The sequence below is a fragment of the Pelecanus crispus genome, chromosome 3 (assembly GCF_030463565.1).
Source record: "Pelecanus crispus isolate bPelCri1 chromosome 3, bPelCri1.pri, whole genome shotgun sequence".
NCBI lineage: Eukaryota > Metazoa > Chordata > Aves > Pelecaniformes > Pelecanidae > Pelecanus > Pelecanus crispus.
Window position 1 is genome coordinate 79,154,561 of NC_134645.1, and position 144,179 is coordinate 79,298,739.

Genomic DNA, 144,179 nt, shown 5'->3' on the forward strand with positions numbered 1-144,179 from the left:
TTCTGAGTACTGTGAGAGCTGTACAATTACTGTGATTGAATCAAACGGAAACCCATCCAAGAAGCAAGCAGGGTGTTTCCAAAAATTATCCTGGTTGGAGTATAGTAAGTTTTAAATCCATGCTGTTATATATAAAATCTGTGGCCAAAAACTTGGTAAAAACTTCAAAAACCTTGTTTCTGCTTCAAAAAGAAGATTTATTTAGCTTTCAAGTAATCACAAGGCAAACATGGCTGTGGTCTGTAATTTTTATGGATGTAGTTAAAAAGTATTTTTGGAGGTTTGAGAGCTGTTGATAAAATGACAAACTACTTGTGCTTCATGAGCATTTCCCTCACTCTGGAAGCTGTAAATGCTCTAGATGGTAGCCATGATAAGTTATGCATTTCATCTATAAATAATACATGTTTATGTTAATGTATTTAATCATTAGTACGGTATCTGTGCAGGAATTAGTCCATCTCCAGCCTAATGTTACCCTTGTTGCTTTCTGTTTGTGATTACTTAAGTGCTTAAGAAGTAACTTTCTGCTTTGGAGGAGAAGACCGAGCGCGTGATGACTGTCATCCATCGTCCCCCTGTCAGCTCCTTTATGGGACATGCAGGCAGTTCCTGTAAGAAGGGATTTTGTCTTGTAAGCGTGCCATAGGGGGAAGGGGACTGTTTGTGGGTTTCCTTTTCAGTGTTGTGTTGTCTGAAGTGCCATTGCCTGGCTGCAGCTCACTGGGACCCAGGTAGTGAGAGGCGTGCAGAGGTCCTGGAGCTCGCCTCTTTGAGGATCACTACTGTACTGGGGGGAGAAGCAACCTCTGCCTTATTAGGTGCATATGTCATTAATGGAGTTCAGAAAGACACTGCAAGAGTATGATGTGTGATACTTGATTTCCATGCCTAAACGTTCCCATGACTACGTCTCCCCACCCTTCTGGGCGTCTCAGGCTGAGGGCGCTTCCTAACCACCATTTGCGATGGCTGGGTGGGTTAAAGCACCGATGTGAAGGGAGGGTCTCCATCAGAGCCCTCTTTGGCTTCTGCACACAGACTACAGGTGGTTTTAGACTTCCAGGAACTCGGGGCAGCTCCTCCTACAGTGAAGTAACACACCTTCCCTTCCTTTTTTATTTGGTTGCATTTGCTGCTGCTGTTTTTCTGTTTGGTAGCCTTTTCCTTAATATAACTGGGGAAGCTTCTGAACTGCTGCTAATAATGGACAGCTAAAACACTGCTTGTAAACTTAATCCTGTCAAATATAAAACTACTTCCAGCAAAACCACAGTTGTTGTTTTAATTTTAATCAGATGTTATCCCTACCACAATTTTTAAAAAGAATAGGATGACTTTAAATTCTGGGATGGTGTTGAAATGTAGCAAATTTGTAACAAAATGGATAAACTTCCCCGGCCTTGATTTCTTGGAATAGAAGAGCCCCAGGGTTATTCCATCAAATTAGCTTTGTTGCTAAGATAAACATATAACATGGAAAAAGATATACCTTTTAACAGACCTGAATGTGCATGTATTGGTTTGCAACAGACTTATGTTGCTTCTGTCACATTTTTCTTTCCTCCATACTTCCTTTGTTGTATCTTGCCTTTAATTATTTTGGAAATCCCAAGAAGCAGCTCTATCTGTACTGTATCTCACAGGACAGAGACACAGTGATGTCTTGGAAGCCCTCTGAAGTGCTGCAGAATAAGCTCTAAGAAGCAGAATGAGAGAGTATAGGCTTCAACTGAAATTCCTTTCATCAGGATATTCAGTGCTGCAGCTATCATGTAAACGGCAAAATCAGGTCAAAATTGTCAGACTTCTGCTTTCTGAAAGAAAATTTTGTGTAAACCTACCGCTTCAAACTTTTGAAACAGAAGACTTTATAAATAAGTGTCATTACTCTTTATAATACAGAAAACAGTATTACAATAACTATGTTGCCTCAGAGAGCTTATTTCAGAATTTTTCTTCACTCGATTTTGTAGTATTAGTGGTGCCTCAATAAAGTCTGTGTTCTGACACTTCAGCTTCTAATTGTTAGGGAGATCCTAGTGATGCTCTTGCTAATGCACTCCTTGGTGCTGTCGGGCTCTTGCCTTGGGCTAGCTCTTTGATTTTTACCCTGTTAAAATGAGGCAAGTGCTTATGGCTTGGTTCAGCTGGTGCTGAGGCATATGGCCAGCTGCAGAAGAGGCTCCTTCCTCCTCCTCTTCCTCTGCAGAGCGTGTGACGAGCTGGAAGGAGGGGAGAGCATGTGGTCCTCTGACGTGACAGTCCTGGGTAAAGCTGAGGCAGCCACATTAAAACATATGGGTGGATAAGCCCCTGCTGCCTCTCTTCTGTCGGTGGTCTTAAACATCCTAACTCTTGAGAAGCCAGCTGGGCAGAAGAGACAAAATTTGTGCTTAAATAATATAGTGAGCTTGGATTGGTATCTCAGTGTGGAGGAGAAGCTCATCCCCACCCTGCACAAGGCGCAAACTGCTGGTGGAGCTTGCGGCAGCAGCAGGGTGGATTCAGAGTTTAAACTTAGTAGTTGTGAAGGGAAATGCTAGTGCAACGCTGACGACTAGTTTGTAAAATGAGACAAGAGATGTGGCTGTCTAGTGTGGTGCCTGATATTGGAGAAAGTGCTCCCCCTCCCCACCCCCCAATTTTCTTGTAAGGCTTTATTTGTCATCCTGGTCTCATCAGTCTGTATTTTTTTGAGGTTCTTCAGGACTCTCAAGTCCTGGGGAACAAAATGAAAGGCTTAATTCCAGCAAGTGTTTGGCTCTTCGATGAAATTGGCTCCTTTTATCTAGTGGTTCATGTTAGGACATCGGGCAGTGAGATGGGGAGCTCAGCTTCCAGTCTTCCTCCCACTCAGCATCTCTGTGTCAGCACTGGCTTCTTCCTCGTCTCCTCCTGTGAATTTATTCAGACCAAATTTGTGTGGCTTTGATAGAAGGGAAACAGTGTTTTCCATGAAACTCAAGTATTTGCTGAAGGTCTCTGCTTCCACTACATATGTCACTGGCAGCCGTAAGAAAGCTGGAATCTTCTCGGCTACTGAAGCAATTCAGTAATTTATGTGTGTATTGTGTATGTAGCACTAATCAGAGCTAGATTTGGCTAAATTAAATTTAAATTCTCTTCACTTCTTCACCAGTCAATGGAAGCATGGGAATGTCTTTGAGGGCTTGATGAGATTTCATTGCACAAGCCAGGGGGGGTTCTCTTAATTGAATCTGACCTCTAGTAGTTCATTGTTTTGGGTTGCTTTTCTAGTCTTTGCTCTATGCCTGGGAATGTAGTCTTGATCTTCTGCAACCTAAGCTGAGCCTCGCAGGCTGCACGCATGTGAAATGACACAACTTCAGAGGCATTTCCTTTGCCAAAATGACTGCTAGATTGCCCCATTTTTGTGTGACATAAGCATTTGTAAGTCTTTTCAAGTACAAAAACTTGCATATAGCAGTTTCTTAGTGGATAGATTTGATTTGTTTCTTTTTTGGGGGAGAACTGCACTGGGGATTACCTTTATGTTGTTGATGTGTAAGTTTTGATTTAGCAATATGTTTATTATTATCCAGCTGATTTTCTCTTTTATTCTAGAAATTAGCACTCTAGGTGTTTAATTAAAACCTCTGGGATTTTTTCTTTTTTTCATTTTGTTTTCTCTTTTTAGTTTAAAATCTTTTGTATGAGTCCAAAACCTTATTTTTAACCTTTTAAATGGTTGGTTTGTGAATCTGAGTTCTAATGAGTCCATATAATTTTGTTTTTAAATTTGACCAGCGAGATGAAGAGCAATTCAAGATTTTGTTAAGCGTGCATGGAGCTTTTGATTATTGCTTTCTTTTTGTGTATTCTAATGAGTACAGTTTCATCCTTTTGGTTACTTCCAACTGGGAAATTAACTTGTAAGATATTTGCCATCAGTGCATGTGTGCAAGAAAAATATTGCTTGCAGAAGTTTTTTAAAGGTGATTTCAGCACAATCTTTGTTTTGTATTGCCCCCATTAAATGAGTGTTGGGAGCGCTATCCACTTAAGAGAAACAAGGCATTAAGAGGAAACAAGTCAGTATGGAGTAAGTTGGGGTGCATGGTTGCAGCTCTTGGGTTTCTGAGCAGCAACTGCTGTATAAGGCCCATTGCCTTGGGTAACTCTATACTCTCCTGCAACTGTAACACAGGATAAAAGTATGCGTGTGGATAGATAACACACAATATGCACCTTCTAGTAGAAGTTCACAAGCTACCACAAGTTATTACGTAGCATTTTGGACCATAAAGTGGTACTTCTGGCCCCAGGTTCATGAAATTTGGGCTGCATAGATCGTGTTTCCATCTACAAAGAAGTCCATGTTAAACATTTTCCTTGTAGTTGCGTTAGTGCAATCTGCATTTTAGGACAGAGGGTTGGTTTGAAGGAGGCCATATTCTTCCCTCACAGTAAACAATGTTTCCTGATTAATCTGGGTGAGAACTGTAGTTGTATTTGTATGCATGTTCAGTTCAATTCCAAATGGCCATGACATTTGAAAGTCCTAGATAAACTTACGTCTATCGTCATTTACAATATGTGGATTCAGGATCTAATCACTCACTTCTCTTGAGCTGCCACTGTTTGTTGGTCTCTGGCCATGCTGGATGTGTACCTTTAAGACTGAGCCCACTTTAAAATAGCTCCAAAATAACTAGATACTTGGTTTTGTTTAGTTTTCACTGTTTTGCAATGGCAGTAATCTAAAATCAAAACCCAACTTTTTTTTTTTTTTTTTATTGCTTTTCTGAGTATAAATAGATAGTACAAGTTTCATTCCTTGGTAATGTGTCAAGCTGACATTTATCTTGGTGAAAACATAGAAGAGTCTCAGCTTTGTTGTGGTAAGGAAGCCAAAAACTTAACACTACTTAGCTCTGGAGTGACGAGAGGAAGGATGGAAATGAGAATGAGAATTAAACCTTTTCCTTTTTTTCTTTCCTCAGAATACTCAGATGCCCTGCTAAGTGATTGTTAATGAAAAATTATTTTGCTACCATATTTTTTAATTATTTGGCAGTCTAGTAATTTGGCTAAAATACATGCTTATTGGGTAGCAGACATTACATGATGCTTGTACGTATGATGAGCTTGTGCTTGTCTGAACATAACACAGGAGCTGGAAATCAAAGCAGCACCATTAACAACTGCCTGGTATCCAGTTCAGAGCCAGTGATACTCCACTCCCACATAGAGCTTCCTTCACAGCACCAAGGGGGGCTATAAACCTTCCCGTGATGATATAAGATTTGGTGCAGGCGGTTACATGCTGTAGGGTGATAAACTGCCAGCCTCGAGTATAAGCTGAGCCTAGATTATTTGCCATCCTATTTTAAGTCTTTCTAACAACAAAAATGTAGAGGTTGATGAGGAGCTTACTGAAGTTAATGGAAAAGACCTTAATTTGACATCAGTGGGACTTGAACCAGGCATTGACGGTGCAATTTCTTTGGCAAAAAGGCCCTTCTGTTGTATTCTTTCAGGTTACTTCTGTAAAAGCAGTGCACCTACAGCTGCGTGTAGTCATTTTCAGTCCCTTTACATGTGCTTTTTATCATGAATAGTTAACAGCTCTTTTGTGTTTGCTGCGTGCATGGCTACATGTGCAGTGCTATCATTGGCTGCTGAAGAGCAGATTTTGAACGAAGCCTTTGGGTGTGTACCGAGAGCTCGGCTGCAGATGGGAAGTGCCTTTCCTGTGGAATTTAGATTAAAATTCCATATGTAACATATCATTCTGCAGTTCCAAAATCTAGATTAGGATGTAATTGATAAAACTGATATTAAAATTTTAAATATATAACTTTGCTGGATTATATCTATCTTCTCCAAGCTCGGTGTTGTCTGTTTATATTAAAGCAACTTCATGAAATCTTTACAGGAAAAAATTAAGTGATGTTTTAACCATTAGGTGCAAGCCTAGCGTTGAAATATTACTGTGCATTATTTCCTGTAAGTTCTCTGTTCATTATATGGGTGTGTAATGCTTTTTTTTTTTTTTTTTGAAGTGCAGATGTATCTCTGGATATCTCATCAATCATGCTGAAAATGAATAAGTTTTTAAAACATACACATCATATCATGTGTTTTTGTATTTAATTAAACATGTATCTAATCCTACAGTTGTTAATCTGTCAAACTCCATTGGAATTTATAGCCATCTGATCAAGCAAAGGAAGGCTGGATAAAATCTCATGTAAGGTCTTGAGGAAGTGCATGTCTAAGAGAAACCTTTATTCCTAATTTTAAATAGTATTCTAGTACTGTGTAAGCTTTTGGCTATTTAGCAGTTAAAGTGTTTCCTCCCATTTTGATGGTGAATTGCTGTATCTGTTTAATTTTCATTGGATCATTTCCTGTCCACAAAAGACTCTATCTTAATTCTCAGCCTTTCTAGTAAACACTCAATAGATAGGAAGTTATAGCTTCATAATAGGCAACATCCATGTGGAAATGTGTAAACATCCTTTTACATCCCTTATTTTTGAGATTTATTCATTAGTCATTCCTGCTACACTGCTTGCTTTGTGTGACAGCTCAGCTAGGCAGTGCTTATAAGATTGGAACCTTCTGACTCTGTCAATGCACTAAACTAAAGCTATACAGAGAAGGTGTATCAGTTTGCATGTTAAGGCATTGTATGTAACCTAAAAAGTGAACAGAATAACCTGATAGGTGGTTTTTTATGCCCAAAGGAAGAGCTTTGCTCAAACACAAAAACTACCTACTGCCCTGGAAATATTTTATTTTCCTCATTATCACTTTGGAAAAGGTTATTATCAGAAGTGGGATAAGTTGATGACCATAGATCGAATACCCATAGTAGGCAGCCTGAAACACAGTAAATTTTGTGCTCAGCTGGTAGTCCTGTCCATAAGGTGATCAGAATATTTTCCTAGTTTACAGCTTGTTCTTTGCAAATTGAAGAATATTGGTCTTAACTGATTAGGTCTCCGACTCATGAAGTTTCGTGCATGATGTTCTTGCCTCAGTGGGAACGCTGTCCCGCTCCACGTCATGAGCTCCAGGAACCTCAGTACAGCAGTAAGTACCTCTGGGTCTGGGACCCCATGGCTGACCAGCCTGCCTGCCTACTGAACTTGGCATTTCTGGTCCTGGTCCAGAGGGAAAATGCAGCACCATGAAGTAGCTGGAGGGCTTGTGCTTCCCTTCAGCCACAGCTTCTCTTCGGTTTTGCCCCATTTTACATCCCGGTGAGGAATACAGGAAATAAAATTCTGTCAAGGGCATCTGCTCAGTTGAATGTATCTCTTCATTGCTTATGGATCAAGACGAATAGAAATTACCTCAGTCCGGATGAGCTTTTTCTGTACTTTTTAACATAATTTCTCATCCTTATTTGGTTCAAACATTGAGATTTACTTCCAAGGAATTCGTGTGTGTGTATACATAATATATTAATGGTTTCATCATCTGCTTTCTCATAGTCACTGACTTCATTATAATGGCTCCTAGGAGAGATGCACAAAAAATTTTGCCTGAAGTTGTTTGAATTAAGACTTTAAGGCCTGATAACCGAGTGGGTCTTTGTTTCTAATTCCAGATACCTCGCTGTTGACGTTTGTGTTTTTAATTCCTTTTCTAGCTAATTTGGCAAAGTGATGGTGAGGCTATTTTCAATAAGAAACCTCCAAATCCTGTCAGTTGGGGGTGGGGGGTGGTGAAAGGTGTTTATTTCCTTTCCCCCATGACTTCTAATCTCACTTAAGAGCCCATAAATAAGTGGTAGCCTCAGAGGTGGCTGATGTAACTTCTCTGGAGCCCAACAGCATCACTCCTGAGGCAGTCACGTCACCTCATCTCAGCTCAGGGAGTGCAACTGTTGCTTCTGCATCTGTCCTTTCTCATGCTAGCCAAAGAGCGAAGGAGCGTGCTGCCTTCATCCCAACTGAATTGAGACTGTGAATTCAGTGTGTCTGAGGTCTGAGGAAAACTACTTCCCTTCATCTGCTGAATTCACCTGAATATTTTTTTATTATTTTTTTTTTTATTATCTGCATGGTCCCTAGGAAGACTGACAAGGACATCATCTGAGGTCAGGCCTTACTGTGCTGCTGCAGTGCAAACCAAAGGAGATAACTTCTTTGGCCTATATGCCATAAAAACTAGCTTTCTTTGGAGAGCACTCTCAAATCTCAGATCTGTCTGCTTTTCTGTTCTTCCCTTCCTGTTTCATTTTCATGCTTGTATCCTGTACAAAATATCTGTATTTCTGTGTGTCTGCTCTGTATTATTGGATGTTTGGGGAAAAAGCAAGTATCACTTTCCCAAAACCTTTTGGACAGCTGGTATAAGGAAGGAAATGGCCTGATTTGTGTATTTGAATTACTGACACAGTCTCCAAATACCTCAGATTGCCAAGTCAGGAAAGTCTTTGCAATGAAAACTCTTTCAATGAAAGCAATATATCAGAGAGCTAATTCTTTCAGATAGATAAACCGTGCAGAATCACAGCTATATACTCCTTTCTGATGGATCTAATGCTATTGATGAGTTAGGACCTTCGTCTTTTAAAAGTGAATTTTGACTGTCCTTTCCCTAAAGCTCGCTGTAATGCAGAGTGGCATGTTGTTTGTGTTTATCAAGAATTAGCATTTTTCTCATGTTTTGTGCTTTCCACGATCCAAAAGAAGTGCAGCTGGTTGGGGTTTTTTCCCAGATAGTGTTCCATTTTTATTCCTGCATGAATTAGCAGCCAAAGAAGATTCTGCAAGTCTCCCATTTCCTAGCCTCATTTGGAGCTAGGAAAAAGGAACCAAATCTAAAGCTAGCCCAACTTTGCCACCGTTCTTGCACCAAAACCTTTATGAGAAGATGGCTTTTGTAGTTTCCATCTTGAAAATAAATTACTCTGCAGCTTGTATTACATGAGTCTATTAATAATCTAGCTAACTTCTGATGAACATGTAGTGGATTAGTATCCTGTGGTACTTCCTTAGCAAAAGCTGGACACAGAGCTGTTACAGTAACCAAGGTCTTGTCCCTACCTGAAAATAATACTGTGTCATCACATGGTTTAGTAGAAGTGGTAGTGAACATGGTTTTGCATGGGCCTATATTAACTGTTAAGTTGAAGCTGCTATCAGTATGTTCAGTCCTGTGAAGTCCAGCTGATGTGTTGAAATAATAATATTCTGGCTAATACCTACTTATGCTTAAAGGTGCTCCTTCCTGCATGATAGCATTCACTGTAACTCTTCTGTGCTCAAGTGGTAGACTTCGGTCTATGAAGTGTCATCCTGCCAAACACTGAACAGTCTCCTTCCCACGCAGTATCACTTGGGCAGAGTTGCCTCTCGGCTATCCATTGGCATTAACTGTAGCACTATTTCAGATGTAAGCATGTGACTTTCCAGTTGCAGATGACTTATTTCCTGTAGAAAATCCTAAAGCTGACCTGTGTTGCAATGCCCACTGTGCAAACCATGAACTGATGTTCCAAAGAAACCGCTTGTATTCATTTTACTGGAGAAGACGAGAAGCGCATCAGAGATCATTTCTGTAGAGTTGCCATCCTCCGCACAGCTCTACTACTGAATGTTGAGCAAGTCACGGTAGCTACGTGTAATGGTAGCCTTGGAGGGGGTAGAGGTGAAGAGGAAGCACTGGATAAAAGCTCTGATCTCATGGCACACAGTCAGTGTCTGAATTAATCATTTATCTCTATCTTACTTCTTCTGGAGTGACGGCAGAGCAAAAGATGCTGGAGCTGAGAGCAGCAACTCCTAACTAGAAAAAAAATTGATTGCTGAAGAGAATGAGGTGGCTGTTTATAGTCAGAGCTGCATGAAGACAAATCTGCAGATAGGAGTTAATACTGCCTACCAATTTTTAAACTGTAAAAGGAAACTAGTGGATAAATGGTAAAGATTATCTTTCTGTGAAATGGTTCTTGCTGGTAAGTGTGAAGGGAGTTAGCTGCCATTAACCTTCTGCATAGGAGCTTATAACTGATGGTGCAATAACAGTAGCTGTCTTGAGAATCATGTGGCCTTGAGGAAAAAGAGGTAATTGCTTCATGTCTTTGGCTTTCCTTCTGTACAGTGGTGCCTTTTGTGGTGCTGCTCAAGAATCTGCTGCTTGGGTGCAAAGGAAGAGGGCTGTTTGGCATGCAGTGCCTTGGCAGCACAGATCACTGTCCCATACTTAAGATACGCGTTGCAAGGCAAGCCAGCTTGGGCATTGGTAGAGACACATTCAGTGTGTGATTAACCTGAGAGCAAATTAGGTGCTTGCTCTGACAGTACAAATGTGTGTCTTGTGGGACATGCAGATGGGCTTTTAAGATTTTGTTCTTCTCTGACTACTTCTTCCTGTACCAGGCTTCCTAAGAAATAAGGGTGCTTATGATTTTAACCTCTAACTGCTTATGGGGCACCCAAAGGTGATGCTGTCACAAAGTGACCTGTGCATCTTGAGGCTATTTGAGAAAACTGCCTGGAAAAAATCCAGCCTCATCCAAATGCCAAATTGTATGCCTGGGGTAACTAATCACTTTTTTAAAAATGAAAATAATAATTTTCATTTAGAAAGCTACTTCTTTTAGTGTTTTAGAGCTGTTTGGGGTAATGTTCCACTCCTTATTTGCATAGACTTCAAAGTTCTTCATAGACTGGGTATGCTTTGCTAGCATGGAATAGAGTAATTTCATACCAACTTTTTAAATGGGATTTTATTAGGAGTAGGAGATATTAATAACTTTTCCATCTGAGGCTCTGAGGAAGCATTAGACCAGCAATTTTAAATTGTGCAAGTGCTGTTTCCCCAGGATATACACAGTGAATAGTTTTGGGTTTGGGGTTTTTTTGTTGTTGTTTTAATTCTGCCATGTAGCCTTATAGGCAGACTGAAACCTTGAGTTGTTATTATCTCATGTGGCTGAGGAAAAGCACGTGTGTGAAGTCCCAAATTATTTGCCCTTTTCTGATACTGGTCTTGAGAGCTGGGCAAACATGTGGGCTACGAGATTCTTTGGATACTTAATGGAGGATTTTCCTTTTTGGGACACCGTTTTCTATGAGGAACAATGAGAAACTCAGGTGCTTTCAGTGGGATCTTGGTGTCAATAGAAATCTCCTATGAAACAGTACTCCGGTAAAGCTTTTGAAACTAGAAGCTCTTTTCTTTCATGAGATATCTGGCCCAACTTACAAAATTACAGGTAAGAGAGCATTGTGCTGCTAAAGTTAGTGCCCGTGGTGAGCCCTGGGTTATTCTGCCTCTCCCTCTGCTATCCTACAAACATACAGGTGAGGGAATTGGCAGTGGACATCTCAAATACCACATAGCATCTGGGAGGGGAATGTTTGATTAGTTTGTTCCTCTCCTTTCCCTTTTTCTCCTAAAGAAATGTTGGTCCCTAACAGTTTGTCAAGGTATCTACACTTGCAAGGAAGGAAACTGACTGGATTTTTTTTCTTTCTTGGTGAAAGGTAACTGATAACTGCTGTTCCTCTGTCTCCGGCACCATGCTCAGGTAATCATTAGCACCTAAATTCCCCACCTCAAAGCAGGTGGGTTCGTTTAGTGAGTTGCCATCCCCATTGGTTGCAGAAGCCTATTTGAGTATGACCTGTCTTTTTGTATGCTCTGCTGAATATGGTGAGGCCCAGAGGATGTTATTTTTGGATGCATTGAGGAACCTGTAGAGTGACCACAGAAACAAATAGCATATGCACCCACTGACCTTGCTACTACCAAGTGATCTTCCTCTCCCAAGCACACGTGACTGATCACAGCTACCAAGAGCTGCAAGGAGTTAAGCTCAAAGGGAACGAGAAAGTGACCAACACAGATGTTTCAAGAGCTGAGAGTTGCATGGTTACCCATGTCAATCAGGTTACAAATAATGAAAGCTTCTGTGTTTTACATGCATGCATAAATCTAATGGCTGCTTGCAGTTGTGTTTAGCTGTCTGGATGGGTGTTTCTAATGCAGATTACATTCAGAAATACAAATGCCGAATATTTAAAATCCTTCTTTTTCAGTCACTTGTACATAACACGGACTTTCTCATTTTCTATTTAAATAAGAAGCATATTCTAGTTATTTTGCAACATTATCTTTCATGGAAGTAAGAATGCAAAGTTGAAAGAACATGTGATTACTCAAAATGTTGTTGGCTTCCCTGTTGAAGTTGTAGGGCTAAAGCCAAAGAGGTGCTTAAGGATTTAAACTTACATTAAATAGGATTTAAAAGCCAGATTCCTAAATACCTTTTTTGGATTTGTCCCTAAATCTTTTAACAGCAGTGGCCATGTTGATCTTCACAGTTTGTCACAGCTGAGAAAGCTACAAACTATCTTTCTGTGTGAAAGCAGAGAGATGAGAGCAGAAGAGTGCACAGATTAAAGGGAAGCCATGAAATTGTTAAACTGCTTTGTACTACTCCAAGGTGAAGTTCTCCCCATTGGTTGCCCAGAAGCCTGGGGAATAGAAGAGGAGGTGAGGCCAGAGTCTGTGTCCTCAGCAAGACAGGCTTCCTCTCAAAGCCTTGCGCAGTCGCCTTCCTCTGCAAAACAGTAAGGCAAGAGCCATTGCTAGCACGCGTCACTAGTGTTTGCAGAGGGGACTTGCAGCTGACACAGCCTGCATCAGCATTCACCCACCCCTCCAGAGGGATGTAGTCCAGAGGGATGTGCCAGCTCCTCCCTCCTCAGAAACCACTTACTCCTCTGAAGAAGCGAGTTAGTGGTTTCATAGCGGGGAATGAGTACTTACCTGGAAGAAAATGGTGGCATGAAGTAGATGATGCTATAAGTTCATCTTTGACAGTTGCTTGTCAAAGTACTCAAACCAACCTACGGGGGCTCTGCCTTCCCGTATTGCCTGTCCAGAGCCTGGGTATTTCTTGCTGGATGAGGTTCTGCCTTGTGACCATTCAGGGCACGTGCATGTGCACACAGATCTCCTAAGACAGAGCTGCTGGAGTCTTAGTTATGAGGTGTGCAGTACTGGAGGGACTTTCTAAAAAGTCCCACCACATCTCCCAGAGAAGAGACTGGCTTCGGTGTTTCCAGAACCTATGCACATTTTTGACCTGCTGGTTTTCACACCTGCTGCCAGCAGTGCCTCCCTGCCCTGGTCCCCACCAGGGGAGCATTGTGCAGGTCTCTGCTGAACCACTTGTAGAGTGGATACTACCGGTGGTAAGCTGCTTGCGTCACTGTGCGAAGGAGGAGCATTGGTGGGGATTTTTGTCTGGAGATACTTCCCGCCCTGCACCGCCCCCCCCCACCCCCACCTTCTTTACTGTCCTGCAAGTTCCATCCAGTAACTGGGCAGCATCACCTGCCATTGACTTACACTGAAATTGCATCTCCTTCACCTTCTATTAAGGACTTCCTCCTGCCACTAGTAGGTTTTTACCCCATAGTTTAAGATTTCTTCTGAGGTTCCTACACAGGGATGACTGTTTGATCCACTATCAATTTGCTTTCCAGTGTGTGTCCTTTTTAGTTCCTCTCCCACTGCTTGGGTTTTCATAACTAATGTTTCTACTGAAGTGGTGAGAGAGGAAGGAGATGACAAAAAAAATCCTCTTTATTCAATTTTTTTTTTTTTAAATTGCATTCCCTTCAGTATCTACAATGTTCTGACTCACCAGGGGATCATTTAATTTCATAATAATAATATTGGTGTCTGTGAGAAAAATCAATCGATCAATAAAAATCTAGACAAAGATGATGCTTTGCATGCTTTTTCTGAGCACCCTCCAGCAAACTGAGACTCTCCCCTCTGAAAACCACAGGGAGAGCTGTCAGGTGGGCAGAAGAGGCTGAGGCTGGGCTACCTGTCTGCAGTCCTTGCTGAGAGCCCCTGGGCCTGCCCCGGAGGTGTGCGTGGGACCGCAGGTCCTGCTGTCCCCTCGTACATCAGCCATGCTCTCAGCAATGGTGCTAATGGGCGAGGGGTGTTCCCCAGCTGGGCATGGACCTGCTATGGGCACTCTCTGGCTTCAGAGCTGCAGAGCAGCGTCCCTGGCAGAGAGACAATCAAGGGGTCATCTGGAGAAACACCCAGGTTTACTTTTCTAGTATATGCTGGGGTTTGCTTTGGTTCAGTGTTTTGGGCTCATGTTCTTTCTCTTTCAAGAGTTTGCTTTGCCTTGGGATTCAGACAACTATGATAGCATTAAGGTGAAATGAAAGGTTGCAGTTCATGTCTGAGTTTTTCAAACAGAAAGGTTAAATGGTTTATTTGTCCCTTTTACCTTTCCAAAGGTCTGCAATATATTTTCACTAAGGTGTCTTATTTTATGTTAGAAGGGAATACTTGTGATTTTCTGAATGCAGCTTTTGTGGTGGATTCTGCTACCCCCTGAAAAGGAACCTATTCCATTCTACTGACAGTAGGAAGCAGCTGTACATGCTTTGTGTTTTTTTCCCTGTCTGTGGGAGCCTGCTCCTATAGAAATGAGTCAGAATTTTGCCATTGATGTTGGTAGGAAGGATGATCAGACAAATGCAAAGCTTCTATGCTAGGAGTCCTTAGTGGTGTTGGTCCTGTTGATGGAAAGCATCTGGCTTTGCCCCTGTGAAGATCTCACTCCATAAAATCCCTGGCAATGAGAATGGTGAGTCTGGATGCAGAAGGATGACAAAAAGCACATTGCTCCTCTGTGGCAGAAATTTTGACGTTTCTGGCACAGAGAGATTATTGTTAGAAGCTCTAAAAGACAGAGGGTGTAAAAACTTGCAATAGGGGAAAACCACACATAGCTGATGACTATTTGCATCATGTGAACACTTAACGGCATGAAGTGGGCTTAGCAGAAGCAAAAAACATTAGGAGCACTGAAGGTTTGGCTGAAAGTGGGTATACCACTCTGACATTCCAGAGATTTAGTACCTGTGATTTAACTTGCTCAACTCACCCAAGTATAGAGTTACAGCTTTTTAATGCAATGTGGAAGATCAGCTTTCAGGTTTTTTTTAAAAAAAAAAAGTATAAAAGTTGTCTTTTTTTTCTTGCTAGTATTCATTTAATGACAGGTTTTGTGCCTATGGATGTGTTTAATAAAAATTCTGCATCTGCTAGAGGAAAAAAAATAGAACTTGTCAAAGTTCATCTGTGAAAGCACATTATTGTGGCTTACTGAATGTAAAGGGCTAGTAGATAAATTCAGTCTTTCAGACTCTAAAGAGGCTAATATTTCAGTTTGCCCAGAAATCTGGCCCTTTTAAGGCCAAAGCTTCAAGAAAGGTTATTTGCTGTGTTTTGTATATACAAGTAAGTACAGGAGACCTGATAGGACTGTCTGTGCAAGATGTGTCAGCTGGAGCATTGCTGTATTCATCCTCAGTGCCAAGCAACTCCAATTACTCTTTGGTCAAACAAACTTTTTATTCATTGAGGTGCAGTTGTTTGCCAGAGCTATTTGCAGTCATGTGGCAGAGGGGGCACAATTAATACATTGTAAAAATGAATTTTTTTTTTTTTAATGGTGTATGCTGTGGAGATGTAATAGAGCCCTGCTGGCAGTGATCTGAGGAGCAGCACAGGGCCAGGGTGAGGATTTGCCAGATCATAGCAGAACACTCGAAATTCTCCAACCAGCAGGAAGGAAAAAGTGTGCACGAGAGAGGCCGTGGGAACTGTATTTTGGTTCAACAGCGTCTGTTAACATTGTCAAACTGCCTGTCTCAAACTGTTAAGACTGATAAACTGCCAGTAATTATCACTTAGAAAATTAGCAGCTGCCAAGACCTTCATGCACATTACATGTATTGGTTGGACTGGTTTGAAATTACTTTGCTTTAAAAAAAAAAAAAAGAAAAAAATTCCTGAGCCTGCATCTGCTCCAAGAATAGCATTGAGTTTTGACACATGACAGTTGGTGCTGGCAGTAGTTATTTTTGTTGTTGAGAGCAGGCTTGGGGGATGCTTTCTTGGACTGTGTCACTACTGCTATTTACCTTTTGGGTAACAGGGCTACTGAGACCTCTGAATATTTGCAGCAAATCTAAATAAATAACTGAAGCTAGTGGGAGCTCCCTTTCCTTTCCTTCCTTGCCTATGACACTGGACAGAGAGAGAATTAAAAGTACTGGTTGCCAGAAGGAAAACTTTCTTACTTTGCAGTTGATTTCCAGCCACCATGAAGAAACAGATTCAGAGTGGAAGGGCTGAGCAGGGCAGGACAAGAGCTTAGAAGCAGCTTTGGCTGCACACCACCATCGCTTCACCTCCTCCAAATCCTCCCAAACTGCCCGTGTGTAGAAACCATGGCTTGAGGCAGAGCAAATGTCATCCACTTCCTCCTGAAGGAATCTGAATGCAGCCGTGACCAAGAACTAGGGATGACATGGACACAACCATATCGCACGACCATTGCTGGGGAAGGAGATGGGGGTGGTAAAAAGGCCGTGTAGAAGCTTGCATGATGGTTTTCATACAGAGGTTTTTGATTTGGTCAGTCATCAATGACTAAGTTGGTGCAGAGTCTCTGAGTCAATGACCTGTGAGTCTGAAGGACGCCAAGTTTGAGTTGTCAGACAAGAAAATATCACTTGCATTTTAGTTTACATTTTAGTGTGTGTACCTTTCTACTTACATGGAGCACAAGGGTGTAAAAACTTCGGGTGCTCTCTGCTTTTTCATCTGGGCTGTGGTTCAAGACAGGTCTTCTGGGGTGACACAGCCAACCTCTAAAGTTCCTGCTCATGCTCACTCTCCTGCACAGCTCACCCACCGCTGCTTCAGAATTTAAACCAAAACATTTTGGAGTGATTGATTTTAAACCCCAGTCTCTCCAGGACCCAGTGGTCAGTGCAATGTAACCAACAGGCACATCAGGTGAACTGAGGTACTGAAGAATTGCAGCAGAACAGCCTTGAGCTGTTCCTAGGGTTTGTCTTCATCAGCATTCCCAATTTGTACTGGATCTACACCGTTACAGTAAGTGATGTCATATATCAGCTTAATCTAACTCTTTGTGGAATACAGAAGGAGAAATTACTCTTTTTCAAGAACTGTGAAGCAAGATGCTTGTTTATGACTTGGTGAATACCAGGTATGTTATGACAAGAAAAGGAAAACGTATTGCATTTCATTATTTCATCCATGTGAACACTTTACTGTGTCTAATTCTGTTAATCTAAAATTATAAACAAACTTGCCCTGATATAATCTAATTTTCATTATAGACACAAAATGCTATTATGTTGGGCAACAAATTGGCTTAAGATAATTCTGTCTTTAGAAAATAAAGTTGTAATCAACAGATTTATAGTTTAATAAAGTCTCATGATATATGTATATGCTATAGCTTTTAGAGCTTTATTTTTAGTTCAGGGTTCCCATTAGTCTAATTTAGGTTTATTGGTACAATCATTAGACTTAAGATATGCCTTTTTTTAACCAACAAAGAGTGTCAGTGTGAGATACTGAAAAGAAGCAGTATGAGGGAACCAATTATGAGGGATTTTATTGCAAACTGTTGATGGATGAGATTTAGGGGCAAGGGTATGCAACGAGAGCTGTGTTTTGTCTAGAGTTTGGAAGGGGCAGGGGACAGTGAGAATATTTAGGGACCCAGTTGGAATCTCTCTCTCTCTCTCTCCCCCCCCCCCGCCGCCCCCCCCCCCCCCCCCCCCCCGCAGTCAGGTGGAAACTGTAATCTCTGAGCAGTGTGGTACAGGTTTTTTTGCCAAGTAGCTCTGGTCTCGAGATTTAAAAGCCCAGCAGCAGAACTCCCCCAGATCCATATGGGGATGTAGAGAATTAATTGCATCTTATTTGTGGAAATACTTAAGCAAAAGAAAAGAGGGAGAGCTAAGTGGAAATCTTTCTTATGTGGTTTGTCTGTTTGCATGTGCATGTTTTAGTTTCTGATTTATTTGTTTATCTACTTTTTTGTACTTTGAAGCAGCGAATCTGTTCTGTTTTGCTTTTTTTCCAAAACAGCTTTTTGTTTTACTAAGAAAAGTCACCTGCCTGCAGTTTGCTCAGCTTGAGCAAACTTGTAGAAATTATTTATTAAGCTTGGATGGTAGGCAAACTGTAGATCTGAGTCATTTGTAACAACTAGGTGAGATTTTGTGTGACAATTTTGCAGACCACTCAAAACCCTGATGAGGTATATGTACAGGGGTGTGGGTTTGTAGCTGACTGGCTGTGTATGATCAGGATTAATGAACATATAGTTTTATTTCAGAGAGCGTACGAAACATGAGCATATGTGAACATGCTCTGGTTTGGGATCTTCTGAAGGGCTTGCTGGGGAGAGACCAGGATCTCTCCCTCCTGGTTTGTCCCTGTGCTGTTTCAAGGAACTGTAGTCTTCCTTAGGTATACTCAATTTAATGTTGGCTCAAAGCCTGTAATTAATCATGTGTGGCTCGAGGAGCCTGGGAAGAGCAGTCCATCTCGGTGATGTGTGTCCGTCGGCAGGACGGGCACAGCTCGGAGCTGCACGCGGTGGGCTGTGGCACAGGCAGCTCTTTCACCACGGCGGTCCAGCCGAGGGGGCTGGGGAAGAATGGTGTGACTGGGCAGGAGCTCAAACCATGAGTGACTTTTTGTGCTGACAGCACAGGGAGACCTTATCTCCAGTATAACTGGAGGTGGCAGGATGTATGTTGGGGAGCAGCCTCCCTTTCCCCGCACCCCCCTTCGCCCACGCTTTCAGAGTAAAGAGAGGGTTTCTCCACTTAGAAAGCTGCATTTCATGAGGACAGGAACCAAGAGACAGTTCATTTCTATGGAGAGTTGCTATAAATAGCTTGCTCTGTTAACATAAATTCTTTCACTAAGTGAATCCTACAAACAGGGTTTTGTTCCAAGCCTACAAAATGCTTTGTATGCCCTTGTCACTTTGTACGTGCTTGTTCGGATGCCGGCACTACACCCCTGGAAATGAGAGGTAAGCCTGACACCTGCAGGGTGACACTGCTCCACTGATGGAGAGAGGTAGTCAGCCTTCATAAACAACCTGTTACAGCTTTAATTTTTTACATCATTGATAGCAAAAGGACCACTGGGCATTTTCAAGGCAAGTAGGGCAGAACTTGCTGAAGTCCATGCTCATCGGTGTTTAAAATTTCAACTAGGCTGCAATGTTTTCTACCACCCTGCTCTCTACTAATGCTTCCAGTCAGTCTGGGTCAGAAGCTGTAGCTACTGCAAGCCTTGAAAGCTTTGCAGGGCTTTTAGGAAGCGTGTAATGCTCTGCTGTGACTCCTAGAGTGAGAAAGAGTTTGCCCAGGAGGAAAAAGTCTTCTGTTACTGCTAGAGAAGTGGAAGCTCTATGGATATAAATGGACCCAGCTGTATGACATACGTCTGTCGCTCTGCAGAACTCCAGCTTTTTATTTTCTTCCTCTTACATAGTCCTGGTACTGGAAGTCCTCTCCTCGGGAGAAGATTTTCTGCTTCTATTTAAACCTGTTTCTGCACTTGACTATCTGATGCGTAGTCCACATCCATTCTGCCTCTTTGCATGAAATGGCAGCCAGTGAGCTGTTGAAATTTTAAGAGAGCTGAAAAATGTGACCCAGAGGTGTCCGTCTGGAAAAAGGAAGTGATTTGGAGTTCAGACAGTTGATAAAACACATGTGTTTATGAGGAAGCATGCTCTCTCCTACGTTCTGTCCTTTTTTTTAAATGCATCTGTCTGCTCGTGGAGGCTGTTCTGTTTTCACTTCGCACATGCATGTATGACAAGGTCAAATACAATTCCCTTTCTTGATACCCTTTGATGCGTGAGGTGCTTCAAAGTACTTGCTATAGCTATATGTCTCTGCAGGTGGGTTAAAAGTGGAGTGAGCAGTGGATGGGCACGTATGTAACATGGGGAGAGGAAGCCAACCAGATAAACTGGTGGTTGTCCATGGCGAATACTGTGGTGCACAGAGAGATGGGCATGTTGATGTGGTGGGTAGCGTTTCTGCATAGGCTGTCCAGCCCCAGCACCAGTGGTTTTGTAGGACTGTCATAGTCCCGAATTCTGTTGACACTTTGCCATTAGATGTAGGAGTGTATGTGTGACAAATGACCTTGATGTTTTTGGCACGTATTATTTTGGTTTTAAAATGTGACTATTGATTTAATGGTTCCCTTAGCTGTTGCTGATGATGTTTGCTGTCAAAATCTTCACAACTGGCCCTGGCAGCAGCTCCCAGATTGTGTAAATGGTTTTTGGAGGGGAAATTAATTAGCTTGTTTGCATACTCCAAAGCAAAAGAAAAAAAAAAAAGTCTTGCTTCTTTGTGGCTCTCAGGCGCGCATCCCTCTTTTTTTTCCATAGGATTGTTATGGATATGTACTTCCAGGGATTGTACCATCAGCCTGTACCATTCATACATTTTGCAGAGTTCATAATCAAATGCGTTCGCGGCTGCAAGTGGCACACGTGCTGCTCTGAATGCTTCTTCTCAGATGTCTCCTGCTTCTGGTAACCCACATTCTGCAGCTGGAGGCTGCGCTCCGGGCGCCGCATGAATGGTGCGTCTTGTGTTTCAGCGAGGCGGAGTGAACTTGATTCTAGGTCAAAATCAAATGTGACATTTCCTAAATGCATGAGTCCAAACTAGTTACAGCACTAAAAAGCAGAGCCTGTGAGTGCTTTCTGTGTGTTATTTCTCAGCAATTTACGGTCTATTTTACTGGGGGCAAGGGGGGAGGTTGAATGTGCTTTTATAATCCTGATTACACCTGCAAAACCGAGAGTAGGGGGAAAATAAACTAGTGCCACCTCATCACTTAGGGATGCAAAAGACTTACCCTTACCGTACCAAAAATCCACTTTTCTTGTTCCAGGGTGAGGGTATCCATTTTACGGCCAGTGGCCTAGATAAGACCTGCCAGCACAGCTCCTCAAATCCGCAGCCTGCTCCTCCCTGCTCCGCTCTTCTTCCCCAAGGTCCTCGCAGGCACAGCAAGAGCAGGCAGTGACCCAGATGCGCTGCTCTGAAAGTGCCATTTGTTTCCAGCACTCAGCATGCTGGCAGATTTGACACATGGCTACACAGGCATCCACCACTGGACCAAAATACACATGCTCAGTCTTGTAAGGGGTGTTGGATCAGCTAAGCGATTGCGGACAGGGTGAGTAGCTGCTCGCACATCCTGTGAGGTGTGTGGGTGCGTGGGACGCCTGCCCTCCAAACATGGAAGGATTTGTCGAGCTGCACAATGCGGCACTGGCTACAACAATAATTTTTAAAATTTTTTTGACGGCTTAAACTTTCCAAAGGGTTAACAGGCAAGCATTTTGCTACTACATGCTTTGTTACCTGTCACGCTATGAAAAAGAAATAAGGGGAAAGGCCTTTTTCCACTTCTGCTTTTGGGAGGGAGTGCAGGGCTGTGTTCTTTCTCTTCTATTCTTCTGACTACAACTTTACTTCAGATTCCTTTGCCTACAGACAGAACTATTATATGTATATATGTAAATATATGTTTATATACAAATATATATAAAAATCATCATAAAGTCATAGATATACATATATATGATTCTTAGGACTGGAACATAAAACTAGTCCTCTCTCCCCTTGTCCAAGCTATAACCTCAGTTAGTCATTCTTCACTTCTTTGTGGATACCAAGCCATCAAGTCTCATTCAGCCTGGCTAAACAGAGATCCATTGATACATCCCTTCCTCCCTCCACCTGCAGCTCTCTCCATTATCTCCTGCCTCTGTTGCCATGGTCAACACCAGTGTCCCTCAGTCAGGCCAAAATCTGTCCATCTCCCAGTTCCCTCTGTCCTTACTCCAAGATCAGCAGATTCTTCCTGCGTACTGTCTCTTAAGAAATGCCCTGTGCTATCCCGACCACACAGCTGAAATTCTCACCTAAGTGCTCAATTAATGTCTTGAATGAATGCAACATCCCTTTCTCTTGGCCTCTTCAAATTGTAATTCTGTCTATCCAGAATGTCCTTGCAAAAGGAATTTTTTCAGCTTCTTCATTTTTTAACAGTGTAACCTGCCCTATGTATTCCTTTACTGGATCCCTCTTTATTCAGCACAAGGTGTCCATCTTCATCACCAAAGCCTCTCACTCCCTCCCTACTATCTGTCAGCCAGTTCCAAGAGGGCTCCTCCAGCCACCCACGATGCGAGTCTCTCCAGTGCGTATGAGTTGCTTTCTAACAAGCAGTTACGGGTTTTCTGCTGACCTAACCCACCCTGTTAATGTTGGCAGGGGGTTGACTGCTTTCCCCCCCACACACACCTCCCCCCCTCCCCGGGATGCAGGCAACACAGAGTCTCTGCCTCAGGCAGTTCACCACCCATCTTTCGCTTTCAGAGTGCAGCACTTCTCTTGTACAAATAGTAAGCGCTCGTTGGAGGAATTTTAGACCTTATTGAGATTAAGGCCTTAACCAGCATCCCCTGTCATTGCAGGCTTTTAAAAATAGGCTCGACGTGCATGGTAATAGCAGCGTTGTAACCATGGCAATGCAAGGAAGGCAGGGTTTGCAGGCAGGGATCTCTTGGTAGACCAACTGGTGTGGCAGAGGGCTGGACCAGGGCGATGCAGGGGGGAGATTTCAGGCTAAGGAAGGGACTTGGAGCCCCAAAGCATATCTGTTTTCCCCCAGCTGGGTCAGGTGGCCTAATAAAAAGAAGTGCACTTGATCCTGCCTTGAGTGGGGAAGCAGCCTGGATGGTCATGCAAGGTCCCTTTTAATCCTGAGGCTCAGTTTTAATAGGGAGAGCTGACTTCCCTGTGTGCTGTGCACTCAAGCATATGCTGATCTTCCGCTGATACTAACAGAAGGTCTCTGGATATCAAGAAACCAGAATATCCTCATTAAGGATCTGCTAGGAGGATGTGAGAGTAATATATTGCTCTTTGAGCGGAGGCTGACTTTGTGCAGCAATAAAACACGAATATTAAACAGGAAGCCAATGACACTTCTGAAACATGCCCGAGAGAGTAATCCAGATGCTGTTTGGGGATATAGTATAGCCCTTAAGCCTTACATCTATGCTACTTTTTTTTTTTTTTTTATACTGCATCTGCATAGTTGAGGTGGGGGGGGCATAGCAAGAGAAAACCCAGATTTTTTCAGCCTAGTTTCCTGAGGAAGTGGGGGTTAGGCTGTTAACTCAGTGTGTCTGCATGCCAGTCCTCCTCTTTGCAGACTGTCTCCATCCAGGGAGGGGGCTTCTGGGGCAGCATCGGGCTTCCTGGTCCTTTCTCCAATGCATTAGCTGCTGCGAGGAGACAGGCTGGGTGCGGAGGGGCAGGGTGCTGTGGGCATCCCCAGAGCGGCCAGCCAGCATCTGCAGCAAGGCGTGCCCAGCAAATGTGGCCCCGTACCAGGCACCCTGGGGCAGGGGGGGAGCCAGGAGCACTGGGATGCAGCCCGGGAGGGACTCATGTTGTAAATTTAGCATCACAAGCCCAAATGAGCTGGAAATCCAGTTTCGTTAGTTCCACCACTCAGGCATTTGCTTAATCTTGAAAAATGAAAGGCAAAAAAGTGTATGGGGGGGTCCTACTGAATACTAATGATATCTTAATCCGTAGAATATTTCAGCAAAATAAATGGATTTGTGTGGCTTTTGTATTGCAGAGAGGTTCATATTAATGTAGCGCAATCCTGGAATTACATGAACCTGGTGTTTATTCTGGTTCACACTGGGACACTTGCTTTCTAAGGGGAGACCTGATGCATTTAAGGGCAGCATGAAAGAATAAAGACTTGATCCTCCACTCGAGGCCGAAGCATTATGTCACTGTAAAATCTTTTCATTTGTACTTCTAGTGTGTTGTCCTGAGAATTTAATTTCCTGGGTTTTGTTATGGGAGAGTCTTTTTTGGACACCACTAGAGAGGGGGGTGGGGGTGGGGTTGGGGTTGGAAAATAAACTGTCAAAATACAGTGACTTTTTTGGGTGGTTCTTTTTTTTTTCTTTCCTGGATATAGAACTCACCAACATGAAATCTCATCATTAAAGTAAGTAAATAATCAATGAAGTAGCATGAGAGGCAGCCCTCTTTTTTTCACTTTTCCCCACCCTCAGCCCATTGGTGACTTTTCCTATGTTTTGCGATGATGCTTCTCAGATTTAAAGCTCTTGCTCCCTTCTGTTTTGTGTTGTATGACAACCAAGGACCTTATTTATTTGCTTTACTTGTCTCACTATAAAAAAAAAATCCAGAATGTCACGTTTTCTGTTCTTCCATTTCCAGTACTCTTGTTTATTTTGAAACTTCCAGAAAGAGATAAAAAACAGCTTAGGAAAAATGCTCTCCAGAGCAATCCTTTAAAGAGCAACAAACAAACATTGCAGATTGGTCCTAAAGGCTGTGCTTCCTTTCTGGGGAGGGAGGGAGGTGGGGAGAGAGGATGTTTTCTTCTCAGCTTTGCTCTAATCATCCGATCTGGGATTTGATAAGCTCCACAAGTCTGAAACTGCTGCCTCCTCCCGTCTTCCCCCTTCCTGCCTCTCAGAAGATTAAAGTGAACATGGCAAAAAGGAAACAGTTTATTTTGAGCTCGTTGTAGTTAATAATTAGTTTACAGTGCAGCATTTTCATTGTTTGTGTTTTAATCGTGTTGCTATATTCTTTTCTTACACTGTTTACTTCTTGCTTCACGGCCTTTCTTTGATACAGAAATAGATATACAAATAGCTCACTCTTGCAAAATTTCAGCCTCTCTTCAACATTTTTATATTTCACATCAGGAAATGTGACCACGTGTAGGTGACGTAGCTTCTGCAAAGACACACTTTGCGTTCCCTCCCAGCCCCCCCAGCTCATGGGGCGCGATTGCAGACTCTGCCACGCTTTCGTTTCACTCTCCGACAATTTTGGAATTACGGTAGTTAGGAAAACCAAATGTACAAAATAAGGCGTGATTAATCCATTGAAGTATTACATGTACAAGATATAAATATGATTTGACATACTCAAAATTAGGTAAATCTATTAATTGACTTAACTGCAAGAAGTTCTTACTAATACACTGTTTCCTTTTCACCCCCAATTTGTCCTTGAGACCGTTTCTTCCCATGTGTGTATTTTTTATGATTTCTTGCACGATGGAAATGGCTGACATTATGGGTACTACGGTATTGCAACATTAGCTTATGTATTCTATATATACTGTATTTGTATCTGTTCGTTTTCATTGTACATCATGAATGTGACGTCCTTAATTAAAGCCCTGGACACTGATTAAAGTACAAAAATCTTTATTGCATAAGTAAGATTCTCTCTTAAGGGGAGGGGGAATTGTTTATAAAAACAAATTTTTGTATATAAAAACCTATATTTACATTGCAATGTAATTGCAATGTCTAAATGGCCTTTACTGCTTCTGTAGAGGGTTTATAAATATGCTGTTTAGCCAGTTTCTGCTAAAGGTACTTTAGGGTCAATCCTGTATCTTCAGAAGAAAAACATTTTCTTCTTTGAGACAAACTGCAAAATCAATTGCTAAAACAAAAGCTTCTAAAATCTTACATTATGCTTACTTTTTTTTCCTTGCTATCTTTTTTAACTTTCATAATGACATGAGTGCTTATTTCTGGCCGTAGAAGCAGTTCACTGATGCCACTGGGATATTAGGCAGGTAAGGATGTGCAGGCTGAGGGTGCGGGAGAGGGACGCAGCGCTGGCTCCAGCCACCGCATCCCTGCCTCGCTGGCTGCCCGTGCCCTCCCTCAGCTCCAGGGGTGCCCAGCAGCGTTCCTAGGAGCCAGCTCAGAGGGTTGGAGAGTGCGAGCTATTTTTAGGACTATGGGCTCCATTCATTTATTTTTAAAAAAATTGTTTGGTGCATAGTACTTCTCATTTTTCTGCAAAAAGAAATGTGAACGCTCGTTCCCCAATTAATAAAGTCATTTTTCTACTGTTTTGAGAACCAAAGTATGTTGCTGCAATCACATGCTCCTCATATATGAGTAGCATTCTCAGCCTAAGTGCATGCTCAGTATTGAGCTTGCTAATAGCTTCCCCTATTGATTGCTCAGCCCTCGTGATTGCCCACGGCCGCCTGACACAGGGGCAGGCAGTTCCAGCGGGGTGGCCGAGGTATGCAGTGCACATGCTGGCTTTTGGCTCACAAAGGGATACACGCTCGCTTCTCTCCCAGGCGCTGCGGATGGCAAAGGATGCCACAGATTGTAGGATCTTATCAGAGCGGTTTCAAAAGGCAGGATTTAGGAATGAGCCATGAGCGCCATCGCGTTTGCCTTTCTGCCGCTGGTACCCTCCCAGTGTTTTGCTCCACTTGCTCACCATAACTGCTAGCTGTCCCACTGTGTATTTCTTAACGCTTTGACATCTTCTGATTCTTTGCATCCGCCTCTGCTACCTCTCTGTACACGCTCTACCTGTACTGGCATTCTCCATGCTGGAGTGCTTGGTTAGATGGTGCCTTGATGTTTTCAGATCCCAGCTCCATTTATGCTTTCAGCTCTCTGCTGTGTTACAATGCAAGTTGATGCCTGGAAAAGCAGCGGTGAATGTAAGGAAGACTTAGTTTAGTTTATCCTGCTTGAAAGTTGAGAGAGGAAAAAGGTACTAGTATTGCTGTTACTGAGCTGGCAATATCAAGGGGCTTAAACTGCCTGTGGGAGTGAAGCATCCCAGGGAGAAGGGGAGCAAGCGGCGAGCTTCGGCAGGGCTGGAAGCCACAGAACACACAGGACATGGGGACCAGCTGACAGCAGCACGTCTGCTAACGATAAGTCAATAGATCCGATGTGTGAGGAGATTAAAGTGGCACAGAAAAGAAGCAGTTCAGCTTATGATCTTTAACACAGTTTGTGGTTTTTTTCTCTTCATAGCTCCATTTATAGAAGTAGAAAAAGTTCAAGCAAAGCCTCTGTATTTTCCTGATGTTTTTCTCCCGTGTTTCCTGTTTCTCTAGGATTTGTTGCCACTGCAACAGTGACTTTGCATCTGAGTTCCTCCTGCTCCAAACAGAAAGGGCAGCAGTTTGAAAGACGTGTTTTTAGACAGCTGCAGGTTTGATAGTGCAGACAACCATTTTTGTTTTGAAACTACTAATCTCCTTTGAGACTCCTTTAAGAGAGGGACCTAGTTATCCTTTTTAACATCCTGCAACTGTATGAAGCTTTCAGGTAACTGTTTTAGAAATCCAGTGAGTTTCACATGAAAAAATGCAGGGCGCTTGTCCTGTAGCCACTGTCCTCCTTCCAAGTTTTGGCACTGTTGCATGGGAGGAGGAACCACCAGAATGGTAGTGTTTAGTCTTACTAGAGTCTTCTAATGGTGCTGCTGGTTCGGTTTGGGTTTTTTTTCCCCTCTGCTGGTGTGCAGGGTTGCGTCTGTCCGCGTTGCAACAGTTGTTTCCTGTGGGAGCTCCCTCTTTCTGCTGCTCAATTCTCATCCCGCTGTTGATGACCGGGCTTTTTCATATCATGCGCCTGCTATCTGGGACCCTCACTTAGCAAGGGGTAGTTTCAGAATAACAGGGAGGCTTCTGTCTCTGTCTAAGAGCAAGCCTATAAGCTTCCCTTAAACTTTAAATGTTTCATTGTTGGAAAGCTTTCAGATGTTCACAGGATAAGGGGTCTTTATATGTAATCTGGCATTGCACAGTAAAAGATTGCTTTATGTAAGTTAAGATGTGCAGATCCTTTATGAACTGGCCATATGAAATCAGCATGCAGGAGATTGTTTTTCTTCTTGCGTTCAACATTGCTTTTAGAAGGTTGGGGTTTTTTTTGAATGGTTTTTTTTTGGTTTTTAGTAGGATTAGAAATCTTAAGGTGGTGGGAATAGGCAGAAAATGCTGCACCCTAGGCCAAACTGAACATGCACGCCTCTGCACATTTGTTCAAACACCAGTGTCAGCAGCCTCCCAGGTAACAGAGTCCTCAACCTGTCTAAAAAGGGTGACTCAAGACTCTGTTACTGTGGGGCCATAGTAACCTACTACTGAAAAATACTTTCTGGACTAATTCATGGCTCAAAATCTATATAATATCATGTGTTGTAAAATAAGCACAAATGACATTAGAACATATGAAGAAGGAAGGCTGTTGCTCCACAGACCAGCCAACACTTTCTCTAAAAAGTAGATCCAGCTCATTTACAGGTTACACATCCTGACCCAGATATGTTCGTTTGTAAACTGTTTTCCGACCTGAAAACCTTCTTCCCAATTTTTGCCAACTAAAATAGCAGCCCAAGAACCAGGGATGCCTGTTTCTACTTGAGGTTTGAAAAAAGGGCAGCAGAAGCACGTTACTAATAGAAAACTGACAGATGCTTAACATTATGTAGATTTTCTTCTGTGTTTGAGTATCATAAACTGAATTGCATCTACTAGGATTTGAAAAGTATTTAAGACCACTTACAACTTCAGCCAACCACTTCCTCCAGCTGGGTGAAGCTTGCATGAACTGCAACAACTGCAACATGTATCAGACCAGAATGCTCCGTGTAACTGTTTTTATGCCTTAAATCATGGTTTTATCTGTTTCCAGTGGTGGGTAAATTATCACCAAACAATTCTTGCTTTAATGAAAAATAAGGGGGTTTTGTGGGTTCTTGGCTAGGATTGTTCACAGTGGACTTGATCCAAAGATCCTTGAAGTTGGTGGACATGAATGGATTTGGGAGTGGAGACTTGAAAGAAAGAGTAGTCACTATGTCTCCTGACAGTGTTTTCTCTTTTGCTGGTGGTAATAAGCTTAATTCTGATTCCAGTATGAACTGACAAAAACAAATCTGGAAGCTGATGAGAATAAGCAGGGGTTGTCTCATGAAGCAGGCAATGTCATGAAACCAAAGAGGGGAATGATGTGTGGGTTATGCTACTCGCAACATTCTGTTTCACAAAATATTTCTTTCTTTACAAAAAGAAAGTAATTTTTACACAAGGCTACATAAAAACACTGCTGATGTATGTGCAACACTGGGGGGGTATGTTTTTTTGGTAAAAAAATTCCAGTTTGTTGAAGCTGGTGCTGCTTACAGGAAAAGGCTGTTCCTGGCAGATAATAAGCTTGATTATCTCCCAAGAGTGTTTTGTTTTCCTTTAAAGTTTCAAATCAAGTCGTCTTGAGGTTTTGTGCAACTTTTCATGTCTGTTGGTGTGCTAAGTATTTTACTGTGTCTCGCCATTTATGAGGAGATGCTTGGACAGCTTTCATTTGGACACCGCTTCCATATTGGCAGTGATGTGTGTGTCACAGTTTGGGGTGACCCTGTTATAAATGTTTTGGCCTGGGATGGGTAGCAAGTTGCAGTGACTTACGGGAAGCTGATGTTGCTTAAATCTGGTACTATTCAATTGATTGTACTCTAAAACATCCTCATTCTGTATTTGATTTTAGATGGCAAGCAGAAGGGGAGTTCAATGTGAATTTTTTCGGAAAAGCTTTTCATTCTCCACACTTTTCCTTCACCTGCAACTTCTCCTCTGCCTTCCCTGCTCTTCCCCTGGCTGGGGTAACAAATAAACTTAAACTTTTACTATATGCTATTCAGTTGGTGCCAGCAGCCTGTTGGATATTAGGGTATACCTTTGTACACTTATAGCCAACTCCTCATAACAGAAGCCAGTCAAAACCTTATATGATAAATGCCTTCTGTTAAAAGAACTATTTGTGAAAACAGACTTATCCGAAGGAAGTGCACCTTTCACTGAATAGTCAGATGGCTACCTCTAGGTTTTCATTTTTCTCAAGCACAGAAACTTGGGAAGGCAAGCCGTCTTCCATTAGTAATTCTGGTCAAACAAACCTTTTGTCACCTCTTCTATTTATTACAGTAATTGCCAAAGAAGCCAAAATTGGTGTGCCTTGAAGCCTATATTAATTTATTTTGTATTTCCTATGCTGTGTTCTCCAAAGTCAGCAAAGCTTTTCTGAAAAGTGCTGGTCAGAATTTGGAGATAAGTAACATTATCCAAAGCCTTCAAGAAAAAGGAATATTCCTCCTACGTGCTTAGGTAGAATGAAAATCATTAAGGCTAAAACCGAGTTCTGTACAGACCCCAGACTGAATACAAAGAGTGAATAATCTTTGGTTTTCTCTGCAAGCCACATCCAGCCCTCGCCCCCAATTATGCAGCAAACAATGTTCCCTTCCCTTCTCCCTTCCTGCCCTGCTCTACCCCCAGGTACCTCATCTCCTTTGTAGCCAGAGAGACAGGGCACATTCTGCATCATCTTCTAAAATGAAGCAAAAAGCATCCCCTGGAAAAGTTTCAAGCTTTCTACTTGCCACCCCCAAAGTTCAAAAGACCTTGCAAGGCTAGAGACGTGGTAAATTGTGTCTCTGCCTCAGATTTAACTAGACACCCCTTTACCTAGCCCTCTTGCTAGTTTTTGTCATACATGGTCTCAGCAGAGGTCTTGGACTCGACTCCTTTAGCATGTATTAAGGCAGCTGCCTGCAATCCAGTACCGTAACAGTGGAGTTTTACTGTTGGTTGAAACTAGCACTGCAGCCAAATAAATGGACCTGCCAGTCCCCAAATCCTACATCTGCCTGTCCATCCTTTTCCTCCCTTTTCCCTAGTGCGAACACAGGCTTTTTTTCTTTTTTTCTTTTTTTTTTTTGCAGTTACTTCGCGAACTGGGCTAAAGAATTCACCCAGTTCATTTTAATCCCGGTTGCTCCCCCAGCCCCGTTTGCTGCCCAGGCATTTGTGCTGGCGTGCGGGAGGGAGGGTGCGCTGCTGGGGCTGCATCCAGAAGCTCCGCACCAATGCCGGGGCGGAGGGGGCTCAGCCCCTTTTGGCAGCTGTACCAGCCCCTGTCTTTCAAGTATTCATGGGACTGGCAGCATGGAGTACAGAGTGTCCCTTATTTGTCGCTTCTCTGGGGAAATTATTAAATCAGTCTCTTGGTGTAGAAGAAAATAATGAGCTAATCCAGAGTCGAGGTGCTATTGGATTGTTTTGGACCTGGCTCGTCTCTTAAGCTCCTAACTTTTCTGCATGCAGATGTTATCCAATTAGTTCGGAGGCAGAAGTAGAGTTTCTAGACTTGATTTTTTCTTTCCCGGCCAAATGCCTGGAAGCTAGGGAGGGAAATGGATGGCACTGGAATAATAACCACCTTCCCCAAGTTTGAGCAAAGCAGTTAAGACCCATGGTTTTTTCAGTGTTTTTGCAAATTCTGCCAAGCTGTACAAAAGGTGTTGAGGGAGGAGGGAGTGTTGGGGTTTTTTCTTTATTCCTTGATATGCCCAGGTTTTTTCTCAACCACTAAACAAGGCAAGCAGGCAGAGAAAAAGACGCTTTGGTTCATAGTTTTGTGATTAAAAATGTCTGTTCCTAAAATCTTTCACAACAGCCTCTTCTGATTTGTAATGATTCTTTTTTTTTTTTCTTTTTCTGCCCACCCTGAACTCTCCACCCGAAATGAAGTCTCAACCTTATGAGATCAGAGGTCTGCTTGCTAATTGGGATTTAGAGCAGTGTAAGCCAGTTGCCGTGTTTTAAGGAATATTTATTTGGTTATTCCTTAATAGAAATTTTATTTTCTTAGCTACTTTTCATGTAACGATGACCAGTAAAAGTAATTTGACCTAAGAAGTCATTCCCCCTTCCCTTCCCACGGATGCCTACAGCATCCTTTCAGAAGAGGTGCCGGTGCAAAGATCTGCTGCTTCTGCAGCTGAGGCAGGTTTCCACGATCAATAATGCAGGGCTCCAAGTCATCTGCGTATAGCTGTAAAGTTGCTCATCCAGCAGTAATTTCACAGATGCCTCTCTTGTGGAAGATTCAGCCATGTACTTGGCGAGGAATGGGAGTTTAAAGCAGTTCAAATTCAGTCTGGCTTCGCTGGTGTGGACATCTGGGCACTGAAACGTGTGTCCTTCTCCATTTGCTGTGCAGTTACTGCTCCCAAACCTGAACACAAGCAGAATCATAGCTCCTCCATCTTCTAGGAATTTAGAAACTGAATGTTTAAACATCATTGTTAGTCGGTGGTCTGTGAGTTGTCCTTTCAAAGATTTCACCTCAAGGAAAAATAGGGAGTAGCTGTCATTTGAAATTTACTCAGGGTTGGCAAAATGATGGCATTTGTCACTTCTGCTCTCCATCTTCTTCAACCTGGCCCTAGTGTGTATCAAACTGGATATTGTGTTGACTTGCTTCTTCTCCCTCTTTGTTCTTCTAGGGAATGCTGAGTGATTAATATAGTCTAAAAACGTAGTGTGGCACTAACCCTTTTTTTTCTTTGTGTATTTGTCAAACAAGGAGGCTGTCGAGACCCTTACGTGCATCATATTTCAAAAACAGTTTGTTAAAGCAAAATCACTAAAAGATACTGGGTTGACCAATTTTGTTAGGGGTGGATCTAAAATAATTGGCACACTTGCTGTATGCTGCTGCGCGTTTCATGCTGTTGACCTTGTCTCCCTGAAGTCTGAATGGCTGTTGTGTGAGTGACAGAGATGTGTCTGAGCAGTCTGAGGCACTCCTGCAATTATTTTAATATTTTGCATAATACCAGTGGAATTTAATAATTAGTTGTGAAGGTTCAAATCCAATTACCTTCTTCCCTAAAACAGCAAAAATGGTGGAAGTTTGGTGGTAAATGCTAGCAGAGTGAGAAAGAAGTGTAACATAATTTATGGTGTTCCAGTCACTAATTTTTTCTTTCCCTTTCTCTCTTATTTTACAGGGCATGTTTTCAAGCCATTTTTGAGGAAATGTGGTGAATGTAAACTTGCTCTGTTTGGGGGGGAAATTCTGGTAAGTGGTACTGTCTTGATCAATTTTGGTTTTCAATGAGAATTTCAGAAAGGTTGTTTTAGCTTTTTTCAGTTTTAATTTTTTTAGCTGACAGGAAATACAGAGACATAGTTGATTATGTGTTTTTGTTCCTCTGGTATGGAGACTCACAGTATGAGAAGCATTGACAGAAAACAGCATGGTGGGCCTCGAGGCGAGGAATGTAGTTTCATTTGCTCCAGTGGCATCTGCTTATTGTGTTTGTAGCTGTTATATTCTGCTGAAGAGTGGTTGAGCTAAAACCTGGAGTAGAAGAAACACAAAGGCCTAATTTAAAAACAAGGGGAACAAAAAAGCATGCTAGTGGTATAAAAAATCAGGAGCAAAAATAAAGTAGAGGGAGTATATACCTCCCAAAGTGGTGGGGGTCAGTGGTCCAGTCACTCTGAAATCATTCCATACATTCCCAGAACGTCTGAATGGCACACTTGCCACATAGAACTAGGATGATTTGCTTATACCTGAGAGATAAGGAGGTAGTTAATGTTCCTGTGTGCTATACCAGTTTTCCTATGCTTCCTTTCCATCCCATGTGACAAGCTTTGCTGCTTCTCTGGCTGTTCTGTATGCAACACTTCCAGAGGCACCAGCCTTCTACAGACTTCTGGTCCTACAGGCATGTCATGTGTGATGTGTCTGTGCTGCTGAACTGCGCTGCTGTGAGAAGGAGGCAGAGAAGAATGGGAGGTAATTAGTGACATGCCCCAACTGGAGGGAAGTAATCCTGAGAAAACTCTTCCAACCTGCAAAAGAGATCTGGAGCAGTTTGTAGGCTCATCTTGCTTTTCCCTCTAGGAGACTGTCAATATATACAGTTCTGACTGGTGTCAATTGATCACCATCCCCCTGGGGAAAAAAATACTAGCAGAAGATTGTGTCCCTTCTTTCCCTTGGCTGAGCAGGGTATTGGACTGGTATTTTTTCTTCAGCCAGCATGTGCAGATTGCAGATGAAGACTGGCTTATTCCACTGGCAGAAGACTTCAGAGTCGGATAGCCTGCAGGGTAGAAAACTGAAAATCAAAGACTGGCTCTGTGAGAACACTTGTTCTTTTCTGCCATTTAAAAAAAACAGATGTTGTTACATCATACAGAAAGATCTGGATTAGCTAGCAGATGTTTGAATGCAGATTGTTTAGCCTTCTGCAGAATGTAGTCTTAAAGATAAGAAAAGATAAGATAACCGAGATCAGAATTTTACAAAGTTGGCCAAACACACAAAAAGTCCTGTACAGCGGGTACGTGGGTAAACCCTACTGTAGCTCATTCTTTTAAGCAATTTTCTCTCTACAGTTTGGCTTTTCTGACAATTGGGCATGTTGTAAGCTTGCACCTATATCCATATACTGGGAAATACGAACAACAATTATTTAACTAGAATTGAGTTGTAGGGCCAGAGGTGAGCCACAGACCAGCAGCCATGAGCTCATTAGTCCATGAAATTTTGTGCTGCCTTCTGTTACTGCAAAAGAGGGTAGGATCTATATCTAGTTTTCTTTTTGGTGGTAGTAACGATACCTTGATCCTAGAAGTTGTCCGGTGTCCTTACAGATTGGCTGATCTTTGTGTGGGGTGTGACAAAGCTATGGTGCTCACAGGTCAAGGAGTAGAGTCATAATTCAGAAATAGTGATGCTGTGTAACACCAAGGAGAAAAAAAATTATCAGCAGACCTGGTAGTCAGACTCTTGTGTTTTAATTCCCCTCCAAAGATGCGTCAGCTGAGACCAGCCTAGTCTGCGTGGCTGGTCCTAATAAAAGAGCATAGTTCAAGAGCAGCAAGAGGAAAGAGACAGAAGCAGCATGTTTCTTAGAATCATAGAATAATTTTGGTTGGAAGAAACTGCCAGATGTCATCTTGTCCAAACCCCCACTTGAAACAGGTCCTGTTAGGTCAGATTGCTCAGGGCCTTGATTTTCAAAATTCAACTGGATGCCAAGGCTGGAAACTCTGCAGCCTCTCTGGGCACCTGTTCCCATGTCTGACCATCCTCAGAGTGAAAAAGTGTTTCCCTGTTGCTTCTCTGTTCTTGCTCACTGTTGATCAGTGCGGACTTTGCATTTTCTCTGCCTGTGAGAGAGGAACCTTGGAGAAGACCCCAAACTCAGGGAAGCTGCTTCTTGTGGCTCCAAAGAAATGTGGTGTCACACAGATGCAGTAAACTTGTTAGTGGGGGGGGGGAATCCCAATCTGGTTCACAGAGGTTCGACTTGGGCAATGTTTCTCAGCCTAAAGTTCATGTTCAGACTTGGAGAGCATGGCTGCTTGACTTGGTCGAATCCCAAAACTTGGGAGGTAAGCTGACAAACTGATGCTCCTGAAAACTACCTCTTTTCCTAACTTGCTTAGAGATATAAGCCAATGAAAAGAGACACTTGTTACTGCTGGATTGTAAACATCCTGGAATTTCTTCAAGCTAGTCTGGAGCTGGGTTTGTACCACTCCATGCTCCAGGATTTTGCCCTGTTTTCCTGGAGCCATTATAATATGTAAACAGACTCTGCAAATTTTGCTTGTTTTCACAGCTGTTCCTTCCTCTCTTCCCACTTCAAACTGTTTGCAAAATCTTATTGTGAGGTAGAATAATCAGGAACCTTGAGTTTCTCATCTGTAAGGATCTCTAAAATATCTCTGACCCCACTGTAGGTTTGCCTATGGCATACCAAAGTCCCAGAGAGTTTAAAAATAATTACAAAAAAATATAAGACAAGGAAACAGTTTTGCCCAGTGTCTGTCCCTAACCCACTGAATCCAAGAAGGACTGGACATCAAAAGAATGTTCTGAATTTATCTGGACGTAGCAGTTGAGCTCAGAGGCTCAGCAGTTATTTATTCATCTTGTATGTCCCGGTTTCAGCTAGGATAGAGTTAATTTTCTTCCTAGTAGTTGGCATAGTGCTGTGTTTTGGATTTAGTTTGAGAATAACATTGACAACACACTGATGTTTTAGTTGTTGCTAAGTAGTGCTTACACTAGTCAAGGACTTTTTCAGCTTCCCATGCTCTGCCAGGTGCCCAAGAAACTGGGAGGGGGCACAGCCAAGACAGTAGATCCAAACTGACCAAAGGGGTACTCTATATCATATAATATCGTGCTCAGTGTATAAACTGGGGGGAGTTGACCAGAAGGCTGCGATCACTGCTTGGGGACTGGCTGGACATCGGTCAGTGGGTGGTGAGCAATTGCATTGTGCATCACTTATTTTGTATATTTTTTTTTTTCCTCTTTTTTTTCTGTTCTATTAAACTATCTTTATCTCAACCTGTGAATTTTACTTTTTTTTTTTTCCTGTTCTCTCCCCTGTCCGACTGGGGAGGGGGAGAGTGAGCAAACGGCTGTGTGGTGTTTAGCTGCCTGCCGGGTTAAACCACAACAGTCCTTTTTGGTGCCCAGTGTGGGGCACAACGGGTTAGAGATAATGACAGATCTGATCAGAGCGTGTTAAAACAAATTTGTGCTAAGCATTCATTATATTGGTTTAATAGTCACTGGTCACCATGTTGATTCATTTGCTCTCCAAGTTGTTGTGCTTGTTCTCAGAGTTGTGCTGTGTAACACCTTACTTGCCATATGCATTCCCTGTGGTGCTGTTTATCACCTCTGGGAGCTGGCTTAAAGTTATCGCTTTTCTGTACAGTGTAACATTGGTTTATGGTATGATAAAATTATCAGTCATGAGATTGTAGTAAGCACTGCCATCATTCCCGTACTTCGAGAGCTTTGGGAGCCATTTCTCGGAAACTATTAATAATTACACTTTTTACCTCTTCTCCTCGGAGAACCAATCTACTGGGGAGACAGAGGGGGACACTTACCCCCGCTTTCTTACCATCCCTTTCTCCTTCAGGCTGGTCAGAACAGCTCTTGAGAATTTTGAATATCCTTGGGATATTCAAACCAGCATGCTCCTACTGCTATATCTCCTGGTGTTGTTTAGGGTTAAACAACTATTTAGGAATATCATCTAGAGATCAACCCCAGCGACAGGCAACTGCAACTACTCCAACCCCCATGACAGGCACTACAACTACTCCAACCCCTGTGACAGGCACTGCAGCTACTCCAACCCTGGCAAAAGGCACAGCAGCTACTCAAACCACCACAACAGGCAATGCAGTTACTCAAAACCCTGCGATGCACACTGCAGCTACTCAAACCCTAGTGTCAGGTACTGCAGCTACTCCAACCACCACGATAAGCAATGCAGCTGCTCAAACCTCAGTGACAGGCGCTGCAGTGACTCTAACCCTAGTGACAAACACTATAGCTAATCGAACTCCAGCAACAAGCACTGCAGCTGAACTAGAGAACCAACCCATGCCGGTATCAGTTGCCCCTGTACACAATAAGAAATTCACAAGAAGATCAGCTCATTCAGTAAGGGATGAAGATGAACCAGGGCCATCACGAGAAGAGGAGGAAGAGGCAGAACCCATAAATGACATGGTAACCACCCGATCCCTATCCCTGAGTGAACCGTGAGATATGCAAAAAGATTTCAGTTGTCATCTAGGCAAGCACATCATCACCTGGCTGCTCCAATGCTGGGATAACGGGGCCACTATCCTGGAATTACAGGGTAGGGAAGCCAAGCAGCTGGGATCCCTTTCTAGGGAAGAGGGCATTGACAAAGCAGTTGGAAAAGGGGCACAAGCCCTCAGCCTCTGGAGACGACTCCTATCAGGCATGAAGGAAAGGTATCCCTTCAAGGAAGATGTTATATGTCACCCAGGCAGGTGAACCACCATGCAGAGAGGTATCCAGTACCTGAGAGAATTAGCTGTGCTGGAGGTAATTTATAGTGACCTGAACAATGAGCAGTTACCCAAAGATCCAGATGAAGTCAGGTGCACACGACCCATGTGGCGGAAGTTTGTACGGAGCATGCCATCGTTGCATGCAAACTCATTGGCAGGAATGATCTGGAAAGACGAAGAGGAACCAACAGTGAATGAATTGGCTGGCCAGTTCTGGCAATATGAAGAAATACTCTCTTCCTCCCTACGGGCCTGTGTCTCGGCTGTGGAAAGACTGTCCAAAAAACTGTCCCAAGAGTTCCAGCAACTCAAAGAGGGCATGTCCTACTCCCCATCTGTGTGGACCAGTATCTCAGCCATCAGGACTAAGCATCCCTCTACTGAAGAGAAAGGATATAGTGGATACACACCACAGGCCACCCTGTGGTTTTACCTACGTGACCACGGAGAGGACATGAGGAAGTGGGATGGAAAATCTACCTCAACCCTAGAGGCACGGGTACGTGAGTTGCCAGGAAAAACAATCACAAAAGGGGGTTCTTCCAGGAAAATTGCTGCTCCAGTTTCCCGTGGGCAGTTCCCCAGACAGAGTAGAAGGGCTGATCTTACCCCTGATCTCAACAAAGGGATTTCTGATTCATATTTACAAGAAGTGAGTAATGAATACTATGACCAGGACAAGAGGGGCCTTTCCTCCAGCCAGGTGGAGGAAAGGGACAACCAGGTTTACTGGACTGTGTGGATTCAATGGCCTGGCATATCGGACCCACAGGAGTACAAGGCTCTAGTGGACACCGGTGCACAGTGTACCCTAATGCCATCAAGCTATAGAGGGGCAGAACCCATCTGTATTTCTGGAGTGACAGGGGGATCCCAACAACTAACTGTATTGGAGGCTGAAGTGAGCCTACCTGGGAATGAGTGGCAAAAGCACCCCATTGTGACTGGCCCAGAGGCTCCGTGCATCCTTGGCATAGACTACCTCAGGAGAGGGTATTTCAAGGACCCAAAGGGTACCAGTGGGCTTTTGGTATAGCTGCCTTGGAGATGGAGGAAATTAAACAGTTGTCCACTTTGCCCGGTCTCTTGGAGGACCCTTCTGTTTTGTTGAAGGGTCAAAGAACAAGAGGTACCGATCCCTACCATAGCAGTGCACTGGCAGCAATATCGCACCAACCAAGACTCCCTGATTCCCATCCATAAGCTGATTCGTCGACTGGAGAGCCAAGGAGTGATCAGGAAGACTCGCTCACCCTTTAACAGTCCCATATGGCCAGTGCAAAAGTCTAACAGAGAGTGGAGACTAACAGTAGACTATCATGGTCTGAATGAAGTCATGACGTCGTTGAGTGCTGCTGTGCCAGACATGCTAGAATTTCAATACAAACTGGAGTCAAAGGCAACCAAGTGGTATGCCAAAACTGATATCACTAATGCATTTTTCTCAATCCCTTTGGCAGCAGAGCGCAGGCCACAGTTTGCTTTCACTTGGAGGGGCGTCCAGTACACCTGGAATCGACTACCCCAGGGGTGGAAGCACAGCCCCACCATTTGCCACGGACTGATCCAGACTGCACTGGTACAGGGCGAACCTCCAGAACATCTGCAGTACGTTGATGAGATCATTGTATGGGGCAACACAGAAGAAGAGGTTTTTCAGAAAGGGGAGAAAATAGTCCAAATCCTTCTGAAAGCTGGTTTTGCCATAAAACAGAGTAAGGTCAAGGGACCTGCACAGGAGATCCAATTTTTAGGAATAAAATGGCAAGATGGATATCGTCAGATCCCAACAGATGTGATCAACAAAAGAACAGCTATGTCCCCACCAACTAGCAAATGGGAAACACAAGCTTTCTTAGGTGTGGGTTTTTGGAGAATGCATATTCCAAATTACAGTCTGATTGTAAGCCCTCTTTACCAGGTGACCCAGAAGAACAACAATTTCAAATGGGGCCCTGAGCAACAACAAGCCTTTGAACAAATTAAATGGGAGATAGTTCATGCAGTAGCCCTTGGGCCAGTCCAGGCAGGGCAAGATGTAAAAAATGTGCTCTACGCCACAGCCGGGGAGAATGGCCCTACCTGGAGCCTCTGGCAGAAAGCACTGGGGGAGACTCGAGGTTGACCCCTAGGGTTTTGGAGTCGGGAATACAGAGGATCCAAAGCCCACTGTACTCCAACTGAGAAAGAGATATTGGCAGCATATGAAGGGGTTCAAGTGGCTTCGGAAGTGGTCGGTACTGAAGCACAGCTCCTGCTGGCACCCCGACTGCTGGTGCTGGGCTGGATGTTCAAAGGGAGGGTGCCCTCTACACATCATGCAACTGATGCTACGTGGAGTAAGTGGGTTGCACTAATCACACAACGGGCTCGAATAGGAAACCCCAGTCTCCCAGGAATCTTGGAAGTGATCATGGACTGGCCAGAAGGCAAAGATTTTGGAATATCACCAGAGGAGGAGGTGATGTGTGCTGAGGAGGCCCCACTGTATAATAAACTGCCAGAAAATGAGAAGCAACATGCCCTGTTCACTGATCGGTCCTGTCATCTTGTGGGAAAGCATCGGAGGTGGAAGGCTGCTGTATGGAATCCTATATGTCAAGTCACAGGAACTGCTGAAGGAGAAGGGGAGTCAAGTCAGTTTGCAGAGGTGAAAGCCATCCAGCTGGCTTTAGATATTGCTGAATGAGGAAAGTGGCCAGTGCTCTATCTCTGTACTGACTCATGGATGGTGGCAAATGCCCTGTGGGGGTGGTTACAGCAATGGAAGCAGAGCAACTGGCAGTGCAGGGGCAAACCCATCTGGGCTGCTGCACTGTGGCAAGATATTGCTGCCCGGGTAGAGAATCTGGTTGTAAAACTACATCGCGTAGATGCTCACATACCCAAGAGTTGGGCCACTGAAGAACATCAAAACAACCAGCAGGTGGATCAGGCTGCTAAGACTGAAATGGCTCTGGTGGGTCTGGACTGGCAACATAAAGATGAATTATTTATAGCTCAGTGGGCCCATGACACCTCAGGCCATCAAGGAAGAGATGCAACATATAGGTGAGCTTGTGATCAAGGGGTGGACTTAACCATGGACACTATTGCACAGGTTATCCATGAATGTGAAACATGCACTGCAATCAAACAGGCCAAGCGGTTAAAGCCTCTCTGGTATGGAGGACGGTGGCTGATATATAAATATGGAGACACCTGGCAGATTGGTTATATCACACACCCACAAACCCACCAAGGCAAACGCCATGTGCTTACAAGGGTGGAAGCAACCACCGGCTGGCTGGAAACATATCCCGTGCCCCATGCCACCACCTGGAACACCATCCTGGGCCTTGAAAAGCAAGTGCTGTGGTGATATGGTACCCCAGAAAGAATTGAGTCAGACAATGGGACTCATTTCCGAAACAACCTTATAGACACCTGGGCCAAAGAGCACGGCATTGAGTGGGTATATCACATCCCCTATCATGCACCAGCCTCCGGGAAAATTGAATACAATGGACTGTTAGAGACTACCCTGAGAGCAATGGGTGGTGGGACATTCAAACATTGGGATACACATTTAGCAAAAGCCACCTAGTTAGTCAACACTAGGGGATCTGCCAACTGAGCTGGCCCTGCCCAATCAACACTTTTATGTGCCATAGAAGGGGATAAAGTCTCTGTAGTGTGTGTAAGAAATATGCTGGGGAAGACAGTTTGGGTTACTCCTGCCTCAGGCAAAGGCAAACCCATGCATGGGGTTGCTTTTGCTCAAGGCCCTGGGTGTACTTGGTGGCTAATGCAGAAGGATGGGGAAGTCCGATGTGTACCTCAAGGCGATTTGATTTTGGGTGAAAATAGCAAATGAACTGAGTTGTATGATGTTAATTGCTATATAATACTGCATGGCATCACTTTTATGGTTGCTATATGCCCTATCAGCAGTATTACAGTAAGGACCACTCAGATAACGAAGAATGAACATTAATAAAACCAAGCAAAGTGCAGCAGTGATGGAACCAGAACTGGCTTCAACATGGAATAATCCGGTGTCACACACCATTTCTCCTGCCCCAAAAGACTGTTTATGACAGATGGAGCCCAAAGCCATGGACTAAATGAACTCAACAGACGTTTTAGAGGCATGGCCCAGAGACTAAGGGAATGATATCTGTGTGTATATATCAAAAGACAGGGAAAGTGGTTGTAATTAATTGGAATGTATTGGAAAGGGTAGAGACCTGGGCATGATGCAGATGGTATATAATAAGGGGTGGATACTGTCCTGGTTTTGGCTGGGATAGAGTTAATTTTCTTCCTAGTAGTTGGCATAGTGCTGTGTTTTGGATTTAGTTTGAGAATAACATTGACAACACACTGATGTTTTAGTTGTTGCTAAGTAGTGCTTACACTAGTCAAGGACTTTTTCAGCTTCCCATGCTCTGCCAGGTGCCCAAGAAACTGGGAGGGGGCACAGCCAAGACAGTAGATCCAAACTGACCAAAGGGGTACTCTATATCATATAATATCGTGCTCAGTGTATAAACTGGGGGGAGTTGACCAGAAGGCTGCGATCACTGCTTGGGGACTGGCTGGACATCGGTCAGTGGGTGGTGAGCAATTGCATTGTGCATCACTTATTTTGTATATTATTATTTTATTTTCCCTTCCTTTTCTGTTCTATTAAACTGTCTTTATCTCAACCTGTGAATTTAACCTTTTTTTTTCCAATTCTCTCCCTAATCCCACTGGGGAGGGGAAGAGTGAGTAAATGGCTGTGTGGTGTTTAGCTGCCTGCCAGTTTAAACAACAACATCGTATCAGAGTCCTAGAAAAGGTCATGCAGCCTCCAGATCAAAAATTCATAGTGGTTTTAGGAGCTGATCAGAGAAGTATACTTGAGTGCTGGGAGGGAAATCAGCTGATTTTAAAACTCCCTCAGTTAAGCTGATGGTATCTTTCTGAGCAGTGTGAGAAGATACCTCTCTTGATGAGATTTCTCTAAAGCAGCCTTGTGGATGTCAGAGCAGATATTTGCGTGGCACTACAGGTTTGACCTGTCTTGTCTTGAGCACAGCGTTCGGCAGGCAGTTGTGGAACAGCCGGCCTTCCACATCAAATACTTAGGTGACTGCAAGGAGTCCCAAGAAGCATGGCTGATGTAGGACAGAAAACCTTGGAGTGATCCATGTTTTATTTTTCTCCCTAGTCAGACTGCTCTTTGCCAGTCCAGACTCCCCTTGAAACTCTTGCCTTTTGTAAGAGTGTTTGATATTTCTAAGCGTGACTTATGCTGTAGTATGGTGTTCTGTCCCTGTCCATCTAGACCGTGTAGTTGGTTACAGCCATCAACATCAGAGGAGGATCAAGCTGTGAAGTGGATAGAGGAGCTGCAGTATCGTAAACTTGACCTGCATCTTCCTGCACCAGGTGCGCCACTGTGTTCTCGTCCTTTTCCTATAGATTTCCTCTTCCCAGGAAAGCTGTGAATGCTTCAAACACAGGCCTTGAAGCTACCTGTATACCTCAGGGCCTGGAAGTCCACTGCTCTTTTCACTCTGAATTTAGGCAGGTGTACCTCCCCAAGTTCAGGGCTTTTTGTTGTTCAGCTGAAATGTGAGATGCTGTGCTCCTATCCGCACACTTCTCTGTAGATTAGAAGCAACTGCACATCTTAAAAAATGGTTTCAGTTATTCCTAGTTGCTCAGCCATATTGTGGAAAATTTGGATTTCAGCTGCTAAGACACTCATTTGGTGTTTTGTTTTGGGGTTTTTTTGCCCATTAAGGGCAGTCGCATTTTTCTTCTCTATTTTAAATAAATAAAAATATAGCAGGTAGTGCCTGCTTTGATTTTTAGAAAATATATAAAAACAGATTTTTCAGTATCTTTATGCATATTAAATTTGTTTGCCTTTAGAAAGACTGTGATGCCTTGTGCATTCCCAGGTGTCTGATTTGTATGATACAATTATTTACATCCTTGATGTGTACCAAAAATGCTGTTGAATATCTCTTGGTGATTCTTCTGCTCATGTCAGGTTTCTGACATAAAATTTGTAAAGCAACTATGCATTATCTGCAAAGAGCTTGGAATATGCACTCTCACTGCAAAAATAACCCACTGTAACTTTTGCTTTATTACCTGTATTCTGCCATGCCCACAAGAGGCTTTGCCAGAATCATTAGTTGTTCTCTGTAATTACGGCTGACCTGGTGCATTTTGGTCCTATTTCTAGTAGCTTTTCATCTTCCAGAGTCATTAATTTGGGCAGTGATGCGCCTCATAATGTGCTTCTGTTGTGTATCTTCATTTTCTCTTCTTATGGGCTGAAGATTATCATGCATCCTTAGGAAGGAAAGCATGTGGAAATGCTTGAGCATTTTAAAATATCTTGGGGTTTACCAAGATTTCCTATGCTATGCTTGTAATTCCTGCAATTTTAGTCTGTTTCTTTTCTTCCAGTCTGGTCTGTGCAAAAGATGTGCGTGTTGGTGCTACTGGGTGTGATAAATGTTAAATCTGGTCCACAAGATTTCTAAGGCATTGGGCTTGTCTGCTGCCCAGAACTGTATGTCCCCAGTCCTGACCAGGTTGGATTTAGTCTGCTCTCTTAAGAGATGTGAAACATTGTTATATTTGTGTTCAATTTATTAAATCAGATAACCCTACACAGGCAGGTTATGTTCTAGTCTGCTGCAGAAGAGATCTTTGTGTCTCAGTCTCTGTCATTTTCCCAAGTGTTTTCCTACATATCACTAGTAATCCCTTTAGTTCAGCTTTTATTTTTTCTTTGTTTTTTTTTTCTCCCCCTGAAGTTGAGGTGATCCAATTGTTGGAATTGCTCAGCAAAAGAGAGCTGGTCTGTGGGCCATCCATCTGGATGTCCCCCGGAGAAGAAATAGGGAAGGACAGTTAAGACAGCAGATGGAACAGAGCACTACGTGCGGCTGTACCTCCCAGCTTTCTTAGCTGGCTCAATGGCAGAGATGTTTGCAGTGGATCGTGATATCACAGCAGCTTGAAGACACATGATAGGATTGTGCAAGTGTAAATTGGTTGTTTTTTTAAATCTGGGTAACAAGCCCTCAAAGTGCTCTGTTGAAAGAAAAGCATTAAATTTGAAAATTCAAAGGATGCTTTAGGGAGTGTTACATCAACTTTGCTCTTTTCTATATGTGCATCAGGGTACTTTTGGCACTGTGCAGTTGATACAAAAACTCCTGTTCCATCACACTGGCATGTTCTCATACCTTCAGCTCCCCTTTCTCCCCTCTAGAGGACTGAATAAAAACACTGTGGGAGCCACTACCATCCAACCCGCTATGAGTTCAGATTTAGATACAGAGCAGCCTTGCACCTGGTTTCACATCCAGCTCTGATTATTTAATATTAAAGTGTAAGTGCAGCTTGGAGCAGGCAGGTCCCACCCAGCTGGTAGTGGGATCCTGGGGCATGGTAGGTGGGATCTCCAGGGAATTTAGTTGCTAGGAAGCATCACCTCCTTAGTGAGCTCATGCAAATGGAGATTTATTTTTTCAGAGGGTAGTAATTTAGTTGTGTTTGGGAGTTTCCTGCAAAGATCAAAATACAAAGATTTTGCCTTGACACCTTGCAAGTTTATGGTCCAAATCACAAAACCTCTCGAGCTGTTCAAGGGGTGACCAGAAGCTTTTAACGTGAACAAATCACTTGTTTCCCATGCTTTGTTTCAGAATTAGCTTGAAAAATTTTGGCTGAAGTCATGCCAAAAATCCAAAACAGCAATAAAGCAAGGGGGAAAAAAAAAAAAAAATCTCCTAGCGAACATCCAGCATGGAGAATGTTGCCAAACTTGGGACTGTTTGTGCCAAGTTTATAATCAGGCAGCAACAGGGTCTTAGTAGGTAATGCTCTCAACGCGCAGCTAATGAGCCCCGCAGCGCAGGGAGTGAGGAACGCTGCAGAGAGAGGCAGGGCTCTTACCCAGTGCCTGGTTTGCATGATGCGCGGTGTGTAAGACATGGACTGTACCCAGCATTAAAAGGAATAGAGAGCATGATTTCTGGGCATCAGATAAAGCTGCTTCTGTGGATAAGACTCTTACTAAATGAATACGTGTTGTAGTGCTAAATACATCTATAGGTAGAGTTTAAGGTGTGCGGGCAGATGTAGATTTTCCTGACCTGAGCGTGCTGTATTTTGTAGTACAGCCACAGTGCTGCTTTACTTCTAGAGAGTTTCTTGTATGAAATACGGGGGGAGGGGGGCGGTTAATATAATTCTCTTGATATTAATTCTGCCTCATCAATACTTCATGGATTTAATAGATTTTAGAGCTACAATCATTTGGGAGATTATTTTATCAGCCAAGCACAGCGGAGGTTGCTGAAACTAAATGGAGGACAGAATACATGTGTGTGTGTGTGATATAGGATGCCGTGCTGTCAAGAAGATTTAATTATTATGGGGTTTGTTTAGGAGATATCTCTGTGCCTTTTGCGAAACTTTATGTTGGGCACTAAATACTTTGCATATAGACAAGTTATCTCTTCAATAAGTTTGGTATGGACCTCTAGGTGCAAGTGTCTGTTTCCACCTCACAGCATAAGCACACTGCTCTAGTTCTTCATCTCTCATTATGTCTCCCTCTTGCTTAAATGCTCGTCTGGCATGAACGTAATGAAACTGCATATAAAGGAGCATGAAGAAGAGGAGAGATCTCATTGCAGATTACCAAAGCTGAATATTTTTGGACATTGAGTTATTTATATTAATCAGTTTGCTAAACTCAAAGATAAAAGAAAGCCTGGGAAGCAATCCAGAAAAATCAAGAAGAGAAACTAAAGATAGTGTGAAGATCATGCATTAGTGCATGTTTTGAGAATGCCTGCAATGCTGTATCACAATACCTATTTCAAAATAAAAATGAAGATGGGTGGATCTTGAAGGCTCAGTGGTGGGAGAGATTCCTGCTTGACGTGTCACTCTCCGTCAGCTGACGTGGAAAGCTCTGTTGGGGAGCACTCCATATTGTCCTGCAGCAGCCCTGCTAGCAATGGTGAGCAGCATTCGTGGGCTCCTAAGGGGTCCTGCACAGCCTCCACTGGTCTGGGAGAGTCAGCTCTTCCCAAGACACATTATCAGGGAAATCACTGATGGCGATTTTTAGAAAATCCAGTGAGTTTAAATTCATGAGAAGTTTGTGTTCATGCTGTAGGTATCACCCTGAAAACCTCAGAGCTAACAGAGGTTTATACAGCCTTCTAATAAATAGTGTTTTGTCCTTGTGACCTTTTTACCTGTTCTCCACCCACCTATAGGAATATTTCTAATATAGCAAGTCATATTGCTCCTATTGTTTTTAGGGAAGAGAAAAATAATAAAAGATTCAACTGTGTAAATGTCATTCCTGCCCAGCCCATTTTGTATTATGAGACAGGGAGAAGCCTGCTTTGAAATTCTCCCTCTGGCGAAAGGTTTAAAAGCCTTGAAGATTGTGTGCATCCTTGATCATAACATGCAACAGCAGTAGTGAGAAACACAAAATCGACTAGCTCAGTCTACTAGGGTTTTGAATGCTGTGCTGAGTGCTGAGAATCCTGCCTTTCTAGTCTTACAAGGTGGTATCTAATCCTGTAAGAACCTTTCAAACCATATTGATTTACTGACATAAGTTTTGCTTTTTTTTTTTAATCAAACTACATTTCTTACATTTTATTTTGTGCAAAAATCATGATAACTGGAGCAAGTGGCTTTACAGGCAGAAGGATAAAAATAGCATTAGCATGGGACTTCTTAGATTCTTTGTAAAATTATTAGTTAAAAAATATGTGTGGATCTTAGATGTGATCTGAAATGTAACTACTCTGGTCCCCAGTTAACAAGCCTTCCCATGCATGCAGTTAAGATGCTAGTTAGAAGGAAGACTGTGGAAAGAAACTTCCACTGCACACTTTGGAAACGGGAGTTGAGGTAATTTCTTGTACTCTTTTGCTGCTTATTAAAAGTTAAAAGTTTGTCTTTTTTTCAGTGGGAACTTACACCAAATTATAGTACAGTATGCTTAAAGCTAGTGGTTGCACCAGTATACCAGCACCCATTGCTGTGATGGATTCTGGGTCTAGTTAGCTGTAATTGGACTGAATCAGTTTAGGAAAGTCCTCATTTTGCTACAGTATTTATTGGTTGCATATGACACTTAGGAGTTGTCCATTTTTCCCCCCTCTGCTAATTCTGCAATATTAGGTCATTAGTCTCTCTCTGCATGCCGTTTACTATCAAACATAATCCCCTTTTCCCCCCATTTCTTTCCATTTACTTCCTTTGATGTCGTTATTCTTGTAAGACAGAGGCTGATGGAAGATCCAGTACATGAAATTCTGCTCTATCTATAGAGCAGGATATCTCCAAGTACATCTGCAGACATATAGAAAACACAGAGACTGACAGCTGATAGATGCTGTAGACTTCTCATTGTTTTCTACCACAGTGATTATGCCAAATGTGTCAAAACACAGAGAAAAAAATGTGTATATGAGTGAAGTGGCGTAATTTTGGCTGGGAAGACTATGCAACATCTGCAGTCTTATTTTTAAGATATCATCTATGACCATTTTGGTATCTGCTAAATGCCTTTGCAGGACCCTAACATCGTTCCACCTGCTTTTTTAAATATTTTGCTCTTGAGTTTTGCCCTCTGACTGTAATTACACAGGGAGGCTTAGTTTGAGTCTAACCACCAGCTTTCCTGTATGTCATTAGATGTTGTTGGGGGATTAGCATGCGCAGTTGTAAATGTCAGTATGTGTCTCCGTTTTCTTTTTTCGGTTAGGCTGTTTATAAGCCAAGTGTTTCAGGTGAGACAGAGAGCACTATTCAAAGCTGACAAAGCAGAAGAAAAGCTTGTGTTGAATCAAGGAGCTGCTTGCAGCAGCCTTTTGCTCACCCCGGGGAAGTAAGAGCATGCCGAAGACACAAGCTGCGTTACTAGTGTAAAGCAGAATTCTTGCATGTTGATACTGAAGTATTCATCATTTCTGTGTTAGTGTGGCATGTGCCTTCCACGTGTGTGTCATCCTCTGCATGTGGTGTAGATGTTATCCAGAAACAGTTATTTGGAGAAACTTGTCTGGTCATGCGTGTGGAACATGCCATTGACTATTATCAACAATAGCAAATCTTGCACATAACTGTGGCTCCTGTCTTGCTCTGAGCAGTTTCACATGGCTTGTGCTCAGTAAAAGATGTAGCACCCTTCATCTAATATCTCTTGCAGCAGCGTGCAAAAGGGCTATGCATTGTATAGTATGCAGAAAGCAGTCCACCTTGAAGACATTTCAGCAGGTGGATGTTGGGCAGCGCTTTGAGAAAGGAGCTCTGTTTCCAGGCAGAGAGACCAAAGCACTCGAGCTGCTTGCTGTGCACAGCTAGGGGTCTTTGGGAAGAGCTCACACTCAGATTGGTTTTGTTACTTTGCTTTTCCCATCCAGTTTAGGTCCCCAGGCTTGCATCTGCTTTTACCCATGCTTTTATGCACGTGTGACTTGGCTGAATGTATGTGAGACCTGAGTTTTAAATTTTGTGTGAAACAAGACCTGTTACTCCGGTGTTGCAAGATCACTTTTACAGCACCTTTAAGTTTCCAGAAATCAAAAGAACATTATGTTTTTCCTTTAAGGTATATATTTGAGACATCATTGAAAGTCACGTGTGTTGCAGGGGACTTCTAATTGCTGTATTAAATATTTCTGTTGCTTAACATCAAAAGTTTCTATTGCTGTATTAAATATTTCCCTAGTTGTACTTCTGATTAAAGAAAAAAAAAATTCCTAAGCCGTGACTTTTAACCACCTCTTCTTCTCTAAGAAAACTCTTCCTCAGTACTAGGAAAGACCAGTACCACTCCAGGCCACCATCCTGCTTCAGCAGGAGCTGTGAGAGCGCTGCTGTGTAGAGAATTTTTATGGCAAATTATCGCTGCTGCTTCACTTCCATTGTAACCAGCAATTCTCATGGTATTTTTTTCCCAGAATATCACTCTTTTAGAAGCTACCCATGATTATAGTCAATGTCTTACTATCTTATTTTTCTTTTGGATCTGTTGTGTCTGGGATAAATTCCAGGAGCTTTAGGTGTAGGTCTAGGCTTTTCTGGGTTGGAGGTGCTCTACTTGTCACCCAGACAAGAACTTTCCTTACTTAAAACAAGAAGAATGGGGTGGGGTGGGGTGGTGGTGGTGGTGGGGTGGGGTGTTTAAAATATACATATATATATATATATGTATGTATATATACATCTTTTCAGTTCCATGGTGGAGGAGAAAGACAGCCTAGGCACAGCTGGCAATTAGTTGTGTAGTTTCTTCAGGTTGATAACCAGCTCTGGTAGAAATCTGTTCTTTGACAGACAGTTCTCTAATGATATTGGACAGGGAGAGCAGCAAATTTGATATGCTCTGCAAGTCAGGGTTGGTTGAAGCACCAGAAAATGTGTAAGTCTGAGAGAAATCCCCTTGGAGCTTGCTTTGTCTGCTCACAACTTGCCCTTTCTTGTATTTAACCAGTTTAAATCCAGGTCATCTGTCCTAGGCTCATCTATGTCAGTGGAGTGTGACGAGCGCTTTTTTTTTCCCCCCTTTCTTTTTTTTTTTTCCATTTCATTTTTTTTACACCCAGAACACATGAGCGAAATAGCAGGTGGTACACAAGTTGAAATCATGGCAGTCCATGCAACGTGTTGAAGTAGCTGTTGGTAACAGTACCAGCCAAAATCTGTTCTTGGTCAATTTGGCAAGACGTAAACTAGGAATTGACTCACCAAAGGTATTTCTGTGGTTTTTTGGCACGTAATGCTGTACATTCACTGTGTTAACAAGCTTGACTGTAGCTTAACATGTCCAGCAGTCTCAAATTAAACTTTCTGTAATTTGTAGAAGTAATTCCTTCTGATGTGTACTGTTTTCCTGCAAGGGTCTGGAACCATCTAAGCCACCTCAATCCATTTGTTAAATTTTATAGATGTTGCTCATCTTACGTTTAAACAAAAGCTTGAAAAATAGGATTCTTCAATGGAGACCAGTTAAATCTTTTGCAAAAGCTGTTAAAGTGTCAGATACGGCTTGCAAATAGCAGAGACCGATGCTGCAGATTATTTAAATCTGTATGACATCATCAGTGGATAATTTACAAAACCCACTTATTATGTAAATGTATTCAGTAACCAGTAGAAGGCTTATGTATGTGAGAAATTATACTTTTGTGCTCTGTAAGTCATCTCACCTGCATTATGTTTGCTCTGGGTAGAAAACAGCATCTGACTCTGACTTTGGAGCCTCTCCAGGGAGCTCATCCTCAAATCGCCACCACTGTGATTTACAGGAACAGCCTGTGAAGCTTCTTGAACCTTTTGGAGCTTCCTGATTCTTCGCTGGTCTGTCCAGGTCTAACGTAATTTTAGCTACTTCTTAGCAATTAGATTAGGCACAGACAATTTCCTTGTAAAATTGCCTGAGCAGGTCCTTTGGTAAACAGTAATAACCTTGTTGTGGCTCAGTGGGGTTTGGCAGGATAATTAAACTGGACTTCAGTGCCGCAAATAGGTACGTAGTTAAACTCCACAGATCTGCTCAGGTGCTTGGTTAAGATTCTATATACAAAGGCTCTGTCATAGCCGTATGTGTCTTCTTTCTATGGTTTCTGCTGCAGTCTACACATTGTTTGCTCTGGAAAATCATTATTTTAAGTACACTGATTGATAAAGCCCTTGTATCTCTTATCCCACAAATGCGCCAACATTAGATGGATTCACTTGATTTGTGCCATGTCTTTCTTAGGTATTTATTTTAAAAGTATTTTAATCCCTGAACATTCAGAGGTTTTAAGACAGAGGAAAGAGCACAGTTAAAGGTTTCACACAGATCAGGAATCACCTTTGTGAGGATCTTTCTAAATAACCCTAAGAATTGTACAAAACTGACGATTACTTTTTCATGCAGGGTCTGTATTGATTTTGTGCTGCATGACACATCCTGCTAGGTCTTTGTGCAGAACAAACCACACTAACCTCCTGCCCCTTCCCTTGACAACCTCATTGCTTTCCGACCGCCTGTGTCTGGTGCCCCTGCAGCTATCCCCATAAACATAAATGCAACCTTCAACATCATTTCTCTAGCTTTTTCCTCTTCATTTTGGAGAGCACAGAGAAAGCAGAGTGTCCCTGTCCACACACAAACATACCCTTACATTTCTAACCAATAGTCTGATTGCTAAAAAATACCCATGGGTAATTAGTACTGTGTACGTTGTTAATCGATTTAAAATTAAATGCCATTGGTGCTGGCAAAAGGTCATACTAGGTTTTGCTATGGCTTTGAGAATACTCCTGTTTTAGTGAAGGCTGTCTCAGAACGGATGTTGTTTCTTTGTGCACTGCCTGCAAAAAAAGGGGAGCCAGGGTGCAGTTTTCACAAAGGGTGCCGTCAATTTTATTATCATGTTTTCATCTAGATCATGGGGTTTCTGTGTTGATTTTAAGAAAGCAGTCCTTCAATGTAAGGAGGCAGGTGTATCTTCTGAAGCACAGCAAAAGGAGCTGGTGTGCCAGCAGTCTTGTGGGTGAGATAGGAACCTCATCTCCGGCTTCCTAGTCCACCATCCTCATCATTAGACTATTCTGCCTCTTAGGCAGACAGATTACTTCATATTTTCATTCATTAATGATTTATCAGACAGCTCCTCCCCTAAAGGCTCATCTCCTCTGTTATATTCACAGCCCACACGCAACCAGCAGCATGTAGCTGCCAGCTGGCACTGGCATTAAGAATGCAAGCTGCAAGCCCTTTCCGCATCCCCTGCTGCCCCCTCCTCCCTTTCCCTTCCCAGCTGCTCGGCTCACCTGCCCGCTCCTTGGTGTCTTAGATTGCACCAAAGCCATCAAGTCTACATGTGTCCTTTTCCCCTATCCCATCTCTCTAGTATGTTTGCTTAATATGCTTTTACTAACTGTATTTTAAAAAAAAAAAAAAAAGAGAGATGAGGTGACCCCACTTGTAATGCAGCAGCGCTTGTGTTTTTGTTATGGAAATAGTGACCTCTTTAAAAGCATAGCTCATTTTGGTGTGAGGGTATGCTCAGTGGTGACTTACATTTTATTTCCAGATAGAATTAGCAGAGAAGAAGGAGTGCTGGGGAGAAAATGAGCAAGCTTTGTCTATGAACAGGAAGGTGTGGGTTGGCTTCAATTTCAGGTTTTGCTATCAGGTGCTTGGCACAACAGCTCTTTTGAAATACTTCGTTGTCTGTGTGAGAGAGTGATTTTTATCACATTGCTAAAGATTAACTCTATTCTTGTTCTTTGTTCTGCTCCCAGAAATCAGGCATGCTCTGAGGTCTGGGAAAGGGAGTCCAAATGAAATCTCATAATGAAAGGGGAAAAATCCAGAGCCGTTTACCACTCTTCAGCTTGTCCACTGCAGGCGGGTTGTGATCGAGTACAAGGGCTGTGGGACAGGAAGAAAAAAGTGTAAGCTAGGAGAAAAGGAATAAATGAAACTCCATTGAGTCATTTTTACATGAATGTATAACTCGAGTGCTTAATCTACTCTAGGCAAGTGGTGACTGATAACTAATTTTCTCTCTTCCCTCTCCCACACCCTCCCAGTGTCTTCAGAAAAGGCATATGACAGGAGTAACAAATCTCATTATCTTAGCAGGCTACAATGGAAATTATGGATTAAAAGCGCTATGGATGCCTCAGCAGAGAGAAACTGGCTGTTCCTAGGATGCCTAAAATAAATTTTCACTTGCATTGTTTTTGAGAACTTCCTGAATTATTCAGGCCCTCCACGTACCCTTTGGCACAACACTTTTAAGTAAACCAGTGTTTACTTAAACATCACGGCATCAGGCTCCAATCAAGGAGCCTTGTTGCTCCTACCACATGGACAGCCAGAGCCTGACACTGAGCAAGTTCAGGCTTTGGGGGAAGTCTGGATCTAAATCCAGACTGGATTATCTTTACCCTAGGTCTCCGAGCTGGAGCTTTGTGCTGCTGTTTCAAGGAGAGAGATAGAAGGAGAAGGGGAGTTCAGGCCCACACACATAATGGTGTCGCTGTTCTGTTGTATGCTGCAAGACTAATCAATTTGGATGCCTTTGGGCTTGGTGGGGAGCGAGGTGGGTGAGAACAGTAGGTGCTTGTGTGCTGTGGACAGCCAGGTGTCTGGAAAACCAGTGTCAGCTGTGAGGGAGTAGAAGCTCTTGCTGTTCCTCCATGGCCTCCCTGTTGCAGCCAGAGCGGGCTTCAGGGCTCCCACAGGGCTGAGTGCGAGGCCATGGCAGAGCTGTGCTAACGCAGCCCGAGAAAAGAGGTCATTGTATGGTGACTCAGGTCAGAACAGGGGGAAAACCAAGAAGAAACCAGAGGTAACTTATTTCAAGGAGTAGTTTGCAAGCGGAACAGGGACTTGGGTCATGGGTCTTGCAGGTCCCCAGACCAAGGACACAGCCCATCAGTTGCTGCAAGACTGCTGCATCCCAGAACCATGGATGAGGATGGCAGCTGAGCTGGAGGCAGCACTTCCATGCATTAGCAGGTGTGTCAAAACTTCTTCCAGCTCTCAGTAAAACCTGTCAAGCCTGGCACATGACCATTGGCAGAACTAAGGGCTTGTTTGCCCTGGGAGGTTGCCATCAGTAAAGCCAAGTGTAAATTTACAGCACCCGACTACTTCGTAACAGCTCCCCGTATATGGAGTATGTTACCTCACACATAGCATGCATTAAATGTGCAAGAAGTTGCTGTACCATAAAGAGTGTGAACTAGTTTTAACTAGTGCTAACTGCCTGTGGTAAACCACGGTTTACCAAGCAGTTGTTTGTTTTTTCTTGTGTCCCGTCTCTTACCTTTACCACTTGGATTAGAGCACAGTTTCTAAAAAAAGCAGGAATTTGAACCACTCCATTTCCCTAAAAATGTGTACCATGCTTTTGTTACACTACTGAATTGTTGCATTTGTCTCTAGTTTCTAAAAGGAGGGAGGGCAGGACGTTAGTAAGTGCAGCAGGTCTACATGTGACCTGGCAGGATCACAAATCACTGGGGTTAGAAAGGGCCTCCAGAGATCATCTAGTCCAAACCCCTGTTCAAACCAGGGTCAACTTAAAGTTGGTATCTCAGAGCCATGTCCAGCTGGGTTTTGAATATCTCCAGCAATGGAGGCTCCACAGCCTCTCCAGGTAACCGGAGAGGTGCTCCAAACCCTTAACCATATTTGTGGCCCTTTGCTGGACCTACTTGAATAAGTCCATGTCTCTTCTGTACTGGGGAAGCCCCAGATTGAATCCAGAACTCGAGACGTGTCTTACCAGTGCTGAGTAAAGGGGAAGGATCACCTTCTTCAGCCTGCTGGAAGTGCTGTTTCTAATGCAGGCTGGGACGCTGATGGCCTTCTTTGTTGGCTTACATTCAACTTAGTGTTTCTCCTGTAGAGCTGCTTTCTAGCTGGCCAGCCCGCAGCCTGTACCCCGCAGTATGGGGTTATTCCTCCCTGAGCGCAGGACTTTGCATGTCCCTTTGGTGAACTTCATGAGGTTTGTGATGGCTCATTTCTCCAGCCTGTCAAAGTACCTGTGAATGGCAGCAAAACCATCTGGGGTATTAACCGCTCCTCCCAAACCTTCTGAGGATGCACTCTCTGCTATCATGTAGATCATTAATGAAGAGATTAAAAAGTATTGGCCCCAGTATCAACTTCTGGGGTACACCACTAATGCCCCATTCAGCAGTAGGCCCACATTTTCCCTATTCTTCTTTTCACTCCTGATATACCTGTGGAAACCCTTCTTGCTGCTTTTGACAGCCCTCACTGGATTCAACTCCAGGTGGACCGTGGCTTTCCTAACCCTATCTGACCCTGCTTCCATCTCTTGTACACTTCCATTTCATGTTTGAGTTTAGTCAGGAGTTCCTTGTTCATCCATGTGGGCCTCCTGCTGCCTGTGCTTGACTCCCGGCATATTGAGATGGACCGTTCCAGAGCTCGCAGGAGGTGATCCTTGAAAATCAACCAGCTTTCCTGGACCCATTTTTTCTCCACGGCTGTATCCCACAGCATTCTTCTAAGCAGATCCCTGAAGAGGCTGAAGTCTGCTCTTTGTGGGGGTTGTGATCAGGCTTTTTTGAAAAAAGACCATCCACCATTTCATGGTCACTGCAGCCCATGCTGCCCCTGACCTGCACATCTCGTGATCCTTGTCTGTAAGTATAAGGTCCAGCACAGCATCTCCCATTGTCAGGTCAGTCACCTGTGTTAGGAAGTTACCATCAATGAACTTCAGGAACCTCCTGGATTGACTGAGCCCTGCTGATTCAGGTTGGCATTTTCAGCCTTCACGTATCTGTGGCTGCTATTTCTTTGTGCAAACTATTTGGTCATTTTACATGATTAAACTTTTGAATCCCATCCTGAAATTATGTCCTGTGGAAAGCAAAGCAAAGTAAAAGAAGGCTAAGTGAGGCTTGTGCCAAAATGAAACATGTAACCCACCTAACGTGTTGGGTTTTATTTCCTCCCCTTTTCTCACGCTTAAATGTAAAATAAGCATTATACTGTAGGAACCAGGCAAAGGCTAATTTGCCTCATTTGAATGTGAAAAGGAGCCCACATCCTTCCTGTGCCCTGCAAAGAATGCAAAAAGACTTTACAGAGAAAACAGATGTACTAATATGTATCACTTGTTGGGGGCAGGGAGAATCCAGGGTGCTGCCATTAAAGCAATGCTGAACTTGCAAGAAAACAAAAGCACCAGCATACAAAATATAGTGCTGGGAAGCTGACAAAGTTGGGACTGGATTCTTTTGCTCACATTTACGCTCCTGGCACCTGAAAAACTGCTCTGAAAAAAATATATATACAAAAATGTAGCCTCATTTTTCACGCTCAAGAAAATCTTCACTGAAGATGGTTAAGTACCCAAATGCAAACAAAAAGCAGAAGCTCCAGCCCAGCCTTAGGGAAATCTGCATTTCAGAGTCAATAATGCCTTGCCAGAAGAGTACACTACTGACCTCATAAACAAAACAAACATAACTTTTTGAAGTATCCATTGATTTTATTGATATTTTTAACTCCCCTACCTCTCTAAGACATAAATATGAAAGAGTTCATCCTGTCATCTCACCAAAAACGCAGGATATAGTGGGGAGGGGTTTAATGGTTCTTTATGAACAAATGAACCCTGGATGTTATTTCTGCAATGTGGTGGTTTGACCCTGGCTCGATGCCAAGTGCCTACCAAAGCCGCTCTGTCACTCCCCTTCTGAACTGGACAGGGAGGGAAAATATAACGAAACAACTCGTGGGTCAAGATAAGGACAAGGAGATCACTCAGCCATTACCATCATGGGCAAAACAGACTCAACTTGGGGAAAATCAGTTTGATTTATTACAAATCAAAACCGAGTAGGGTGATGAGAAATAAAACCAAATCTTTAAACACCTTCCCCTCATCCCTCCCTTCTCCCGGGCTCAACTTCACTCCCGATTTGCTCTATATCTCCTCCCACTGAGGTGCGCAGGGGGACTGGGAATGGGGGTTGCGGTCAGTTCATCACATGTTGTCTCTGCTGCTCCTTCCTCCTCAGGGGAGGACTCCTCACGCTCTTCCCCTTCTCCACCGTGGGGTCCTTCCCACACGCTACAATTCTTCACGAACTGCTTCAGCGTGGGTCCCTCACGGGGTCACAAGTCCTGCCAGCAAACCTGCTCCAGCGTGGGCTCCTCTCTCTCTATGGGTCCACAGGTCCTGCAAGGAGCCTGCTTCAATATGGGCTTCCCACAGGGTCACAGCCTCCTTCAGGTGCATCCACCTGCTCCGGTGTGGGGTCCTCCCCGGGCTGCAGGTGGATATCTGCTCCACCATGGACCTCCATGGGCTGCAGGGCACAGATGCCTCACCATGGGCTTCACCATGGGCTGCAGGGGAATCTCTGCTCCGGTGCCTGGAGCACCTCCTCCCCCTCCTTCTTCACTGGCCTTGGTGTCTGCAGAGTCATTGCTTTCACATACTCTCACTCCTTGCTGCAGCTGCAGTTTGTGTCCCATTGGTTATTTTTTTCCCCCTTCTTAAATCTGTTATCCCAGAGGCGCTACCACTGTTGCTGATGGGCTCGGCCTTGGCCAGCGGTGGGTCCGTCTTGGAGCCGGCTGGCATTGCCTCTGTTGGACACAGCGAAAGCTTCTAGCAGCTTCTCAGAGAAGCCACTCCTGTAGCCACCCTGCTGCCAAAACCTTGCCACCCAAACCCAATAAATACAGCTATGCAATCCAGTTTAAAGTACTGTCCTTTCCTGACCCACCTGTTTATCCCTTCCCAAGAACTTTGGCAATGAGCGTCAGCACTGACCAATCAGCTTGCAAATCTGCTGGTGCTCAAAACTCCGCAAATTCAGCAACCTGCCTGATGCAGATTTGGCCCTTAGCAGTGTAGGTCTCTTGCCAGCTTTTAGCTTGCAGACAGGAGGCAGTTGTATGTGGTCCTTCACAATTTATTAATTGTAAATAAATAGGATAAGTATAAGAGAATGCTTAAAGGTTTCCTCTTAAAAAGCTACCTCAGACTTCCTAACTTAAAAACTGGTTTTGCAAAAGCAGAGAAGTGAAGTGTAATAGTCAGGTTTCTTTGTTCAGCAGTGGTAGCTGGGTAACATCTGTGGATGGGTGCAGCACTTCGTGAAGGCATTGTGCCGTTTCCCTAAATGCAGCACAATGGCCGTTTTCTTACAGTCTGCAATACTGAGGTTCAAGACCACAACAAAGACCCTTCAAAATTGATGCTTCCTGACTGATATACTGTTTGCATCTTCAGGAAGTGTTCTTAATTCACAGGAGTTTTAAAACTATGACATTGACACAAAAATTACTAGCCATGGATAAGGCAGGCTCAGTAACCATGAAAAGAGAAATTTTAATTCCACTTATCTAAATCGCTTACGTGAATATGAATGCAGTACAACAGCTTGAGGTGTTTGAATTGCAGTTTAGCTGCAGGCTTGTTATGTAGGATCAGGGGAAATAAAATCTTGGCCTTGAACTAATATCTGTGTTTTGGAACAAACATCTCAATGCAGCACGCTGCAGAAGGAAGGAAGCAGAATAGAAATTAGATCACTTTCCTTTCCTGCATTATTTCTTGTAAGTGTAGTCTTCTTACGTATGGAATACACATTTCCTGTTGTAAAAATACTGTAACAGACTGCAGTAGCCAAACAACTGATAACCTACTGTCGCTGAAAACTGGAGTCATATTAGACAAACATGTTTAGAGGGAAGTGTTCAAAGCCTGCAGATGATCAGATCTCTCGTGCTGTGAAAAGATAGTGAGCATGAACTACATAATAACTGCTGTGATTGTCATAACAACTGTAGCTTTGCAGTATGGAAGAAATAATAAACTTTGACTCTTCATACAAATGGCAGTGTAAAGATATGGGTGCATTTGGTTCTTGCTTTTTGTTTTGTATCATCTATGCATTTAGACAAAATCATGTGGGTAACTTATCCTCTCTTTTTCACATGCCTTAATCCTAGACACAGGGGCTTTATTATCTCTGTCTACAGTTATACGGGTATGTAACCCTATTCCACAAGTTGTCTTACAGCACCATTAAGTCCAAGCTGCGCTGACTGCACTGTCCCTCTACTGTGATAGCAGCCACGGAGGTGGGAATGCAATTTAATGACAGAATCATCAATTATAGAATGGTTTGGGTTGGAAGGGACCTTTAAAGATCATCTAGTCCAACACTGCTGCCCTGGAAAGGGACATCTTCCCCGAGACCAGATTACTCAAAGCCCTGTCCAACCCGACATTGAACATTTACAATGATGGGGCATCTGCAGCTTCTCTGGGCAACCTGTTCTCATCATAAAAAAATTCTTCCTATGTCCAATCCAAATCCACTCTCTTTCAGTTTAAAACTGTTGCCCTTTGTCCTATCACTACAGGCCCTGATAAAAAGTCTTTCTCCCATCTTTCCTATAAGCCTCCTTCAAGTATTGAAAGGCCGCAGTAAGGTCTTCCAAGAGCCTTCTTTTCTCCAGGCTGAACAACCCCAACTCTCTCAGCCTGTCCTCATAGGAGAGGTGTTCCAGCCCTCTGATCATTTCATGGCCCTCCTCTGGACCCACTCTAGCAGGTCCAGGATCTTGTACTGGGGACCCCAGAACTGGTTGCTGTACTCCAGATGAGGTCTCACCAGAGCAGAGCAGAGGAGAATCACCTCCCTTGACCTGCTGGCCACGTTTCTTTTGATGCAGCCCAGGATACAGTTGGCTTTCTAGGCTGCAAGCGTACATTGCCAGCTCATGTCCAGTTTTTCATCCACCAGTAGCCCCAAGTCCTTCTCTGCAGGGCTGCTCTCAATCCCTTCATCCCTCAGGTCTGTACAGATACTGGTAATTGTCCTGACCCAAATACAAGGCCTTGCACTTGGCCTTGTAGAACTTCATGAGGTTCATAGAGGCCCACTTCTCAAGCCTGTCAAAGTCCCTATGGATGGCATCCCTTCCCTCAAGTGTATCAGCTGCACCACTCGGTTTGGTGTCATCCGCAAACTCGCTGAGGGTACACTCAATCCCACTGCCTATGCCATTAATAAAGGTATTGAACAGTGCCGATCCCAATACGGACCCCTGAAGGACACCACTTGTCACCAATCTCCATTTGGCTGCAATTCTTCGGATATGACCATCCAGCCAATTCCTTATCCATTGAATAGTCCATCCATCAATTCCATACCTCTCCAATTTAGAGACAAGGATGTTGTATGGGACTGTGTCAAAGACCTTACAGGAGTCAAGGTAGATAGATAGTAAACTTTCATTTTGGTTAAAGCTGCCTTCTCATTCCTAGTATTAGAAAAATGTTTCAACCATACTTTTGCATCTCGACAAATGCTTTAAAAAATAAAACATGACAGCATGAGAAATTCAAGGAATTCCTTAGGTCATTCAGTCACATTTTTGATCAGCCTTTGTCCTCTGGCTCTCTAGAGCAGCAATTCCAAAGTTTTCTTTCTGGATGGTTATGCAAAGAGCAGGACATCACACACTCCAGGGACTAAAGTGTTTGATAATTCCTGATGATTGGTGGTGTTAAAACCCTTATTCCCTGAACATTACAACATTTACGCAGGTCCCAACATAGCCGAAAAAGGTTCTGCAGCCTCTGATGATCAGCCAAACTGTGGACCACACTTTGTGGCCACATTTTGGGAGCAGGTCGCATAAAGGGTAGTAGATGAAGAAGGACAAAAATCTGTTTTTAATTTGTGTAGGGGTGGTTTGATGTTCTAGATCAAGTAGCTTCAGTGGCTGTAACACATGATCACTCTTCTCTCAGAGACCATGCTTCTTACGGACATTCAAGATGGTATTTTTTTATCTGTCTCTCCATCGTGGTCAGATAGAAGATGCTGACTTTTATTGTGGTAGAGTGACCCACACAAGTAGCTGCAGAAAAGAGAAGTAAGAATCCATTTCTTGACAAAACTTTCTCTTCTTGAAAAGAAGAGGCACAAAAAATGGGGAAGCCTTGAGGATCTCATCTGGTTTTTGCATGATATCATTACAGACAATCTGTCTGCATGGACTGATGGGGAGCTGGAGGAATGGGAGAAAAGGTAAATTGTGAATAGCAGAGGTGGAAGCCTTTCTTGGGAGAGGAGGCAAAACAGGGAGTTGGGAATGAGCTTGGGATCTGTTTCTTTGTTCTGTTTTCACTGTATAAAGTTGAGGGACAAGCCACGTTCAACTCTGGTATTTTCCCTTATGAGTTCTGAAAAACTGTGCCATTGATGTGCATTTTTTTTCTCTTTTCCTTTTATACAGAAGTTATTTCAGGAGCAACAGTGACCAGGTAGAGAAGAAGATCTTTAGCTTAATGTTTTATTCTCAAGATAGTCATCTTCTCAAGATAGTCACTGTTGCTTCTTTGATCTGGTTTCCTGCCATAATTCATCTTTCCCATGGAAAGAATATTCCCAGCTTCTATTCTTCCTGTCCCTGTGCAGAAAAATCAGTGTTGCCTCAACGTTCTCTGTCATCAAGCTATGCAGCCTTGAAGTTGCTAGAGCTTGGACATTTAAGTTAGTGGCAAGGCAGGAAGGTTTCATCCTGACAATTGTATTGAAAGCAGGTCCATGCAGTCCCCTAATTTTTAGAGGAATGGGAGAAAGGGAAGAAGAGTAGTTTGCTGTAAGGTGAAGGAACTATGTTAGGAACTCTTTCAAATGTACTATGGCCATAAAAGACTGAATTACACTGTTCCTGGGGTTTTAGATTAATAACCTCTATGGAACAGACGTTTCATGCATGTTATGTGCAAAGAGCCAATTATATATACAAGTCATGTAAATTTAAGCTATAAATGAAATGCTGTGTATACATCCAAATGATACTTTAGAAGCGTTTGTCTTGGTTCTCCCTTTCTTAGACAGCATGTATTAGTTTTGCTCCTGAGAGGTAGGCATGTGTTTGGCTAGGTTTTGGGTTGTGCTTTGTTTTTCTTATTGTTTTCTTCAGTGAGAAAAGGAGACTGGGTAAAACTCTTTTCTGGTCTCTGTTAACATCAGTGCATTCTATCTGCCTGCATTCAAAAGAATTATGTCAAAGCAATTGCCTGCATTTGCTTCTTAGCGTGTTCTCCAGCAGCACTGTCGCTTGAGGGTCAAACTGTAATACATTAAACTGGAATTGGGGCAGAAACTGCAGCCAGCCTCAGGTCAATGATGCCTCTTGAGATTTGCGAAAGTGACACTTCGGGGGTTCATTGCATTAACTTCCATAGCATTTCTGCATCTGGTCTGGGTGACTTGCAAAGGCAGATGGGGTGGTTAGTCTCACATTCTCCCATTTAATTCTTTGTCTGTGTGTCTGGAGTAAAAGGACAAGCCTCACACCTGACTTATTCCTTCATATTTCAAAAAGGTTTTTTAAATCCATGTATGAAAGGTGTTTGCTTCTATGTAGTTTCTGTCATTTATGTTTAGGAAGATTACCACAGTTACTTCATCTGTAAAAGTAAATTTGTGGAGTCTAGCCTATGTGATCCTTGTAATGATACACCTTTTGACATAAGTAAGCCTTTACAAGGCTTAAAAACACAGTTGCACATGTGCTTAACAGAACATCCTCATGCTGTAGGATGTAGCTCGGGTTGTGCCAGAGGAAGAGGGAGAAAAATGCATCCAAGAGGACAGAAAATATTAAGATGCAAAAATGCACAATTCAAACTGTACTTTAGCAGTGATTCATCTTTTATTAGTAGCTCTGAAACCTCGCTCTTGATCAGCTTTCCCAAAACTTTTGCTCTTTTAGTGACTAAAGAGTTGCCAATCACAGTTTTGAGTCTTCAGATCTGTTGATAGGAATAGCGAGTATAGCAGAGACCATGTGGTGGTGTGTGTGTGAATGCATGTGCACAGATATATATATGTATACACACACCACACTTGGACAGGGTTTTTTCCTCCCTAAAATTTTCACAAGCTTTCTTGCTTTAGTTCACTCTGCAGAATTTTTGTACTACAGTAGTTTACTTAAGATGGGATGTTTCTTTTATATTTGTAACATAGCACTGAGATTTTACTATGCTATGTATGCTGTGTTTTAGCGGGCATCACTTACTACAAGTGACTGAAAGTCTGAAAAACACGTTTTTTTCCCACCTGTTGAACAGAAAAGTATCTGTAGAATCATAATTAAACATAATTAAATGTTTGTATGAAATAATGCCTTTTAAATCTCTGGAGTGGCATATGTGAACCAATGCTGAGCTCAAGTAATTGAGATTATTTTATCTGTTTTATTTGTGGAATTCACACTGCAGCATTCAGTCATAAGTGGGTTCATTCCAGAAGCTTAAAATGAGCTGATGCCAGCAACTGGCACAAATGAAACACTCCCCAGCCTTCCCCACTTCTGCACATTGACAGGATTAATACTTTCTGGCCAAAGGCCCAGGTTAAGACAGACAGCACGGACAAAAGCTTGCACTGCATCCTTAAAAACCACCAAACTTAAATATTGGCAGGCTGTGGGATGAAGCAAATTCAGTAGCCAGGGCCCCCCGCTAAGCACGTGGTCCTTAGGAGCCCACCTGCCAGACCCCATCCTTGGGACTCAGAGCCAAAAGCTTTCTTGGCAGCACCCAGTTCCCTGGGCAGGGTGAAGAGGAAAGAGAAGATGTGGATATCCCAAGTGAACTGACTGGGAGGTGCCTGCCGGAGTGGTGCTCACGTCCGCTCACCCTGCTTAAAGGCACTAGCTTGTTTTCCTGAAGAAGGTAGCTTAGTCCATGAGTTCACCCTGAAAGGGTGAAGTTGGGAGAGGAAATATCTGTGAGGTATGGAGGACTCCTTCCCTCAGCCTAATTCTCCGAGGTCACCTTCTGTGGCTGCGGAATCCTGGGATGGGATCCCAGGCAGATCCCTGAGACGAGATCCCAGTAGCAAGCAGCAGATGAAGTGAATTGCTGAAGCAAGGAGTTGCAAGTACTGTCTCAATGGCAGAGCTGTAATAACCCCCAGCAGTCTCCTAAAAGTTGTTTCCTTGGCACCTCAGTGTGAGGAGCTTTGCACAGTGAAGTTTTGTGTGGAGCCAGGTGCTGGGAGTTCAGAGACAGCTGCCTGCAGATCCTGCAGGAGACAGACAGTTGGGTGTCACCTGTACTTAGATGGCACCTCAGCCCCAAAAGGTTGGGGTTTCCCCTGGAGATATTTTGGAGGCCATGAGCAGGAAAGCTGCCAGGTTTACTACCCTGAGAGGGGAGAGAGCGTTTCTTAATGGAAACAGAAAGCACTGTCTGATGAGTGACCACTCACCTGACCTCCAGCTTTATGCAGGCAGTAGATCTCAGCTGCAGGAGCTGCTGCTTCCTGCCTAATAACCCAAGCTGCGTGGGTGTGCATCCTTTTTAAATCAAGCACGGTTATTTTCACAACTTTGCGGAGATGAACAGTACATCACAACCTGTGGTGTAAAGGGTTAATTACTGGTTAATTGCCCATAACAGATCATTGCTGAAAAAGCAAACCAAAATTGCCTGTTCACAGTCTGGATTGGATTAGTTTCCGGTTCCAATGCGTTTTCCACCTTTGCTAGATTAGAGCCTGCTGTATCAAATTTATTCCCCGTATGAATACTCTTATACTGTGAACAAAATAACAAAATTCCCTTTAAGCTTTTTGTTTATAACAAAGCCTTCTGCTACCCAGTGTTTTCAGTTCTTTAATCCCTCTACCCTGAACACTCTCCCAATTTTTCCAACACTTAATTTGAAAACTGGAGCAGCAGAACCTGATCTATTATTCACGGAGCAGAGGAACGAGAGCCAAATGCAGCATCACTGTAACCTCCCTACTCATCTTTTGATTTTCATTTGTTTGTACAGCTGGGGCTCGCATTAGCCCTTTTGGCCACAGCCTTGTGTGGGGAATTCATGTTCAGCTGATTGCCTCCCAGGACCCCCGGTCTCATATTCAGTCTCTGCTTCGGAGGATAGAGTCCTCTCTCTCCCTCTCATCCTGTAAGTATAGCCTGTATTCTTTATTCTAATAAGGTGATTCTGCACTTGGCCATATTAACACCTAAACTGGTTTCTCCCATCTTTCTACAGACCCCAGTTGCTCTGTGTCAGGCTTGTCTTTTTGTTGTTTGGTTTCTGCTGCTCCCAGTCTCGTATCTAACCATAATGATTTAACTTTAATCCAGGTCACTGATAAGGCTATTAAATAGTAAAGGGATGATCACCAATACCTGTGGGAACCCAATAGGAACCCATCTGTTTGCTAATAAATAGTTTCCCATTTACAGTTACACTTTGGCTTCCTTCATTTATCAATTTTTGAATACACTTAATATGATTGTGGACTCAGAAGTGACTTCAGTACAAAATATGTTTGAGATTTTTGCCTGACCTCATACAGTGCTCTACCCCTATGGAGTCCTGCTCTCCATGTACAGATGGAGACACTCCATACAAGCTTCAAAGCATTCAGTTTCTTCATAAAGATGTTCTACAGAACAAGTCAAATGACTTAGACTTGTAATACTGTCAACAACGCTGCCTTCGTCAAGTGAACTTGCAATTTTTGCAAGAAATTACATCAGATTATTTTGACAGGATCTGTTTTCCTTAAAGCCAAGGTGACTGACTTTAATTATAGAGCTTTTTTTTTTTTTTCCCCCCTAAGGTTTTATTAATTGAGTCCTATGTTGGTTGTTCTATCCTGTGCAAAATACTGGAAACTCAGCTGTACTGACCTGTAATTACTTTTTACCCTTCTTAAACAGTGGCCCAACATGAACCTTCCTCCTGCCTCTGGTCCTTCCCCAGGGGCCCAGAACTGCGTTAGATGCAGCAGTAGCAGCTCCAAGGCTAGCTCTCTGAAACCTTCTGAGACAAGTTTTTTTCCAGCAACTAATCTGAAGCACCTAGAATTGTGTATCTGCTGCTTAATGTCCCCTCTCCAGGGGCCGCTGTGGTGGGAAGTTGTTTCATCATCATCATAAACAGATCATCCAGCCTCTTATGTGTGTGCTAATCAGAAATATTTATTGAATAACTTCTGCCGCTGTCATATTGTTATGAATTATTCTACCACTTTTATTGTCCAGGATTTGTCTTTCATGATCTGCTTAGCAAAATTGAAAATTATATATCTGATTCTATCTGCCTTAATTTTTTCTAGTATCTTCTTGCTTCCTCTATATAATCTTTATCTTAGCTTTTTTACTCGTTATTATCTTTCTGCCTTTCCCTCTTCATGTGTCAGTTTTGTATATAACATTTTATATGTTTTTTCACTTCCCTGGCAAACCCAGCTGTTGGGTTTTTTCATTGTGTGTTATTTTTATCTAGCCCAGTCTTCTTTTCAAGGTTTTAACATTGTAGGCATTTAGGAAATGTCTTAAACCATTCGCAGATGTCAGCAACTTTATGTACGTTCTGTCTTCAGCCTGATTTGACTCCCATTTGCTATAGTTTTGTGAAATTGCCTCTCAGAAAGCATGCACTGTGATTTTAGTTTATGTATATTGGAAGAGCGTATGTTCATATATTGCATAAAATTTTACTAGTCTGGATTTGATCGCAGACAACGTTGGTTATTTCCACAGAAAGGGTCGATCCTTTTCAGTCTAAACAACCGGTAACCTTCTGGTTTGTGATCATTTCCTCCCTACTGAGACAAAGTCTAGAGCAGGGATTGTATGGCTTCTCTGCTAAACCAAATACGACTCACGGACAGTTCAGGTGTAGCTACATCATACGACCAGCAGTAAGTTGTGCTTGTGCTGGCACTGCAGCTCCTGCCTGCTGCTGTCCCTGGCTGGGCAGGGAGCAAGTCAACAGGTCCTGCTGCACCTGGCGTGGTAGGGGACCGCTGTGGGGTTTAGCTGTGTGCAGTGGAATTTAGCTTCGTCCCACAAGTTCTTCACGTTGTGGTTGTTGTGCTGTGAACTGCTCCTGAATTCTGCATTCCCTTTGATGCTGCAGGGCCTATAATGTATATGACTCATTTAGCTAATTGGCAGGAGCTTTAGTTCACAGGGTTAAGAAGGCTGATCTTTTCTTTAAATTAAGAGTTAGTAACTTGTCATTCATAGCAGTTTGGAAAGTACAGTCATGTTTTAGTGCTAGTGACATAAGGTATCCGGCATAAATTGTTCGGATTGAATGGCCCTGAGATAACACAAGGGGTTTTTTGTACTTCTTGTATATCGGTGTCATAGAAGCCCATCATCCTGTGCTCTACAGTGATTCCAACAGTCTGTAACAGATACCAACTAATAGCCACCCTTGGATGTATCTTGATTCATAAATATCCAAGATTACTTACTTCCAAGTTGTCAGTCACTTGGACAGCCATCATTTGTGACGTACAGGGCCTGTCAATTTCCCTCTTCCATTTAGATTTCTTAAATTGGTTACAACTGTTTCTTTTAATACTCTAATAATCTAAATCTAGCTGTTGGTTTTCAGTATTATTTTGCATTGCCACTCGGCAGGCAGAAGGTTTATCCAGTTTTGCAGACACTTGTAATTAGCATATAGTCAACTGAAAAAGGTCGTCATAGCCTCTGCTTTGGTTAATACTGTGCTTGATTTCATGTTTTTGTGTTGAATGCGCTTTCGGTTGCTTAGTTAATCAGACTCTCCTAGCTGGCCTGGCTTACAGAGTGTGCATTCATTCCCTATCCAGAGGTGACTTTCTCTTTACAACACGATCCACAAATCTAACGTCTGTCCCCTGTGCTGTTCAGCTAGTTGTTAACTTCGGCAGTCTTCAGTTTTTGTCTTTTAGTGCTAGGAAACGGGGAGGAAGTCCAGACAGGATCTCCAGGTCTCCTGAATTGTCAACAGTTGTGTTGTCCATGAGGTGTATTACAAAACGGTCAGCTCCAGTGAAACCCTGCCTGTCTTCTCCAGATTATCATCTAGTCCTGCGCTCCCCTTTGTGTCTTAAATGCAAAGAAACAGAGAAATTTCTGTTGTCTGCCTCTTTGTTACACACTGCTCTTTTCATCCTGCTGATGAGGATGGTTGGAACCATCCTCAGGAGCACGTTGGGTCAGTGCTTTTCAACTGCGCATGCTCAGAAAACGAGGCAAACCAGGGAGGGCGTGCAGGCAGTGTGAGGGGGAGCTCAAGCACCACCAGCAAAATGCTGGCGCAGTGTCCGGTGCATGTGTGTTTGCTTGGTCATGCGTGTGCTATGAGGTTGTGGACCACCTGATGATTTATGGACCCCAGTGCTCCCTGGATCACAGATCAAGAAACAGCATTGTAGATAATCCTGCATGCTTGGTTGAGCAGATGTCCACTTGGGCAAACATCCACACTCTGTTCTGTGTGACTAACAGGATCTTCAGGTGTGCTTTCAGAGGTCTGCAAATGTACCTTCATTCACAGGCCAGATTTAAAGTACAGTTTCTTCCCCTAATCATATGAACCTTGAGAAAGAATGAAAGAGGGAGTGAAAGAAATAAAGAAATCACACTTCCTCCGGCTGGAGGGGAGGGGCTATGAAACAGTGTTTGCATCTGCTGGTTTTGTCACTCATTCAGTAATAGAAAACTGAACTGAAAAGAGACTCACCCACCTTTCTGACCAGAGGCAGTGCCGTGCCCGGCAGATACTTGTCTAGCCTTCACATCGCCTTAGGCAGTCTGTTCCAGGTTGTTTTGCTGTCCTTGCCAATACAACGGATTTTCTTTGCTGACACCTAACTTATATATCCACAGCTCCCATTTAGTCCATTATTTTAATGTGACTTTCTGCTTAGGCCATGCAGGATTAACGTAGGACCTCCTGTGGCTGCACTGAGGAGATTGCAGTAGCTTTAAGCTAAAGGACCAGGTTCTGGACCGGTAGCTTAGAGTCACCACACATGAACATCCCTTGCAGGTCATTCCCTGAGCAGTATCTGTAATGACCTCAGGTTCATGATGAAATCAAATTCTGTCTTCTACTTGTCCTCAGACGTGGACATAAAGCTTAAAAATAGACCTACCACATGCTTAGTGATACTTAGGTATTTTGGTCAATGTGGAAGGGCCCTCTGACTGTTGCTGGCTTCCCTTGGACAACGCTCACTAACCCAGCAGAATCTATTTTTCATGGCCCTTAGCTGGCATCTGATCCCTTTTTAAGCTCATTATTTTCCCCACCATAGCCCCTTTTTTAAACTCCAACTTCCATCTTTTGAAGCACAGGTCATGTTCTCCCTTATTTCTTGTTGGCTCATTCTCCTCTGGGTTGTGATGTTCTGCTTCAAGCAGTGCAACCACCTAAGAGGCAGGGCAGGCTGTGGGATTAATCACCAAAAATGAAAACTCATCAGTCCTACAACCATATACATGGATGCAAAGACAAGGAGGACAAGACATCAAGGAGAGAAGGCATCTGTCCAGCACTGTTGTTTTGTGTTCCTCTGTTGCTGTTGCTGCTATCTTGAATGCTGGTATCATGCTTTTCAAGAGGCAGAGGGAGAGGGAAACAGAAAGAAAGGGGGAGGCAGAGAGGAGCAGGCCTTTTGGGGTGTAGGTCCATGTGTATCAGTTTCGGTACTACCTCCTAGAGTTCCCTGAGGTAGCAGTGGGATGTAGACAACCTCCTTGGGCTTTGTGATACTGCAGGGTCCACTCTGAGCTGAGCAGTATTGATCCACCACTGGAGGCAGAGGCACTTTGCTGTGGGTCACTGGTCCTCAGCAGAAGCCAGGGAAGGGGACAGTAGCTTCTCTTTTTACTCCCATCCTTGTGGATTCTGCCTTGATTCCCCTCCTGTTACTCATCTCCTGCTCTGCCAATTGCCCCATCCAGGTTTGTGTAGGTTATCTCTGTTTCTAGGGGCATGTCCCAGCTTTTTGGCACCAAGGACTACATGTGGTTAAAAGGAAGGAGAGGTGGACCATAGACTTCCTAGAAGACATCCATGGTGGCACAGATGCAGCCTGCAGTGGCACAGGATTGTAGAACATGGGGAGCTGCAGTTTGTAAGGTACTTGGCAAAACAGAGTTGAGAATCGCTGATCTTAGTGGCCTTGTGGTTGGACAGCAGAGGACTGTATGCGTCAATGCTGCTGCTCTTCTGTAAGAGCGAATGCAAGTTAAGATCTGTCTCCTTCCATGTCCCATTGTCCAAGGTGTTTTTCACTAGCATCTCAGCCTCCCACTCTCTTGTTTTCCAGAATTCAAAATCTCTGCTAAAAATGCACTAGGTGGTAATGTGTCATCTTTGTAATCCTGACAAATTAATCTCCAGGCAGTATCTCAATTCTTGCCTGTCCAGTTAACATGGCTTAACCTGTGTGCCTCTGAAGTTATTTTCCAGGCCAAGAACATCACTTACATATTACTCAGTGTGGTGGGTTGACCCCTGCCAACAGCTAAGCCCCCCAGCCAGTCACTGGCTCACTGCCCCCCAGCAGGATGTGGGAGGGAATTGGAAGGGCAAAAGCAAGGGAACTCGTGGGTGGAGATAAAATCAGTTTAATAAGTGAAGGAAACAAAAAGAAAACAAGTGATGCAAAGGCACTCACTCACCACCTCCCACCAGCAGACCGATGCTCAGCCAGTCTCCAAGCAATGGCTGCTTTCAAAAAACTCAGCTTCTATTGCTGAGCATGACATCATATGGTGTGGAATATCACATTGGTCAGTTGGGGTCAGCTGTTCCAGCTGTGTCCCCTCCCAACCTCTTGCCCACCCCCAGCCTACTCGCTGCAGGGGCAGAGTGAGAAACAAAGAAGGTCTGGACGCTGTGCAAGCACTGCTCAGCAATAGTTAAAACATGGGTGTGTTATCAACACTGCTTTGGTCACAAATCTAAAGCACAGCAGGGTTCGGGCTGTTATGTACTGGGTTAGTTAGCATCAGTAACCATCATACAGCAGTAAACTGTCACACGCTGAAACCACAGGGGCAGCAGCTGGGTTTGAGGAAACAGATCTCACTAGTAGCACTATGTAAGTGCAGGCAGGGTTTTCGTGTCTTCCCGTTACTGATGTAGTCAGGATTTTCAGCACTCTGCTTGTTCACTGGCCTTTGTCACCATGTGGTTGCCACCTTGTCTGGGGTCTCTACCTGTAAGCATCTTTGCTGTTGTAGCTGAAGCCAGCTGCAGTGATGGTGAGAAGACTGGGGATTTCTTTGTGAGCTGGCCACAGGCAAATTTTTGTTCCTGTTTAGGAAGGAGAGTATTTTTTCCCCCAGTGTAACTGGACAAATAAGGAATTTAAATAACACTTCTAAAATATTAGCAGTAGCAACCTAGGTGAAACAAGAGCCTCTTTGGGATGGAACAGCATCTGGAATGGTCTCAAAGTAAATCATCTCCTGATTTGAGACTCAGCTTGCTCCCATTTCCCTGCTGCCATATCCTCCGAGTTCTTCAGTCACAAAACAGAAATCAGACAAGGCGGAGAAGAGTTAGTTTCGTTTGTGCATAGGCAGAGGGGGGTGGGGAGGGAGCAGTGGGGGTTTTTTGAGAGAAAATCTTTCTTTATGTCTCTTATATATTCCAAAGAAGCAAACAGGCAGAACTTCTATACCGCTGCCTTTCCCTTTCCCCCCTTCCTTCCCTGCCCGCCCCAATTCACATTTTGCATTCTGCTCTGTGCCGCTCCCAACTGCGGATCAAATGAACACCCATTAATCCTGGGTTCATTCTAAAAATAAGGATTGCAAAAAAATCAGAACAGTGTGAATCAACCTGCATTCATCTTTCTGTTCTCTTAATGGGGGAAAAGAAAGAGGAAATCAGTGGAGACAGTGTTTCACTTCTTCTCTTTCCAAGATAAAATGATTCTGGCATTTGCAGCAGTTGTTCTCTTGATACAGGTTTTCTCATTTATGTACTTAAAAGACATTTTAAAATTTAGGCGCATTAGCTCAAAATGCTTATGTAGACCATCCACCCACTTCTCTCTGCTGGTGAATAGAACTACCGCAAGCGGCCTGATGAAGGAGGAATGTAGCTTGAAATTGTGCTATTGAATTTACATGGTGTTCTCGCGTGTTACTCAGAACCAAGGATAGACCCATCCTGTGGGGGGTTTAACTGTAGAGTAAGCAGTGTGTTTACTGTGTGTAGCTGCTGCCTTTAGCTGTTAATTTCAAAGCTTCCTTTAATTCATTTTAAGCGGAAAAAAAAAAAAGAAAAATCCTAAGTGCAGTTTTGAGTCTGACTTGCTCTTTGGTTTGTGAACGTAAAACCTGCAGGCCTTCCTTCTCAAGTTAGCTGTACATAAGCTTCTTTCTTTTAGATTACAAGTGAAGTTTGGATGTTGGTGGGAAAAGAAAAAAGAACGTCTCCGCAGACTGATCTTCCTGTGCTGTGGTTTTTTAGGGATTTTTTTTTTAAAGTAATAAAAGCCCTGAGACAGTACAAGGCATAACTCCGTTACTGTTACTTTAGGAGATAGCAGGGTGAGACTCTGCTTTAATCGCTTCTTATGTTTTGTTCAGGTTTAGTTTTGCTGAAAGGGATGTATCACAGAGAGTGGAAAAGGATTAACTGTTTTTTGAAAAAAGATGAGGCTGTGACATTCACAGACTAGGCTGGCAAAGAAGCTGCAGAAAACCAAAAGGGCGGCAACGTGTCCTTTTGTGGGCTGTTTGGAAGGTTTGTCTCCTCTTCTTGCATCAGTTGCATTGGGGAGCTTTTGATTACGGCTGCTTGAGCAGCCATGTTGTGCTAGTGCATCTTCTTGTGGCCTTGCCAGGTGACCTCCCCACCAGCCAGCTACCAGCCAGTCCCACCACAACTGTCCCTCAAACAAGCACCACATGTGGACATGGTTATTGTCCCTCCTGCCCAGCTGGAACGCTGACTTCCTTTTTCCTCTCTAGCTTGTAATAAATAGTTTGTACAGATATATAGATAACAAATAGCTTGTCTAAATTGTAGTAAATCTCTTGTCAGAGGGGGACCATACCCCACCAGCAGGACAATGGATCTGTTTGTCAAGACGTTCATTGCTCTTTCTTCCTGGCATTCAGTGGCCACCCACCCTGCCCCATGGACAGCTGTGCTCACAACCTCTGGCAGAAACTAAGGGTCTGGTTGTAGTTCCGTGAAATCCTTCAACACGCACCTTCCCTTCGCCAGTCCTGGCCTCCAAGGCTGGCTAAAATTAAAGGGGCAAGAAGAAGCCCAAATATTCATTTTTCATAACTGACTCTTAGTTCAGGTCCCAAAAGAGGGAAGGCAAGCACAGTGCTATACTTTGCAGACATGTGTTACGACTTAGACATTGTCTGTAGTGTCAGGAAGCTGTCGTTTCCAGAGCCGCGTCCCCAGTCACTCAGTAAACGGGAAGGACCAGCAGGGCAGAACATGGCAGTTCAAAGCTCCTTGCAGGCTCTGCTCTTCTCATGGCAGCAGGAGCTGCTCATTTTCCTGAATCCCTTCTGACACCATTGTAGAAGACTTCCGAAGCAATTTTATGCCGACAAGAAACAATAGTAAAAGCGCTCCAGCACTGTCAAAGGCATTTGCTTTGAGCCAAAGCAGTGTGGCAGCAGGGGTTCACGTAAGACTGCTCTTCCTACTCCTCCGGCCATGGATGTCCATTGACACTGGGCATTGGCCTGACTTCTGACTGCTGCAGACAAACAAGGAATTCAACTGCTGAGATTTTTCTGCTCAGCCCACTAAAGCAGAGCCCGGGAGTGAAGCGTTAAAGGACTCTCTTCAAAAATCAAATGAATGCAGCCCAGGCATTTTTCTGTGCTGTTTGTCTCATGAAAACACTGTTTCAATGCAGTTGTTGATCCTGATACATCTTGATCCTTAACTTGAAGTTTTGCCCTGGTGTTTCTGGCCTTTTGTTCAGGAATACCACATTGCATATGTGAGATTCTTTGCATATCTTTAATAGTCACAGGACATCCAGCGGTGGTACTGTGTCTTCTCTGATTTACGTTTTCAATACAATACGACAGGTGTGGTGCACATGTAGGTTTGCAGGCATTCTACACAAATCCCTGGTCTCCAGCCTTTTTTAAGCATGAACGAGATCTTTCACATTGCAGTAAAATTCTATTCTTTCTAGACTGGGCCATTAGTATAAAAATTATATGCATATATATAGTAACCCACAAGCCTGAGAAATAATGAATAACACCCAACAGTTCTAACTATTTTAAAGCATTTTTTGTATCTTTCTGACCTGCTTTATGATTCTTAAAAATTGTGGAATCGCTGGTCAAGCTGGAATGAAGGCAGCCCTCTAAAAGGTCCTAGAGTTAATAGGTATAAACAAAAATAATGTAGTACGTGTTGCTATTTTATTCCATCTGTTTAATTTGAGTTGGCTTCACACTGACACAGAATGAATTCTGGAAATCCAAAATGCTCCCATCAGCATAGATGTAAATCAGAGAGAGGTCAACAAGCAGACAGCATGAGAATTACTGACCTACATAAGACTAGTTTTAAGTGCCAATTTGTTGCCCAACTTGGAATGCCTTCCTAATGACTTGTGCTGGTTAAAGCGGGTGAGCAAAACTTTTCTGAAAATTGGTGTTTTTAATGTGTCTCAGGTTTGTGTTTCAAAATATGTACTCCATCAGTTTCCCTCTAGGGAGCTAGTGATGGTGGCATGGAAAGCAAGACGTTTCAAATTCAGGGTAAATTTCTGTGTTGGTTATTCCCCCTATCCAGCCTGCAGGAGACATTCCACAGAAAACTAAAGTCTCTTTTAAAAATTTTTGTAGTTCTTATTCTTGGAAAGCCTTTTCTGTCCTTGCATCTTCACGATAACTCAGAATGTGGCATTTTGAATATTAAATCCTATTGTAGCTCATGAAATTTGGCTTATTTGATGTCACAGACTGATACTTCTGTGGTGCTATTCAGAAAAACATAAAACACAAAAAAGATATCCCTTAGAGAATATATTTTTCACAGCTATGCTGGATGCAGCCATTGGTTTGATTAACAAGCATATTCATCATGGAGGCTGAATAAAAGCCAAGGATTTTGTTCTTCCGATTCCCTTTTAACATAACTGTTTCTTAACTCAGCTTTCCTGCTGGTGCTTTCCAGACAAGATTTGTAGATTTGGTCAGAAAAAGACAGTTGACAGTTACCAGTCGTCCAGCCTTTCCCTTTCATGTCTTTCACTGAAGGAAGTTCTCCTAAAAATATACCGTCAAATTTCATTCCAAAGAAAACCATGGAGAGGAAGGAGAATGCAGCCTGCTGGGTCTGAACCCGCTCCCCGTCTCTTTGGCAGGTTGGTGCCCACTCCCGTGGTTGTCTCCTTTCCCAGGCAAGGGGTTGGAGGACAGAGGCCATGGCATGGATAGGAGGGTGGTGCAGAGTAGATTGGTGTCTCCCTGCATCTCCCTGTACCCCTCCCTCAAACTTCTTAAGGATCCACTTTCTTTTAAAACACTCAAAAAAGCAGGTTCTGAAGAAATACTGTAATTCAGAGTTGCAAAATCTTATGAAAAAGCTTCTGATTCTCTGAAGGAGTGAATTTACACCAGACTTCTTCCCATCCATCTTTTCCTGATGGTTTACAACTGCAGAAGCTAGACTAAGCAAAGACTTGTCAATACTTTTTGTTTTTCAAATATCGTATGTTAGAGCTTTTCCCTTTAAAACAGAAGTATGAAAAACTGACTTTTCCTGGTACTCCTGGACTTTTCCCTAGGTTTTGATTAGCTAACGGAGAACTGCTTTTGTTTCTGTTAATGGAGTGGATGTCTGGCTTTGGTGGGTATTTCAGTCTTGGCTTCCATTTTGTATCGAGAACTAACAACCCGCTAGAAAAACTGAAGGAGAATGATTTACGATAATAATAACAGTGTTAATAACATCTCCTTAGCCTTCATCTGTTTCCTAACTGAAAGTGATTAAGGTGCTATGATTATGTAAATAATTAATAATCATATAATTAATTTTATATCTTTGTTGAATAACGTTTCCACCATGTGGGAGGAAACTACTATTCTGGTTAGGCTGATGTTGGATTGCTTGCAATGTAAATGTTGGTGTCCAAGAAATATAACAGGGACAAAAAAGGAGACAAATAACGTAATGGTTATTTTCATTTGTCTCTGAGGAAGTCTCAAAAACCATGTAAATGTTCTATGTTTTCATGAAAACACATGTTTTCTATTGCCCGTAAAAACACAACTTCAAATTAAACAAATTCAACTTGCTTGCATTAGAAAAGTTCATTTTAATTAGTCTAGTTACATACCTTTTAACAATACCAGTGTCAAATTACGATAATGCTGCATGACCTATAACTCACACATCTAAGAAATGCTGCCTTTCCTAATAGAAATGGAATAAAATCTTGTTCCTTTACCGTAAGTTGCACAGCATGTTGGATGAACAACGTTGTATGCTCGTCCCTAGAGAATTTGGTGTAAAACAGCTCCAAATTTTGTTTGGTGATCTCAGAGCTGGCTGAATAACTCCAGCCTTCCACAGCTCCAAATGTTGACATGCAGGGAGATGAGACTTTCAGATATTAAAAACCTGTTTTGTGATACTGAAGGAGATTAGTTTTTGGAATCCATTCATTGACACAAAGGCCAATGCTGAATGGAGGTTATATTTATTGTCTGTGAAACCCCAGAGTTAGCTGAAATCACTTTAAGCATGTACATGCGTACATGTATTCTCTCACATTTAGCCAACTCCCCGTGATGTTGGTTTCTTTGAGCCAGGAGCAGACAACTTTCAGGGACTTGGCTTGAAAAGATGTGTGCATGTAACACCCTCTGTCACATTTTACAAGAGGCTACAATCAAGCAGTCTTTATACTTGGATTGTCTAGACACTGTGACAAAGTGGGAAAGGGCAAGTGAGAGAAAAAGCCCTTTTTGTCAGTCTTTCACTTTGCATCAAATTCTCCTTCCCTGTGCGCTGCCACTGCCAGCAAAAAGATAAAGGGAGCAAAACCCAAACAAAAATCAAGAAACTGATAATTCACTGGGTTTCTATTCGTATCATTCCTAGTAAAAAGAAAAACCGAAACCATTATTTTTCTGAAACTACCAGGTCATATGTATACCATCTCCTGGTTTGTTCAGTTTTTTTCAGAATTAATATTTTGAACAATTTTATTTTTGCAGCTGATCTGTAGTTTTAACTTCTTCCTCATCAACGCATAAAGGGAGTGTGTAGGGCTGTCTTGTCAGCACTTGTAAATTGGTATGTGAAATCTTCCCAGATTTCAGTGGAGATTTTTTCCCTGCTCAGCTGAACATTTGTGAATGAGCAACAGGAAAATCCCTTTCCCCCCACCGCTCTCCCAGATTTCATGTTTCCTATCTTTTTTTCTTTCATTCTTTCATTTTCTACTTTTTCCCGTGAAAACACTTGGGAAAAAATAAGAGGAGAAACAGAGCTGGGAGGGGAAAAGAAGGAGGCAATGGAGTTTCACAGGAAGGTAAGGTTACAAGCCAACAAAAAGGCTGCTGAGATTCTTCTTTAAACAGTAAAACCTGCATATCACTTCACCTTTTTGAAGTGAATAAGCATATGTTCCAGCACGAGTCCTGGAATCATCCTCCCACCCAAAGCCGCCCTGGGCTCTGCCCATGCTGACAGCAGTGAGATGAGCCATCGCCCCACGGGGCCCTCACCCTCCCTGTGGTCCTGCTTTGCTCCTGCAGTGTTCCCTGGCATTGCTCGTGGGGCTCCTTGGCTCGGAGAGGACCTTGGAAAACCTCACCTCTGAGTGACATCTCCAAACAGAGGGTCTCCAGAGCCAGACCGCCCTGCTGTTGAAATGGGTAAAAGCAGCAGAGATTATCTGCGCAAGCAGTTTTTCACAGCTGACACGAAGCTGGCCGGGGCGCCTCTGCCCCCATGGCGGTCCCTGTGGGCTCACCTGGAGCCACTGCTGGTCCCAGGGATGGACAACCTCAAGCCCCAGCATGGTACCCCACACCTCCAGCACCGACCCAGCTACCAGAGCGAGCAGAGGCTGGAGGCCGGCACAGCTGCCGCAGCAGCAGCAGCACCAGTGTGTTTTGCAGCCTCCGGGCTGCAAACCCCTTGCTCTCGATCTGTTGTCACTTTAGTTTCTTGAGGCATCCCAGCTCATGCCACCTGTTGCAGCAAGTGCAGAGTTGAGAGTCCTTGTTTCTGTTCACATGAAGAGTTAAATGTTTTGGTGAGGGAACTCTGCTGAGTGAATGTGGCATCTTGAAGGAAAAAGAGAAATGCAAAAAGGGCGCCTTTAACTTAAGCTAAGAGCAAGAGACAGTAGACCTGTGCTAACTGCAGGCAATACAGCTCAGAGAAATACATTAAAATGGTGCTTGTTTTTCTGAACAGGGTTTTAGAATAACTGGAAGTATCTTCAAATTGTAGAAAATACCCTTCAACAGAAGGGTTTTTTTAATTAGGTAGGTTACATTTAGGAAGCAGCTATCCAGATTGTGGACTGTCACAGACAAGCAGGGAGCTACTGCATAATTTTTCAAGCATTAGCAGTGGAGGAATACGCTTTTTCTGAATCCCATGAGTTTGTCAAAAACAATTTCTTGTGTTGATGTTGGGGTAAGGCATACAAAATAGCCAGCCTGGCAACTATGGAAAAATGAGGATATTTGGAAAAGGATAGGCTTTATGTTTACCCTATGTGATGGATATTGGCTGAAATGCAAAAAGAAATACAAAAAAAAGTAGTTCTTCGCTATACTTTTTTTTTTTTTATGTTTTATGCATTTTCTCCCTGTCTATTTGTATATTCTGGACAAAGTATTTCCAGTAATTCTAATCTTTTCAAAGATTTTTCTGTTGTCACTGCACTTCTTGCAGCCCCAGTGTTTAGAGTATGTTGTTTGTGTGCCAGATGATGTGTAAGAGTCACCGTACCGTTTCAGATCAAGGGTGCATCTAGACGAGTATCTGATTCCCTAGACTCATCACGCCCAGCTTCAGAAACTCGGGTTTTGTGTCTAGATTCAGCTCAAGTCAATAGGAAAGAGTTTGGTAACACCAGCACATGGATTATGAGATGGTAGTTGACAGATGAAAAACAATACCAGGTAACAGGACTAACCTCGGAGGGCTGCTTCTAAGGTGTGGCCAGTCACCCTCTGTCTCCCTCCATCTAGAGAGAGGTGGGCACCTAAAATTAAGAGAAATTAACCCAGGTCCTGGCAATGCCCCACAAGAGTGCTAAACAAGAGGTTACAAGAATGAAAAAACTTAGCGCAACCTTTTCCAAGCTGTACCCTCTTGGTTTCTTCCTGTCTGGGATCTGGACTCGGAGACGCTCTGCATTTGACGTGCTAATTCCTCCGTTACTTTCTCTAGTTTTTTAACTCATGTATACCTTTGGCTGCCCCACCATCCACTACCAGAAGGTTTACACTTCTGTTCAGTACTGCATAAAAGGGCGCTTCCTTTTGTTTTCGTTGTGCCATCGGATGAGCTCCTTCCTACTTTCCTGTGCTGTGCTATCGGCGCATTGTGTCTGCTTTTCTGCCCATCACGCAGAGCTCCAGCAATGGAAAAAGGTTGTATTGCCTTTAGGTGAAGTCAGCTCTTGTGTAGTTGGCAAGGTCAAACATGAAGCGTTAGCTAAGTACCTCTCTGTGTTTGGGGGGCAGACTTGAACACCTCCAGCTGCACTTTTTGGCCAAGTCCTTTGCCTGCCAGTTGTGCTCTCCTGGCAAAGGGTGCGCGAGAGGGATTTCATCCTCTCGCTACCTCCGTGCAAGCCATTGCCTGGCAGGGCTGGGCAGAGAGCTGTCACTACCCTAAAGAGCAGGCAGGACCTCCTTCCCTTGGTGGGAAACCACTGCAAGGAAGATTTCATGTGAGCTTTTCCCAACATGTTGCTGTTTATATTCAAACCACTGTGGGTTTTTTTCAAAGTACTTAACTTTTGAGCCATGAACTTAATTTGATCCTCATCATATGTGGGTTTGGGGGAGATCTGGTGAGCATCAATATGTGAACACCTGTCCTTTCCTTCCTCTCCTAGGATTTTAGATAATGGGCTGTGTGCAATGTAAGGATAAAGAAGCAACAAAACTGACTGATGAGAGGGATGGCAGTTTAACTCAAAGCTCAGGCTACCGCTATGGGACAGATCCCACTCCGCAGCACTATCCTAGCTTTGGTGTGACTTCAATCCCAAACTACAACAACTTCCATGCCACAGGAGGCCAAGGACTGACTGTGTTTGGTGGAGTCAATTCCTCCTCTCATACAGGGACGCTGCGTACAAGAGGAGGAACAGGTGAGTTTCAAAGTCATCTTTCAGTGCTCTTAGTGAGTATCAATCACATAATTACAGCAGAGGCACGACTGTCTTAGCATGCTGTTTTGGGAAGAATTACTTCATGAAATAGTGCAAAGAATTGAAGTAGGGGTGGAGCTGCATCTTCAGCCCTACCTTTGCTAACTTGCAGGTGCTAGTTCACTTTGAGGGGGTGAGAAATTATGTATACGTGCCCTATTTGGCTGACTGACTGCCTCATCCCTCTACCAGGGAAAGGAAAGTATGGTCCAAGCCACCTCAAGTAGTTAACAGGAAATACTTGACATGGCTATGTCTAAACTCCCTCTTCAAACCCCTTTGCCCGCTTGGGATTCTACACTGTGTGGATACCAAACCAAGAGTATGATGACTGTACAGAGTGAAGGAGGTGGCATGCCTGCTGGCTGTGTAAAAACAGAGGGATTAGAATGGTCCAAAAAGTAAGAGGCTTCAGTTTATCTTGCTCCTCAGCAACCAGAGTAGCTTACCTTTGGCTTAGCCACCTCATCTCTTGAGGCTCCTTACCCTCCTGTTTTTTGTGATGGAGTGTAACTCACCTATCTTCTTCTTTAGGTGTAACTCTTTTTGTGGCGCTTTATGACTATGAAGCAAGAACAGAAGATGACTTGAGTTTTCACAAAGGAGAAAAATTTCAAATACTTAACAGCTCGTAAGTTTTAGGCTGGGGAATATGCTTTTTAATATTTTTAAACTTTTAATGCTGACAATTATATTGGCTTATGTTATTAGTAAAATCTAACGTTGGATATTCAAGATATGTAGGGGTTTACTCTATGCTTACTTACTTGTCTTTGCATTTAGTGCGCGTTTGCAAAGTGCTTTGCTATTGAAAAAAACCCCTTCAACCACATGCAGCTTCACTTCAGAAGTAAGCATTAGCTTGTGTGATTCACTGCTTAGATTGCACAGTAAACTTACATTCAGAACTGAGAGTACCAGCTCTGTTCTTTACCAGTAGTCACAGAAGTTCCTCAAGGCACATACTAACACTTTTTGCAATCTGCTGCAAGTATCTACACAGAAACGAGCTAAAAACTGATTCACAAAAGAGACGTTACACAGACTTGCGTGCCAAGTTTAAAAGCGTTTTTTTTCCCTTTTAAAGGTAGGTGATACAGTCAGAACATGCTAGGAAGTTCTGTTAAGTGAGAATGCACCATTGTACAGTTGCATTTGGCAGGAAAGCCACACTTCCATCCTGAAAATCATCAAATTAAAATTAATTTTATTATTAACTGCCCATAGAAAAAGATCCCTTAGCAATTTAAAAATAACATCTAAAACTTACTGTGCTACTGACCTATATCTGAACATCTTGTAATTCTTGGCTAAGAACATAAAGTTGAAGGCTCTCTGTTATGTTCAGTATTCCTATCATGTAGAGGTAAAAATGGGTTAACAACCAAGTGTGTCACTTTCTAGAGGCTTTGTGATATTACTCTCATCTTTTTTTTTTTTGTTACACTGTGTGGCAGTGAGGCAAATTCATCCCTGGTGCAACTCCTGTTAATTTTAATAGAACAACTCCAGGGTTGGAGTTGGCTCAATGTGCATTAAAGTTAAAAAAAAAAAAAAAGTCAGGTAATTCTGTGGAATATTTCATGAAGCCATGAAGCTGAAGAGCTTTGATGTAGATGAAAGCACAGAAACTTCAGTTACGACTTGTAGAGGGAGCAGCAGTTTAAAAACCTCTCCACTTCTAAATTAGCACTTGGAAAAAAACCCTTTTTTAACCTGTCATCCATTTTTGTTCACATTGCCTGCTGCTTTCCTAACCTTGCACAAACTATTCCATAACTTGAAACAAGAAGAAATTCCACACATTATAAATTCCTTACGCATGCTAGTTGATGAAATCAGGGGGTGCTCACCAGGACTGCGGAGCAGTCATGCTTGGAGTCGGTGGGACAGAGAGATACCCCCACGTGTGGGTTGCTGCAGTACATGCATTTTGATGCAGGTAATTACTGCCTGAAGGAAGGTTTTCTAAGAGAAAAAAACCCCAAGCATCCACTGATTTTCTTGTAGGATTATAGAAGCTCAGTTCCCATCGTAGGCAGCTTTGTCTGCTTATAAACACAGACCTAACCACACTCCTGGATTACTGACAGCCAGTCTGGGAATCTCCAGAAAACAGCTTTTCTGTGAGAATTCTTGCTCTCTTCACTTATATCAGAGATGATATGAAAGGAGCCCATTTTTTTTAGGAGTCTGCCAATGCTGCTTGCAACCAGGAAGCATATATGTGCACAAAACTACTTGTTTGGAATTTTTGGAGGGGTTTGGATTTTTTTTAGCTCTCAACAAATGAAATTTGATTTGTGCTTTGGATTGAAAGTTCAGGACAGCAATACCTGGATTAGCGTACAGAGGGTATCCCTGTGATTTGAAGTCAGAAATGATACCAAGGGCAGTCTGGGGGAAAGAGGTACCTGCAAGGGTGGTTCAGAGCAGAGCCTGACTTCGGGGCTCAGCCATCCCCTGCATCTCCACTGCCGCTCCCGGCACACCCTGGCTAGCCCCATTGACTAGCCTCCTCCTACCTCAGCTGGGTGCCTAAAATTAACAGCTGTGAAAAAAGTCTGCATTCCTCCTCCTTTCTGGCAGCGCTTTCAGAGATTTAAGCTTCTCTGTCAAAGCAGAAGGGGTTGTTCCTGATGTTGTGATCATCTACAGGACTGCTTTTTTCCTCCCTAGATATGATAAAATACCTCCATCTAGTGGACTCTCTGTACAGTTAGGAGAAGAAATGTAATGGTACAATTTATCAACTGCAGTATGGCATAATCTCTCAGAAATATTCTACAGCAACATATGGGGGAAGGATTAGCACTTCAGCTGATAAAATTAGGGACACAAACAGATAGGGCCGTTTGCCCGACATACTAATGCACACAAGGTGTATTAAAATAGTGTCAGCTGCCAGCCTCTAGAAAAGCTTCTTGCTTGTTTGAACTGTAGAATTGGAAACATCTCCTTTTTGACTAATCACAGCTGTTTTCTAGTTGTTTTCCATAGAGTTCATACTCCTTCAAACTGTTAAAGAAAGTGGAGTTGAAAATTTAAAATAAGAGCTCACCTTGACACAACCTTTCCTGCCAGAAATAGCTTAGGCAATATGTTTTCTGTAACTGCTTGCTTACAGAAGAGGCTGAATTCTCTGGCCACGTTTGATAATGGTGTTTTATTTAGTGAACAAATCTCTATTTTACAGAGAGGGGAACTGAGAGTTTCAAGCAGTCCAGAAATAGAAAAGAGAATGCTTATTAGTAGCAGTAGGAGTTAAACGTCAGTGAATCTGGTGCTAAGAGTGAAATACAAATTGCTAAATCCCGAATCGTTGCATCCTGTAAAAAGCTAAGAAATAAAATTCTCTTAAAGCTACACATTCTACAGCAACGTGCATTGTCTGAAGGGCAGTACCATGTACACACGCGTGTATGAAAAAATTGATGCTAAGCCTGTAGAACACTGCCATAAGATGGTCCTGCATGGACCTCTTCATATTTAAATGTTATAGAAGAATGGTTTTTTCATAAGTATTTGAAAATGCAGCTAAGTCCTTTGCTACTTCAGATACCTCCTCTAGGTGACCAAGAGAGGGAATCTAGACAGTGAAGTGAGATCCTTAAGGGCTATCTAAAACACCATGTTGATAGATGGCTTTTTGATGCCTTTGGATTTCAGATTAATTATCCCTATAGAAGTTTAAAATCAGCAGTGGATGTGACAGTGTTCAGTTTGGCAGTGTTTCTAAAAGCCATCTCAAGGGTCTGTATTAGAATAATTGCTATGGAGACAGTTTTCAATATTCTGGTCCAAATCCAGCCCTCAGCAAACCTGATTCCACTGCGTTGTTATGCCTGTTTATGCCATTATTCTACATTTGGAAGGCTACATTGCTAATCAGCACTGAAATAATAATAGGTGTAAAGAAATACATATATTATTTGGGTTTAGATGCAAACAGCTCTCTCAGAAGCACGCCAATGATGAAGAGATGAGTTGTGAATTCTTACGCCACTCAGCTGCGGGTGCTGTTAGCAAAGTCAGATCATTGTCTTTACAGCTGTGTCTCCTTCTCACTTCTCCTCCTTACCTCTGTTTCTGCAGGGAAGGAGACTGGTGGGAGGCCCGGTCCTTGACAACAGGCGAAACTGGTTACATTCCCAGTAATTATGTGGCTCCAGTTGATTCCATCCAAGCAGAGGAGTATGTTTTCTTTTCATTGTAAAGACCCGTTAGTGCTGTATTTGAAGGAGGTTCGAGGAGTTGGTTTTGATTGATTGCAGCGATTTTTCAAATGACTTACATTATTTTTATTTCAGTTCTTAACTGCACTGATAAATAATTAGGTAATTAGGAACAAAAGAAGCACAAGCTCAGTGCTTTTTCAATGTCAAAACAAAGGAAGAAAACCTAAAGGAACAGAGGTCTGCTTCCTTTATTTGAGTGTCAAATAATTTCAAGCTTTATGCAAAAGGTGCCCTTGCTTTTCCTGAACCAACTTGTAAAAATATTTGGAGTCAATTAGTGTGCAAACTGTCTATTAAAGAGGGCACATTCTATCAACAAATACCTACCAGTAGGTAGGATGCTTGCAACACATACAGCAGGCAGCATAATGAGGACATATGTATGCAAAAAATGGAGTGCTGTGTGTATCCATATTATTTCCAGTATAAAAGATACACTGGAGGACCCTATATAGCTGAGCAGGTACTAATGTCATCTGTACTTCAGGTTGTACTTGGTTGATTGTGAAACAAAAAAAAAAAAAATGCTGCAGGAAGGAAAAAGGTACCGAAACTCTGAAAGCCTTATACAACCACAGTAAAATGGTTGCATCTGGTGCTTCTACTGAGGTTTTATAGCTCTGCTGCAACAAAAATATTGAAAACTAATACATCACTATGTAAGCCAAATATGTAGTTTATAGCAACATCTGTAAAAATACTGCTCTTCGGCAGCGACACATTTTTCTGCCCTTTTCCTTATCTGTTCCTTCCTCCCGCCAAGTCTTGCTCTCTGACAAAGTCTGGCCTTTGTCATAAGACACCAAACAAGCATTCTCAGCATCTAGTGATTATGGGCTTAATGCAAAGTGCTACTGCACAACGTATACAACATCTACTACACAGTTTGTCACATTAGCTTCCCACCACAATAAAAGAGACACAGTATGACAAAAATAGTTGAATATACTTGAGTAACCATAGTTTCCGCAAATAATCCTCCCATGTCTGAGCTCCATGACACTAACTAGTAATCCTATGTAGCATCTGTCTTACTATTTCTGATGTTTCCCTAAGGTGGTACTTCGGCAAACTTGGCCGAAAAGATGCTGAGAGGCAGCTGTTGTCATTTGGAAACCCCAGAGGTACCTTCCTGATCCGGGAAAGTGAAACTACCAAAGGTAGGCTGGCCAAAGCTATTCTGACTACAAATGAGAAGACATATGAGAAAAATTGTCCTAAGTTTGTGAAATACTGTTTTCAGTGGTATGAAGGTAGAGATAAGTGTCATCTTGCATATATGTGTGCTAGGGAATTAGATGTCTGGACATCCCAGGTCTTTGAGTGTTCTAAAGCAGAGAACAACCCAAGTGCAACCCATGCCATGCTCAACCCATGGTATCTGCAGTGCAAGTCATGCACAGGCAGGGTGCTCTGCTCTGCTGTCACACTCTGGACATCACACTGTCTCTCAACGCATGTGTTGAAGATACCACTACTGCAATGGATTTGGGTGGAGAGTGACCCCTCAGAACAGCAGCTGTGGAGGCAGACCTCCTGGTGTCCATATTCAAGTCCGGGCACAGCCAGCTAGCTTACTGTGAACAGATGCTGGGAATCTCCAGTCTAGTTTGGTGAAAATTGCTGCTTACTTCTGAACAAGCAGAATATTTGAACCTTCTTGTCTGGAAGATGTAAGATAAGATTTTGGTGGGGAGGGAGGTACCGGTTATTATTTTGGGAAGATTAGGGGGTTTTTTGGCCTTTCCCCTTTGAAATGCTGGATCCTGGGGCAGGGAGGGCGGGGAAGATGTAGCAGTTTTAAATTCATAGATTAACAGTGAAAAGACTTGAAAATATTTCTAATTAATATATGCATAAATCATTCAACTTTATCCATTCTGTTGAAGTCAAGTGGAAGGATGTATTCTCCTCCTTCCCTCTAAAAATATTGGAGGAGTTCCAGTTTTCTTGGTGGGTGCTATCTTTGTTTTTGTTCATGAGGCCTGTCAACATCTTCTTCAAAGCTTCACATGTATGAAAAGATCTCTCTAACTCATACAACTGTTGAGGAGAAAACCTGCAACTAAGTGAAAACAAACCTGGCCATTTCTCAATTAACCAGAAATCCAAACCAATAGCTGTGGGAAGCATAACTCCCTAGAATTAATTCCATGTAAGTTCTGAAGTCTAACGATGGTTCATGTAATTAAAGCACTGACTTGTCAGCGCTTTGATCAGAGCACACTCTGTCAGCTAGAGTTAGCATGCAAAGTGGTTGGAGTCATGGCTGGTAAAGGGGCTTAAAGAAGAGAAGCACTACTTCCCACTCCTCTCTACCTGACCTATCTTCAGGTGCTGCATTCTGTCATCTAAAATTGTAAGTTTTACATTTTTGACTCCTGCAGTCACTGGATTCTTCCTTCACTGCCCATAACTCTGAAGACTGTTTCTGATGCAAAATCCAAATAGACATGCCGTTGTTTCAGACAGCTAATTTCCCATCTTGTCACCCCACAGCTTCACCATACCTTATGTAGCAGTGAGGCATTCTCACCAGGAGCAAGACAGGCTCTAACTTGCTCTTTTTCTGCAAATAGCATCCACCTGTTCATTTTCACCACCAGTTGTTGTGATGTGTACGAGGAGCTGGACTTCATTCCACTCTGTGCTGAGTTTAAAAACTCACTCATATAGACATAGGCATCCATGGACTCTAAAAACAAACACAACACTGTTTCCCCAAACCACATTATCAGTTTAGTCTGATTGGACCATTTTTTGTCCAGTGATAGGGGATATGTTTTGCAGGGCTGTTTACTTAGCTAAGTCAGGGCTTTTTTCTAGAACTTCTTGTGAGACACAAAAGTGTTGGGGAAATGGAGTAATCCATCATGGATGGACTTACAGCAGCAAGCTTAATTTCTCTGCATTTGAACTTAAGGCTTTTACATCTTCAGGCTAAATTTGCATCAAAGCCATTGGAAAAACCAAACACGCATGGGTTTTGTCAAAAACACCTATTGCCCTTCTTATCCTTATGGTATTTCAGTATGTTGTTAGAAGAAAACAGAGGGAGCTTGTTGTTCATGAGTGAGAAAAAAAGTAATCTGGGGGGACTTGAATGGTGCATTCTCCCATAAGTCTTCTCAAAATGCCTTACTCCAGCTAGTCATCTTGGGCTTGAGGCAGGAATTGTTTTGTGACCTAGAATTGTCCCTTCTGCTTTAAATAATAACAATAATAAAATTAGTCAGGATCATGTTAAAATTATCATCATGGATGACTTCAGCATGAATTTAATCTCCCTTGATCATGGTTGCCTTCTCTTTTTACTTCCAAAATAAATCCTATGGAGCTGGCTTTTTCAGTGCCTGACTACCCAGGTACTTCATCAGCTCTTGTCTGTATAATCCTTCACCTGGTTTCAATCTCCACCCTCCAAGGCTGCCTGGTTTTAGGTTTGTTTTTTTAAAAAAGTCATTAGTATGATACATTGTAATGTCGTCTTTCTATCCAAATTTTTGTTATATATATCTCTAACCTTTGGATTTATCATCAGATAATAATGAATAGTATAAATAACCAACAGCCTAAATAAATGAATAATGAAATCTATCTTGGTTCTTGTTTTTGTCCAGATTTGAACTAAAGCTCTAGTCCTGCAACTTGATCTGAGGTCAGTGGCGGTCCACAGAGGGCCACCCACACAGCTCTGATTGCAGACCTGGAGCCACAGATTGTTTACATTTTCCTAAAGAATCTAAAATACTGACCAGATAGGCAGGGAGCGTGACTAAAGAAAATACAGCTGCTGCCAGTGGATCAAAACTCACAAATGCGGAGGTGGAGAACACTGCCTTGAAAAATTTGAAAGTGGGGTGGCAGTGTACAACCCAGAGTGGTGGTACAAAGCATGCACAAGATGTGCTTGCAAATCCCCAAAAAGCTTTGAACTCCTAGCTGACATGTACTTGCTCAGTGGGAGGAGGACCTCCTCAGAAAAATATCCTAAACAAACAGTATTTTTCTACACTTAGAAATAAAAACCCTGTCACTCCTCTCAGAGTGTCTCCCATTCGCATAAACTAGAATCATCTGTGTGAGTGCTGGCTCTTTTCCTCCTATTTAGAGGACAAACAACAGGGGATTTGAGAAGTCCCTGGAGTCGGGGTGGAGACGTTTCATTCACTGCAGCTCCCTTGGCGGTGAGCCACCCACCAGTGCGACCTGTTGCAGGTTAACATGGTCAGGGAAACTTCCTCCTGGGGGGACATCCAGGAAAGACATCTTACACCAGGAATATCAACCACCTAACTGTTCTTTAAACCATTTCACTTAGCTGGAGATGGTTCTGGAGGATGTGAACCTGCCAGGTGTGTTGAAAAGTACCCTGACTTGGGATAAGCAGCAGTCGGTGCTGCTTGCTATCAGACCTGTAGGAAATCACTCCACCTTTCATATTGTCCAAAATTGTCCGCTGGTGGTTTTCCTTTCCTGCCCTTAGCTGACATGGTTACCAGTGAAAGCAGCCCAGGCTCCAGAAGGAGGACCTTCCTGAGATCTCTGCGGCTGCCAGTTACCTCCAGTTTTTTTCCTTTTAGTGTCTGAATTACCTTTGAGTAAACACAATATTCGGCTGAGCCAGGAGTGAAGACTTGTCTTCTCTACTGCCTTTGAAATGGCCATGGTTTTGCTCAGAAACTGCATTATGCTGTAAAATGTGGCTTTGCTTTTGACACTGTAGAGAACCAACACGTGGGTGTCACTGTCACTGTGCTTCAAATTAAGACACCTGAATGCGCAGGTCCCTATGTAGGTGGCCAAGCTCTCTTTACAGCCTGTGGGAAGCTGGGGTTCAGTTCAACTGCCCACGACTGCAGACACCTAGTGCTCAAACCTGCGTTACGCCATCGATATCTACAGTGCCGTAACACTCATGGAAACCAGGCTGGGATTCAGCTGCCCTAATAGCACCAGAAGCTTATGTGTGGGCATCTAAATCAAACCCATAGCACACCTGCAGACAGCCACCACTATATCTAAAACTAAGTCCAGCCCCTCGGCTGAGGTTCCTTTACCTGGCCATGAGCATCCAGAGCCATTTGAAATGCCTGCAGGGCATCCATGTGGATCGGACAAGTGTGACATTCTGTGGGAAAACTGCCAAGCAGGATGTCCTGGGGCATCTCACATGGCACTTAACCCCTGAGTTTGGGCATCTGAATCCCACCAGTTAGCTCTAAAGCCCCAGCATGGATTTGGAAAGCGAAACATGCAGTTCTTGCAGATCTCCTGGTGCAGTCTTGGTGTAGTACGGCCTTCCAAAGACTGTGACGTACGAAGTATGCTGATTTGGTTGTTTAATGTTTATAAAGAAGTTTGGGATCCATCTGGGTAACAACACTACAAATATATAAAGTCATTATCTCCAGTGCTTCCTATGAAAATCTTGATCATTTACCTGAAGTATAGTATTTGCAATGTAACCTAACACTTAGAATAGGAAAAGTCAATTTAGCAACCTGAAGCAGTAAATGTTAAAGTCTGAGTTTTCATTTACACAAAAGTCCTGATTTCTGTCTAGAAAAGTTTGAAAGGGACATGGTGTGAACATCGTAAGATTTCTGTGATACTTACTTCATTGTGTTAGATTCACTTGTTCTTTTTCAAGGTACAGTAAGCATTTTTTGGAAGCAATTTCTCTTTCACTTTCTAACAACTGACCAGCAAAACAAACTCTTTGTGTCTAAAAGCCACTTAAAATTTTTTATTTCTCCTTTGCTTGGAACAGGTGCCTATTCCCTGTCTATTCGAGACTGGGACGATATGAAAGGAGATCACGTCAAACATTATAAGATTCGTAAACTTGACAATGGTGGATATTATATCACAACTCGGGCACAATTTGAAACTCTTCAGCAGCTGGTTCAGCATTATTCAGGTAATTTTTCAGATAATACATGGCACTCTGAAGTATTTTAAAACAAAAGTGTTTGCTGCTGAGCTGATGTATGTGTGAGACGCCCTAAAGAGTCATTTGAGCTATGTCTCTTGCTTGTTGTAATGCATCTTCCATTATCCCTTTCCCATTATGCTTATAAATGGCTTTGAGTGCAGTTCACAGTGTACAGCAGCAGAGCTTTTAAAAGCTAGCACTCTACTGAGGTAAAGGTTTTGCCTGCTCTCCCTCTTCTAAGCAAACAGAATTACTGAATTTAACTTGCGCATCTCAAAGCATGAATTCCCTGTGCATAAGCGAGATCTAATATGTACCGTTTTGCAGCACACTATTGCTAATAAAGCAAATGAGGAATTGCATTGTGGAATTCAGTCACTTAAAGCAATGACCAAAAGGTTTGCATATATTACCTGACTCAATTTCCCACTGGATTTGTGTTCAATGTGCACAGTATTAACATTTAAATTATAATCAGTCTAATTTTAAAAATAAATAGGGCACGGTGGATGTTTCTTTATGCACACTGTTTGTGTCTACCCACCAAGCTCTTTTTTTTTTTTTTAAATTCATGTGATTAAAATGTGGCTTGCACCATTCAACACAAAGGTGCATCCTGCTGTCACTGGCAATTGATGTACAACAGATACAACTTTAAAGCCCCCCAAACCTCTGCATAGGACAAACAGTTCTTATGTAGAAGACTGCCATGCTTCTCAACATGGTCATTTTTTAAGCAGAAATTTGTATGTTGAATTATTTTGCTTTTTTTTTCCCCTTACTTCAGCTTTTCATAATATTAACAGATGACCTCAAATGCTCACCACTCAAAAACTTTTCATAATTTTTACTTGGGAAACCAACTTCTCTGTGGGGTGTTTTTTCTGTATTCTTTGTATTCTGTCTGCTGTATTCTTATGCTATTCATACTAGACATCTGGCTGTCTTCTCTGCCCAATTTCTGATGGGTGTATGCTGCCTGGGGGAATTTCTAGTTGTTTCTGGTGACTCTACATTAAACTAAGCTAAATAATGTATAAAAACTCACATCTAAGGAAGATAATTTTCAACCCCGCTATGCCAGCTGGTATATATAAACTTTTAGTTTTCTGTGGTCAAATTATTTGGGTGGTGCATTTTCCATGCACAGATGCAGAAACAAATAGATCTCGAAACAGCCGTTTCTGTGCAACACGGAGGCCTAATCAGTAGCATCCAGGTAGGGTAGCTCAGGAGGGCATGCCACAGACCCACACTCCAGAGGTTTCACCTGCGGTCTCCCAGACCCAGGTGAACACAGGAGCCCTCACTCCATGTCAGCCCCAGCTGACTCGAAGCATAAAGGCTGCCTCTAACTGCCTGCGCTGCACTCTGCATTGCGGGAGGTAGATTAGCACAACGCCTTGTGAGTTAGCCTAGATTTACTTCTAGGGAGAGCTCAAAGATGCCCAAATGACTCCATAAAGAATAGCATGGTTCCTGAAGAATCGCTGCTGAGACCGTAGGTCAGTGCCTTCACAGCAGGACAGGTATGCTCTGCAGCCCACCCTTCAGCCTTTATCCCATGGCTGTCCAGGCTGGAGGACCCCTCCTGTCCAGGCAGCTGGAAACCCGGCTACCCAGGTCGGCAGCGTGCAGTTTGGTCTCATGTAAGCTGTCCTGTGCCGGGAGTTGGAAGGACAAAATGTACCTTTGTGCAGACACAGCATAGGTATCCCTGTACTGTGCTCCCATTGCACAGTCAAGTATCTTACTACCCAGACTTCGCTCTTATCCCAGCCCCTTCTTACCTGTTAACTGCAGTGTCTGGACTTTCACAGATGAGATTTACAGATGAAAAATATTGAGATCACTAGGGTGTCCTGATGTCAGACTAAAGTCCAGTAACGGTACGTCTGAAGTTGAAGCACCATTCACCCAGTCCCTAACAGACGGGCTGTCAAGCATAAGCTCTTGTGCATGCAGTCTAGGCTTAACTGGAGCACCAGCGTGCCAAGCTTTTTTTTTTCAATTGAAGAAAACAAGGAGGTCTTAAAAACCTCCAGTTTCTTTCTGCAGCTGTCCAGACTCATAAGGAAGCTTTCTAGACACTATCCGCATTTTGAGTAGTCCCTACCCTAATGTTCCCATTGGAATTATCTTGGAATAAGACATGCCAACTGGTCAGCTAATCTTCCCTGTTTTGCGGTCTTTGTTGTCGTGCTACAGGAGACGCAACAAGGTCCATGTCAGGGTGTCTGTAGGGACTTCCCTGCCATGCCACAACATTTGTGCTGAGGAGATAGAGCTTGGCGTTGCAAGGAGCTTCACTGCTTGCCCACCTTGTGATGCTGACGAAAACTGTTCACCTGCCCAGAAAGAAATCTTGCACATGAGATTAAAGATTTTGTTTGAGTCTGAAGTACAATTGCAGTTCCCCACCTTGTTCTCTTGCTCTGCTGCACCTGTTTTAAAATATAAGTCGCTGTGCAAGCTTTATATTGTAGTCTGCTTTGTGCAGCATAGTATACTACACAACAATATGTGTGTGTATATATATTTTATATATATATATCTCATTGTTTTTACTCCTGACTTTTGTCACATTTCAGTCTTCTGTGAAGCTTTGCAAGAGATAAGTATAATGAGTCTGCCTCAAACAATGTAGGACCGGCTGCTTCCACTAATAAAGGTTTGCTCTAGAAAGAATGACAGAAAAAGTCTTTTGCAAGACACCTACAAAAACACCCTTTCACAGAGTAGAATATAGAAAATACCTTTTCCCAGGATACCTAAGAAAAAAGTAGCAAAAAAGTCCACCAAATTTTCACTGCTGTGATTTTCAGAAAAAGTGAATCTTCTCTGTGTTTCTTTTACTCAGTACAGAAACAATCCAGTTTGTGACTTACAGATGATTTTTAAAAAGTTATGCTGTACTATAGTGTACTCATGAAGTTATCTTGATGCAGCATTGTGGGAGAAGGGAAATCGTGAGTCCACAAGATAAACCATTGGCGGTCACCTTCCTTTTCAGGCTGTGGAAGCAGAGACTAAAATATTTCCTGTTCTGTCTCAAATGAATATGTTTCAGTGTTCAATTTCTAATCTTCCAGGATGCTTTGTGGTATGCAACTAACAGCTGTTGTGAGTAGCATTGTTTTTATGCTTACTGTTTTTGTTTCATGTCACACTTTTTTTTCTTTCCTCTCCTTTGCTGTTGGCTTCACTTCTGGCTCCATCAGAGAGAGCTGCAGGTCTTTGCTGCCGCTTAGTAGTCCCCTGTCATAAAGGAATGCCAAGGCTTACTGATCTGTCTGTCAAAACCAAAGATGTCTGGGAAATTCCACGAGAATCCCTACAGTTGATCAAGAGACTGGGAAATGGGCAGTTTGGGGAAGTATGGATGGGTATGGAGCAAAATAATTATTCTAAAATAGCTCTCTGTGTGGGGATTACAAGATGGAAGGTGAAAACGTAGGACACTGTGACCAACAAGAAAAAAAAGAACAAAGCTCAAACTGTTAGGAAAAATGTCTTTGGAATCATGTCTTTGACTTTGAAATTCTTTAATCTTCAACTTCCACTGTAATTGATGGCAAAAGGAAACTGAAATTCCGTGTTTCCTTGGAAGGTTTCGATTTTGACAAATTACCACTGTCTTAATAATAAATCAAGGCTCGCATAGTAATCTATTAATTATACCAAGGAGCCTTTTTCTGCAAGCTAACAAAAAAGTCCTTACCTTCAGTATCCAAAAATCAGTGTTTGCAAGTGAACTTTAATGCAGCACTGAGAGACAAGTCACCTTCCATCTTTCTCAATGCATGCCTAATTTTGGATTATAAGTGTGTTTTTTTTATTAATTTCCTCTCCTATAGAGAAAGCTGATGGTTTGTGTTTTAACTTAACTGTGATTGCTACGAATAATACCCCACAAACTGTTGGATTGGCTAAAGATGCATGGGAAGTTGCACGTGATTCATTATTTCTGGAACAGAAGCTTGGTCAGGGGTGTTTCGCTGAAGTGTGGCGTGGTAAGGCAGAGAATATATTTTGCTTTGGATGGATCTTTTAAGGCCCTCTTGGCAGAAATAAACATTTCAAGTAAAGATCGTAAAGCTAAAAGATCAGAATAGTATGAAATGTCTATATTGCCTAAAACAGTCAGACCTAAATACAGTAATCCACAGGGAAACTTCCTCTCACTTGCACACACTGGTATGAGAGGTTAGGGCATTAAACTTCGTTAATTGCATTGGGTTTATTTGGGTGACTACACAATTGCTAGGCATTAAAAAAGGAATGATGCTAAACTTGTAAGGCAGAATGGCTAACCAGAAATTAATCTGGTAAGTAGACATTTTTCTTTCCTTGTGTGTTTTGGCACTGATGGGGTCAGGCCCTGAAAATGCTTCCATCCACTCTCCCAGTTTAAAAATAATGGCAGGTATCAGCAAGCTAATATTGGCAAGCTAGCTTTCCCATGCACCCACTTCAAGTCTGTTTTGAAATTTGTATCTGCAGCAGAACCCTGTAACTTGATATAGAGACCAGGGACACTAGAGGCAAGACTTGCCCAGCCCAGCTAAACCCCCACTTTGAAGTCCAGAAACATTGGCATTTTCCAAATCCACTGACATTGTTTTCTGCATATTTGCCAGCTTTACTTACTACTCCCCTCTCTATGGGCCTCATTCTTTCAGTGACTATAAAACAATACCAATTTAAAATTACATAAATCTTAGTATAGCCATAGCATTGAAACACAATATAGTGGCTATTTCATGAGAGATGGGCTCAATTTTTGTGCCAAATTGTATTCTGTGTAGCCTCTTTAAAATGACCAATTCAAATAAAGAATCTCTATATATTGTTTCTTAAGAAAAATTTGGCGGAGCAGTTTGGCCGCTCTTTTTGTTGCAGTGACACAAAAGTATGTACAACCAAAATAACCAGTGGGCTCTCCTGGGTTCTTGCAGCTGTTTTCCATTGCAAGACTACAGCAAGGAGCATGGCAGCAAGTCTGTGAAATTTATAAAATTTATAGACTAGAAATATAGAAATTTATAGAATTTTACAGCATTACAGTTGACCTGTTGCAAAGCAAGCTACCTGTGTTTTCTATTAGCATCCCCAGATAACTGCAGTTTTACCTTCTTGTTCTCCATCTTGAATGCATGCAAGAGTTTCAAGTTGACGTTAATATCTGGTGGTCAGCGTTGTGTGCCGTAGGTCTTAAACTGATTACAAGAAGCAAAGGAGGAAATGCAATTAAAAAAAAAAAAAAGACAGCTATGACAAATAAGGTGCCAAGTACCAGTACCAAATATCTGTCAGAAATCCAAAAATTATTATTACAATTATGACATTATGTTTCTTAATGTATAGTAAAAATATGTTAACAGCCCTGAAGCATTACCAGATTGGAATAGATTAACACACTAGAAATTAACAAAAAATGCATTAAGTAGTAACTAACTGCATATGGGAGGAATTCAGAGGGAAGTCTATGCTAATTTTCTATTAGAGAGAAATATACCAAACCACAAGAAGAAAATTTAACAATTTAAACCGAAATCTGGGCTGAGAGAATAAGTTAACCTTTTTGTTTGATTTTTTTCTTTTTTTAACTGGATAAATTCATGAAAGTATTTAAAAATAGAACTGCTGAAAACACTTCATGGTAATAGAATGAGTCCTGGGATTTTTATTAAGGCAATGCAAACAGATAATACACAGTTAATCCTGTTAACACACCAGGTAAAATCCTAGTTTATTCATGGCAGTGACAGAAGCCCTGGTGCCCGTGAAAATAGGGTTTCGGTCCTGGTTCATATAATTTGCAGTACCTCTGCAAAATGGCTGTGACTGATGGCACTCTGCGGTCCGGAGCCTCCGTGGCTCCAGGTAAAACACAGTCCCTTTCACGCATCAGAAAAGATTTTGGCCACCCTGCTTGAAATTAGAAGGCAAAACCACATCCTTCCCAGCTTGCACAGGAGTGCCACTAAAGCAAAGTCCTGCTTCAGCTCTGATTTGAAGGACTGAGTGAAACTAAGACCTCAAGAGTCCCCCTCAAGCGTGCTGGGGTAGCAGTGGTAGTAACTCGAGATATTACTCCACCACCACCACGGGAGAGGTGACAGCACCTGGGACTGAGCTGGCAGAAGAAAATCGAGGCATAGTGAAAACCGAACTTGCACTGCACACTTTTGGCTAATATGTGTCCCAAGCGCCCCTCAGACAGCGCCGTGCGTTGCTGCAGGGATTGCCCGGTAAGTGAGGGATTTCACGGGCAGTGGCTCCCCCGCCACTCCTCCCCTGCCCTCAGCAAGGCGAGGTGGCAGCTGGGACCTGACCACTTGCACAAAAAACAATCCGGCTCATTTTACGCTCTGGCAGGTTGCAAAAGCTCATGCTGAAGTTATTTTGCCTTAACCAGTTCCCATGTAGCAGCTGAGCCCTGGTAACTGTTAATGTGCTTTTAACAAAGACGAACCAGGCTTATTCTACACGTTACCTTTTTGGATGACAATTTCTAGAAACTAGATCTGAGTCTGAGTCTTCATATACTTTGTGGGCCTTCTGCCATCCTCATGCTTAAGTGCAGAGGAGTAATTTTTACCCAATGTGATTAATTCCTGAAGTCATTTAGTATTGTTCTGCCTTATCACACAGCAGCTCCCTATCAACAGATCACAGGTCTCATTCAAAACCACTTCAGCCCTGGCTCTGGAGCAGGGTTCTGGCAAATCTGGGCAAGGGTCAACCAGAAGGCACTAGGAAAGTGATGTTTCTGTTCATTTTCATTTTCCTTCTTTTCCCTTCCCGAGTCCCCCATCTCCAAAAAAACCTGTGAACATAGGTAGGTGTTTTGGGTTTTTTTTTTCTTTCCAGTCCTCCTTCTCCCCCTTGCAAATACCCAAGTGAAGCCCCACCTCTTGTGGGACACCCTGAGTCAGCCTTTCCCAGCTCTGTCCAGGTCCTTGTGCAGGCTTGGTAGGTGATGGCTGAAAAATGATGCAACATGTCCATCTCAGTGCTGACCGCAAGTAAAGAACAAAGTGAACTGGACAGGAACCACCTCGTTTTCAATCAGCAGCTGCTGGGCTTCTGGGGATGAGGAGCGGAACAAAGAAGACACATTTCAGTTTGGAAACACGCCTGTGTTTCCAAAATGAAGTCAATTCAGAATTTGTTCCTTGAGAATTTGTCTTAGAATATGTTTTTTCCTCTGACTCAGAACAAAAACAAGATGTTAAAATGTCTTGCAAATGGAAAGTTCTGGGTTTAACCAGTTTTGTTATCCAAATCTGTGACTGGAGCTGTTTTGTTGTCTGTAGCAATTGTTAGCAAGGCAATACATCAAGATGGGTTTCAGCAGTCCCACGTTTCTTACTCAGAGAAGGTTTCTGTGGACATCAGTGGAAGCATTGTCTGAACAGGACAATGGCGATTGTGCCCCAGTGCCAATGGGAGTATTATTTTTCAGTATAATAGAAAAAGACTAAAATATGAGGGAGGCATGGGAGGAATATAATGATAAGGCAACATGGGAAACCACACTTTAAAAATATAATTATATTAAGTGTCGTTGCTAGTTTATTCCTTGGTTACATTAGGCATCAGGCAGAAGAAGGAGCAGAAGATGGTTAATCTAACTAAGTATCTGTGCTTGTAGGTACATGGAACGGAAATACTAAAGTGGCTATCAAGACCCTGAAGCCTGGCACTATGTCTCCAGAATCCTTCTTAGAGGAAGCCCAAATCATGAAGAAGCTAAAACATGACAAATTGGTTCAGCTTTATGCTGTGGTATCTGAAGAACCTATCTATATTGTCACGGAGTACATGAGCAAAGGTGAAGCCAGAGCTGCTGCCCTTGATAACAATATTTTTATTTTGTTGACGCTCCTTGGGGATACAGAGGGAGGTGCAGCGTGATGCATGAACAGCATGTGAGGAAGGAAAGAGGGAACAGGAAGCTAAATTTGCCTCTGGCTTCAGAAGAATTATGAATTTAACTCTGAACTGGGTCCAAAACCTGAAATCCACCACATGTACAAAGAAAATTTGCACTAGATGGGGGACGGAGAAGTTGGTGCAGCTTAAGTGCTTCCAACTGCATCAGCATCTAAACTTCCCTGACAAGTGGAGATTTGTGTTTTCTAGGTTTGAATGATATTACATGCTGCTTCTCAAAATCCTAGCTTTTCCTGGCACCAGAGTTTATATGGCATCTTCTTTTAGTGTTTACTTGTCAACCCAAGATTTCTATTTCTTCCTTTAGCAATCCTGAGTTCTGTCACATGCACCTCGCTCTCAGATCACAGCTTAATTTTCAGTCCACCCCATTTATCATTTTAATACATGATTTGCACATATGATTCTTCTCCCTTCTCTTTTTCTTTAAACTACTTAACTGGTAACAATGTAGTAAAATGAGAAAAGGAAAACCTTTTGCTCCATCAGATCTCCAGCAGGGGTGCTGAGAGCAGAGCAAAAAATCTGCTTGTTTTGGAAAAGCTAATGAACCAAATAGGAAACGTAAGTTCTCACAGGGAAGTTTCATTGTACATTGGAGGATACACTCTGAAATTTTAAGTGCATTTTTTCAGTCTATTTGGAGTTGATTTTTATTTTCCTGGCAGGTGCCTGCCCACCTCCGTCCTCAGAGGCATCCAAGCCCTGACTAACCCATACTTTAATCATATGTCTCAGTGACAAGCATGTGCTTTTCCCCCTTTAAAAAAAAGACTTCTGAAAATCATTCTGAAGTACGTGGTTTATTTTGGCTTACTTTACTAGTTTTTACTGTAACTTTTTACATCTTTGGATCTGAGCTTGAGGCTGACTATCAAGGGAGAAACGCCTAATCATCTGTCTTTTCCCCTTATTTATTAAACCAATACAGTGACCTTATTTAAAGGAGACTGCCACACTTCTCTGTTTGAATACAAGACTGGGAAGGGAGCTATAGCATCCTAGGCGGTTTTAAAAGCTACAGGGAACCTCCTTGCTTTCCCTTGCACAGGGAAGCTATGTCCTTATTGCTTTTGCTAAAATTGCTTTCATTTGATCTCTGCTTTGTCTTCTCTAGTTTTGCATAGTGGTCTTCTAAGATTAATGGCTCAGGCTACATTTAGTTATGGGTTACCTAGAGAAGGAGCACTACTAATTTTGAAGGAAAATTAGCCTTTGTTAATGTGAGCCCCTTCGGGCTTACCAGGCTGCAGGCTGACCTTTCTTTTGGAGCAGGTTGAGCTGGGATCTGACTTTTTCCATAGCTTGTGTGGCTTGGAACCAAGCTGATGCTTTGCAGCTAGCTGAGGCCTTTAGAGAGCAGCAGGTATGTAGTTTCAGAGAGCACTGGAAAAGTTAAGAAAGATCAGCTTTCTCAGTAATGGTCAGGAAAATGAAAAACAGTGTTGTTTCTTTTCCCTGCAACTCTCCTTGGACTAGTGTCATATTCTTCTGCAAGCCAACCTTAAAGAAGAATGAAACAAGTATAATAGGAGAATTCTAAGATATTGTGGGTTTTTTGGAAACTGTCCACTTGAACTTGAAACATTGCTGTCTAATATTGCACATATTGCTGCACCTCCATCCTGATGAATAGCCATTGTTTCCCTAACATCTCTCTATTGTGTCAACTTTGCATTTGCAGGGAGTTTGCTAGATTTCTTAAAAGATGGAGAAGGAAGAGCTTTGAAGTTACCGAATTTGGTGGACATGGCAGCCCAGGTCTGTCTTCAGAGTATTTAGCATTTAGGTGTATATGTTTCATAGCCCATGTATGAGTTTATTTTAAAATGCGCTGATTGTGTTTCATGCTTCTCGCAGGTGGCCGCAGGAATGGCGTACATCGAGCGAATGAATTACATACACAGAGATCTGCGGTCTGCAAACATTCTGGTGGGGAATGGCCTAATATGCAAGATTGCCGACTTTGGATTGGCAAGACTGATTGAAGACAACGAATATACAGCCAGACAAGGTAGATACAGCGGCAATCACAGCACTGAATATCATTCTTGTGACAAGGGAAGAGTGGAATATGGCTTTAAAAAGCTCACTGTCATATGCTTTGGGGTTGCTTTCAGTAAATCCTGAACTCATATTATCTCCTAGCCCAGAACTTCACTGCTGAATGCATGTCCTAAAGAGAATGTCTTATTTAGTTGTCTTCCCTTTAAAAACTGACCAAAATGAAACAAAGGTGATGAGTGAGAGCACAGCGGGCTGAAGTGACAGTAAAGACAAGACCCTCATGGTGCCATAACAAAGGGGGTACTTTACTTACCAGCATTGAAAACCTGAATGGGGTAATCCAGAAAAGCCTATGTAAACTATTTCTTTTGTAGTGTGCCTTCTAATATTTACTAGCCTCTGTCAACATTGCTGTGCTATTCCTATTTTCTTTGTTTCAAACAGGTCAAAGAATTGTGTCTCTATGCAATGGATGCAATGGAGCTGTCTCTCTGAACACTATGTTTTTTGGGGGAACTTAAAAAGTTACTTTAACAGGAAAGCTGTTTTCCAGTGCCACACAGAGTGCTGGGCACAGCCGACCACTGATACACTATAAAAATGTATCAAAGAGTATTGTAGCTTTTTTTAAAAAGCATGTGTGTGTTCAGACTGAGTCATGACACAGGGCCTTTGTACTTAGTCATTCTTTACAAGTCATGCTTAGTTGTCAGATGTTGGTCCAAGTTTGCAGAGCTACAGTTTTGTTCTCTTTCTGTTGGCAGTACATTGGTAGTGCTTGCTCAATATGTGTCGGTAAATGCCACTCCATCCACTTCAGTGCCAAAGCCAAGGGGTGTCCCGTTAAACCCTGTTGTATGTCATCAGAAAGCACAGGTTGGATACGTACTTCATAACCTGCATTTAACCCTTCCTGTTGTCAGTTTTTTCTCTGGACCAGACGTCCCTGTTTCAGCATGGGTTTTGCCATTAATTCTTAGGAAAGAGCTAACCTCTTTCTGTAACTTTCAAGTGTTGACAGAAGGAGCAAGAGAGTTTCCAGCATGTCTGGTCTTGGCCTGGGAGCAGCAGCTCTCATGCCGTTCACACCCCTCTGAACTGCTGTCAGCAGTACCTAGTCGCAGGGCTGTGAACCACAGGCTGTGTCCACCCTAAAAGTTGCCTGCTTCACATTGGACGGTGAGGCCTGATTATTTTGGGGGGACCTTTGAAGAACCCGTGGTAGGTACTAATGCAGAGAGTTAACGCTATTGATTTCAGCCTGAGGGTGGGAATTGCTCCTGCTAGAAAAAATGGCCTCATGTTGTTCTCTCCAGAGTAACAAGAGTGTCTGCAGGCTCTGGTAGACAGAAAGCTGTCTGGTTGCCCTTCCCCTGTGTAAAATGAGAAGAGTTTTCCTTGAACAAGGCAGCCAGATCCAGTCTGCAAAATGGCTTTGAAACAGTGTCCTATATTATCTCCGTTTCTGTCTGGTTTACTGCCATGTCTTTTGTTCCCTTTGGAAATCACCCAACGTACAGTTTGACATGACTAATTATTTGTTTTAATAGACAAGTATGCGACCTACTTCTGGCCAGTTCTCTTCGGGCTCCTGATCCCTAGGAAATCCTCTGATGACCTGTTTGCTTCCTGATTTAAATCTCTCAGAATAGTTTTGCCCTCTTCACATGTTAGAAAGCCGTGAAAACCTGCCTGACTGATGTTGAGGTTAGGTTTTTTTAAGACAATAAAAATGATTGGATTTTGGGTGGGAAAACTTTGAGCTGAGAAAAACATAACGCTGGGACTGGCAGGGAGAGGGAGCGTAGTCGTGGGTATCTCCTGCCCTTCTTCCACGGCAGAAGTCACTTGTATTGTGGAAAAAATGGTTGGGAAGTGAGAAGTAGTTTGGCTTTTAACCTGCATCACTGATGATCAGGAGATCTGAATCGTATGTGCCTAGCTTCATCTCATGGTGCAAGTATGGAGAAGTCGCCCATCCTTCCCATACTTCAGGCCAACAGACCATACTTCCTTCCCCTGACCTCAGGGTCAGGCTTAAGTCCTTCAGAGCTACAGCATTCCTTAAAAGAGAGACCCAAATTGCTGTAATCACAGGCATCCTGTAGAAAGGTTTTCCTACTTTCGCTAATGTTTTTTTGACCCTTTCTTAAATGGCAGCTTGTTCTAGGGAGGGGTGCATTTTTGACCAAGCAGCACACTCAATTTACATTTCATTTTAATTAACCTGGCTTCCAAGCCAGTTGAGCAGCCAGGGTGAGCCTAGGACCTTTAATTTATTGAGGAAGAAACATGGTTTCTAATAGGCCACTGGAATTTTTCTTCAAGTGGGATTCAGTCCTGCGTTGTTTAGTTAAACTTCAGATTTGAGCATTGCTTGGTGGAGACCACAGTATCAGAAGGAAATGGTTGCCTCTGCTTGTTTCCCATGACCTATTACTTCAGCCTCCAAGGGGATGCATCTGGGGACTGCTCTGTTTATCTAGCTGGCTACTGCTTCAGTGGGAATTTTGACACAGGAGGAGAGCCTGGCCAGGAGAGGGGAGGGGGATGGGGAGCGCTCCAGACTGGCAGCTCCTGTGGGAGAAAGGAAATGTTTTGTATTATGAAATCTGAAGATTAAAGCCTTTGGTCACTCTCTCCTCAGCAGTCATCCTTCTCTTGGCTTAAGTGTGTTAGTACAGAGCTCATTGTCGGCGTGGGGCAGAGGTGGTTTTCTCCAGCCTTGCTTGATCTCCTGCTCCCTTCCCCCACTGTCACTTTTGTCTCCGATTAAATATTTTGAAAGGAAACAGATGGGGATGCTTTGAGCCCCAGCGGGCTAGAGTGCAGGATTCCTGAACCTGTATGGGTATTACTCAGCCCGGTGGTAACGTTTTACTGACCGGTTTATTTTCTTTTTGATTTGAACAAAGGAGGCCTGACTGCTCCTGATTTATGAGAGGTAAATAAAAAGCAGTTCGTTGTCTGCACTGCCATTTCTCAGCAATCATCAGGAAGGAAAGAGATGGTCACGCCACTAATGATTTAAAGTGTGTGACTAGCAGCTATACACTGCCATTAAATAATACAAAAAAAAGTTCTTGGCTTGTAATGAGCATTTGGCTCCTCTTGCTTTTAGAGGAAGTGAGTAATCAAAGGGGAAAAACATGCCTATTAAAGTGACGCCCATTTTAAAGGCTGTGCTGGTGGACTGTGTTGCAGCCTGCACCATCAGGGCTTGCTTCTTCTGGCTGTTGCTGTCGCAACATCTTCCCCCACACACAGCGTCAGGCATTCAGTCTTGTTTCCTTCCATCGGTGATGATGCTTGTGTCAGTCCTGTAAGGCAAGCCTTAAAACCTCCTACAGGACAGAGAGAAACTTCCCATCATCTCCAACACAGGATTTCCCTTGCAGTTCTGCTACCCTTACACTGATCTGGTTCACAGCTACGTGGAGTTTTGGCCAAGCACATGGCATTTTTGTGGAGAGTGCCGAGTGCTTCACAAGTTGCTGGGGAAGAGTTGTTACTATTCTAAGCAGTAGCAGCTGATACAAATTTAAAATTGCCTTAATAAAAAAAGAGCACAGCTATTTTCCAGGCCTTGTTTCTACTGCATACACTGGCAGCACTTGCAGCAATGCTGCTCCAAGCACACATGAAACAATAAGGATCTTTCTGATGCCTTCCAGACAAGTCAGAGCTATTTTGGGAGCTCTAGTACGTGTTTGTAAACTCTCAGATCATTTTTGCCTCCTTAACACTTAGAAATATCTCCTTCCTGCCCTGCTTAAAAACAAGTGATGCTTCTTATTTTCATTTCCTAGAAATGAGTAGGGTTTTTTTTCCCCTTCCAGGCTCTCCCCAGTCCTTTTGTAGAGACTTGGCTCCCAGCTCACCAGCTAATCAGATCTCTCTTGTTTGCGACTGACTGTACCGCGGGCTGCAACGTCCAGGGCTTTGTTCTTGCTCTGTTCCTGCCGTTCCCCAGGCGAGCCGTGGAGTGGATAGGAGGAAGGACTCTTGCTTCTCAACAGCCAGCCCCCAGGGTCCCAGAAGGGGATCGCTCATAACGCTCCCACAGAGATGCCATCTGCTGTGTGAGAAGGAGCGTGGCCAGGTCAAGAGGAAGGGCGAGGGGAAGGGGGGCGTGCAGGCAGAGGGCGAGAGGGGTGTTTAGACGCACAGTTCCGCCCCTTGTCCCCCACTTCCCGGGGAGGGGTCAGCCCGCAGACCCTGCTTCTGATCACTGATGTTTTGCCAGGCTTGTAATTTCATGTTCGTTCTCACAGCACAAAAAATGTAATTGCGCAGTCCCTCCCACACGGCACTCCTCATCATCTACCAGGGCTGACTCGTTTCCTGTTACATGCTTGCTTCAGCACTTCATTTTTACCTTTGTAGCTTTCCCTTTCCAGCTCCAGGAGCAATTCGCTGCTGCACTATGTTCTCTGGTCACTAACCCAAGAGTTCCTGTGGTTCTTGGGTCTTAGAGTGTGGGGTGCTGCATTGGGTTTGGTTTTAAGGTACCAGAGGTAGCAGCTTTGTAGCATTTCCAGAAACAGGATCATTATCAAGCTGGCAGTGGCTCTGGGGCATGAATTTCAGAAGTTTCTGCTTCATTGAGATTTAGATCTGAAAAAACAAAGCTCTGAGGGATTTTTGCTTGCCTCAGAAGAAAGCATGCTGAGAGTTGTACATCAAGGTCACTCAATTATCCCAGCCCCCTCCGCTCCTTCTCGTCACGTGACCTGCTTATAGCAGACGATGAATTAAAGCAGGGCCATGGACTGATTCTTCCCAAGGAAATCCTCCTGGGAGATAACCTGTGTGAATGCCTGGGCAGAGTCGGGCAGAGGTCCCAAGAACAGGGCTGAGCCTCACAAAAATCCTCAGAGGTAGGAGGCAGAGCTGGCTGCCCTAATGGTAAACTGTGCAAGCAGCTTTGGCTTGATGTGGTTGCAAGCAGTGCAGAAACCCAAAAAAGGCTTTCCCCAGGCTGAAATGTTTCAAAAAAGGGACAGAGATAAAAGCCGCAGACTAGTACCTCACTTTGGGACAAAGACAGGCTATCCTGACCTCATGAATGCAGCGTGCTGTTGGTTTGTACCTGTGGAGTTACTCACCTGCTAGTTTCTAATAAAATGGGTTCCAGCAAAAAAAGAGAAATCATCCCCACTGATGTAAAATCTGCCTTCAAAGTAGGAGATAGGCTGCCTTGTCAGCTGGGGTAATTTGGCTTATCAAATTTATTAACATGCTTGTCAGTAATACACATTTTATCTGATGATCTGATGCTGTAATTTGTTTGTAGCACAAAGTCAGCTTGTTTAATAAGCTGCTGAGGCCTGGGCAGAGGGAGGGGGTGGGTTTTTTAAGCGGTGTGTTGGGAACAGAGTAAGCACGGAGGTCAGGAGCCACGCATAGCGTCTGGCCTGTGCAAACGCCTCAAACAGCAGTAGCAATCAGGAGGCTTCAGAGCGGTGCTCAACACATTTGGGGATTTTTGTGTTTTCACAGAAGTGCACTGCCTGTGTCTCCATTGCCAGACATTTGATGGGAGGCAGCACCTTGGGGGGATCCCTGTTAGACACACACGTACACCCCCATTCACACAAGCTGCGTGTGAGTGTGTTGTGGCAGTGCATGCGTTGTACCTGCAGCTGTGCAGGTGGCCAGCCTGGAACGTCCTCACTGGTCTCTGCTCTCCCCTTACTGATAGCTCTGCCATACTGGGTTGCAGGCTCTCTTGGACCATCTAGCCTCCAGCATGCGTTGCAGGGCCAGAAAACCATGAGGCAGGGCTCTGCTAGCCACCTCTCTGCCAACCTTGCCTTTCCCTCCTCCCTATCTATCACTTCAAACCAAAGTTCAGGAAATACTGCACAAAATGCAGAACATGTGATTTTTGTATTAGTTGTTTTAGCCAGAGAATCACCCACTGCAGGGGCAACATAGAAATGTAGTGAGTAGCTATCCTGTCATCAGAAAAAACACAGCACAGACCATTTGTCTTCTCCAGCAGCGCTCATCACAGTCCAATGGGGTTTGTACTGCTCTAGCTCTCAGGAAAAGGGATGCATTGGAATTATCCCCCCTTCTCACCTACTTACCTTGCTTCTCATCTTCCCATGGTCCCTTGACACACCACATATTCATCTCCCAGTGCCATACTGGTAGTAGATGAGGAAGGCAAAAATACCGGGAGCTGGCCACAGAGGACTCTGGAGAGATGTCTTTCCTCCAAAGACGAGTTATAGATGGTTGCTACCTTTGGATCTGAGTACAAAGCACAAGGGAATTAGAGCAGGTTTGGCTCAGCTTCTCAGAAAAACGCAGCTGATTAAAGAAAAAGAAAAAATATGTTAAATAAAATGTGTGCAACACATGAACGAGCAAACCTTCATGCTTGGCTGTCTCACACACCACCAGCCAACGTCCAAGCCTTCAAGCTGCTGGCCAGCCTGGAGCTATTTGTTCATCTGACAAGGTGGGTGTGTGTGTGTGTACTATCTCAGCTGCACCTATGAGCAGAAGGACATTAGCCTTCATATTCATGGCATGCCTGCCTAAGCCCATCTAAAGCCATGGACTGTAGGCCTAGGGAACCCAGCCACCAGATACACGCAGCTTGCAGTTTTTCCGAGGATCGGCAAGGGGTGTATAGCCCCAGGATCTGCCGGTGGCTGGGGGAGCCGGTTGCCAGCCCCACGTGGCTGCTGGTGCTGCTGAAGCAGGGCCAGCTTCCAGGACAGAGGTTCAAGTGGTGGCAGGCAGCTGCTGCAGAGATCTCGGACATCATGGCCAAGGCAGTTTTTAAGAGAAGATGAAGTTCTGTAAATTCTGAGTCTTGTAAACTAAGATTGGTCCTGTGAAGAAGTCTTAAGTTAGGGATATTGAGACTAAAGCTGAGCACCCAAATTTTCGCTCCTGCCTGCATATCAACTAATGAAAATACAGAAGAGGCAGACTTTTTTGAAAGTGAATAGACATTCAAAAATCCTCTGGCACCTTTGCAAATCTAACCACTGATGCTTAACTAGACTCAAGTTCCTGACTTCAGGCATTAAGGGATTTGAAACTTTGTCTTGCGTCTTTTAAATTTAGCAGGACTTACTTGAGCAACTGCAGTTTTCCCTAGAAAAACGTATTTGTTTCTGAGTAATAGTCTCTCTTAGGATCACTTATATAGAGAGCAGGAAAAATTTTAGCACATCTGACGTTTTACTAAGTAAGGAGATGAGAATTACCATGTTTACTTTGAGTCAAGTAAGATTGCGGCATATAGCAGAACATGCGGGGCATTGAGCCCTGGATATGATGGCAGAACAGCACCGGCAGGGAACTGTAAACAGTGCCATAACTTCACTCCCTGAGAGTGATTTGTCCACGTTGTTACACTTTCCACATTCCTCTTGAAAGCTAAGGGAACTTTAATGAGAGGGTGGTGAGAAGTCAAAGTCAGTCTGTTTCCAAATTCAAGAGTGTTTGTCACTAGGGATCAGCAATAAGCAACGCAACTCTTTTGCCTGTATGTTAATACAAGGCACCAGGGAAATGTCTGCATATTTTTTTGTACATACTACGAGTTAATTATTACCACCAGACTTTTCTTTAAAGTCATACTGAAAATATTTTCCCTAAGAAAACAGTAAATGATTGGAAAAGCAAATAAATCAGTGTTTAAAGGCTTGTTATCTTACCATCCTTACCACAACTGGCTCCTGCAAGCTCTGATGATGGATGAGCACATTAGAACTGCACGTATTTAAGGCACTACAGGCTTTTCAGTGCCAGGAGCTGAAAGTACACTGTCAAGTTATAAATCACAGGCCAAAGTTGTGCCTTGACATCATTGCACTCTAAGCAACTCAAATGGCAGTATTACTTTTAAGTCCTTGCATGTTTCTAATGAAATATTAGGTTTGGTTTTAATTGATGTTTTTACCATGTTTGTTTGTTTTGCATTTTGCTCAGCTTGAGCAGGGAAACTGGGAGGTACATTTCCAATAAATCTCACTTCTATTCATATGCGCTAACTGTGTTTGACTTGCAAATAGCACAGGGAAATGTAAATTTAAAACATTTTGGGAGAAAGAATTTCTATTATATTGGGCTTATTGTTTTTTAATTTTTTTTTTCTTTTATAACACTTCAAACATGAAGTAAAATGTCTCAGCCTTCTCTTGACATGTGGGACAAACCCACCCCTTCCCTGCTAAGTCTTTTCTTCTGCCCTACATGTTCCACCCGCCTGTCCTCTCTGACCGTACTCCATGGAGCTGTTTGTTAACACTCACCTGCAGCTCTGTCCACCTGCACGTGTTGCAGAACACAACAGTCACCTGCATACTGGTGCTTTGATTCTGCCTCTGTTCTGATTAAGACTCATTTATTCTTTCATTAGGTGCAAAGTTTCCCATTAAATGGACTGCACCAGAAGCGGCATTGTACGGAAGGTTCACAATAAAGTCGGATGTGTGGTCTTTCGGGATCCTACTGACAGAGCTGGTAACAAAAGGGAGAGTGCCATACCCAGGTAAGAAAGCAGTCTGAGCCCTGCTTCATCTGGGGAAAGGAGTGGGAATGAGCCATATGCTTAAACTGGAATGTTTATTTATTTTCACTGGGCTCAAAGGAGGATGGTTATCATGCATAAGTTCTGTGTATGCTTGAAAACGGTCCTGACTCTGAAAGCTGCTGTGTGATGGTCAAGATAAAAATGACAAGAGGAGAGAAAATCCAACGTACTCCTTTCTAATTTTTTTTAACTGTTCTCAATTCAATTAATATGCTTTTAGACAAATAATGAAAGCAATGTAAAATTACTATACTGTGGAGCAAATAGCTCTCCATAGTATTGCATTCACTTTAAGATACCAACAGTTAAAATCCCAGAGTGCCATTACTGCATTTATTCTGTCAGTCTGGTTCTCTACAAGGTTTGATGACTGTCTGAATGTCTGGTATTACCAAATCTCTTTTTTATAAACTCTTACATTTCAATCCTTGCTTTTGAGATGGATGGAAGCGTAAGAAAATAATTCTGTAACGTGCAGGCCGGAGCTCATGGCAGGGTCACGGCGGGGACAGATTCTCTGCATGGGGGAACCGGGGGCCCCATGGCTCTTTGTTGAAACCCTGCCAAGTATCCGATGGATTAAGATTTGTAGGAGGGGTGATTGGATCTGCCTATGCAGAAAGAGCTTTTCATTCTATTGTCCCCCTGAAGATTGTAGGCATTCAGGTGAAGAGGAAAGGGGTGAGGTGAAAGCAATGCATTACATGGAAAAGAATTTAATCCCTTCATTTTCTTATCAGCACAGATACTAACAACAGGGCATCTAGCTGCATCTTTATTCTTTTTATTAAAAAAACTTTTTTTTTTTTTAAATAATACTCACCGGTATGGCTGCGTGCACTGCAGCTGATTTAATGGAAAGTGCCCTAAAGCAGTTTCAATTTTCCAATCTGTGCCGTGATCAAGCAGTCAGATCTATATATCAGATTGTGCAGGAGAAACATCAAGGCGGAGTTCAGTTTATCCTGTGGTATCTCACACCACCTCAGAAGGCTGAACTCAGCAAAACTAAGCTCCCAGAGTCTGACCAGGAATTTCAACTTTGCTAGCACCTAGCAGCCAGTAGCTGATATTTGGGAAGAGAATATGGGGACTGGAAGGCTTCTCGTGATCAGCAGTGAATTTTGCCATGATTAACAGGGAGCAGCATAGCAAATGAGGTAGCGGAAAGCAACGTGACGTGTTTCTGTGGGATGGATGAGTCCCTCTGCCCAGCACTTCCCCATGCAGTTAAAGAAAAACGGGTGTTGCCACCACACGGAGTGACTGTGTCAGTAGCCGGCACAAAGGTCTTCTTGCCATGAGGATTACTGGCAGCAGCATGGGAGAGACGTGATTTCTGTGGGTTTACGAAGGTTAAATGCAGACATGGCACAGTGTGCAAAGGTCGAACACAGAAAGAAGATCTGTAAGGCTTAGCTGATACAGTGTTGCTCCCAGAGGGTGGGCAATGCTCCTCGCTGGGCTGCAGGAAGAGGAAATTCCTAGTCACTGCTGGCAGAGCAGGTGCACAGCGGCTCGCACCAGCCGGGGCAGAGTTAAGGTGAATGTTTTTCCCTGAGCTCCGCATTGGTGGGGCAGAGATGCTTAGTGACTAGCCTTCTCTCTTATCACGTGCACGAGCACAGATACACGCACACACACAGGAAAAATACTACTCCAGGCAAAAGTGACCATCTAAGCCCCCTGTTAACTCACAAGTTTGTAACTGAACACAGCGTGACCAAGGCAGCAGAGGACGTCTGCACTTCCCAAGTGTTCCTTTCCCTCCCTGAAGGAGAAGGAGGCCACTGGATGTGCATTTAAGTGCTTGCAATATATAACTTCTTGTAGGACCCATGACAGAAATCTGAGGCATGGTCTGTGTCCTGAAAATGTGGACAGTTTTATTATGTGGCAGTTTGAGCGCATCAAAGACAACTAACGGCGTCTCTCCTCTTTCAGCGCTGTCCTCCCCCTTCATCCCTCACTACATAAAGCCCTGACACACTGAAAGTCTTTCTGGCTCACTCTCCCCCACCCATGCTAGGAAAATATCAAGTAGCTGGAAGCACCTTTTTGTGTGTTTACATATGACAGAGTCAGCAATTTTCTGGATGGTCACGTACTGCCTCAGTTACGCACTGCCCAAGCTCTACACCAGGGCCCTTCCTCCCCACGAGGACTCCCACCCTGCTCAGCCAGGAGGTCTTAACCATTCTCATGGCCACCATCACTCCCCTCTCTGTCAGTTTTACCTAAGGGCAGCCTCTATTTTAAATTTGAATTTCCAAAGCCTTTAGAGACTTCAGTTTGGTCTCATTCCCCAGACCCTAACTGGGAAAGCTTTTATAGGCTGAGGCAATGGTGGAGGGGAACTGGGGCCTTCTCAGAAGGGTGTGTCTTTGCATGTGGGTTGAAAAGAGGGCTCGGACTTCCCAAGGTGACAGAGACCTCCTGAGCTCCTCAGAAAAGACTCGCTTTTCCCCTGACATAGAAAGGATCATCCATCTCCTGCTTCACGCCGGGGAGAGAAAGGGCCTCCTGGAAGGATAAAGCTTCATGAATTCAGGTCCCTGTCTAGGTCAGGGAGTAGGGTTCAGATGCACCCACAGGGCTTTTCCTGCCATCATGGCATGGCTTGTGCGAGGAGGAAAAGATGGGAGTTCAACCACCCTGAGAGGCAAGACTCAGCCCTCCTCACCCAAGTAGACAACCTATAGGTGAGAGAATGCAGTTTATAGGCACTGCCAACCACTTTGGCACCCAAGGCATGTGGATTTGCAAGCTCTGGGAAGGGTCAGCCTTGAAACAAAGAGGGTCATGGAGCTGTCACTCTGCTGTAACACCCAGTTTCTGAAATAGTTGTGGGCATGTTGTCCTGATGTTCCTGCTTACAGCTTGTAGCAGGCCAGGGGGGAGCAGGGAGAGGCCCTCAGACAAAGGGATTGCTCTCTTGCTTGACAAGATCTTAGTGCCTGAAGAGGTTATTTATAGCACGCACCCCAGTCCTGTGGTGGTAACCATGCCCGCAGGGCACTGTACCTCGTGCCTTGGAGAACCAGGCATTGTTTTAAGCTTGTGCAGAAGGAGGGAGAAGCACAACGACGAGGAGAGAAGGCGGCAGGCAATATATAGGAGGAGAAGAGACTGTGGGGAACAAGACTTGGCATTCATTGTGCCCCAGATTTGAAGCAGTTCCTGTCCTGATGCCCCATTGTGGAAGAGATGCTGCAGCAGTGGCAGGGCATGTGAGCACTAAAGATTTGCTGGCAGAGATGATGACCAGGCTAGAGTTCATAATCAAGCCTTGCCCCTGACCCTATAGTTCCCACAAGAAAGACTGACTTGTTGACAGGTGTCCTCATCTTTATCCTTCAACCAAACCTGTCTGTCTATCAATGGATGTAATGGACTGCTATGATAATTAATTTATTAGTGCTTTTCCTAGCCTTCCCTAATGCTTTCCCATTCTTTTAACAAGGCAGCAGATTGAAATAAGCAACTTTCACAGTCTTTCTGGGCATTTATTTCCACTATTACAGTGGGGAAATAAAAACTAGATATGGGCAGAAGAGGAGCCAAATTTAAAAAATAGTCTGCTTAGTTGACCTTTTTCAGTGTCTGTTTCTTTCCCCTTTCACAAACTCCCTTTGGATCTTAGTTTTGTGGGTTTTTAATGGTGTTTAAGAGTAGGAGGCTGCATTTCTCTCACAGTAGTCAGAGGGGTTTTAATGTGTTGCCTTTAGGATAGGCAAAAATCTCAGCTGCACTAAACAAGCACCTCTGAACTTGCCCCTTCTGCTTTCTGCTGCACTTGTCATATCAAGAGCATTTACATTTTACGTTTAGTGTGACAGCCACCACAGTGCTATCCACATTGCTGCCTCTGGCCAGGCAGGTCCTTAAGTTTGGGCTCCAAGCAGCTCTGCAGTCCCTGGAGAGTTGTGTTCAGCTTCCTCATCCCTGGGGGAAGCTGGGCCACAAGTGCCAGGGAGCAAGCGCATGGTACGCTGCCCAAGGCTGGGGCTGAGTACATGTCAGTGAGCTGGCATATGTGTGTGTGCCATCATCACGGATGGTAGATAAGGAGTTGTTGAGAGTTGAGAGAGACTCAGCACACAGCACAGATAAGGTCAGGTGGCTTGCTTTGTAAGCAGGAAAGCTCCACTCACAAATGCTGCGGCTCCAAGTTGCATCTCTTATACCAAGCAAATAACAACTTAATTTAAAAAATAAAAGCAAAACCAAAACAAACAAAAAAAACCCCAACAGATATTGATAGCCTAGCTTTGTGGGTGTTTTGAGGATGAGGAGTTGTTGGGGGTTTTCAGGCCTTAATTTCTAAATGAAGTGGCATGACTTCCAGATTTTTAAAACTTGTTACTACTTTTGCGCAGAAATAACTAGGTTCGTATTGCACTCAGTAAGAACAGCATTATGCTTCAAAGGTTGTCTTCCTCCAGTTTTCCTGTTCCCTTCAGGGCACTATCGTGCTTGCATATGGAATAATCTTGCCTAAGCCCCATATCCCATCCCTGTGCCCTCACCTCTGGCTTGGCTTTGGGAGTGTTCATGGAAATTTTCCTTCTAGATCAAACTGAACAAAAGCCAAAAATCAACCTGTCTCCATTGTACTTCTCTCTTTTGAGAGCATGCTCTGAGCGCCAAGGTGATGCAGCCCCTCTGGAGGACTACACGGTTTTACGGAGTAGGGCCAACATGTCCACGTCTGAGGAACCTTTGAACATGAGCAGAGGAACAGCTCTGGGTTCTTGGAGAATCTAAAATACAGCATTTCTGGGGATAGACAGCAGCTGAGCTGTTGTTTTAAGAGTCCTACTTTAAGCATTTCTGTCTGTATTAACTTTATCATTGGTCTGAAAGTATGCAGTGGGTCTTGAAGGAGCATAATTCTCAGTCCAACAGAAGAAAGCAAGAATAAAGTGGCTTAAAACCATCACTGTCCTCACTGGACTTCACATTGCCCAGAGTAATCTATATAGCTTATTAGCTTTGGATGCAGGGATGCTGCCTAGTTACAGTAATGTTTCCTGTCTTCTGGAAGAGCAGCATTGTCCAGATCTGTGCTATTTGCACATCTGCTGTGCTCCGTCTAATCAAGCTCCCCAGAGCACTCCAAGGCACTTTCCAGTGTTTTCTTTAGCCACAACTGGAAACTTTACATCCTCTTTTATGTCACAGTAACTCTTACTACTGCAGCTTTTCTAGGAAAAGTCAAGCAGCATTGCATTTCTGTCCCCAGTCAATATGGGCAGTAGATTTTTATTGTATTGAGCATTAAAGTAGCCATATCCTATGGTATCCTAAGATTATTGGAGGTTTCACTAATAAAGCTGGATGGTGGGAGGTTATTTCATTTTTGGTCTTCTCAGGGAATAAAAAGCTAATGGAAAAGCCATCTTTTGGAAATTGAATGTTTCCTTCTTGCTCCAAATGGTAATTCTAGAAACATCATGAGCACAAACTGATTTTTCAAGCAGGTGAAATAGCTGTAGTCTGCAGAAGAATATTGCTGAGTATTTTATTCCACAGATTTAAGGATTTTAGGATAAACTTTTAAGGGGTCTAGAAGCATACTGCAAGCAGAATTTCATTTATTATTTACTAAAAGAGTTGAAACTCTCGGGTAGTCATTAGGAGAGAGGAGCTGTACAGACTGCTCAAATATTCTGTCTGTGGTGTTAGAAGTGCAGGTACAACAGGCTCCTGCTATCAAAAGAGAAACACTAAAACCTGTAGGATAACATAAGCAAATCTAGATAATAGGTTTGTAAACATAACTAGGCCTTTTAAGAGGTAAAAAGTATACCTGAAACACTGCTTTTTTTATGAGTCCGACTAATAATCCAGTCAATTTTGAAAAACATTTGGTTTAAACTCCTTTTTTAAATTAGCAGCACATGTCAAAACCAACATAATTTCTTTGGCAAATCCTAGGTGCTGCAGGCCTTGCTGGATGTGTGAATTCCAGTACGGAACATGAGGATTACTGGGTTTAGTTTCGTATCTGGGTTTTACTGGGAGGGAGGGGAAAGGAGAAAGGAAAAGAAGGGCATTTTCCTGGATTCTATTGTCATGAGAAAACCTGGCTTGACTGACTTTCCAGGGACAAAAAATGACTATGAGTTCAGACAGCAATGTCTCTTTTATGTTCTTTTTTCTATCTTTTTATTTTAAAAAAGGGAAATGAAGAGCTGTTTATGTTTTTCCTCCCCCCTCTCTCTCCTCAGGGTTTTTCTTCCAGCATACAGTTCGTTATCAAGTTTCAGAGTGTGCTTTGCAGCACTGAGTAATGCACTGGATAAAAATACCAAACATTTGATATCTTAGAATAACAAATCAGTTGGGAAGGAGCTTTTGTGCTGCTGTTGCTTCCACCCATGTTGTACTTAAAGGGGTACTGCCAAAATAAAAACAAAGAATGAAGTTTGCTTGTGGTTTAGGTATATACAACAGATGAGTTACTGGTAACACTTATTTTCATAGCCTTTAATATGTAAGGGAAACAAAGCACAGCAGAAGTTCTTACCCCAAAACATGAGGTAATTCAGCTGATCCAAAGACAAGGATATGAAAAAAGGGTGCAGATTTTTGTTCAAAAGACAAATTAAACAAACTAATATTGAGAACACAATGTGAGAAAAATGCCCACTTTTTTTTCTTGTAGCTTCCTGAAAACAGCAAGGCCAGAAGGTTTGGGTTGATGCTGCCTTTGGGTTGGTGATGACTAACAGACCATAAGCGTTGTTTTGTAATTTCATAAAAAGTAAAATATGTTTAAAAATGTTCTTGTTGGATAATGAGGAACACCCAAAGATTTTTCAGTGTGTGCCAAGCTCTTCTGGTTTGTTGTGAGCCCGTGTGACCTAACAGTTTGGAGTCAATAATACAGGAGAACCTTAACTCTGTGCAGATTCCGATATCTGCAGGGGACCCTTATTACTCTATTGTCATCATTCTGTGGAGTCCTAACCATGGACCACTTTAGGTGCCATACAAAGTGTTTGCTCCTGCTCATAAACATCTAACACCAAAAATACAGTGGGTGGATGCAGGTGATAAATCAAACACAAGAAACCAGTGCTAAAGTGTTGGTCTGCAGGTTAGGAAATACTGTAAATCAGTAATCTAACCTTTCTTTTTGCAGTTATCGCTGCTACAGGGAGAGGTTTGTAGGAGGATGAGGCAGTTTTCTGGGGAGGTTCCTCCGTGAGCAACAGGCAGCATAAGAAACAGCACATCAGTGCTTGTTTGAAAATCGAAGGTGCTGCAGTAAGCTAACCAGAACTGTGAATGAACCAGGACATGGCGAAATGACAACCTAAATGCCAGTGGGGCAGCCTGTGAGAGGCTTTGAAAGCGAAGACAAGCAGCTGGTATTTTACATAGTAAGCAACATGGAGCAAGTGGCAAGACCATGCAAGAGGTGGTTACAGACTAGGAAAATGATCCTTGCAGAGACACTGCAAATGGATATCAGCAGGAGAAAATTACCTGTCAAGATAAGAGGAAAAGGTGTTTTGTAATCCTAACATGAGATGAGAATCTAGATGTGGATGGTCAGGAAAGGATGTACTTTGCAGATGCTTCTTTCAAAACATCTTTAAGAATTAAACACAGCCAGGATGTGAGGACACAGAGTAAAGACCAAATCCAAGGATACAGCTAAGTTACCAGCCTAAATGCTATGCAGTGTAAGGATATTATTCCCACTAGTCAAGGTGTAGAGTAGACAAATGACTCTGTATTGAAGAAGGTGGTTGAATTATTTCTCACGAATAAGTTTACCAAAAATACAAGGTAGAGACAATCCTCTGGGCCCTGAAGGTGGGACAAGAAAATTCTTCAAGAGGACACCCTGAAAGAACAGAGTGGAGGAGACCCAGGGAAGGGTGGTGTCATGGAAGCCAGGGGGAGGATAAGCTAACAGAAAGAGCAACAGCAAGGTGCTGGTTTCTAGATTTGGTCCTGGAGGAACTTAAGGGTCCCTACCAGTTCTCCTGCAGAGCTGCTTGGCAGGACCCACTAAGTCAGGGGAGTGAAGCCTGCAGGTATTTTTCAGCAGAGGACTGGGGCAGAGCTTGCCAACTGGCAAGCCACAAAGCTTGCAGTCAGGGTGCACGCTTTCTCTGAGATCTCTGCATGCCTGTGGCGCCAGTCTTACCTTTGGTATTGTTAAAAAGCCAAAGAAATTACTGGAAGAGATATTTAAACTAAAGCTGAGGTTGACTGCAATGAATGTATGGTGAAAAGCACTTCAGCAGAGCAATCGAGGGTTGAAGGGGTTGCATGGAAAAGACAAGGTAGCAAAGGGCCTGGCTTGCCTCTGAGAGACAAGCATGATGGTAATACAACTTTTTACCTTTTTTGAGAGCGCGCTATAGTTCTGCAGTGGAGCTGTTTTGCTTGGCGTTTGACTTGTCTTCTGAGCAACTTTGTTCTCTTCTGGGTTGGGATGGAACAGTGGAATGTGGTAGAAACTATACCAACCAGCACAGATGGAGGGAGTGCAGATCGGCAGCAGCAGTAAGCTTCTGAACTGGCGCTGAAGGTAATGCTGCTGGACATCCCTGGTAGCCCAGAGTAGCAGAGTTTGTCTTGAAGTCTCTGCAGCTCTCCCAGAGCACTTCAAGAAAGGCCCACGCTCAGTATGAGGGTTTCAAGAATTCATCTTAATTTCTAGAATTTTGAATAGTATTTGTTGTGATGCATCTATTTTCCTTAACCACTTCACGTAATACATTTCACGGCTACTCTTGTTGGAGAGAGAAAGGGCCAAATCCTGCCCGTTGTGAGTAAGCCAAGAGGGTAACCATGGGAGCAGCGCTTTACTCACAACTGGATCCTAAAACCCTCTACTGAGAAAGAAGATAATCCAGGTTGCCTTGCAGTAGATGAAGAGCTGCAACAGGACCCTGGGGTGGTTTTGTTTCACTTGTCGGAACCAAAAGAAATGAGTACGAATGAGAAAACTGTACGTATTGTAGATACAGTTATACTCAGGCTAATTTTCCTGTAATTTACCAGTGTGGGTTTGTCTGCCCTTTACAGGCATGAATAACCGTGAAGTCTTGGAGCAAGTAGAACGTGGTTATCGGATGCCATGTCCTCAGGACTGTCCCATCTCCTTGCACGAGCTTATGATCCACTGCTGGAAAAAAGACCCAGAGGAGCGTCCAACTTTCGAATATTTGCAGGGTTTCCTTGAAGACTACTTCACTGCAACAGAACCCCAGTACCAGCCTGGCGACAACCTGTAAATCCCTGGCCTCCAGACACTGTCATGAATTACCAGGTGTTTCTCAGCCCTGCCCCACCTGTCCTTCAGCTTCCAACTCCGTGATCGGCTTCTCCAGAGTGCAGCATCTTCCAGCACCGCCGTGCACAGGAGGGGCTGAAGCTGGGAACTTCCGCAGCCCTCGCCTATGACCCCTTGTCCTAGTAATCTGAATGTCCTGGATGAAAAGGAGAAAAACACTTGTTTTTTCTTAATCAAAGACTCCAAAACTGCATTGTATTGATGTTATGTAAACTGCAAAACCTCTGTTCATTGTAAATAGTAACTCAGTGCCAATAACTGATCCTAGTGCTTTCCTTTTTTTAAAACGCAAAACCTATGTGATTTTAACTAGTCTTCTCCTGATTCAACTAAAAGTATTATTTTCCAGAAGTGGCCTCTTTGTCTAAAACATTTTTTTTCATGTTTTAACAAATAAAAAAAAAATCAGGACAGGTGTTTGGTTTTTTGCTTTTTTATATATAAAATATATATAATATATATACATACCTGTACATACAGTATATGGGTGCTATTGCAGAGGAAACTCATTTGGAATTGAATGAACCCTGCTGCAGCAGTACCCAGAAAGTGATAATTTTACTGCAGACATGAAAACACTGGGATTCTGAAAGCCAGTGATCTAATTTTTGGCTTTTGCCAAGCATGATTTTTTTAAATTGGATTGCACTTTTTGTTTATGATTATGTACCTGTAGATGGTTGTAACTTTGCTCTTTCAGGAATCATGTGCTGTATTTACAGTAATGTTTCCAATGTTTGACAAGTGTGTGATGATTTGTTCTTGAAATTAAAACGAACATATTTAAAGCAAGAAAACTACACCATCACCGTTTGAACTGGAAAATTGAAACTGCAAGGACTTCTTGTATCAAAACATGTATACTGAAATGTTTCGAAAAGATTTATTAAACAGTGTAACCACATTCAGATGGTCTTAAAATCACAGCATTTTAGCCATGTCCACCTGCTAAACTGTTAGTCACGCAACTAGGATTTTTCTGTTTTATGTGTAACATTTTTCCATTGTAAAATAAGTGTGTTCAATGTCCTGTACTGCTAATGAAATTACTTTCTCTATGTCTGCAAGTTCTCCAGTGGAATTACTATGCACTTCTTTACATTTCATGGGGGATGCACAGAACAAAGTATTACCTTTTCAGTTGTCTGTACCAGCCTTGAATTACTTACGTTTAACCAAAAAAAAATTCCTTTCTATTTCTATTGAGTTTTTAATACTGAGTTGCAAATTTTAAAGTCTTAATTACATTTTGTTATGGTTTATTTGAAAGTTTACATTTTAAAACTGTTTAACTTTCTTAATTTAGTAATTAAAAAAAAGAGCATTTTACATTCGGATAGTTGTTCTTTTGTTTAAACTGTGGAGATAATGGTGGAGATGAGAGAAACACTTTTCAAGAAGGGGTGTCATGCCATTTGGGGCATCATATTTCATAGGAGTATGCAGACCAGTTACCTGTGGGACATCATTTTCCAAATTATGAAGTCAATAAGTTTTTAAACAGCTGGAGTTCAACTGTAAGGAAGATGGTTGAATGCATAGCTAGTCTCTCATTTCTCTGTTCTACAAGCATTTTATTCTTTAATAGTTCTGTTGCATTTAACATGAATACTTTTACAAGTGTTGCAGGAAAAGATTTTCTATGCCTTGTACTGCTGTTACTGCTTTAAAATATTGCAGCCAAGTAAGACTTCCTGACAGTTGAAACTTTTTTTTTTATTATTTAATACTTAGATTGTGAATTCATATTCTGAATATTCGCACATTTTCTAAAGAGAACCTTTTTCCGTTCCTGAAAACTAACCCAATAGTGAATTGAGATTCAGAGAACAAATTATCATCGTTGTTTTAATATTTTCTATACAAAACATTGACTGAAAATCCTCTTGCAAAGGAAGGTTCCACACTTAGCCTTTCTTGAAGCGTGAATTTATATGGCAATGATGTTGCTTGTTACCAGATTTCCATGATAAATCGGTTAACATTTTACATGTAGAGTCTATAAGTAATGTTATGTACATGATATATTCAATGTTGCTGTACCTGTAGCTGTGGAGTACTGAAGAAGCCAAAATTCTTGTTGGACTTTTAGCTTCCTCTTAGCACTTACGAAGCAAGCCGTGGTCCTCTTTTTCCCACAGCTACCCCCCTGCCTTAAAATGTCATCCACTGAACTGAGGACTCCGTAGTAACTCAGCGGGCTGGCGAAGCCAAAACGTCACCTACTCAGCCCAGTGCTCCGTGGCAAAGCATGGCCGTTCTGCCAAGTTCCTTAGCAGCCTTTGCTATGCCACAAATATAAGTGCAGTTTCCATCTGTAATGCGGGATGAGCCTAAACATTAGTTTCGCCTATGTTTCTCGTTGGAAGTAAGACTCAGCTGGGGCGTTGTTGGGGTTTTATGGCCTTTACTTCTGATTCTTGGGTTTGTTGTTTCTTGTATCGCATTCGGTCTATGGGTACCATGTTGGTCTCTGCCGCATCTCTGCCTGCAGCTGGCTTGTGTGCAGACTGGTGCCGCTGTTGAGTGGCAAATCCAGACCATTTCTCATCGGTAGCTCTTCTGCTTCTTTTTCTTAATGTTGGGAGTTTTGTTGTTTGGGTTTTTTAATCTCTCAAATAAAAACATTAGCAAAAATTTAAACAAGGTTGTTAGCATTTTTGCTATAAATTAATAAAAACATTTTCTTAATCACTGTGTATACACCACAAATAGCTGTGTGGTGACTGTAAATGTTGAATTATCAGATTAAAAATCTCCTGTTCCCTCCAATAACTTTTTTAATGTAGTGCTAAATAAATGGTATCCAGAAAAAAAAAAGTTGACCAAATGTTCCCCCCATCAGCATACCTGACTCCCAACCCATCCTCGGTGTGGCGGCGAAGTTCCAGAAAAGGTGACCTACCAGCAGCTGAAAGGACTCCGTGGGGTGACCCGGGCGTCTCTAGGCCAAGCTTAATCCAATACCAGTCCCAGGAAAAATGGCAGGCGGAAATACAACACTGCCATGAAAGGGACCATTAGTACGATTAATGCCTGTTGACGTATTTCTATGAGAAGGAAGTGACGTGAGACTTGGTGGGTCTTTGAAAACCTCCCAAGTTTGTCAAAGGCATTCACATGATATTCTTTGGCTTCTGCAGTGTTCAACTGAGTTCTATCTGATGTTCTGGTTTTGATTTAATTACCACTGTGGAAAAGCAAAGTAAATACGAAACAGAAAAGTGATTAACTGCTAAAATTACAAGAACAATCATAAATGGAAAAAATCTGTCTCCAGTGTGAGTGTTTCTCCTTGAAGCCCCTAGACTGGAAAGGACTACCCACAGACCGAGAAGGCAGATTGCTAAATGTATTTGACCTTGCCACATAACTTCAAGGTGAGTGGGAAGTTGCTCAAATTTATTTTAATACGCACCATCCCTTTCTCAAATGCTGCAATAAAGAAATGCAGTACACTGATGAATGCTACCACATTGTACCCAAGGGGTTTAAGGGCCTCACATGAGGCTGAGACGAAGCATGCAAGAGCTATTAGGAGATATACAGTAGCTCCTCTTCTAATGTGTAGACAATATTCATTCATCAAAGAAGTATTTTCCTGTCTAATGGGAAATTACCACCAGCAGCGCAGACAAAAGGATATTTATTTTCTCCAATCGTGTCAGTTTGAGGGTCTGTCTGTCTGTCACAAACAATTGAAGTCTGTTTGTAGCTCAGAAATCTCATTGTGTTCTGCAGTCTCGGTAAGCTGCGATTATAATTTCCTGTGACTCATACACAGGGAACTTTTACCACTGAAGGGGCTCCTGTCAATTGGCCCAGCATTCCCTGCCATCTTAACTGAAGAAGGGGGCACTTCAATTTTGCATTTGCCTGCAGAGACCAAAACAGAACCTGTGTCCTTTCAGCAGAAAAGGGAAAGAGGCCCCTTGCCAGGATGCCACTGGTGTTAGGGTGTTGATCTCTCCTTCCCAGTGCTTCTGAATTCGTCAGGAGAACTTCTGACAGCTAAAACCAGGTTACTAAGATTGATTTTGAATGTTAGAGGGGAAATGCTAGCTTCACTTAAGTCTGTGAGATATTTTCTGTTGACTTTTAATACAGCCAGTGTTCTTATGTGTGTGTGTGTGTGTGTATACATCTATATCTCAAAATGCAATTTGCACACAACAACATCTATACCTACACAAACATCAATCCATCTCCTTGTATTCCTCTCCTGCAGCTGAATGCTTAACAAAAATGTAAGACAGGGATGTGAATAGATTAGAGGACAGAATGGTGTTAACAACAAAAAGAGCTGCTCTTTTTTTTTTTCCTTTTTTTTTATTTTTTCTGGCTCCCACTACTTTATCACTTATAATCCCTGTTCCCAGGCTAGGAGAGGGGTGGTAGGAGCAAGCGCTGCTGCCACAGCCCGGTGATGCTGTGGGTCTCTGGCTACTACAAAGAGCAACCTGCAGCTGATTTCAAAGTCGGGGAGGGAAGACATTTCTCCCAAGGGCTTGGCTGCAGTTCAGGGCCTGCGGTCTGAGTATGCAGGAGGGCCAAAAGGAGAGAAGAGTGCCTTCCCAGGAAAAACAGGTCATTAGCTGGTAGGCTGCACGTCCCGTTGTGTAGCGGGAGATCCAAAGGTTGCAGCACCAGCTGTGCTCGCAGCGCCTGTGTTTTGCTGTGGCCAGGGATTTAGGGGATCAGATTAGAGCAGGCTGGTGAGCCTCAACTGCAGTTTCTGTTACCAAGTGTAAATATCTTCCCTGTTATGGGTGGGACTAAATAGTGTATATTCAAGATGGGCAAAAAACATCACAGGACTGGTGTGCCTGTGACTGGAAGGCAAGTGCTGCATCTGCCTGACCAGGCCAGATGGGAGTTTGATTGTTCGGCTCATTGTTGGGAATAACTCGGCATTAGGCTCTGTGAATAGCTAAAAGGGCAAAGAGCAAAGAAATGAGATTATCTCCTTCCTCCGCAGCCAGGCTGGAGCTTGCTGAGGGCCCCAGTTTGCTTTTTTGTACATCAGCATTTGTTGCCGAGCCCCCGCGCCCGGAGTCTTGTGAAGTTTGCTCAGCTACTTATTGTCACAGCTTCACACAAAATCCCTGAGCCATGTAATGGATGATTTTCAGCTGGAAAAAGAAAAAAGAAAAAAGGATGCAGAGAAGCTTTCTGACCATGTTGTAGCTTTACTCGCTGACCCTGGGGCTCACCCTCATGCCGGAGGCCTGCCCAAAAGCCCTGGCATCCCCTATGCTTTCTTCACTGCCACAGTTCAGGTTCTGGGCTGCCTTCCAGCCCCGCTACGCTGCTGGATTTCCTCAGCTAGCAGTTGCTGCTTGTACAGGATGGGTGCCTGGTGTTGGAAAGGGGTGCAGTGGTCCCAGCACCCCCATCCTGGCACTGCGTGGGGCCAGGGCCATCCCTGCCGCTGGGCCAGGCTCCCCGAGGGGAGCAGCGGTGCAGAAGGGCCCTGCGGCTTCCCCACAGGCCCCTTTGCCTCCCGGAGCTGCCATGCTCCCGGCTGTCGGCAGCACCTTGGGCATGACTCTGTGCAGCTGCAAATGGGTCTTGGGGTGACTTGGCGGGGGCTGTGTTGACACAGCCCACAGTCCCCAGCCCTGGTGCTGATGCAGGAGCAGATGCTAACTCCTGCCCTCCTGAAAAAGCAGCGGCAAAGAGCCAAATCAGGAACCACGTCGCATCTATAAAGACAGAGGACTAGGTACGTTTGATCGTATGCGAGCTCAAGTGTTCCCTTAAATTCCCATGCCTCCCAAAAGCAGCACGGCTGCCAGCTGAGCTTTGTATATGACCTCATATACATCCAGCGTATAAAACACATACTGCATACTGAACATTTGCATATGTTACATGTCTTTTGTTCCACTTGGGTGGCCTTCTCCTCCCCTTCCCCCTACCTCTCGCCCCATTACTCGCCCACGCAGCTCCCCTCACGTTATTCTAGACATGTCATTTCTGAAGGACTACACATCCCGGTCCTGCGGAGAGTCGGGGCTCTGGTAATTGTCAAATGTTGAGTGGGTAACGATCAATGGATGACTAATTGGAAGCAAGGGGGAATAAAATAGGTATTACTTAGCTTCTGCTCTTAATTAAGAGGATGCATAATGCTGTGGGGAAAATCTTAACAAATGGCAGGAGGGGTTTTGTCATTATGCAAGGTTTAATTAGAAGCATTGCACAAGCTAACAGCCAGGTACTGTTTTCTTTCCTTTCAGGTGTCTCTCCAGGACGTGACTGAAAAATGCCAAAGCAAGAGCCTTAAAAAACAAAAAAAAGTGGAAAATATTTTTGTAGCATGTGCCTAGCAATCTAAACAGCAAGACATGGAAGAAAGCCCCCGTTTCCCTCGCGGTGCAAAAGCAGCGAGGAGCAAGCCAAATGCAGAGAACCGGAGCGAGACCGTCGTGTGCGTTATTAAATGCTCATTGCAATGTCTCCAGGTTAATTCACAGCACCAGTGTTAAAAGAGGAGTAGCGTGGCAGTGCTTTATTTGAACAGTTAATCATTTGGAAGCAAAAACATATACGATTTAGTTCTGTGAATGTATAGATGTGGTAGGAAATACAAGCAGCACTCGATATTGACATTATCTTCCTAATCAAAAAAGAAATATTACAACAACTCCTGAAGGACTAGGAACCACTTTTTATAAAAAAGCTCCATGTTAGTTGCCTTGCCAATGAAATGACTCATCCTGCACTTGAATATTAATCTGTACTTTCTATGACGGGCCCAATACGATGCATCACGTTCTGCTTGTAAATAACGTGCAGATGAAATACTAACTTTAAAGAGTTCAAAGTTTGATCCGGCTTTCAGTGAAGTCAGTAGGAAGACTTCAGAAACATAAAACAGGCCTTCAGAAAGCAATTAGGATGGCCTCAGTTTTGGGGATGGAGGATGTTTTTGAAATGCTGAAATAAACTTGGATATCTGTTCTCTAAGTTTCCTAATCCAAAAATAAGATCATTGATAGCAGTTTCTACAACTTTGTGGGAGGCTACTTAGGTTTGGTCTGGATCTCATCTTTGCTTTGAAACCCTTACTAAGAAAGTACATAAAGCTGAAGTGAAAGGAACTGCTCCAAGTACCTGCTGGTTTCTGGGGTTTGGCAAGTTAAAGAGGGGACAGACACTGGTCCTTAGGCCTCGGCTGCAGACACCATTAGGTCCATTTCTGGACCTGGAAGTGCTCACACAAGGGCCAGATTTCCCAGCGTATTCCCTAGGCATTGTGTCCTTAGGAGCCAGACTGCTCTGCGCTCCTTCCTTTGGGCCACAAATACCACTTCAGATGAAGATATGTACAAGTGGTCAGGATGGAGATGACCCCAGGAGCCTGAATGCTGCCTGAGATAGTATTAATTCTCAGGGGCATTTCTAGGTGGCCAAGAAAAATATATATGGAGCTACTGGAAATCTCCCAGCGAAGGGCCACAGAGATGATAAAAGGGCTGGAGCATCTGATGTATGAGGAAAGGCTGAGAGAGCTGGGACTGTTCAGCCTGGAGAAGAGAAGGCTCAGGAGGATGATATCAATGTATATAAATACCTGAAGGGAAGGTGCAAGGAGGATGGAGCCAGGCTCTTCTCAGTGGTGCCCAGTGACAGGACCAGAGGCAATGGGCACAAACTGAAACACAGGAGGCTCCCTCTGAACATCAGCAAACACTTTCACTGTGAGGGTGACCAAGCCCTGGCACAGGTTGCCCAGGGAGGTTGTGGAGTCTCCATCCTTGGAGATATTCAAAACCCAGCTGGTCATGGTCTGGGTAACCATCTCTAGGTGTCCCTGCTTGAGCAGGGGTGGGTGGACCAGATGACCTCCAGAGGTGCCTTCCAGCCTCAACCGTTCTGTGGTTTTGTGTGGGATTCTGTGCAAAAATGAACAGCCTGAGGCTTTGTGACTTCTCTGTCCAGCCACGTCCTGGATGCTCCAAGCACATGCTGGCCCTCAGGCGCCCCACCAGGCAGGGACCTTGGCCAAGCTCTGTGGGGCAGGCTGGTGTGGGTCACAGCTACAACTGCCCTTCTCTGGCCATGTGGCAGCTGTCTACAGGGGAGACAGGTGGCCACTGTTTTTTGCTGGGTGTTGCAGCCCGGTGTCCAGGCTATGACCAGTGGAGAATGGAAGAAAACTGCCCATAACAGTTGTAGGCAAGGGAGGCCACTCCACTGTGTGAAGGGAGAGGTGTTTGACAGCTGCACAGCAGAGGCCTTTAGAAACAAACCCCACAAATACAGGTACTGACACAATGTCCCTGTTGGAGAGCCTGTCCACCAAGTCCCCGTGCCCAGCCATGGCTGCCTGCACTCTAGGGGGAGCTGGTCGGCGCACTACAAATACTACGCAAGTCCTTCACATAAGCCCCAAGAATCATAGAATGCTTTGGGTTGGAAGGGGCCTTTAGAGGCCATCTAGCCCACCCCCCCTGCAGTGAGCAGGGACAGCTTTAACCAGATCAGGTTGCTCAGAGCCCCGTCCAACCTGACCTTCAATGTTGCCAGGGATGGGGCCTCCACTACCTCTCTGGGCAACCTGTTCCAGTGCTTGACCACCCTCATTGTAAAAAATTTCTTCCTTAGTTCTAGTCTAAATCTATTCTTCTTTAGTTTAAATCCATTATTCCTTGTCCTGTCACAACAGGCCTTGCTAAAAAGATTCTCCCCATCCTTCCTGTAGGCCCCCTTTAAGTACTGAAAGGCCGCAATAAGGTCTCCTCGCAGCCTTCTCTTCTCCAGGCTGAACAACCCCAACTCCCTCAGCCTGGCCTCGTAGGAGAGGTGCTCCAGCCCTCGGATCATTTTTGTGGCCCCCCTCTGGACCCGCTCCAACAGGTCCATGTCCTTCCTGTGCTGAGGGCCCCAGAGCTGGATGCAGGGCTCCAGGTGAGGTCTCACCAGAGCAGAGCAGGAAGGTCAGGTACTCCTCAGAGCCGCTCTCCCCCCTCACTCCCATCCTGCCTACATTCACCAATGCCCTGATTTTGGCTCCTGCGTGGCCTTGGGCCCCTCGCCTCCCTTCCCCACTGTGGTGCGCGGGCTGCAGCGGGGCCATCGCTCCTCCCGGGGGGAGGCCGGCGGGGAGGCCGGCGAGCGGGGCAGCCGCCAGAGCCGGGCTTGGCACGGCTCGGGGCTCGCACAGCCCTGCTGAAAGTGCCGGCTGTCGGGGTGTTCGTGGTGCAAAACAGCTGTGCGGCAGATCCGCCATGTGTGAGTCCAAACCAGAGGGATTAAACCTCGAGCTGACTCACACGGCCATGGTTAGAGTGCAGCCTCTCTGGCCACAGCGCTGACCGCCCGTCGTGGCTGGGGCTGGCTGGGACCCGCTGGCAGAGCAGGGCTTGCCTGGGCAGTCTGGGGGCAGTGAAGGACAACTCTGGGACATCCCAAAAGGGAGGCTTGCTATCCTGCTGGCCTGTGCCTTGACGGAGGGGGGGAAGAGGGAGGGAAGGAGAGGGTCAGGGCCGTCAGCAGGACGGCAGGGCTGACATGGGGTTTCTCCAGGAGGAAGGTAAGGTCAGGTTGTGGGGCGTCCCTGCTGACACAATCGCTTTCAGTGCTGGGCTTGGCGGCACGCACTGCTCCCAGCCGACTGAATTTTCCTTCCGGAAATGTGGGCAGTCATTCCCTGAAAAGAGGAAATAAGTGCTTGGGTCACAGCTTGGCCTTGCAACTGCGAAGAGGGGCTGGCAGGGCAGGGGGGCCCACCCTGAGGGAGGAACGCTGGGCAGGCAGCTCCCTCCTCCAGCCCCATGCCACAGGAAGGGCAGAGGAAGGAGAAGTGCCGGCGCTGCCCGAGCGAGGGTGGTTTAGACAGCCCTGCATGCACGGGCTGGCCGATCAAGCATTAAGGCAGCGTTGTGGCGGCAGCCCATGGACGCCCGGAGGATGAAGAGCCGTGCACAAGTTGCAGCCAAGTCAGACTCCTCCTAGGGTTGCGCACTAAGAAAATGTAGGCTAAAGATCAGGAAGAGCTCCTTGGCAGGGGGATGTGCAGAGCGGGGGGTCAGGAAAGCGGTGTGGGCTGGGACGTGCAGCTGCGTCCAGCGGGTGCACCGGGGACCGCTGCTGCAGAGCCTGGCACTGCGCCGACGAGGCGGCCGGCGTGGCTCACTGGGGCTCTTCGAATCCCACCGCGCCGCCAGCACCGGCGTTACTCGGCTTTCAAGAGCTGTGTGAATTCGTAAGGGTTTCAGCTTGTAGGAAAAGCGAGTTTCTGCTCCTTGGGGGTGTAGAGAGAAACTTGGAAGTGTCTAGAAGTCTAACCTAAAAAAAAAAACCAGACGAGAAATCTTTTTTTTTGTTCTTTATATAGTTCTTACACCCATCATGTGATTGTCTTCAGTAGGCTGAATCACAGTTGGTTTAACGTTTGGCATTGACAGTAAGCGACGGAGGACGAAAAGCAAAGGATCGCATTCCCGGCGAGGCACGCCATTTAGGAATCACACCGGGTTTCCCCTACAGTTATTTATCTGCGGGGCTCACGCAGAGGCAGCCTGGCTTCCTACGAGAGAGGGAGCGAGCCGCACGCAGGCATTTCGAGTGAGTTTTAAGCTTCAAAGTGTCACTCCCCCCGTTGGAGGCTCTCCCACCACCGCCGCGTTGTGCCGTGCCTTTCTCTTCCACTTCCTGCTGCAGAGCCAGTTCTGCCGCTTACCTGGGAGAGGCAGGGAGGGTGTCGTAAAAAGAGGAGGGGAAAAAAAAAAAAAAAGCCTGAGGAAGGAGACCTGGGCACGCCAAGAGAGCGACGGGGTGCGCAGGAGGCACGCCAGCCCTCTCGCTTTCCTCGGTCAGCCCAGCGCAAGCCTCCGTCGCCCGCAAGGTAAGAAGTGTCAGAGATGCTGCCTTTCTTGGTCCCCGTTTGCGATTAGCTGTTGACCCACTTTTGGCTCTCTGTGGGGTTTTCCCCCCCCCCTCAAATTGTTGTCTCGCTCTCTTTCCCCCCTCCTCTCATGTAATGATAGCCTGAGTTTCACAGATGGTTGCAACATGTTTCAGCCATTTCACTACAGTTTTGGTTTTGGTTTTTTTTTTTTTTAAATCAGGAGGGGTTTGGGGTAAACACTGGGAACGGACACGCCTGGTGTCGAAATGTTGTCCTGCCTATTTACGTAGCTGCCTGGCAATGCCCGGCAGCCAGGCCTGATCCCGCTCCCGCCCTGCATGGCTGTGCAAGCTCAAGGTGGCTTGTTGGCTGATGGCCTTCTCTCCTCTCCTCTCCTCTCCTCTCCTCTCCTCTCCTCTCCTCTCCTCTCCTCTCCTCTCCTCTCCTCTCCTCTCCTCTCCTCTCCTCTCCTCTTCTCTCCTCTCCTTTCCTCTCCTCTCCTCTCCTCTGCTCTCCTCTGCTCTCCTTTTCGTCTCCTCTCCGCTCAGGGCTGCGGAGGACAGGTCCACGGACCTGGCGAGGGAGTCGTGGCTGGAAAGCATGAAGAAAACAGGACTGTAGACCCATTTGCACCATTCTCCATGGCATTGGTATGGAAACAGTGGGAGTGAGCCAGTAGTATTTCTTTTTAATTAGGAAAAAACCAGCAGGTTTTTTAGGGCTAGCATTGGCTGGGCAATGAGAACAGCACATCTGGGCTACTGATCCTTGACCGCTGCCAGCAACCAGAAATTCCCAGTTCCTGCAAGCCCTGGGCAGGTTCAAGGCCTGGCCTGGCCTCATCCGTGCCGTCTCGGGCAGGCGGCGATGCCCTGCCACCGCTGGACAGGGCTGTGAGCCCCGCAGCGGGTGATGCTGAAGATGGGGATGCGAGGGGCACAGGCGGCAGGGCCGGTGCCCCAACAAGCGCTCACCAATGCCGCCGGCTTCTGGCAAGCGTCTGCCGATTGTGCTGCTGCCTGTGATGCCGTCAGCCTCTGAGGTTGGGCTTGCTCTTGCTGAGCACCGGCAATGTCTTGAAGCATGCTGTATTCCTTTTTTTATGGGGTTGGGTTTTCTTTTGGTCTTTCTAAGGCAGGAAACAAGGCATGTGCAGTTATGGTGTTCGTGTCTGTCAGTGCCCTCCACCCCCAGCAGTGGCTTTTGAAGTTTGTTAGAGGGTACACGTCTGAAAGAGATATACATTTCTGCACGTTTCATGAAAGCAAGTGAGAAGGCTGTTCTCACGCCAGCTGAGGGAGATGCGTCAGGTCCCCCAGGCTTCCCCGCGCCCTCCCACCACCCACGTGCCCTGCAGCCCTTGTGCTGCGGAGCGGGGAGAGCCCTTAGGGATCAGGGATATGTCAGCCCGGCAAAATGCTGGAGGTTTTCCCTTATTAAGAACTGGAGGCTCCAACGTAAGGCACGAAGGTATACGAAAGCAGGCTGGGGAGATGTACGCTTCTCAGGGTCGTACCCCTGTCCAATCCCAGTCAGCCCCAATTTTGTGCCAGGATTTTCAGATGTACAAGGGCCATGGGATATCCCAGATTGGGGGTTATTCAGTGCCTATGGAAGTTTCATCAGCATCAGAAATGGGTGGGAAGTAATCTCTGGAAAACAAATACATTTTTAAGGATACCTAAGATTATTGCAGACATTTTCATATTTCACAAATATTAGAAAACTGGCAGGGAATGCTGCCTATATGTGAGATGCCTGTTTGGATGCTGCTTGAGGATGTTGCACTTCTAGTTTCTTACTACTTACTGCCTAACATTCCTATTACATGTGTATTGAAGTCTATACTAAAGAGGCAAAAAATATCAGGTCTACACTAGCCTTTGCACCATGAATTGCCCAGTGAAGCAACATTAGTGCCGCAAAAGCGAACACGATGTTTGCCATGCAGGGAAGGTTGCAAGTATGTTCTCCTGTTCTCCTGGCATACATAGACTTTCATGCCATCGCTGCAGAAAATATGTAAGAGCAGCCATACAGTCAGTGTGGAAGAAGAACATTGTTTTCATATTCGTTTTCTACTTTTTCCAGAAGTCATAAAAATAAACATTACCTGCCCTAGAGGGCTTAAAACCTGGGCTAGGAACGTGACACATTGCCTTAGTCTTCGCTGTGGACGGTACCCAAGGGGGAAGGTAAGCGTCCGTGATGACGGCAGCCAAAATTCTTCATGGTGAAGTGTGAAACTATGGAGCTTGGATTTCCTTGGCTGTGTTTATTTAGGTTATAGACCCAAAACAGTTCCCACATTTACACTTGCTCTTCCTAAAAGGATTTGTCTCTGGGTTTTTTTGAGGAAAGTTGTGTCTAGTGTTTCTGTAGAGAAAGCTGCGCTTAAGGCAAGCGTACTTACACGCTTACACTTACCTGACCCCCATGGCAACAGCATTTGTTGCAGTCTCAACGTTTGCATCCTCATGGCAGCTTGCAAATTCTGCATCCACTTACTCCCGTCCTGCAGATGGATATCAGCAGCACCAGGGAGCTTAAAGGATTCAGCCAAAGTACACAGGAATTATTTGGAAATCAAGACATTCTTGTCCACCCCCACCCCTTGTGATCTCAGCTTTGCCTTAATCTATACCCATGCCATTTCAGAAATGCCATGACTGGTGAATAAAAAAACCCTTCCCCTGTGTGTTGTGCACCAAGGAAGGTGAGGTTTCTTTCTCATTCTAATATTTTCTTTTTTAACAATGTAGACAAATATAACTTTGATCAAAAGAGCAAAGATATTTTCCCCCTCTCCGGAAGTGACGGGGAGCGCAGCTATGCTCGCGTTGCAGAGTCTGTCTTCTGTTTCTTCATGACAGAAGTTTTCTAATCAAAAGCAGATAGATGGTTAGTGTGTGTTTTGGGACAGTGCATCCTGACAAGTCTTCATGCTGGGAAACAGATGAAATACCTGACGGATTTTGCAATCAGCCACAAGAAAACTGCACAGATGAGCCTAAGCCCAACACCCTTTCTCTCCCTGGCCAGCCCCTTGCCTCCATTGGATGTATTTTTAGGGGAGTTTGGTGCTTGCTTCAAACTTGGGCGCTCAGGCCCATCTCTACTGACCTGCAAAAGAATTTGTTCCCCTTCATTCATGCTCTCCCTGCAGCTTCCCAGGAGCGGCCCTTGCCAGCAGCGGCTGGCCGTGAGCAGGAAGCTGGGCAGCGTCCCTCCCGGCTCCATGGCAGGAGCAGTGGAAGAACCTCTCCAGGTGTGGGAAGCCTCACAAGGACAGGGTTTCTTCCCAGGAGCTGGGGTCACTGAGCACCCACCCAGGAAGGTTATTTGCTGAATTAATGCATGGTACAGAACTGGGTGTATGAGCAGAAGGAAGAGAAGGAGAAAGGTTGGTTTAAGGGGTTCCCTCGACATTTTTGAGAGCAGTCCAGGCCTGGCTACACTGTCCCTTTAGGAAGGGCTTCTTCACTTTATTACCAGCAGGAATATATGCAACAGCTCCAGCTGGTTATCAGTAATCTCCTGCATAGTCATAGGTGCAGGGGGGATATTAAATTTTCAAAGCTTTCTGGCAATATCATGATCTGACTTGAAGCTGCAGTGTCTTTGGAAATGAGATTGGGCACGATCTATGCTCTCCAGCGGTCTCCATGCCAGAAAACGGATCAGGCTGCAGGTTTCTGAGGGTATTTCAATATGCTGAAGCATTCCTTTACCCTAATTCTTCAACACGGGATACCTAAGTGAGTGATTTTTCTGTCCTATGCATAACTATACTTGCAGGATAAGCTAACTAGAAAAGTCAAAGGAAACCCAATGAAACTCTGCAGCACAAGGCAACATAAAATACCAGGATAATGGGCTCAGCATTGGGTCTTTTTCCAAAAGCTAAGGATCTTCAGCAGAGCAGAAACAACGTCCTGAAGCACTGCTGTTGGAGGAGGATGTTTCTGAATCATCTGTAATTTTTCCAGCACCGTGGGGATTTCTCTCGGGAATTCCCATCCACATACCATTGCCAGTGTTGCTCAAAAAGTGTTCAGCATGTCCTGGGGTTAATTCATCCTCGGGGCCATCTCTACAGACAGAGCTCTGCTGTTGTTAACAGCTTCTCTCTCCAACCAGAGCTACTGAGGGAGGAGGAGGAGGATGAAGTCACTTTTCTTCCTTTTTAATGATGTGTCTGCTTTAACACCAAAGCCCCCGGCCCCTCGGTGCCTCCTACCTCGGCCCCGCGGGAGCAGGGGCTGTGCATGGGTATCAAAGCTCAACTGTCGCTGCCGAGCTATCCTGCAGCAGGGTCTAAACAAAATCATAGTTAAGAAAACTAGAAGCTTTTGCAGGTAAAAACACAAGTGATGGAATCAGGTCTCCCTTCTGTCTGACCAAATTATTTTTACTCATATATTTGGAGTAATTTTCATAATGTTTAGCTCATGTTACACAGGAAGGAAATAAGGCTGTAATTTAAATATTAAATTGTTTTGAGAGCTAAAGAGGCATTTATCCTTTCAGAGGGCTAAACTAATAGGAAAGACATCTTTAAACTATTCTGAAGTGAGCCATTTGAAGAGTTTGGTAGCTGATCACTTGCAATACAGTTTAATAAAGTCTTGATATCCCTCCTTCTAAAGGCAGAGTAAATACACTAAATAACAAACTTGAAGAAAACAAGTGTGAATTTTTTCTGCCCATGTTGTGCCTTTCATTAGGTTCACACAGTCTGTGCAGGATTCATTTCACAGATAGCCAGATGTTTGCAATGGAACTAAAAAAAAAGACCAAAAACTTTGGAGGTTGTAGCCTCCAAAGGAATTTAGTAACTTTTAAATCCCATCTGGCACCAGATTCAAAACCTACTGAAGTCAATAGAAAGATTCCCATTTACTTCACTGAGCTCTGGACTGAGTTCTCGGTTTCTCTGCAGAAATCTGTTCTTGTCACAATGCTAAACTAAAGGCTGTTGAGTATAGAGGATCTGAATTCAAAGTGTTTTCTAGCATTTTGATCTGACTACTTCAGAGACCATCAAATAAGCATCTTAGTGTATGAGGCATTACAAATTTGTTTCTGAAAAGCCATGTTTCGGTGTCTGCCATGGATTATATCTAATGGGAGGGATGCTCAGACAACATGTGTGGCTAAAGAAGTAGAGATGTACCCCGGTACCCCACAGCTGAGCTTGCACTTTGTGAACACCAGGGTGAATTTTGCACAAGGAACCAGTTCACTGGAGATGCTCAGTGGGCGGAGTAAGAGTTTGCAGTATGATTTGTGCTGCTCGAGCGCACGTTATTCAGCTTATGAGCAAGCGGACAGACGTATCCGCTCTGTGAAGCATGTCTGAGCGGGCACTTCAAGGCCAGATGATCCCAGGGTCAGGTTTACAGAGCTGTTGACATGAGCAAAAGGCAGGTGCCTTGCAGGGAGTTTGACACCTAACCTTCCTCTAAGTCTGGCAGGGGACCACTCGGGGGGTTTACACCCCGATTCGTGTAAATCTGACTTTGCACCGTACCATCCTGGTGAGTCACCACCACAGGGCAGTCACCATTTAAAGTGCCATCTGACCAAAGGTCCCAGGTAAAGGATGTTTTGCCACCGCCACATAGGACAGCGCAGTGTCACCGTCCTGTGTCGATTATGAGAACTCGAGGTCTTCCCTTTCCCATCACACCGGTTATGACTGTCAGAGAACCATGACTCAGCGAGCAGGGCTGGCATTACTGACGTGGCATGGAGGAAAAGGGATGCAAACCGCAGGGAGAGAGAGATGTGTGGTGGTGGTGAGCTGACCGTCAGGATTTCAAGCCCGGGTGCTTGTATGGGAAGGAGCTGGTTTGGCACCAGACCCAGCGCTCTCACGCAGGGGGCTGCAGCTGTCAGAGCAGCAGCGTGTTCACTGGGTTGGTGCAACTAATAGCTGCTCTGAGGACTTGCCTACATGGGAAAATTTACCAGCATAATTATCCCACTGTAATTATCCCAGGATAACTCTCCCTGTGGACGTGCTTATTATAACATAGGTTATGTATGCATATATGGTAAATCTTCTGCATAGATGCATTTTAAGTTACACAGAGGAGGACTATTTACATTGCAGCCCAGCAGCAAAGCACAGTTTTTATCCTACTTCCCAACAAATGTTACACCCAGAATTTTCTATGCCAAAGGTACTTTCAGGAGGAAATACACGTCATTTGATCTGATCAGCATGAATGCAAAGTCTCACTCTTGTCCTATAGCATGGGGCACATGATTTGCTTTTACAGAATCACTGTGGGAGCCAGGGTAAAGGTTGGGACACTGCCTTATACCTCTCTGTGATCCTGTTCAACTGCTTTTAGTACTGTGGTCATTTGAATATGTTCTTCATTTGACTTTTCTGTTCAAGCTACTGCGACTGAAGTTGGGAGAAATCCTTGGATCACTGAAAGCTCCTCAAACATGTTGTGATTTCAACTTTCTTTACCAGGCTTTCAAGCCAGATTCTGTTGCCAAATGTTGTCATTCCCATTGCTCGAGCGCTTAGTCCATTTTTCTCTGATAACTCTCGTACTTGGCATTTTAGCTTCTCCAATGTGATAGAAGGAAAACGGCTGGGGAAATGATGAGCACCAGGTTTGTTTCTCTATACTCCACAGTAACAGATAAAATTTGCTGGGAGCAAGCTAATATGTACCCCTGTGTAAGAGGATGAAGATGGCTGCACTTCCCAAAGCCCACTCAGTATTCATCCATCACTGCCGCTGTCATTCAGAGTGAAGGTGGAGCAGAGGCGTCCATCATCAGGGATCACTTGGCTGGACCAAACTGACTGACAACACCCCCAAAAGGAAGTGATAATTTTGATGTTTGGGCCCAAGCCAATTCTGAAGGAAGGGAAAAAAAAATCCAAACAGTAACTAACATCTCTAAACTGTCTTTTAATTTTCAATAATTTGAAATAACAACAGCCATGTGATAATAGGCTGGATGAAGTGGTTTGACAAAATAAGCAGTAATGCTTGGAAACAAGCTTTGGAGTTGGAATCACTCAGCTAGGTGTGTGGTGAAGTTTAGATCCGAGGCATCAGTGTGAAGCTATTATTAGAAGGTCCGGAGTAAAATAGTGCTTGTATTCCCTGGAATATGCCTGAGCCAAACCTCCAGACCTAAGGACCCTGCTCTTTTGTCAGGTGCAGAAATTACCTCTGAGAGACAGTTCATGTGCTTTTTCCCCCTCCAGTCTCAGCAGGAACACTAAGTTCCAGAAATCCCATAAAAGCATCTGTTTTGCGCAATGCGATTTCCAGAACTCTAACCGGTATTTCTTTTCCAGTCTCTGAGATGATAGAGTTATTTTAGGATTATTGCCTGTGTGAAACTGTACCACGTTCACAAGAGTCCTTTCTCTTGTTTTCCAGTTTGCTGGAAAATCCTGGCCTTGCAGTAAGGCAGCTGACTCTCGTTTCCGGTGCGACTGCAAAACTTGGAAATGGCCTCTCTGTCAGGTTAGTCCAAATTATAACTCCATGCTAGCTACACTCCAGCTAACCCTCTACTTCCCTGCTTTGCCAAAATTCAGCCAGACCTTTCTTGCTGTTTTCTGCCTGTCTTTTTAAAAAACATATGAATATAAAGAATATAAAGAATACGTATTGCTCTTCAGTATTCCAGCTCACAGTCACTGAGTGATGACTGATGACAGGCGTTTGTCTGCATGGGTGTCCATCTACAGTGTTTCTTCTCCCACTTTTTCAGGCGCTTTTGTGGGTCGAAGCATACCAGTCGAAGTGGATGAATCCATGCCGTGGTCCCCACTTCCTGAACATGTCTTGGAAAGGGCTTTGCAGCCTTCTGGACAGGATATGGAGGATGAGGAGTCCCAGAGACCACGCGTCACTCGAACACCTCAGCCTACGGCCGATCCACCATGCCTCTGCAGAGCACCAGCACGTCATCAGTCAGCACCGTCCGTGGAGCCGGACAGCAGCTTGTGGTCAAAATATAGCGATCCTGATGGAGATGGATGCTACTGTTCCCCCGGTGAATCTATAGCTGGAGTAGTTCCCTCCAGGATGCATCTTGTAGCTACGGACAAACCAGGCACACAGCCAAGATCACAGCTTTCAGCTGACACTGGACACAACTCCAGTAAATCAGAACAGAGTTTGTCTGACGCTCCTGAGGACTCGCTGGAGGAGAGCAGCCAAGGGAGATCACGGTCTCAGCAACCCTCAGGAAACAGACCCCCAGCAGAGCTGGGGACTGTGGACACAGGGTACAACTCCCAGTCACGAGACATTATGGGCATCAGGCAGCTGGAGCCCCCCTTACCGCTGGTGTCTGTGCTGAACCCCCGGGACCTCCCAGGACCACTGATCTCCAGAGAGTTTTTTGGACCTGAACATCAGCAGTGCCCTATGTGCCAGCACTTGCCCCATCCCAACGCCTCCTCGCAAGCCCACGGCTGCTTTGGGCACCGCTGCCCTGCAGAGCAGCACCCCGAGGGCCCATGTGAGTAGATCTGCTCACCCCACAGGAGGTTTTCCGGGTGTATCACAGCCATCATTCACCAAGCTGGTGTTTTTCCTACTGTACTTAATGGCAATGCACGGCATGCAATTAACCTTTTTAAACATCTATTTGTGGACCATTTTATACTGCCAGATTTTCGGGTTATGCTGCCGGACTCTCTGATGCAGAACCTCTGAGCCAGATAAAAAGTTAAAGAGTGCACAGTTACTCATCAAACGAAGGCTAATGATTTTGCCTAGAAACTAGCCTTTGTCAGTCATGCTGAGCATACACAGCATTTTCCCTGCTGTTATTTCATATTCTAGTCATTTCCTTCCTCCTTGCATCAGTCATTCAGCAGCCTCCTATACCGACTTAATTCCTGTTGTTTTCGTAGATTTCCTTGCTCCCACTTGGATCCCCAAAGTTGAGAATTTCCTGCCAGAATCAGGATGGGAGGTTACCCTTGATCTCTGTAAATAGTATCTCCCAGCATTATGACCAAACTCACCCATGTGTTTTATTTCTATGTGAAAAGAGCGTGACATCCATCATCTTCATTTTTTTTCTGTTGTCAGCTGAAATGAAAGCTCATTACTTAAAATGGAGCCCTCTCAGCTGCTGGTGATTGTATCACTGAACACTGATGTGACTCCATCAATATGGGTGTTTTGGCTCTTGGAGACTACGACGCAGTTTACAGCCTGCTATTAATTAGTATTCCTTTTCAGTCTCTGAGATTTTTATCTGTTATGAAGTGAGCTTTGAACATTCAACAGCAATATCATTGTTTTAATATAATTTATATTACATTAGACTCATGAGACCCCGACCCATTTTGGGCTGGCTTTGTAATAAAAAGCTGTAGGCCTGTTCTGATAACCCTTTTTTTTAAACCTTCTGTTGACTCCACAGCATTTATATTACATCTGTTTAAGGAGTTTTGTCATTCCGGCAATGTGCTATAATTAGGTATATGAAAGAGAGAGGGTATCAGAGCCTCAGTTTTCGCCTCTGATCTTGGGACTTTGTACAGGGGAAGGGGCTACAGATGGACTTGCATCAATGTCTACAGCTGAACATTTGCAAAATGTCCTCTGGTTTTCTTTTCGTACCTTCTCCTTTCAGTTCAGCTTTTAGCAGACAAAGAGCTGGTTGCACAACACCCCTCACTATTTACTTCCATTTACCTCCTCCACACGCGGGCATCGTGAGAAGTAGGACATTTACTGAATGAGACCATTTTGTTTTAAAGCAGGAACTCTGAAAGGCTTTCTTTAGAAAAATCACTACCGTTTCAACCATATCCAGAGGGGAAAAAGAATAAAATAAACTCAGATGGCTGGAGCAGATTTGGTCAGGACCAAGAAGCTGGCAACCGTACTCCTGTTTCTCACATGCCGGGTACAGCGTAAATCACCTCCTGACAGCTCCTTGCGTTTCAGATAATTGTTGAGCAGTGGCAACCCACAACAAAGCTCTGCAGTTTGTGTGTTGCAACACGCCTCTCCCAGGGAATAGCAATGGCCTGGATTGCGCCCGTAGGCTCTAAACTGGCTCTGGACACCTGCTATTTGAGATACAACAGCAAAACTGCTTCTGAAGTCAAAGAAATCCTTGCAGCAACGCTATGTGCCCAGGGACCATTTCAGATATTTATATATGAGAGCTGTTGGTGTGTGCAGGCACGCATGCTTGGCCGTGCTGTGCTTCTGAACAGCAGTGGTTGCATCCATTAAAATACTGTAGCATCAGATAGATCCGAAGGCAGCTGGTGAAACATTGGCCTCAAAACCTGTAAACCAAACTGTATCTCCCAGAGCCCTGCCACTTTTCCTAGAGCTGGTCATGAGGAACCCGGGAGGAAACTATATTCACTTTCAATTTTCTTCTCCCAGCCTCTTTCACCCTGTCCTGTTGCAAAGAGTTAAGAAGGGGAGCAGGAAAATCCCCTAAAACAATCTCAACAAATACAATGTTACTGACTCACAATTTCATTAGGAATCTCTTTGCAGTTGTGGGGTTGGTTGGTTTTTTTTAAAGTATTGGCTCCTGGAATCGGACTATTTCATCAAAGCTTTGTTTTCTTTCTTTTTTTTTTTCCTCCCCCTTTTAAGAAAGTTTTAGGCCTCATGGCTGCTAGGAACAGGAAAGCATGACCCCAAAATAGCTAAAAGGATTTAAAAAAACAATCTGGGGGGGGGAAAGAGTGTTTGAGTACTGCGGCTTTCAGAGCCAGCTCATAACACCATAATCATGCAGCGCTAATAAGCCCTGCCAGGCTGGACTTTGATCTGCACACAGCAGCTTGAAAGTGCGCAGAGCTGCTGCCTAATAAAAACTGCAAGCAGAAAGACTGCAAAAAAAAATAGTTTTCCCCGTTTGGGAAACAAACAGCTTACATTGCTTTCTCTTTCAGTTTATGCCAACAGTTCCACTTTACGTTACTTATTAAACAGCATTATGTGTGCGTGGCCAACAACAGTAAGATTTTTCAGAATTACGTGAGCAAAATTGTCACTTTGGGCTTCCTCTGCAGCCTCCTGGATGGCAACGGGAGCAGCAGCAAGGCCTTAAAAGGCCGCTTAGGCAGAAAATTCATACAGGGTGAAGTTAACAAACCAAGAGATTATTTTTTTCTCCTTTCATTTACAATAATCACAGTCTGTTTAGCCTTAGTGTTGCAAACTGATTTGTTCTAGGATTTTGCATCTGCTATCATGAGAATGTTGAGATGATTCATTTTTGCAAGTTATTGCCAAAAAGAATTTTTTTTAAAAAAAAACAACAAAAACAAAAAACACTGAGGCATGGTAAATGCAGGGACAAAGCAGCCCTGAATGTTTAACTGCCAGTTGTCCCAGCAGCCCAACCCAGGGTGGGGATCTGAACCACGTTGTATGTGAATGGGAAAAAGGAAACTTCAGACTGTGAAGTGTTCCTTAATCTGGCTTCTTTCAGACTGAGAATACATGCAAATGCCTCCAAACTGCTCAGTTTCCCTAGACATGAAGGAGAAGGTGCCTGGAAAGGAATAAACACAAACTGAGGCAAAAATGTATTGGCTGAAATGATAGTTGCTGCCTTTATTTTCTCACCCTCCCAGATGGCAGAGCTCCTTACCAACATTTTGCACATTCATCACAACCGCTTCCTCCTGTTCCCGGACCTTGCATGAGAGTTATCCGCCCGGCCCAGCAAGTCATCCCAAATTACTCAAACCTTCGTGCTCCCAAGGGCACCGGAGACCGACCACCCCAGAGGACATGCTCCTCCCCTGGTCCTCCTCGATTCCCGTAAGTACGCCTCGGCGGGGTGGGTTGTGCACAGTGGAAGCTCCTCTGATCTGTTTTTGCAGGCTTTCAACCAATAATTCTGAAGCCTTGTAATGTTAGCGTGCCCGGGCTGCAGGGGTACATGCAAGATGCTGGGTAGTTTTCTTTATTTGCTATTTTACACCCAGCAGGGGCCTGACCTTACCCTGGAGAACTTCAAAGCCGGATACCCGATATGTTGTTACAGTGCACCCTGAAATGCACGCATTAAGGAAGATAAATGCCTGAAGGTTAAAGGGATGAGGGGTTGAAAAATATCTCAGTTGAAACCTTAGAGCTCTCCCGCTTGAGAGCAAAGGTCAATTTGGCGTCTCACTGCGGTCTTCAGCTTTACGCTGTACCAGCCTGGGATGCCTCAATCATTGGCTTCCATTGATTTCCTTCTTATCTCTTCTGTAGTGCAGAAAAAAAGGGCGAAAATCTCATCCATCGCTGATATATCTCTACATTGCAGTTTGCAGCCTTTTCTATGATTTTTCATGTAGTAGTAAAACACCACATACAGGGCTTTTTGACTGGTTTTCAAATATTAATTTACCAGGCCTTATATCTCCCTCTATATAAGTATGTCATTAACAGATGGGAAATACTATCCATGCAGGGTTTTCTCCAGACTCACCTACCTGAAGACAAATTGAATCTTCAGGTATTGAGGACATCTGAAATCGGACAGTTTTTATTTAAGTGCCACAATACTTTTGGAGGCACTAAGCTTACAGGCATCTGTCTTTGAAAATGTCCATTTACGTGACATGGTCTTGGCAGAAGACTGGGAGAACAGGCGGAACAAAAGAGGGCAGGCGACTGAAATACCACACTGCTCTGGCCTGTGAAAAGTTAGGGGCTGTGACAGAAAAGTGACAGCAAGATAAGGCAGTATCTGTAGCAGAGATAATTGCACTGAAGAGCTTGTATGAAAATATAAAAACACTGAGGAACAGTGGGTATCCTTTGCAGTAGTAAAATTTTAAAATGGACTCCTAATTTTTGGCGCATTTGTTAGATAAGGTGAAGTTTTAGGAAGATCTGTAAATTAGCCACAGAGGAGTTTTTTGTGGCTGTTGTTGAGGGACGTGTTGCTTTTCTTGCTATTTTCTTCTGCTAAAAGAAATCCAGAATACACGGGGTCTGTCCTGTCGCTGCGTGGCTGGTGTTTGCATGCTGATTCCAGGAACAGCAGTTATATGTTGGTAATATTTGCCTATAGAGTATTTTGTAACAGAAAACATCTGTACCGAAATGAATAAACCAAATCTTAATGTGACAACAGAAAACATGCTGTGACCAGCCTGTCATCATTCATTTAAGGAAAGCAAAGAAAAAAAAAAGAGAGTGGGCTTGATTGACTAAACATCACTGCTCTGTGGGGAAAAGCTCTCAGAGAAACGTTAACACTTGTCCAACAGATTCAACCCAGGAGATTCAAAGCACACCTTATGTAAAAATCTGTACAGGTTCCCCTTCCTATTGACTTAAACCATAAAACCAAAGTGTAATAGGACAAGAACTGCTAGCTTCCTAAAATCATCCCTTTTCTCTCTGTTACAGTGGAGAAGATGTTAGGCAAGGTTATTGCAGGTCTGGAGCGCAGACACCAAACATGAGAAATCCTCATTGGTCTGCTGTTGCTGGTCAAGAAATTAACTTTGTTCTCTTCAGCAAAACTTTGACTCTTGTCCAAAACTGGAGATCCTCCAGGCTGTGCCAGAGCTGGAGCTGGAGTGCCCTGTATCCCATTTTCCCAATCCCCATCTTGCGCTGTGCCTCCTGTGCCGGACAGGACATCCTGAGAGCACCTGAGGTGCCACGAAGCACCCTTTAGATAACGGGAAGAGGTTACCCAAGTGCCACCCTGCTCCCATACATGGGAGCATGGCATTATTTCTCGCTCAGCAATGGCCTTTGCTTCTGCTAATTGCAAACTGAACAGCTTTCAGCTATGAGGTGCATTTACTTCCTGTGGCTAATGTTGCTTCTGCAATGAACTGCATCTTGCGGTAGACTGTCACAAAGGTATCCGTTCAAAAGATGCCATACTAACTAAGTAGAAATGCCCAGCCAAGCATTTCTACAAGAACTTTTCCTAGCTAATATGCAGATAAAGTTCTTAGTGTGTTATTAAAAGGAAAAAAATCTGAATTTTACCTGAAAAGAATTATTTTTAAAATCCGCACTTGCTTTTCTTTGTAGAAACCAGCTATACAACCAGCTACCTAATGGTCAGCTTCCCCCCAAGGCATGTGGCCCGGATGAAGCACGCTGTTGTCCTTCTGACAATTTTCCATCTCCAGCTGCCGTCCCGAGACCTCTCAGTAACCCTGCAGCCAAGGGAACGCTGAGAACCAGCAATTTGCCGGAGGAGTTGCGTAAGTGGTTAGCAAACTTGTTCTGTGCAAGTTTTTACAGCACAGCCTGACAGCTTTAGGTGGGAAAGCTCCAGGGGGGAGAAGGCAGAGGGAACAACATTAAGACACAAAGACAACAAGAAAAGAAAATATTGAGTGTCATCACATCTGTAGGGTGTGAGCATTCATGTTTGGTGGGATGGAATTATCCGCATGAATCCTGAAAACATAATTGTCATTAATTGCTTGTTATTTTGTTTATGAAAAAAACAAATACTGTTTAGATTGTTTTCATGACTTCTTGCTAAACAGGATGTCCCTTTGAGGCAGGAGGCACTGAAGCTTACAGTAAAAGACTAATAACAAACAAAGCCCTAGGGATAAAGTGTTTCTGCCTGTCCCAAACCAGACGAAAATGTTGAGTCTTGACCTCAGTTTCTCCCTGACCTGGTGAGTGGAGAGGACTTTGGGCCAGGAGCCCACGGTGAGGGCTGAGGGTGGCACGGGCACTGGCTGAAGTGCTTCCCCTGCTGCCGGCCCCTGAAATGCTTTCACCCTTCAACTCTTACGGGAAAGTCACGTTTCTGAAAACTGGCTTCCTTCTTAATGCCATGCTGGCTAGCAGGTGAGATATACCATTGCTAAGAACCCTACACATCTCTCCCGAGGTTTTGATTTTTCCTTTATTCTTCATTTTGTGCATAACCTTTCAAATCCAGAGAGTTGCATCTCTCTGGCCTGTAGGAGTGAGTTATGACACCGGATACCACTCTTGGATAAACCC

At 43.7% G+C, this 144,179-nt stretch overlaps 2 protein-coding genes across 2 annotated transcripts in view; both read left to right on the forward strand.

The window, feature by feature from the left end:
• The first annotated feature begins 32,665 nt into the window (after positions 1 to 32,665).
• FYN (FYN proto-oncogene, Src family tyrosine kinase) lies at positions 32,666 to 118,754 on the forward strand. Its single transcript, XM_075708113.1, has 13 exons — positions 32,666 to 32,698; positions 64,914 to 65,048; positions 79,996 to 80,253; positions 80,848 to 80,944; positions 84,409 to 84,507; positions 85,608 to 85,711; positions 90,325 to 90,474; positions 94,347 to 94,502; positions 98,150 to 98,329; positions 100,136 to 100,212; positions 100,312 to 100,465; positions 108,848 to 108,979; positions 118,076 to 118,754. The coding sequence occupies exons 3-13, from the start codon at positions 80,007 to 80,009 to the stop codon at positions 118,282 to 118,284; spliced, it is 1,605 nt and encodes a 534-aa protein (XP_075564228.1). The 5' UTR covers positions 32,666 to 32,698; positions 64,914 to 65,048; positions 79,996 to 80,006; the 3' UTR covers positions 118,285 to 118,754.
• Positions 118,755 to 136,693: 17,939 nt separating this feature from the next.
• Positions 136,694 to 144,179, forward strand: part of TRAF3IP2 (TRAF3 interacting protein 2) — an 18,638-nt gene continuing 11,152 nt past the window's right edge. Inside the window, exons 1-4 of the mRNA XM_009484637.2 lie at positions 136,694 to 136,709; positions 136,960 to 137,715; positions 140,822 to 141,011; positions 143,241 to 143,416. Coding sequence (XP_009482912.1) covers positions 136,694 to 136,709; positions 136,960 to 137,715; positions 140,822 to 141,011; positions 143,241 to 143,416 — 1,138 coding nt within the window. The remainder of the gene's footprint in view (positions 136,710 to 136,959; positions 137,716 to 140,821; positions 141,012 to 143,240; positions 143,417 to 144,179) is intronic.

Coding starts and splice junctions, on each gene's coding strand:
- FYN (XM_075708113.1), top strand. CDS start 80,007: ATGGGCTGTGTGCAATGTAAGGATAAAGAAGCAACAAAACTGACTGAT. Junction 84,508..85,607: donor GATTCCATCCAAGCAGAGGA/GTATGTTTTCTT, acceptor TGTTTCCCTAAG/GTGGTACTTCGGCAAACTTG. Junction 90,475..94,346: donor GCTGGTTCAGCATTATTCAG/GTAATTTTTCAG, acceptor CCTCTCCTATAG/AGAAAGCTGATGGTTTGTGT.